The sequence below is a fragment of the Ylistrum balloti genome, unplaced genomic scaffold, assembly GCF_031769215.1.
Source record: "Ylistrum balloti isolate Yb309-2 unplaced genomic scaffold, AGI_CSIRO_Ybal_v1 Utg370032, whole genome shotgun sequence".
Classification (NCBI taxonomy): domain Eukaryota; kingdom Metazoa; phylum Mollusca; class Bivalvia; order Pectinida; family Pectinidae; genus Ylistrum; species Ylistrum balloti.
The window spans coordinates 287,026-431,204 of NW_026782094.1; the positions used below are offsets into that span (position 1 = coordinate 287,026).

A 144,179-nucleotide genomic window follows, 5' to 3' on the forward strand; every position below is an offset into this window, starting at 1 on the left:
ATGTTGGTAGTGTAATTATTCGTCAGAGCAATATTACCTTAAACACCACACTGTTGGTAGTGTAATTATTCGTCAGAGCATTATTACATTGAACACCACACTGTTGGTAGTGTAATTATTCGTCAGAGCAATATTACATTGAACACCACAATGTTGGTAGTGTAATAATCTGTCAGAGCAATATTACCTTGAACACCACAATGTTGGTAGTGTAATAATTTGTCGGAACATCATTATACATACTATTTCCACAGAAAAGTACCCTTAATATACAGTATCAGCAATATGTGACTTCAGTTCAATATCTCAGTGAGATGCTGGGATAAGATCTAAATTGAATAGGACGTGTAAACAGAGGACATTATCAGGTAATATTGCTTATCCTAACTGACAAGTTCATAACCCCTAAAACGACATCTTGTCACTTCTCAAATCTTCCCTTACACAAAATGTTGAATAGCAGTTTTGAATTTCTTCACATTAAAACTAGATTTATTATTAAGATCTTTATCATAAACATGAAATGTATTCAACTCACACACAGGTAGCTGTTCACAGGTGCCTGACCTTTTGTAAAATCCTCTGAAGCTGTTGAGCTGGTGATCAGTGTCACATGACCTTACTTTTGGTCATTGAAACAATGATTGGATACTGATATGTAATAAATATTCAATAATTGAATTTCAGTTTACAATCAATAAATCAATAAATCAATAATTTTGTTAAGTGTCATTTTGTTAAGTGTCATGCAGTATAGAGATATAAATGAATTCAACTGTTAATGTAAAATAATGTGAAAATCATAAAATATACTGCTCAGCCAGGTTTGTCACTTACTAGGCACATAATTTTTCATGAAATATGATTATAGAAATAAGACAGTTATTGCAATATCACTCCCATGTTTCTTTTAAACATGTAAATATAGGTCAAATGATGGCGTCTCATGCCAATTGATTCGGATGTCATCAGACCCAAGAGAAATTAATTGGTACAGTGTCAAGAGAAAATCAGGTATTTTAAAATAATATTCTACAAATTTTCAAAGGTTTCTCAATAATTCATTTGCATTCACAAAATAATGCATTAATTCACCTGGTAATAAGCCCATGTCTGGTAATAAGACCATCCATATACCATTTGTCGGAAAAAATTAAGAAGAAATGCTATTTCATTATCCTTGAACAACAACATCCAGATCTGTAGGACAGAGTACGCAAACACTATATATCCAACAATAAGCTTATGCCTGGTAATTAGTCCACCCCATGACTTCCTGTAGAATGCTCATCCCCTGTCTTTCAGTCAGAGGTAATGTGCATTCCCCTGAGATCCTATAATATGCCCACCCTCACATTCAGTCAAAGGTAATGTGTGGCCCCCTGTGGTCCTGTAGTATGCCCATCCCCTGTCTTTCAGTCAGAGGTAATGTGCAGCCCTCTGAGATCCTGTAATATGCCCACCCTCACATTCAGTCGAAGGTAATGTGCGGCCCCCTGAGGTCCTGCAATACACCCACCCCCTGAATTTGAGTCAGAGGTAGTGTGTTGACCCCTGTGGGCCTGGCATAAGTCTATACTCTGATTTGGAGTCAGAGGTAATTAATATGCAGTCTGTTGAGGTCCTGCAGTAAGTTCACCCCCTGGCTCAATGTCAGAGGTAACATGCAATGCCCTGGAGCTCCTGCAATTTACATCATCCCCTGATTCACCGTGAGAATTCTTCACAGATCTGGAATACTTGGACAAAATTCTTTACAGGGCTAGTCCAATATTTAAAATACTGACTTTCTCTTCATAGATCTGGAATACTAGGACAAAATTCTTTACAGGGCTAGTCCAATATTTAAAACACTGACTTACTCTTCATAGATCTGGAACACTTGGACAAAATTCTTTACAGGGCAAGTCCAATATTTAAAATACTGACTTTCTCTTCATAGATCTGGAATACTAGGACAAAATTCTTTACAGGACAAGTCCAATATTTAAAACACTGACTTATGGATTGTGGCACAACCAGATTAACAGTGATTGGATTTACTAGGCTTGACATTATACATATGCTGAGAGTTGGGATTAAATCACCTCAACATTATATATTTACTTGTGGATCAATCAGCCTTATTTGAGACCATATAGAAATCATATTTTGTTGCTTGTAGAAATCAACAATTTGATTTTAGACTACCTAAAACAAAACATAATCTTTGTTCAAACAAATAGGTCAGTAGTATGCCTTTTCAAGTGAAATGTCACATAGAGCTCTTAAGGGTTATTATCTCCTTAATAATTTCTGTTTGATAGCCTTTATCCTTTTTTTCATGCATTTAAGATATGGATACCTCTACAATACTTTTCTCGTCAATAGTTTCCTCATTTTCCTGATCCGTAAAGTGTTTTCCTGATCAAAACTCAATTTGCTCCCCCCCATCTATCCAATAATTGGAGTGTCTTCTCTTCGTCTCTTTTCTTTCCTCCTATCTCCTCCCCCTCCCTCCCTCCTCCCTCCCCTCTATTCAGGCCTATAACTGCCCACCTGTAAACCTGTCTGTACTACAGCTGATAAGAAAGCCCTGGTAAACCACATATTTGTATAACATCCAATTCATACACCTGACCGACACAGATTTGTTTCGCATTATCCTGTCCCAATTATGATACACTACCTGTCCAGACCTCGTTAGTGAAGGCCAGAACACCTGTGTACAGGTACATCACAGACAGGTACATCACACCACCGTACTAGTCCTATAGATATCACTGTATGAATGAAACATGTATTTACCCTGAGAAAACTACCATTACTTTCCTTCAGTGTACAGTGTGTGCTGCACATATATTACATGATAGCTACCTTATCTATCCAAATAGATACACCAGTGTCAGATCCGGCACGAGTCTAATTAGTCAGAAGGACAGCTGGGGAGCAGGCTACATAGTAGAACTTTATTAAAGTTTAAATGACAGTCTTTTCTATTTTAAAGTAGAAGCATGGATAAATTTCATCCACTTTCAACAAGTTATCAACTATCAATAAAACATTTTTATAATTCAAATTATTTTTTTTAAATCTAAGAAGCCTAAAAAATACCCACATTGTTTTAAAGTACTTGTGTGTCAAAATAACATCTGTGAGTGTAGTTTTCAAAGAGTAAATTGATAAACACATCCAGTCTGCTACAAGAAATTTCAAAAACTTGGCAAATATGATAATGGTTAGAATTACTGCAGTTCTAAGGAGACAGATTGATATCAAGTCACATTAGGTTCAGTTATGACTGAAAAGATATAACAATATCTAGTGTGGAAAATGACCTACACTACCCCAAAGTCAGACACTAGATAATAGATGCCGTGTAAGTTAAGAACAGTATAATGATATAAGTTTCCTTGCCAGCATACATTTGGAAGTGATTATATAAGACTGGGGAGAGCAGTGGAGACTGGTAATAGGGATGGACGACAATCACATAAAGGACAGATGGAAGAATGGAGACAATCAGGGGATGGGGAGGTTATTATACATAATTAGGTAAAAAGTAGGAGTGTGGAGAAAAAATGAGAAAAAGGGGAGTGGAGGCAAATTAATGCAATGATGAAAAATGGTATAATGATCCTCATGCATAGAGGATATTAATATTTACATGATAAAACCTATCAGCACTACACAGGGATATCTATAACAGTATGATAATATCCCTGTAGCGAAGATTTGTTCTGTGACTGATGAACAAACTAAATATGGTTTCTAGGGATGCAATGACAAAAGACAAGCTGTTAGTACACCTTCAGAAGAAATCCTGTGTAACAGATATGTGTGTGTTTATGATATTGTTATATAGTGTCTGTAATTCTATCAAATATAAGGAATAGGATTCTCATTATTATGTTAGGTTTAGTAAATAGACCTAATGTTAAGTTCAGTCTTCCCACTTAAGGGAATTCACAATGAAACAGTGAGCTAGAAAGCTGGTAAAATTCTCTAAGGAATCATAGTGCAGTCTTTTCTGTGTTGAGCTTAACTAGAAAGTACCCAAAGAAGGTTCTCTATCTTTAGATCCAGGTAAAAATCACGCCATCACATACGGCAGCAGTGAGATTTTCAATCTGAGACCATGAAAATGGAGATTTGTTTGCATGGATCAAACTCACAGATCTAACTCTTTTAGTCTGGTGCGATATTGCCGAGCTGTAGAACATTAGGTAAATCACATAATGAAAATAATAGATTTCAATATCTCACCACTAAAACATGTGTAAGATTACTTCATTAAAATATCTGATTTCTAAAACTTGTGTAATGTAACTTCATAAGATATCAAATCCCTCAAACTTGTATAAGATCTTAAATTTGTTTGATTTAACTTCTGAAAATATTTAACTTCTCAAACAAAATAATTTCAAGAACATATCAAAGACTTATATGATATGAAATCCTTTATATCTAACTTGACATCACCATTAAATTTGGTTAATGAGAAATGTATTTACCCTATATGCACGTCTTGAATACATACATCTTCTACAAGTACTTGACTTCATAAACAGAACAAAGACACATGTATTTCCTACATGTCAAGGTGTAGTAATCTACCAGCAGCTATTTCTCTACCTGAAGAAGTGTAACTTATATAGTAGTTTTTTGTAAACTTAATCAGATCATTTGAAGGTGAAATATATGCCAAAGGCAATTACTCACAAGGAAAAAGATCCTTAAATTGTTTAAATATGTGCATGTATCACTGTAGTATTTACATAACATGATACCATACAGAGGTGAAAATTCACTTCTAGGTTATAAATCTACTGCATATTTCATTCTCTTCATATACACAAAAAACATATTAAATGTTATGACTAAGGCAAAATTTCCATTTTTTTCTAATTTCATCTGCACTATCATATAATAATACGTGTCATCCCCTGTCAAAGGATTTACTTACAAAGTACATAAAATGTAAATGTCAACAGGGGAATACCTTAATGCTTGGGATATGTATGCATAAAACTTTAACAACACCGAACAATTCAAAACATACTGAAAATTTATCTTTATAATAAACTTATCTAACAATCAGTGAAATGTAATAGGAGTAGTCATATGTACAAATAAATATAAAAGAGCACCTGTTCCCGAGACCCACAAAAAACTGTGATCTCTTCCGCATATCTCCCATGGTAGTTCATTCTGAAGAATTGGGATGGCAATGTCTAGAAGTTTAAGCACAGAGAAATCCTGAAATTGAATCTACTCCTGTGATATTGATATAGATCAAGTTAACTTAGAACTGCAAAGAAAATGTATATGATTATTCACAATTTTAAAGATAACTGTGCAGTTTATATTGCCTGAGTAAACATACTGTGTTCAGTTTAAGGATCTTAATTCAATCATTCAAATGCAAGAATTATGAAAGGAGACTTGAATAAAACCTCAGAATGTCTAGCTTTTATTCTCAATGCTTCTGATCCATTTTTACCTTACTTATTTATCTTTGTTAATATACCTTTAACAACAGTTTCTTTGTCCATTGTAACAGTAATATAACAACTATTTTCTGTATAGTGTAATTGTTTGCTTGGAGCCTTAAATCCTTGCAACAGCAAAGGTTATGTGAACATAGATGCTACTCATGGGCCATTCAAACAGTCATTTCACTGAAATGCCGTAACCTGGTGGACAGTGGTATAACATCCCAATAGTCATATCATACTGACAACACAGACTAACAGCCATTTAAACATGAATGTCAAGCATCTAGGAGAAAATACAGACTATGGTTTGTCTCTGTCAGGAGACAGGAGCCTTAACCACCCTTGGTTGAGTAAAATTTTCACCACATTAGAAAACAAATGAGTAGTAGGGAAATTGGGATAGCCATTTCATTCATTCTTCTCTTTCCATCCAAAATGTTAACACGTTACAACATGCCAAAGGAGATACTCAATACCAAAACAAAAGTAATGTAAATTAAGACGTGTGGATTGTAATGTCTTTATATGTTGTAATGGAAATTTGAAAATTATGTAACCCTGGTAAACACTAGTTACAATATACCGCTTTGATAGAAAAAATTTCCTTTTAGCTCAATTGGTTGAGCGTCAGACTAGTAAGCCAGAGGTCCCGGGTTCGAATCCTAGCGGAGGCATTGAAATGAATAATGACTTCTGTCACAATTAAAAAAAAAAGCAATAAAGGAGTTGGAAAGCTGTAAGAATTGTTCAGCGAAAATTTGTCCAATCTGATCTCCTTTTCAAACAAAGCTTCTCCAAAATGACCAATTCATCTTCACTTGTGTTACAGGTCAAACAAATTTAATACTTATTGGTAGTGAATACAGATAAACTATTAATTTCCATAGACAATTTCTGAATGATGAATATTGTATAACATGTAAAGGAAAGTACACTTGGGATGTCACCACCAGCATCAGTTTACCTGAGCTGGAGAAATTTTCCATTAGTCAACATCTGAACAGATTTATGCTTGTGTAATCTGTTTCGAGATCAGATCTATCATGGTTTCTAGATTGCATGCAAATGTCTGTGCATTTCTACAAACCCCTATATCACTTTTAAACTTTCTGATATAAAAACAATAATTCTAAATCAAGACAAATATAGCCGGATCTTCACTTCATTTCAGAACACTGAAAACCCTGTTGTAAATCTCTGTCCAGCAAATTGTCAAAAACCCTTTGCAATACCATAGTAACGAATTGGCTTTGAAATAAACTGCAAGCTTGCTGTGTTTTAATGGTACTGATTGAACTCCCTGGGATATTCATGTACATGTGTAAACGTGAGCAATGCTATGCTCTGTGAGTGATTGCTGTGAGTAAGAACCTATGGAATGACTATTAATTGTATATCTGATCCTCGGTAGCTAGAAACAACAACCACCATTGTCTCTATAGAGATGTTACATCATCCACCGTGATACATTTTAAAACTAGGAGAAGAGCGTTGTATCAAGGGTCAATGCTACTCGCTTGGAGACTAATATGTAATGGAACTTACCATACATTTTGTATTCAAAGATAGAATCCTGACCTTGAACAGAACAGATATAACAGTTGGGGAAAATCCCCCACAAACATGTAAATACTGACCTATACAGTCTACAAATATAGATGCAGATTTTTGTACTTAAAACTCAACAAATATAGATGAAGACTTTTGTATTTAAAACTCGACAAATATAGATGCAGATTTTTTTACTTAAAATGCAGATTTTTGTACTTAAAACTCGACAAATATAGATGCAGACTTTTGTACTTAAAACTTGACAAATATAGATGCAGATTTTTGTACTTAAAACTCGACAAATATAGATGCAGACTTTTGTACTTAAAACTCGACATAGTTGAAGACTTTTGCACTCCAAACTTTACAAATATAGCTGCAGATTTTTGCACTTCAAACTCTACAAATACAGATGCAGATTTTTGCACTCCCAACTGACTACAATTACAGACTTGCACCTGTGCTCTCAAAACCCTCCAAATATTGAATCCAACAAGGTGTACCCAGTTCTCTCCAAAATCTATATATATGGACTTTAACCTATGCTCTAAAATTTCTCTATGAACTTGATTGGGCTATGCACTCCAGACGCTAAAGACTCAGCCAATCTGTGCTGTCCAAACTCCAGAGACTCAGCCAATCTGTAAACTCCAAACTCTACAGATGTAGACTCAGTCAATCTGTAAACTCCAAACTCTACAGATGTAGACTCAGTCAATCTGTAAACTCCAAACTCTACAGATGTAGACTCAGTCAATCTGTAAACTCCAAACTCTACAGATGTAGACTCAGCCAATCTGTAAACTCCAAACTCTACAGATGTAGACTCAGCCAGTCTGTGCCCTCAAAACTCTACAGATGTAGATTCTGCCAATATGTGCCCTCAAATCTCTACAGATGTACACTCAGCCAATCTCTGCCCTCAAAACTCTACAGATGTACACTCAGCCAATCTCTGCCCTCAAAACTCTATAGATGTAGACTCAGCCAATCTCTTCCCTCAAAACTCTATAGATGTAGACTCAGCCAATATGTGCCCTCAAAACTCTACAGATGTACACTCAGCCAATCTGTGCCCTCAAAACTCTACAGATGTAGATTCTGCCAATATGTGCCCTCAAAACTCTACAGATGTAGACTCAGCCAATCTGTGCCCTCAAAACTCTACAGATGTACACTCAGTCAATCTGTGCCCTCAAAACTCTGTACTGACACACTAATCAAAACAAACTCCACACAAGCCAATCGATACAATTCAGTTTAGCTACATCCTTATATCCTTCAATAAAGTTTAGCTCCTGCAGGTCCTTACATCACCTTCAATTTGTATCTATCAGCTGATGATACACAGGAACAGATATGCCCCGGTGGCTCATAGCTTAGCGTTAACTAGTGGTTAGCAAAAATTCAAATTGTCCCTGAAAAACCAAGGATTTCTCAGCAAACCTGACACTTTATAAATATCAATCTGCACTGTCTCATCAAACTTATAGCAATACATGATAAAGAATATTTCCCAATTTTATTTAATTCATGTTTTAATGTTTTAACTATCTACTAGTTAACTCTAACCAAACTTTGAGCTTACGGAGCAAACAAAACCTTCTAAGTATAATTCTTTTCACCTGGTTTTTAAGTTTTCCTAATTCAGAAAATTTCTATTGCAGATATTATTCAGTATTGTCATATTAATTAGAATTCAGAAACATTTCACTGCCGACTCCATATCAACTTCTGCAAAATTATATAAAACGGTTATTTTCAACCCCATCTTAAATTCACTCTTTCTGTCCTTTTATGAAATGGGCAAAAACTTCCCAGCATCCAGTACCATATTTTTCACAGATGTTTCACTTTGATTGATATTAATACCATGCTTTGTCTGTGCATGTTGCATTTCCAAACCAATCTAAATTATACTACTGGTAGGTACATAGTTGGATCTCATCCACCAGCTGGCAGTCAGTCCTATAATTGACACTCAGAGATTTTTATATTGTGTGAAAATTCCTCAATCTGTCTGACATACAGCTGTTGCATCATATCTCCCCACTCCCCATTTCCATTCCAATTTCTTCCCCTCCCACCTTATCCATTTCCTTTCTGCCAAGCACTACATATGAAGCTGGTATTTGTCAATAAGACCTCCTTATATAGAAGGTCATAAACTTTACAACTTTCTGAAATTGGTGAACAAAACCATTCCAGGTTAGATTCCAAAGGTCAATGTCCTTGTAACAGGAACTATATCTTCTTTTTCTCACTTCTTTGATAGAATGACCTAAAATTCTGTGTGAAACACTGATGAGAGATTTCCTGTTGTTTGGTCTCTTATCCGTCTTGTCCCCAACAGTTGTTCCTGATGGACCGTACTCTCCTTATCATAGCGCATGACCTATCTCCTCAGAGCCCCTGTTACCCTGGCAGGGGAACACAGGAAATTGTACCGACAATACTAATGATAAAACCAGACCTCGCCCTCTTTTATACTACGAAAACTGCAGAATTCTGAGGTTTTTTTTACAGTTTTTTAACTACCATATTTATCTTTCTTCAACCCTAGAGGTTTTACCTTGCCACTGAAAGATCTATAGCAATTGGAAAAAGTGAAGAAAGCTAACTCCATGTCTACAATTATTAAAAGGTCTTCAAACACTTTGGTCCTCAGACATTCCTATCTCTGTATCAATCCTTGGTTAGAGCACAACTATATTATCTCTGTCTGTTGTCACCCTACAAAATAAATCATCTGGAACAAATAGCAGGAGTGCAATGACAAGCAACTAAACAATTGCCCAACAAGAAGAATCTTTCTATACCAGAAAGACTGAAAAATTAAGATTATAAACATTGATTAAGCTCCTGAATGTTAAAGGATGATTTGCCTAAACTATACAAAATGACAAATGGGACATGTGACAAGAACGCACACCCTGATCACAAATTTTGGAGGGACATATCCAGTAGAAATATATAGCCAGAAGAAACACCAAGATTCTATATTGTAAAATATTCTAAAAGGCGAACATCAACCTACATAGCTCAGAATTTAACAATCAATTAAAAACCCTATAAGTACATGAAAAGAATAATTATGTATGAGGAACTTCTACTGATCATCACACACAGGACAGTATAAGTTATATACAGTCAAACCTGCTTATAGAGGCCATTCAAGCGAACACAGAGAAGTGGCCTCTATAGGCAGGTGGGTTTTGCATAATGGTTTACTAAACAGACCATTCAAAGGACTTGAGACAAGTGGGCTCTAAAGGCAGGTGATCTTTACATCATGGTAAACTAACAGGTAATTCAAAGGACTTGAGACAATTGGCCTCTATAGGCAGGTGATCTTTGTAAGAAGATTCACAATACAAGTCATTCAAAGAACAGGTGTCTCTATAGGCAAGTAGTTCACCATACAGGTAAGTTGAAGAGGTAGAGTGACCCCTTTAGGCAGGTGGTCTTTATATAAAGGTTCAGATCAAATTTTGTATTAGGATCCAGAACATACAGCCTTTACAGACAGGTACTTGTTATTATGTCAGGTTTGACCGTCTATGAAAAATACTACAGCTAAAGTATGTTTCTGATATATATCAATTCAGATATGATTTTCGTAACTGTTTATGGTACATATCTCAGTCCTACAGCAGTATCTATGACTGCCATACTGGTGATAAAGAGATGTCCCTTGCTTCTACCCCTATCTAGCTTTGTTGGCCTTCTACTTGACAGTGATGCTGTATAATTTCTTTAGGAAAGCCCAGATCTTATTGTCATGCTCTCAGTGTAACTTAATACCGAGGCTACACTAAAAGGTGTGTTTGTTTCCTGTTACATGTTTCAAAGCTTGAGGATAACTGTAATAAGATAGCAACTTGAAAGAAACTAAAAAAATCTGGAAACAAACAATATTATTGCCTTACATTTGTTACAACTACACACAAACAATCAATCAAAATTTCAAAATGAAACAATAAATAACAGCCAAACTTTATTGTGATGTTAAATGCATATTTCTTCAGCTGACTGGAAACAAAAAGGAATTCAATTTCATTTTCAGTCATTGTTCTTTTTCAAAATCAATTAACTCAAGGACAAGTGCTTTAAAAAGAAATATTCTTGTTATGAATAGGAAAGAGGCTGACATCAGTCATGATTTGAATCAATCATCTGATGTCAACAATTTTTAACTTAGGACCTCATATTTCTAAAGATCAGAACAATAAGACATAATTAGTGGTATGGCCTGTACTTTCAACTCAGTTACATTATAGAAATCATTGATTATGGAGGTGTTATGTTCCTTATGCAGACTAACCACAAAAATAATTCCCAGACTTTGCTGACATAACAAGTGCTAATTTAACACGCTGTAAAACTGCAAGTGTCTAAATTCTCACCTGTAAAGTTATTCTGGTCTCTTAATTCTAATTTATAACTAACAATCACTTTATGACTTTTTGAAAAATTGTAATCCTCAGCATATTTAATCAGATCCTAGATAGAAATTCCGTTCCTTATTTCGTTATTTCCCCTGGCAACAAGTTCAAGATGAGCATTTCTTAGACAATAACATCGGTTAATTACAGGATCTAGAATCATAATTATCAGTTATGGAATGGCAATGTTAAACTTCTGAATTTTGTTTTCAGATAATTAAATTTTTTTGTTGTAATCTAGAGCAACACTTCAAAAATTTTGACAAGTCCCATTACTTTTGATATAGAGTGGGGTCTCAAAAGTTGAATAGTTTGATGACGCACAAGTCATGAACTCAAATATGGGATTCTCAAAAGTCTTTGTATGCTGTATTGAAGTTGTATGTCTCGCTGAAAGAAAGCCAATAAAAAGGTTCAAATAAATTCTAGAGGTTGACAGTTTTGAGATAGAAAGGCAAAATTCTAAAAAGTCTTATTCCTCAATTCCAAAATTAACACAATTAGTGTCTATTTAGTACCAAGGTTATCAGTTTCACCAAAATGTTTCATTTTTACATACTTTAACTTAAATGAAGGATTTTTAATGCACTGGCTTTAAGATTTTAAAAATTTTAGTGCATTTGGTTTCTCAGGGAGATACAAATACTGTTCTGATGGCCAGGCTAAGAACTTTCACACAAGTAACAATAATCAGACATGTCACTGCATAACACTGATCATCACAAGTACTGTACATTGATGGTCTGGGATAGCAGTTTACCTGTCACATGTATGGACAAATCAGTATGATACATACTGTCTTCCGTCAATGTTTCAGATATAGATCCATTATCAGTTATAATAGTCACCATGTCAGATGAGTACTATGTCAAACAGTCCCTGCCATATTGTAAATTTCATGTATTTTGATATCTTATAATTACTAGTATCTAAACACAATGGGGTATTTCACACTGCCTTGTCCAGTTTGTGGCTTCATATTTTGCAATTTCCTTTCCAAGTCATCTAGTCTCTTCAGACTTGATCACGCCTAATCTAGTTCATCAGAGGTCTTTCAATAATGTTTAAAAGTTATCTGTCATTAAAGCATCTCAACTGATTATTTTTAGGGAAAATTTTTTTTAAGGAAAAATCTAGATCTCGTTTAATAAATATCATAATTCAACGTATGATCTTAATAATATTTGTTCTTCAGTACCAATGACAGAATCTACATGATGTGACAATGCTACCAGAATATTTAAAATATATGTTTTGTGATAAAATTCCTTAATTGTCCCCTTGGCCATTGCAACTTTCGACATGATACTGGTAGACATGTCGCTTTGTCACAGCTGACTTTTTCAAAGTGTTCCCTAAACATTGTGATCTGGGTTGAAATATGACCACATTGCTACAACCTAACGACCCAGATTTTTTAAAAGTGTGGTTATAAAGACTCTTCATGTCGACTGAATGTGTAATAAAAGTAGTGCTTAACTTGTCTGAAATATGCATGTTTTTACTAAAGCATAATGCAGTACTGAAATTTGTCTGAAATATGAATGTTTTTACCAAAAAATTAAAGTTTTTCATTTCTTTTCAAAGTTGTACTTCCTTGTAGCAAATCCAAACCTTTTCCACAATATTAACCTCTTGATTCTGCAATATATTACGATGCAGATACACAATAAAAGCTCAAATTATTTCATTCCCTAGAATCTGTATTGCATCCATGAAGTTTCCCTGGTGATCAAACAGGTAGTCACAATAGTAGTGGAAAGTGAGGGATGGGACATCAAAGCATATAAAAGCAGGTTTAAAGTGTAAAATCACACAAAATAACAAAACAATATTAAGGTAGACACAATCTACAGTCAAACAATTTCTATGGTATTTTAGGCACATTTTGGTTCGTACTTCGCGATGTTGTCCCGTATATATACGTATACCTAAAATGATCTTTATCAACAACTTCAGGTTTTCAAGTCTTTTCTGGCATGTGACGAATGAAGTCCAACCAGCAGGAGAATTTTGGCAGATCAAAGAAATATTCTATCAAATTCAAATGTAATGTCATGTCTGTAATTTGGCAACATGGCCAATTAAAGAAAATAAACATGTTGACAGGGAATATCAAAGTTAACCTGTTCTTGTTTTAATAACATTTTAGAAGATTCTTTTCTAGGGAATTTTCTTTGCATGTATGGAAGTGCCCAAGGGCTCTTACTATAGGAGGAAACTGGAGTATCTGTGGAAAACCCATCTGCTCGGGCAGGTGACTCCATACCTTTCCATATCCATTCCAGGAAATAAACCTTGGATGGCTAAGTGATAAGTGAGTGTTACTATTGTGACACCTGACCATCACAGACCTATGGGTAATTTATAAGATTTTGAAGATCTTCTACAAAAAACACAATTTTACACTTATAGTATTTCCATATTCATTCCAGTTTGCACATATACACGAGGAAGATGTAGTTGCTAATATTATGTAAGACTACAAGCACATCCTTGGGGTTCTTAATCCACGAATAACGATATAGGACCACACATCCTCCCAGAATATCACAATAATCACCTGCAATTGCTCAGTAGTCAAGATGAGCAACACTGATTGTTATTTAAATACTGTTTTACAATTCTTCTTGAAGCTGAATCTAGCCATTAACATTACACAGTAAAGACATGTTACCTTTGATATGTCCAATTTTCCATTAAATTTACATATACACGTTTTTTTCATCTTGACATGTGTTTTATCATACTAGTTATAAGAAGAGGAAGCATTTGTAAAGAAACATGAGACCCCTCAGACAATACCCAATGTTTAACAGTAATTTATTTCATTTCAGTAATAATTACTTTAGTATGCATATCTCCCACTAATTCCCATTCATTTGTATATAATATAAACGAAAAAAGAAAAAAGTTTATTTCAAACCTGATTAGTGTCCATTGGAAGACAAATGATATCCAACTCATAATCAAGGTTACCATATATCTATCTATATGCTGTGAAGCTAATTCCATAGAGAATCATGTAAATATAATGATATGTATAGGCAAAAACTGCTCACATGAAATCAATGACAAAAGAAAGTCATGTTAAAGAGCCAATTTGTAGCGTTAAATATTCCTAAAGATGCTCACAGCTTGTAGATAACAATGAAAACAATGGTAACCCATATTAAACAGTCCGAAACAGTTACAGTCGCCATTCGTATTTATCAAAAATTTGCACATTATTTTCATGTTGTCACCCTCTAAAAGCTGTTTTGAATCAATCTCACTACTTGGTGTTTCATTACCAGTAAATTATTTTATTAATTCAAATGAATTATCCCATTTTCTCAAAACTATGGTGAAATTTTCTCACACTTAACATTCCTCCACCACCATCACTGAGGGTCCCTCTTCTTGCTGCCATAATTCAAGATAATAGATTCAACAATCTGTATCTCCAGTAAAATGTAAATTAACTAGGTATTGTCTGCCATTACATCCTGTATGTCTTCAGTCTACGGTTAAGTTTCCTTTACGATGAGGTCAGTATACATCTGTTGTTTCTAGTAATTTGTTTTCGAAGTCTGCCATTTTTTTTCATTTGCTGTTATTTGTGGGCCTGCAGCAAAATCTAAATCCAATGCATTTCCATTTAAGTTAGAGGTGTGACAGGAAACCAGTATCGGATGTTTGGTAATCACTTTTAAGTTATGGATCTTGAGGAAAAAAACATTTGGAAGAAGTAAATTTTGACACTATTGGAATGTTTAACCGGGGAATTAATTGATTTAAACGAAAAGCACACTTATCAGTCCCTGAATTCTTTGAATACACTACAATACTTTTACATGTATTTAAGATTGATACAAAAAATTCACCTGCAAAAATAAATGTTTAAATTCTTTACTTTAAATCATGATAGATTTATGGTAGCCAATTTTCCATGAAACAACAGTCATAAATTTACCACAAAACAGCAGTCATAAATTCTTCATGAAGCGACAATCTGAGGGAATATTTTATTTTCCATTTCGAGCATCAGATGTTCTGATCCCGAACTCAAATTAACAAGTCGTTGGATGGACAAAATTTGTATCTTTGTAGTCCTTAACATATTTTGAATCTAAATGACTTAGACGCTTTTTCTAGGATTTTTCAAGCCTATGGATAATCAATTGAAACTATGCACACTGTAAACAATATAGCATCGATGAAAAGACCTGTAATTTCCCTTTATATAAGTATTAGTGATATGTTTTAACCAAGTGCTAAATTTTCTTCACAGAATAATAGCAACTTTCATATTCTTAAGGATGAGTTATGGGGACCTCAACCCTCAATAGAAAAAAATTCAGTTTGCAACTTAATAATCTTACCCCAAGGGTTGAGATTTCCCTATCATACCCACATGGGGTAAATGATTATTTTCTCTTACCCTGCTTTCTATCCACACATATATGCTATTGATGCCTGGCATTGTTAAAGTGATCTCATTGTCATGAAAGGAGACTCCAGTACTCCCACCCCTATATCTTAAGTGAGACAAGGAAATTTCACTCTGATATTGGTAAATATCAGGATATATAAGTCCAGGATATGATAAAAAATAAGATTCCATTCAATACAAAGCCTGTGAGACCAATATGGAATTGATAGCTGAATATGAAAGATTTCTCCGTTGTGTGTGACAAATAGAATCTGCCTTATAGATATTGAAAAGGAAAGATGCGCTGGCTTTCTTTCATTTTTTTCATTCAGACGGAAAGTAGGTACAACAACTTTATGCCAGAAGATAAAATCACTCAATGCATGTCCTATGGAGTGGTGGTGGTCAAGCTAGTGAGTAAATGCAATCTGTTCCTGACCTAAGTTTTCTTACAGATTATAATACACCTGCAAATGAGTGGGTGAGTAGTCATATTGTGCATATCCTGTATGATCTTCATTTATCAAATGATCCAGTCAAACTGATTCATAACCATTAGTTACTTATGTTATTGTTATCGATAATCAAAATATCAGGTGGTTTTAAATACCGTTATAAAAACACAATGCATGCATTCAATTTAATGGCAAGTCATAAAACTCGAACAATACTCATATCTGCTTGCATTCATGGATAACTTAAAAGGATTTTTTTAAACACAAATCATTTCTTTGAAATTAAATATCATTTGTTTAGTTGTTAATTTATTTTCAATATTTCAATTTATTTAAAAATTGTATGTGTTAATGTGTCAAACATTAAAGAGAAAAAATAATTACAACATTATTGCGATTTCATATTACATGCACCTGTAGTCACTTAGTAAAGTTAAAAAGGAAAAAGGATTTTAAAATTTCAATATACATACTGTATTCAAAAGTAAACAAAACCTGGAAACATTGTAATACATAGTCTATTGGCATTTACTCTTTTTCAACACAGGTTGGGAGCACAATGCTACAGTTTGTATAAAGTGCAAATGACGAAAAACTTTTTTCACAATGAGTACTTTCTATAACGCTTTTCCTTTCTAAATATTAAGTCTGAGGTGTGTTTGATGAAATAGAAACTTGTATATGCACACTTGTGACAGTTTAAAACCTTTTTTAATCATTTACATCTGCAACTTAAAACTTGATAATTAAACCCTAATACCAAAAGGAAGTAACAAGCAAGGTGTCGTGTATTACAAATATAATGAAATATTTCAAGATCGTGTCTTGCTCCGACTCGAATGAAGGTTGGACATTTGAGTTAGTGTCCTCGAGTAAAACGTTTATCATATATGTAAAATGAAGTTGGGGGCTAGCAGGGAGAGATGTAGACTACTAATTAAAATTCAGTAGTATTTTAAATATGGCCTTACCTGAGTCTGTAACTTTACGTCAATGTTAATCTCCATTGACGCTTTAGAAGGGACATTCAAGAGTTGGTAGTGCCGATATATTTCCATAGTGGGTTCGTAATCTTCAAGTAAACTGTTACCCGTGTATGGTTTCCACAGCTGGCTAGTACTCCCGAACTTTAAAACATCGTCGTAATGACTATCAACAGGGGGCACATTTACTGTTGAAATGCTTTTTTCTGTGACTGTCATCTGCACAAATATACTCAGATAAATCCACACAATAATTCCTAGTCGATAGGTGTTATCCATATTTCCAAACTTTGGTTTTTGATGTGGGAAAATTGCCAAACTGTTGTAGCGATACTAACAGAACAGTGACACTACCATAGACCGTCACAGAACATGTTTAGCCCTGTGCGTAAGCGTATACTTGACCCAGAAGGGTAGAAAACGGCTGTGCCTTCTGATAAACACACTCCCCTCTATTGCTTGAATATAATCTTCAAAATCCACTAAGTCATGTTTACTAGCTGTCTGGTGTTATTTGGAAAGAGTATCTGACTTATTTTAAAGATAAAATATATCAAAAATGAAAGTTATTTTGGGAATAATCACGTTTATAATGTGAAAGGTATCTAATTTGACGAAGGAGTGAGTAGAATCGATAGAACTATCAAGTTACAAGTTTTGACTGCTGTCTCCAATCCCCGAAAATTTAGCGGCTGCTACAAGTCTGACGAAGGTCATCGTTTATCGTTATGAAGACGAGGTAAAATGTTCTGTCATCGATGGAGATGAGCGAAAAGTTGTTGGATTTCATTTCGAAAACAGGGTAAGCTATATAGAATTGTAGATAAATTATGTACACAGGTATTTTATTTATCAAACCAACATATACAAACGTCAGGTCTCGTGTCGCTCGCATGCTTCAGAAATCTTAAGGAGATCGCCGATCTGAATAATTTGTATGTATGTGAATTTAGCGTGTGTAGATACGTCTTGTCAAATGAAGAAAATGACACTGTAAATGTTCATCGCATCAAAATGACGCTTTGCGAGTCCACGTTCGGTAAAGTTACTCTGTTGGAACGCTGAATCTGAGGGTGCAGAGGGAAGATTATCAATTAAATGGTTTATATATAACACGGTGTGTAGATAGAGTATTGAATCAGTTGTAAAAATATTACAACACTTTATAACATTGTAGCCATTTGTTTTTAATGCATTTAATACTGAAAGAAGCAATACTTATACAACGTTACATTTAGACAGCAAACTGTCAAAATAAGCTTTAAGTACTTTGTAGCCGGACAAATTTAGAATCAAATTCATTTAAATGTACTCTAGCTTAGGTGAAGAGGATTTATGTTGAGTTGTTTAATGTTGACCAATCATTATTCAGGAGTGACATAACAGTATATTTACCGTTTAACCACAGGTGATCAATGTCTATTTCTTTCAATAGGAGGTCTCTCTACACCAAACTTCTCTATACTGGAACTATTGTTACACACACAAGCTACAGTTGGAAACCAATTGTAACCACTTGAGTGTATGAGGGGGAGGACCCAATTTGTTTAAGGGCAGCCCCATGGGGCCAGTAGGAGTAGTGTCAGTAGTCATGCACACTAAAGAGATAAATAGATCCCTTGACCCCATATATTACAAAGGTCAAAGGTCATTGAGCACTTTGAAGTTTAGGGTGCCAATCAACAGGTGTGGGAAGACAACCTAAGCCAGACAGGTGAAATTGATAGGTGTGCACTAATCAACAGGTAAACAGTGGTAGCAGTTGTTGGTGGGTATACTGGTTTGTTGTTGAAAGGGGAGACAGCGGGAGGAGGTTAACAGTAAGTTAATATTGTCCAGGTGTATGTGTATGTTGGGGCACTTATGTAAAATAGGGTTAGGCTTTCAAATCCTGTGCAATAAATGATGTCATATTTCAAATTATTATAAGTGTAAAGGAAACACAAGGAAAGAAATATATATTTTACACTCATATAAAAGCATAATTAGTTGTACTTAGGTATAATGTTAACCTCAGAATGAAAATCAGTTCATTAATTAACAGTCATTATTGCTCGTTTAAAGTCACAAAATAATTTGAAGGCAGAAGAACAAGTCAAATGAGAAGCAGATAATTAAGGACAACTGATATTTCACAGTTTTGTTGATGCTGAATTAGTAAATTACTGGAATTATAAAAGTGAATGTTAGGGTTTGTAACATGGCAAGTTACAGAAGCCACATAATCATTTTGCTATCAAGGTACCACTGTAGTGTGACAATCATGTTTGAAAGATATATTTGTGAACCGTTGAAGAAATTTATTACCTGATCTTGTAGTGTTTTATATGTTGATACTTAACCATTACAAAATGCATTACGAAGAACAGTAAAATGCGTACAGTTACCCAGTATATTTACATTTACATGGGTATTAAAAAACATTTCTGATTTATTTCTGGTTAGTTAATCTAATTGGTGATATATAAAGTGGCATCAAATTCCTTAAGGAAGTTAGCAAAATGAAAGTCTTTTGAAGGCATTCATGTAAATGTTAATAGATTTCCTTGTTACTAGTGTAACAGAGGTCATTATTTATTTTAATGCCTCAGTTAGGAATCAAACCCAGGACCCCTGGCTTACTATTCTGACGCTCAACCAATCAAGCTAACGAGAAGTTCTCTCTAGCTAAGTGGTATATTGTGGCTAGTATTTTACCAGGGTTACATACTCCCCCTCCAAGAAATAACTTGTCCTCGAGTTTCCAGGGGTTACAGCGATGCTGGTGGGGCAGGGCTAAGTACTATTCCCAGGTCCCTACATGGGCACCAGTGTAACAGAGGTCATTATTTATTTCAATGCCTCTACTAGGAATCGAACCAGAACCCCTGGCTTACTAGTCTAAAGCTCAACTGACTGAGCTAAAGAGAAGTTCTCTCTAGCTGAGTGGCTACTATTTTACCAGGGTTACACTATTAATGCTTGCTTCTGGAATACAGACTAAAGATTTACTGAGCATGTTTATCCTACCATTAGCTTGATGGACCACCATATTATGAAACAGAGGTCATTATTAATTTCAATCTGCAAGGATTCAAACTTTGGGCTTCTGGTTTTACTAGTCTGACATTCAAGCGATCAAGAATAGAAAGTAGTTTTCTATAGTCAAGAGTTCTATTGGGGCTAATATTTTACTAGGGTTACACAGTCCTCATCATAAAATAAGTCATCCATGAGTTTCTAGGGGTTACAGCTACGCTTGTGAAAGAAAGGCTTAGTATTATTCCAGAGTTCTTATGCAGGTGTCCATGAAGCAGATGTCATTATTTATCTCAATGCCCGCACTAGGATTCGAATCTGGGACCTCTGGTTTATCTGTCTGAGGCTCAACTGATGAACCTAATAAAAAGTTCTCTGTAGACAATTGGTATGTTGTGGCAAGTATTTTACCAGTGTTACATAACATTTACTCAGAGACAGGAGTTGGCTTGTTATTAGTCAGTGATGTAGTATTTGTTTATAGTTTTACTCAGCAGTATTATGGATGTACGTATAATTATAAACATGGGCTTATTGCCGAATAACTACGGTAATGCATTATTTGGTTATCTCCATTCTTTGTAGTTGCCATGCACAATTTTATTGTTTTTTGATGGAAGAATAAATGCTATAGAAAGAGCTGAATGTATTGAAGAGAGAACAGGATAGCTATTTCACACATAGATTGTTTCTAAATATAAAACCAAACAGGAAAACGCTGACAGTTATATATGTATGGTAGCAACTACTAGCTGTGAAAAAAACCATTTTACCCAACTCTAAAACATTTTTCTCATTCATTAATCAAACAACATCACTTACATGCCAGCTGTAACATGTTGACAAACCATTGAGTTCTTTAAAAATCTGCCTGAATTAACAGGAGTATATGTAGAGATTTTATACTGTGACATGGAGATGGAATTAATGATAATTGTGATTTACAAATCTGTACTTTTAATGAAACAATCTTGATTTCATGCCAGTGACTACTAGCTGTACTATTTATGTTTTTGATATATTATAGATATATAGGTCAATCCAATGTAGAGATAAGACTCTTTTAGGTAAAATGATTTCCAGTCACTGATAATAAAAATATATTTTACATGAACCTGCAACATCCATCCATTCAATCTGTGGTTAAAGGTAACATACTTTGCTCCTTCATGTTATGCTGCAATAAACTGGTCATCTGACCAATGGTCCCTTGACCTTGTTTTGTCCTGACTGCAGGTCCTTTAACCTTGTATTGTCTGGATTACAAGGCCCTTGACCTTGTATTGTCCTGACTACCTGGTAAAGACACCTGCAGTGACAGTAGTATATTGATAAGATTGGTCATAAAACCACAGCGCCCTCATACTGGCATTGTTCTCTCGTGATTATCACAAAAAAAAGTTCAATGTGATGAATAAAGGACCATAACCATAACAAAACTGATTGCGTACATTAGCGCTTAAAGAAAACTCAAAGATTTTGTATCAGTTTGTTTGTTCATTCGCTTGATTTAGCACCCCATGAACAACCAGATTATTTTGAGGTAGGGTCTCATTAGCAGCTGGTTGCTGCCTTACTGAACATCAAATGGGAGGACCATCACATGCATTTCAAAGCAACTGGGGTCAAGTACCTTGCCCTAAGACACTTCCATGGCTGTTCAAGACCATCAATTATCATACCTTTCTGTGAAATGCAAATCTTCAGGGTAATAATTGAACCACACACTTTAGATTTTTACCTGATGTTGTAAAATCAGATTCCCTGTCCACTGAACCTTGTTAGCTAGCCCCTGCCTAAGTTTACAGCATCAAATATAGATTATTTGTGTACATGTGTATCTTTGTTTTTCTGCCATTAATACGCCAAAATACGTTGCTGATTGGTTCAAATGAATTACATAATATTTATAACAGTATATCAACACAGTAGAGTTAATGACATTCTCCGAACATTCACAAATATACTGCATTTATGATTGTAACACTAATTATAACAATGATAGTTTAGTGACCAAACGATAAAGTCCCTTATTGATTATAGGAATTTGAATCAACCTGTCTAAATGACAACCTGTATTAAGATGAATATTTCTCTGTATTTATTGGTTTTACAAAGTAATAGAGATATTACAGTATATGGTACTGCACTTTGTGACAGCGGAAGACAAAATTACACAGCCATATCATTAAAACAACTGTTTCTTACTTATGGGAACAATACAGAGATGAGTAGAATATTCATTTAGAACACCGGAAGATGTAAATGCTGTAATGAAAATTTTTGTCTTTGTCAAGGACTCATGGGATACATTTATACCTACATTTTGGAATTTTCGTACAGGAAATTGTAACAATTCAAAACCTCAAGTATCAGAAAAGGACATTTTTAGACCCGCTTTTCAAAGATTTAAAGCAGAATTCATCTCAGCATTATTGTCTTCGTGTGATAACTACTGTAAAATAATATATTTTCGTGGTTTTTCTAATATTTCTTTTTGATAGAAATTTGAATTCAAGGATAAATAAAGCTTAATAGATATACTTTAGACTGATTTCAACAGCTTGTTGACAAATGAATTCCAGGAAATCAGCTAAAATAAAACCCCCACAAAAATTAATGATCCATCGGTAACTAGTGAGTTCCTGTTGTATTGTATTATAAATCATGAACAGTTAAGAGATTTACTGACAACTTGTGTCTAAAATGGGAATGCTCCCTGCCAATTAGAAATTGTTGGCAAATTTTGGTGATAGAAGTTTCTTCCAGAAGGCTCAATGCCTTAGAATAACTGTGTGTGATATGGTGCTTTGTAACTAGAATTGATCACTTGTCCATGGTCTCCTGCTTACAAACAGACACCTGCATTTGTCAGTAAGACTGACCCTCATCTATTCTTTAGAAAGGAAAGTATGATCGAGGCTTATTTTTAGTAGTGTTTGGAATCATGCTACACTTTTTCCAATGATAAGTGATAGAGTAATGGTTGGTTTTAATGGAAAATGAAAAATGAAGCCCTAATTTTGTTGAATTTGAGTTTGGATGAAGATTTGTCACATGTTAATATTTTCATTGTTTGTTTTTGATGAATCAAAACAACACTTAATAATGAAGTTTGTTTTTTAAATAACACAACTTTGCTATGAAATCTGGATCAAGTGAGTTTTAATTCTGACATTTTTATGTTGAAGACATTTTGTTTTTAGTTAATACTTTTCCTATCACGTCATTTACAGCTATCTAAATGTTGAAGTGACTGATCATCAAAATTAGGTGAAAACTTGTTTGAAAGGTTCAGCGTTTGCATTGAAACCTTATCCATTGCTGTTTAAGTCAAAGCTTTTTCTGGAGGCTCATGTCACAGCAAAATTCCAAAAACCTATGGTTTGCCCTTTAAAATTTCCTTCCAAATAGACCACGTTTCTTTCCAAAAGTAGTTAAAAAGGCCTATTCCCAAGTGAGTGAGAAAAGTCTTAAAGTGTGGGAATTAAAAAGTACCCCATATTCTCAGAAATATGTCATTCAAAATATACAGAAGTATTGTTCCCATGTCTCCCATTGCTAGACACTGCCTAACCGTTACTCATCTATATTCTGGTTTTTTTTGTCATGATAATACCAGACTATGATCTATTAATTTAATTAGGAACTTACTTCTAAGTTAAGTGCTAAACATGTTGAAAATATGTATTTAGGGAGGGGTGTTTGTGAAGTCTACTTCTCAAGGGGTTTATACATGAGTTACTTTGACACTAGAAGGTGTCTGCTTCTGAGTGTGTAGATATTTACTTGTTACTAATTTAGCATTTTTGCTTGCGTTTTGCAGCCTTTTTTATAGACAATTTCTAGATAAGGCACTTTGATAGCTAAAGGCCTTCAGAATATTCTTTCTCTTGAGCATGTTAAAACAAAATGGTATTTTGAACTTTCTTATTGAACATGTTTAAACGTTTATGCTGCTATGCATATGTTGAAACAGAATTGACCTTTTCAACATTTCTGTGAGGATGTTGAAACAGAACGACTCTCTGAACAGGTCTGCTGCTGAGCATGTTAATCTGATTACCTTTCTGAACATTTCTGCTGTTGAGCATATTGACACTGATTGCCTTTCGGAACATTTCTGCTGCTGAGGATGTTGAAACTGACTGAGTTAAGGAACAATTCTGCTGCCGAATATGGAGAATCATTTTGAGATTACTCCCAGCATTGATATCAATTTTTATGTCATGTTGGCCATTAATCATGTTAAGAAACATTGTAGATTGGTTTTTGTGGTGCTTTTTAGTGTCAGAACGGTTCACAATGCTTTTTTGGTGCTTTTTAGTGTCAGAACAGTTTACAGTAGAAAGCACGTTTAAACATATTATAATGCATGTATAAGCAACATAAATTCTTACTGGATTGGAAAAATTCTGCAATTGTTATATTGCCACACAAATGTAATTCACGTATTACTCATATTAGGGGTACATGTATTTTATAGGCCAGGAACTCTCACTCTGTGACCCTGTATGAAACATTCAATTTGTTAGTTTGCTGTCTGTTCATTAGGATTAATGTTTATTAAAACTCCCTCACATCCTTTCCATTGATTTCAACAAAAAATTCTTCACTAAATGGAATTTCTTAAAAATGGGTTTTTTGCATGCTAGTGGTTTGAAGAAAAATCCATCTGCGTGACAGTTGATATCTGGTTCAATTTTGTAATCTTCTTACACCTTTACTGACTTAATTAGGGAAAATGGCAGTTGGGAATAGATAATTAAATCATGGGTTTATAAAAAAAAAAGCCTAAATAATGTTGGAAACGAGACGACCAATAATGAAATAGCTTTGTAGCCATGCAATCACGAAAAGTCTCTGACAGATTTTAGAATATTCTCCAATATTTTAAATCTTGCTCTCATCATTTTTTGTCTAGAAACCCTTTTAACTATGAAGTTGCAAAACATGATTATTCACAATCAAATCAACTTTTATTGTTAATAACTATGGCTAATTAACACTTGCTACCTGCAGAGATCAGTTTTATACCATATTGGGAGGAAATAGAAGCTATATAAAATATCCAACTGCAAACATTCTGCATGACTGGAATGTAGAATATATATATAGGAACATTTTGAAAATTCATTTGTCAATTAAATCTGATTTTGATAAAGTTATTTGGAATCATTTTATGCATTTACAAAGTTAGAGACTCACACTATGAAGAATCAAATGGAACAATTGCATTGAGATTTAGATCACTTTGGAAATAAGTGGCTGATTCTTCTATAGAAAAAACATTTTATTTACCAATATAATTTATAGATATGTTAACACAGAAAGTTGACTTTTTGTATGAAATCATTTACATTTCCAATGCAAATCATTGCTTCCTCATTGGCACTAGCAAGGCTGTTAACTCATCTCAGTGTGTCTAATATGTGGCATGTCCATCATATGGTACAAAGATTTAAATGATGTCTGGTTGATCTCAAGCATTAATGATCTTAACACTGATGATCACAGATATATTTATAGGAACAATTTTAAGATGAATATCCATATAACACATAAACAAGAGTTTTTGACCACTGTGTTCTTGTTGAAATGATTTGTTGTCATAATGTGCTAGAACAGGAAGTGCGAAGATGGGAATCAAACAAGGGTCTCCGCCCTGATAATCGAAGCTCAACCAACTGAGCCAAAGAAGCAGGCTCACAGAGACAACTTTTAATGCTATGTGCAAACCACACTGACCTGCTCTGTTTACAATTATATGATATATATATTGTTGAGTTTTTATCAGATGCGTTTATTCCAGTATAAATGTTAAGATAAATGTATTCATATTGATATTATATTGAAGAAACCGAATACTTAAGCTGGAACTGGAAGAAAAGTGTAGCTTATATTTTCCAATTTTACTACAGCTTCAGATGTAAAGTCTTGCATATGTTGTCAACTGCTTGAACCAATTGATTTCCATTTGCCAAAAAGGTGGGCTTACATTTTAAATGGACCTGGATTATTTTGAATAAAATCTTTAAGTGAGAGTAAAACACATGTGGTGGTAAAGCCTTGTAGAATAAACCCCTCCTGCTGAGTCTGGTAAGATTCATGGGGATATGAACACACCTTAGAGCAACAGCTATTACTGGGTCCAATGGCCGATTAATCACCTACAGTCTTTCTACAAAGTAAACAAAGACGTTGAGAGTCAACACTCTTGTCTGCATATAGGTAATACAAGGGGATTTCCGACTCAGATTTATCAATTTCATATCCCTCTTTCATGCAGTGGTCACACCAACAATGTGTAATCACTTAATCTGTGGGAGCTTGAGTAGGTCAAGGGTAAAGCTGACTTTTAAACACCAATTATTATAGATAAATACCCTTTATGTCCAAGAGTATGTCATTGGGATGGTAAGGAACTGTTCATAGCTGTAATTATAAAGTGTTGGGTAGATTTCATGTCTTGTAGTATGGTTAAAGTTAATCTCATAGCATGTCCAGATGTTAATCAGTGTTGAAATAATTCACAAGTGTATACATTTAAAATCATTGACAATAATTCATCTAAGGAAAATCATATGTATCGTAACGGCTTTATTAAACAAATCATTCATGCTTCATTGCCACTAGTATAGTATATGGTTGAACCTATATTTTGAATGGAGCCAGTAAGATTGCTCATGTACCTGTGGTATAAATGTGTAAGACAACTTATATAAACTAGTGTTGATCTCTTTTGTCCCAAGATTTGATACCTGCATGTACCCATATCATTTTCATGAAAAACATGTGCACTTAAAAACATTTTTTCACATCCAGACTGCTTTCAATGTGATCTATACAAAGTAATTTAAACTAAGGAGTGGATCACTTTGTGCTGAAGTGGTTGTTTACTTGGCCAAGATTCATTCACTTTAATCTAATGATGTTGGATGGCATGTTGCAGGCCTCCGGTATTTTGTTCAGTAAGCTTATAACCACCAGCTGCTAAAAAGAAATCTACCTTAGCAAGACCCTAGGTGTTCATGGGGTGATATAAGTGAATGGAAACAACAGAAGGGCCTTACCTTGGAAAAGAATCACTTTTTACAATATCTCACTTTTGTATTACTATGAACACACTGCCAACAATATTGACCATTTTTAAAAGGACACCATAGATATTGAAGTGGTCACCTATAAAGATACACCTGTAAATTAGAATTATGACAGGTGAAAAGCCAGACAAGACTGTAAGCCATGTTTGAGGATGGATCTACATGATGTATACCCCGTTGTGACAGGTTGTAAATTTAACCTGCTAAACTGTTTGTCCAGATAGACTTGAAGTGTTTGATCAACAATATGATCTGTTTGTAACAAATAGATCTCTACAGGTTTGGCAACAAACAGTTCCCTCCAATATTTGTACGATATGTAGCAGTAGTAAACAAACAGGCATTTCCCGTCAATATTTTAATGATATGTAGCAGTGTTAAACATCCAGACAGTTCCCTTCAATATTTTAATGATATGTAGCAGTGTTAAACATCCAGACAGTTCCCTTCAATATTTTAATGATATGTAGCAGTGTTAAACATCCAGACAGTTCCCTTCAATATTTTAATGATATGTAGCAGTGTTAAACATACAGTTCCCGTCAATATTTTAATGATATGTAGCAGTGTTAAACATCCAGACAGTTCCCTTCAATATTTTAATGATATGTAGCAGTGTTAAACATACTGGCAGTTCCCTCCAACATGTGTATGATGTGTAGCAGTGTTAAACATACTGGCAGTTCCCTCCATCATGTGTATGATGTGTAGCAGTGTTAAACATACTGGCAGTTCCCTCATGTAGCAGTATTAAACACACAGACAATTCCCTGCAATATGATACATATATGTAGCAATAGGGAAGTTAATTGCTATTTAAGTCTTCATTATTTTTAATTCAATATGAAATTATATTTTCCATTAAATCTAATAATTATATAATTGTCTGTCTTTTGGGAGGGAAAAACAGCCATTTATTAGCATACTGTGCTTTGAAAATACAACAGTAGACAGGATAATCATATTATTCTGGCAGTAACAGATTGCAGGGAAAAAACAAACAGAAAGAAATGTTTTAGGATTGTTTTCATTTCTTGAGAATGTTAAATTTATAATGCACAAGTAGTTAATTTATCTTAGAACAGATTGCTTTTCTTTTCATATAATGTTGTTTCATGCTTCAATCCCTAGGCAAACATCTGCCATAATTAACTTAAACAACCTTAATTTTAGTACAAGGGCACCCAAATAAACTGACAAATTTTTAATTTGCAAGCAGTCAAATATGACAGTGTACCTTTTATCATAATCATGATTTCATATTGGAAGAGATGTCAAATATTGAATCATTGTCTTTTTCAGTAAGTATCTTGGAGTGTTGAATGTGTAGTGCCAGTCTATTTGGCTCTTTTTCACATACTGACCTGCAAGTCATTGACCAACACATCCTGTTGTCCTTTATCAACACTAGTACCCAACGTTATCAAGTATCATTAGTTTAACACAGGATATCCCTGATAAATTACCTCTACACATTACTTGTAATTGAACTATAATTTGTTATAAACATCCTGCTTTACTCTGCAGCATTTTTGTAAATGTTTGGAATCAAAGTGCTAGACCTGTCTCAACATAGGGTTTTATAATCAGGACTATAATTGAAAAAAAGTCTCCCAATAGTCCCTACTCAAAGCTGAACCAGTCTCTCTATAGTCCCTACTCAAAGCTGAACCAGTCTCTCTATAGTCCCTACTCAAAGCTGAACCAGTCTCTCTATAGTCCCTACTCAAAGCTGAACCAGTCTCTCTATAGTCCCTACTCAAAGCTGAACCAGTCTCTCTATAGTCCCTACTCAAAGCTGAACCAGTCTCTCTATAGTCCCTACTCAGGACTACATAACCAGTCTCTCTATAGTCCCTACTCAAAGCTGAACCAGTCTCTCTATAGTCCCTACTCAAAGCTGAACCAGTCTCTCTATAGTCCCTACTCAGGGCTACATAACCAGTCTCTCTATAGTCCCTACTCAGGACTACATAACCAGTCTCTCTATAGTCCCTACTCAGGGCTACATAACCAGTCTCTCTATAGTCCCTACTCAAAGCTGAACCAGCCTCTCTATAGTCCCTACTCAGGACTACATAACCAGTCTCTCTATAGTCCCGATTCAGGGCTACATAACAAGTCTCTATAGTCCCTACTCAGGACTACATAACCAGTCTCTATAGTCCCTACTCAGGGCTACATAACAAGTCTCTCTATAGTCCCTACTCAGGGCTACATAACCAGTCTCTCTCTATAGTCCCTACTCGGGGCTACATAACCAGTCTCTTTATAGTCCCTACTCAGGGCTACATAACCAGTCTCTCTATAGTCCCTACTCAGGGCTACATAACCAGTCTCCCTATAGTCCCTACTCGGGGCTACATAACCAGTCTCCCTATAGTCCCTACTCAGGGCTACATAACCAGTCTCTCTATAATACTGATTTTTAGTTAAGAACTTTAGAATCTGTTGGGTCTAAAGAAGAACCTTATTTGTCCCTATTTACGTCCCAATGAGGATGAAAGAACTAGTCCTCATGTAAAGGCTATTTAGGACCAAATAATACATCCCCATTTCACTGTGCATCTTGTATCTGTGGTCTTTGATATAAAGATGGAGAAGATTACAGTTGCCAGAACAAGTAAGGTATGGGGTCAAACAAGATAATGATGTAGAGGCCTTATATAGATAGCATTGTTACACCAACTGTATAAAAGCTTTCTCAGATATTTTTGTTCTTTTGAAATTTTTGTTATATATAGCCATCCCAAAATTTAGGTCATTCTGTAACGGGTCAGCAAACAGATATAGTGATAAAATATGTTAATTACCTACCCAGGTATACCATATATATCTGGAGATTTAGGATGAAGATGTGCGTGTCTATCTCCTTTTGTCATCTTTCATTTCAAAAACACAAAAAAATACCAGGTAATATCTGGAAATCCTCAAGGTCATTATTGTTGTCTCCAATAAAATGGTGAATTATCAGATAGAGACAGATCTTCACCAAGATACATATTTTTCTACATATTTATTTTTTTTTTTTTTTTTTGTTACTTTTTATTTTTCAATATTTTTTTAATATAGCATGTAGCAACACATCATCACACAACCTCACAATCATATGTAATCAATATATGTATATTTATAGGTAGCAGCATGTTATTTGCAACAAAGGAAGCAGTGTGTCTGGTAGACTAAATATCATTGTATCAAAGCTGCTACAGTGCATTCTAATTTCTAAACTTACATACAAGTGACTTCCTAAATCCAAGAAAGGAAATCCCCTTTGATTTTTGTAATTACAAATTTCTGAATAAAATGCTGTATGAATTATTTCTTTCATTTCAGTTGTGTTATTTATATCTCAAACCAATGGGAGCCAATTTTCATAGGAACATAGGATCTCATTAGAGAAGGTCATCTTTCCAATTTTCACAATGTATAGTGTATAGTTCCCTTTTTGCTAAGAACCTAAGAGCAAAACCACACAGAGATCATGTCTGACGATAGCTCATTTGATTAGAGAATTGGTTAACATAATCTCAGGTGAAAATTAGAGGTATTTGATTTGACACTCTCTTCCCATGATGGTTCGTACTTGTTGAAGGAAGCTGAAAAATGGGCAGTCTATGCTGTCAGTTTGTGTGCTTAAGCAAGAAACTCTTAATTGTTTTGGATGGCTGCTGCAGGACTTCCTGTTTATGGTTCATTGAGGTAGCCACAATTTAGTACAAGGAGACTTCCATTTCAAAATGTCATCGCTGTTCACAGGGCACAAAACCAACAAGCAAACAAAACCAAGGGTTTTGATTCTGATAGAAATAAAAGATACCAGGGCTCTCACACCCCATTTTGGGCCCGGGGCCCTTAGAATTGGGAAAAATAATGGTGTTTTCCTTAGAATTGGGAGAACTTGGGGTCTAAATTGGGAAAAAAAGATACTATTTTGCATTGGGAATGGGGCCGAAAATCGGCCCCAAATCTGGCAGATTGAGAGCCCTGGATACATATAAGGACAAGATCTTATCTTCCATGTAAATCAAGTCTGGTCTTGGTAAATATGTGATGAAATCTTCACAGATATGATAGGTAGATTTTTAAATATGCTAATTGTGTTCCAGCACAGCCATATGTAAATAGAGGAAGGTTTAGTATATACCTGGCGGATGTAACATGATACAGACTGTGACCTTAGATCTGACCTACTCCATACAACATAGTTACTAGTACATCTATTTCTTATGTGGTCCACTGAAAATTATCACCATCAACACACCAAAAATGGCTTATAATATTTAATATTTGTTTAGAAGATATTTTACTGTTCTCTGCAGTATTGTTTCTAAGGAATGATGATATTTGTTTTTATACAGCTGTTTTAGTACTGGATAATTGGGGTTTTTTTTAGGTAAAAATCCTTAAAATGTCAGATAGTTATGTATACATATAGTGCAATCCTTTCTTAATAGAATGATATTGTTAAATGACGTCATATTAGTAGTTCCGAGCAGTATGATTATTGTTGTTAAATTTGAACAAAAAGTGAATGCATAGTTGTTAGTGACCTACATATTTCTAATTTTAGACAGGATCATCTTTATTGTACTATGGTGATATAAAAACCACAACTGGAATGTCACCTATTTTCAATTTCTTTGTATGCTTAGTTATTTGATATCTTCCTGTTCTTTTTGTTTTCATTCTGTTGATCTTTAATGTTTTGTACATTTATTTTACTTCAATATTACTTCAAAAAGTAGCTATTATATTGTGTCTTTTGTCTTTACAGAAATGGTCTAAGATGACGTTGTTCCATCATTGCCTGAGAGTGGTTGCCACGGTGATGTGGCTGGGCGTTTCCTGGTCCAGTGGTGAGGAGAGCCCTCCCATTCATCACCTGGTGTTGTTGGACAACCTTCCACCTGAATTCAACCACACCTCAAACCCAGAAATCGTCATCCGTTCAAACTACAGTGTAAGTTTTGCAAATATATGTTTATAATGAATTAAACTGAGGGATTCAGCATGTTACTTTGTCTCACAGTCACTGGATAGGCTTATTACAGGTTGGTTATTCTGAAAAAAAAATAATGGGCTTATTACCGGAGATTTTGCATGATATCTTACTGACATTGCATTCATGTTATTAACGCAGAACCCTGTTTGATTTGAGAAAGAGAAGACACAGCACATTGCATTTCCTGTCTAGGATGTAATGATAACAGAAAACCTCATCATATATAATAGCTGAGATTTCATTTTTGCTGTCTGGAAAGGAGAAGACTTCTGCATGGCACTTCTAGATCTATGCATTCCTATGAATAACAAACTAACTGAAAATATTCTAATATTCTGTACTTAATTCAAATTTTGCTGTCGCTGCCCGAAGTGACTTTCAGGTTGGTCCTCTGCACTTGATGCAGATCGGAGCTCATGCCTGTAGTGCTCGCTCTGATATAAGGATTATTTATGACTGGTGGATGCTTATGATATTGGAATGTTAACATTTATCGCTGTAATCTATCATATGTAATGAGTTGAAACTTTGTATCGAATATTTGCTAAGAAATATGATCCAATATTCAGTAATACGGCAAGAAGAACGACTGTTTATGTGTTCACTGCGTCACTTGTGGGTAATTTATCACTCATTCATAACCTCATTTTCAGTTACATGCACTAGTTATACATATTCCTGATTTTTTGGATGATAAACTGTACTTAATTTGACATATTTAATAGCTTTTGATTTTTTTTATTCTGTTTTTCTCCTCATCAATGCATCAGAAATCGAAAGTAGAATCTGAGTTTGCCATATCGTTGTTAGTGTAAACAATCTGGCTTAATCAGCCAATTTCCAAGTTTTTAATTAGGTCTGAGACCAAGTCTGAGGGTGACCTATTGCGATCCAGTTTTGCTTGGCGTTGTGCTTTGTAAACTTTTAACATTCTTAACTTCTTTAAGAAAACTCCAGTACTTGATTACAACGATATTTTGCAAAACCCTTCCAATATTGATAATTTAATCCTTAAAATGGCAAACATAATACAAAAACATTAAAGGATGACTACTATTGATATGAACTTAATTTTGAATGCAAAATATATTTCAGTTCTCGCATATTTTTACAATAGATATTGACTGGTGTTTCCTTTTCTTGTGTATTTCTCAGTGTCCTCCTCTACTTTATTTCTTGTCTTTTATTTTGAATCAAAAACTTAGGCTTTTAGTATTTTCATTTTTCAAAATTTCCGTAAGACTATTGGCTGCTATGACATTTAAAGGGAGCAAAATGCAGCTCAAACAGGCTGTGATTTGATGAGTAAAGACAAATTTAAGATATAAAATTGGTAAGCAGGACCAGACAATGCCGATGAAGATCTTCTGTAACTTTATTAGTTGACTAGTTTCGGCACACTAGGTATGGACTCGGTATTCCCTCAAGGAATCCGCTGTGGAGTGATACCGGACTTACCAGCCTTACCTCTTGGACATTGGATCTCTTTTTCTTCGTAAATTTAAGATATGTTATAGGGGGATTGGGATGTCATTTCAAAGGTGCCCCAATCCTGGTAGTGTCATCAAGATTTCTAATGTGAATCTAATTTGTTCTGATAGAACACAGTTACAGTGGAAATGGCTATATTTGGAAACCTAGATACTTGACTTTAGTGTGAAATAGAAATCTATTGTAAATTTGCTGTGTTAATGGTGAGTTATTTCTCATTACATTGTCTGACTGCAAATTAATCAAAATAACAATTTGACATATGTACCACTAAAAAGGCCATCATTCAATAAGGTGTTAGATATTTTAAGGGTAATTGTAAGCAATAGATAAAGGCAATGTCACAAAACTTTGTTTCTGTGTTTATGTTAAGTAAAAAGCCAAGGTCATATTCAGGGAGCCTATACTTGTAGTGGCTGGTTACTCAGTAACCTTACTGAACATGATGTGGAAGGACTGCCACATGCTATTAAGCTAGTTTGGGTTAAATGTTTTGACCAGGTACACAATAATTAGCTTCCTATAAAACACAAATCTCCCCTGATAGGTAGGACCATACACCTGTGAGGATGTAAAGTTTTATATTGTAATGACTTATTAATCACGTCCCCAATATACCCTTGGCATTCATTGTGTAATGAATGATATAGATTACTGTTTTATTGTGAATGTCATAAAGCATGGTTTCATCTTATCAAGTGAATATCATATTTTCCAGGTTATAAACCACGCTGGTTTGTCAGCTGCAGAGACACTTTTTTTTTTCATTCTGCCGATTTTTTCATTCTTCCAATTTTTTTTTTTTTTTTTTGTCCACATATAAGCAGCATCGGTATATAAGCTGATCACCATGGAAAAATGGACGGCTTATGATCCAGAAAATATTGTACTATAAAATAATTTTCACGGGGAATTTATTTTCTAAAGTCTAGTCACCTTTGAAGAATATTATCCTTAATTTTGCAGTATGACTTTAATACTTTGTCAAAAATTGGGCCTGTAAGATGCTTGGAGGAGAGGCTACCAAGTTTGTTCAAATTTTCTAGGTTTGGCTTGCTTTTTGTCAGATGACCGTTAAGGCCCATGGGCCTCTTGTTTCATTCTTCCAATTTTTTTTTTTGTTTTTTCCACATATAAGCAGCATCGGTATATAAGCTGATCACCATGGAAAAATGGACGGCTTATGATCCGGAAAATATTGTACTATAAAATAATTTTCACGGGGAATTTATTTTCTAAAGTCTAGTCACCTTTGAAGAATATTATCCTTAATTTTACAGTATGACTTTAATACTTTATCAAAAACTTTTTGTCACCTCTAAGAAATTAGATCCACAGTTACTGCATAATAAGCTGTACTTCATGGTTTTCCAGTAGAAAGGACAAGAGGTGAATAAACTTCTACAGAACTAAATTTGTCTTGCTAATGTAAAAAATTTGTTAACTCACTTTCTAATGTACCTTATCAGGGAAAAACCAGTAACACTTTTATTTCCTCCTTCAGTTCATGAACAATCATTAGAAATTCATCTTCATTATGGAAAAAGAATTTACTTCTCCATGACAATTTCCTGTTAAAGCATCCTTGCCATTAAATCATTGTAAGCAGTAAGAGACTTATCTACACCTTCAATGTTAACAGCTTCCGTGACTTTATAGTGTCTACAGGTTTCCACTTGGCACATTATTGTCTATTACATAAGACACACGTATTTGTCAAGGCACTGAAGTACACTTTTGACATGGCTTTCTGAAAAGGATTCTAAGGGCATTGTTACTTGGGCTCCGGGATTTAAGAATACTAAGATAATTTTAATTTTCACTTAACCTTTTAACAAGTTAGTTATTGGAGAGTTTGTGGAATTTTTAAACAGCACTTGCTTTTTCTCTCGGCATGTTTTAGGATTCTACATCACCCATTTTTTAACTAATTGGAAAAACAAAATGGCCAACAGGTGGTCATCTTCGATTTTAACAGTATTAGGTTGTTATCAATATTTCTGGAGATTTACTAGATGGATAAGTAGTTTCCTCTTTGTTCCCAGTTATTTTTTGACTGATTGAAAAAACAAAATGGCTTACATGTGGCCATCTTGGATTTTAACTGTGTTAGGTTGTTATTAATATTTTCTGTTTGTAATAAATGCATGTCTGGTTTGGCCCTAATGTCATCATGTTTTAGTATGTATCTGCTTGCTACATCAAATACATCATAGAACTCAAAACTGGTTGAATTAATTTGACCGAAGCCTGCTTAAGCACCATCTAAACAATGACCATCCAGATTGCTGAAGCTGTGTTCTATTTTTATTGACCAATGAAATCTAAGGATGACCAAATCCCTGCATATCTTGATGAGTATACATGTTCATGTGAAGGCCCTGCTCATGTACATGTATCTGGTGTAGATGATATAAACCTGCTTGTTCACATTTGTCTGTTTAAACCTTGCTTATATACATAAGCTAGTATAATAAGATGGTTCACAGCCCGCCTTTTTGCTTAACTGTGCAGTTTATAATGATTCCTTTGTTTCATAATTGATAATGTATTACACATAACTATCAATTTAAGAAGATTTATGATTACTATTTAATTGAAAATTTAATATCAAGTAGATAAAAATTTTAAGTTATTGTAATGGAATTTTGTACCTCTTGGGTACCAAACACAAACTCACAAATGAAAATTCAGCTGCTAGTTTTAAGTGTAAATCAGCCACTTGTGATATTCATGCATTTTCCTCATTAAAAGGTTTTAAAAGTCTTTTTATTTTGTTAGGAATGTAAACACATTTATTGAGTATTTTTCTTTTGGTGTGAATGTTTAATTTTGAAGTAAGACTATTTCACAATCTGTAAAAGGCAATTATCAAATTACGGGTACATAAGTAATGGAAAAGTTAAGGACCTTAATTTTGAGTTATATTGTGTTTTATCATACTGGCAGGAAAAAGAGAAAATTTACCTCTTGTACATATTATTTTAAACCAGGTTAATAAAACACCACATTGACCTCATTAGAGGTCCATAGCTGATCAATATCTTGAAAACCCCTTGATAGATTTAGTTCCTAGTTCCATACCTTACCTTGTGAAAAGGTTAGGGGTGAACTTAAGTAAAGTTAGGGTGAGAGGGGTATATTTGTTACGTTGAAATTATCCTAATTACCGTTACATTGTGTTTTGTGTGATGCTGGTTATATCTGTATAACAATATATTGTATCAAATGGAAACCTTTTTTAATGAGAAAGGAAGCAACCTTGAAAATGACTGACATAATATTTCTCAAACTCTATTTAAATTATTTCAAACTCTATTTGAATTATATAATTTTAGCAAGGAGACATATAATTACCGAGTGATAAGTATACCCAAAAGGCAAGCTGAGAGGTTGTTGATCTTCTTGTGTCTGTTGAATACATAACCTTTTAATTCAGTTTAAAAATTACAAAGTTAATCATTTTAGTCCTCCTACCACAAAGTTACTGACATGTCTTAATGGCAGCAGTTAAGTATTCTGTTGGAGAGGCAGTAACTATTAATGGATGTCAAATACATGGAAAGCATATTTCTATCCATATTAACACCAGTAGGTTTCTTTTTACTATGGGTTGTTGAGAACAAGAATAGATGTTGTGTTAGCTTTGGATAGCTCCACCCAGCTGTAAAAGGAATGACTTATTGTAAACTCAATCACTGAATTAGCCCAATCTATGAGGTTTTCCTGCTGTGTCACAAGTATAGTGTGTGCAAATTGTACTGATCCAGTTTTCATGGCTCAATTTTAATTCGTTTATGTAATATTTTTTGTCTCATCTTTGTAAAAATACAAAATCTTGAGACATGATTTTGGTATAATACCCTTTGTGACTCTTCGTAATGGAAATCTAAAGTAGCTTTTTACCTGTACTAATATAGTTCTATTATTTCATTATTTACCTGAGAATTTACCTGTAAGTTTGCAAATATTTATTTTGCATCCATTGTGTGGTTGGCGGTTTTGCCACAATGAAAGTCTACTACTATAGATGGGCTGAGCTAGCACCAACTTGTCTGTGTACATACCTAAAGACCTCCGAAGATTTCTGTCAATTATCTGTATAGAATTCTTATTTAATTTAAAAGATTTCTGTCATAAAATAAACACCATATTTTGTTTGGACAGTTGCTTGATGGCAAGTGTATGTTAAATACATATACATTATAATGAACCTGTTTTTGTAGGAAATTTTCTTAGCTGTAAGAGCAAGGGAGGATCTTCTACTAGACTTCAAAGTAACGCAAAGAAAAATAAAAGCTAGAGTATTTTCTTAAAGGACTCCGGGGCCCTACAGATTACTTTTATAGTGTTAAAGGAATCGGGGTAAAACTTCATTACCAGTAGTCCCAATTATACAGCAACATTTTAGCAGCATTTGAAATTATTCTTCTCATTATTAACTCCTCACAAAGGTTTTAAGTTCTGGAGTGAATCAATAGCTAATTAAGTTGAAAGCATTTTGTATTAAATTTAAAGTGTGGGTAGCTTAGGTACAATGTGATAAAAGACAGCACATCTCTCCTGTGTTTCTTAGAGTTTTAGGTATATTCGTAGAACAATCTAATTAATTTATAGTCCACTTCTTTCTCACAGGAAAATTGACAAACTGAGTATAAACTTGTATGTGATATTCTGACTTTAAATACCTGGTCATGATATCAGCCATCATGTCTGACCTATTTCTGTCCATTATTATAATTAATGTCCTGCTTAATGCATCTACATTATTGATGATAAAGTTTCACTTGTAGACTTAAGAAAAGTCATGTTACACCTGTACTTAGTCCAAGTCTGTCTCCATTAGAATCATCTTCGGGTCCACAAACACTTGTAGTTTATACATTTGTTAGTTTTGAAATTCAATTTATCAGTAATTAGTAATTAAAATACTGTGAAGCAAAAAGGTTGCATGTTTTAAGTAAGTCATCATATAGACTCTTCTTTTCTCTGTTAATTTTATTTTTCAATGTTTATCTATGTCTCTGGTCATTTTTGTTTTTCAAGGTTTATCTGTGTCTCAGTTAATTTTTATTTTTTGAGATTTATCTTATGTCTCTGTTAAATTCATTTTTTGAGGTTTATCTACGTCACTTGATTTTGTTTTTCAAAGTTGATCTCTTTCTCACAACTTCAGTCCAACATTGAAAATAATGAAAAATAAAACCCTTCAAAAACAACTACATACTCACTATCTTTCCAGGAAACATTTTTAGTGGTAGCTGTTCTAGCAGTCCATTAATTGCATTATAATAATTATTGGATTACATAATATGTAAATACATAAAAAAAAAAAGCAATGATATTAATTTGATGCGTAGAAATCTCTTTGGTATATCTTAATTTGTAATAAATACCCCAAAGGAATCGAAAAAAGTATTCTTATTTAATAATGATTAATGACATTTCTGCCAGCAGAAGGGCAAGTGGAAATTTTCAGAATAAAGCAGGATAAAAGTAAATACCATTGGGCCCCTAAATGTCACTTTCAGTTTTACAAAAAGTGGTTCAGTTACTGAAAATGGCCCCTAATCATCCTAAATACCCTGCCATTTATATAGTTTGACTTAAACTATCCAGTAGTTTAAAAGGCCATTTTGGGTTGTTCAGCTGATCATTAAACCTTACTAGAGATAAACATTTAGCCATTGATGGTGTTCTTGTTACTAATGCTTTAACAAGCACCTGCTGACACCAATCTTACTGAATTTCTATCCTCAGGTTTAAAAACTCATGTTTCAAACATTTTTTCAAACATTATAAAGTAAAAAATCTTTTGGTAAATACATTTTCTGTCATTAAACCCTGTCTATAAAAATGTGAATACTGTTTTAAACTCCTTTTAAACATGATTAGGTTTAAAATCTATAAAATGTCAGAGCAGCATTTTAAGAAGTATACATGTTTGAGGGTTTACACAATCAAACTGACCATGCTGCAAGCTCAGATTTTCCTTTTTCTATTTCCATCATATAACTGAGTTGCAAACTCCACACTTTCACTTGCTTTAACCATGAAAACATCACACTGAAATGGATACTTTTAATAGTGAGCAATTACACAGAATAGGGGGAAATCAGAGACATTTTGGAAACAGTTTGAAAGCCACTGCAATTTGTCTCATTTTTAAATTCACTTTCCTATTGCTGTCCCCTAAAGCATTGTTCTGCAAGAAAAGACTAAGTTAATAGTTTTATTTGTTGTGATGTTGGAATTACCTGTCAATAAAAGAGATAAATATTTCCCTTCTTTCAGGGACTCCTACAAACTCCATATTCCTTTGCTTCTACTTACGGCTTCAGTGTGAATTGACATGTTGATGAATGGTGAAAATTAAGTCTTTTAATGGCTTTATAAATGAAGATATCTTTGCTGTCTGTCTATAGGCTGTTTGCTATCTGACTCAAGCTTATGCTAAATTCCTGTTTGATTTAAGGCTATATGCTACATTTGCTGTCTAGACTAAGGCTCCACATTTCAGAAGGAAGAAAACTGTAATTTACTCGACAAGTAGTGTTAAGGATGTCTGACCAGTAGTGTTAAGGATGTCTGACCAGTAGTGTTAAGGATGTCTGACCAATGGTGTTAAGGATGTTTGACCAGTAGTGTTAAGGATGTCTGACCAGTAGTATTAAGAATGTCTGACCAATAGTGTTAAGGATGTTTGACATGTTTCAAGAACAACCTAGCTGATCATCCCTGATTAACCCTGATATGGACAATTATTGTTTATTGTGTCTATGTCAGATGTCTGTCATTTCTGGCTGCAGGTTCCTTAGCTCTTCACTCAATTTACCAGAATTCAGACAATAATAATCACACTTTGTATATAGAGAAAATATATCAGTCAAGATGGTATTCCTTATTTATGTCATAATTGTTACATAGTCTCCTACCACAGATATTCATCCATAGTTGATGCTAAGATATATTATTTTGATAAATAAAAAAGATACTATGATATGATATGACACAATCTCTCAACTTATACACTTTTATATCAACAGTAATGGTTCAGTTGTTGCTATATCCTTTGTATTTCTCATTATCATTACTATACACCCCTATAATGATGGTCTATTTTGTGTGCGTAGTGATATGTCATTACGAATGAAGGACTTTTGTGTAACATCATTGCAATACATACTGGGCATGAAGTTAGCGCATTTTAAAATACCTCAGCAAAATCAAATCTTTGTCAAACTTTTTAGGTTTTCTTTTACGTAATCTTAATAAAATAAATGTTGGAATTTTCAGTGAATTCCTGTAGGATTGTGATCATTTCCAAAAGGGCACCATTGACTGGTTGTGCTGTACTTTTCTTGGAGAAAAACACCAGTAAACCCAACAACTACCAATTAATCAACAGTCAATTAAGTCTTCCATAAATAGACTGTAAAGTTTGGTTTCCAACATTAATCTAATTGTTTCAATTATGTTCAATTTTTTAATACCATTGATGGTGTTTAATGCCCCAGTGTATGCATCATTTGGCAAATTTATGAGATGCAGAAAGTCAAGAAAACTCCCACTTGATAATTATGCAAGATTAAAAACACTATTAAGCTGAGAGGGATCTTTTAAGAAACATTTTGGGGGTATATCGAAATAAATAATACAAACCAGTGTTATTCAAAGTTCAGAGGCTGCCACTAAAATACTATGTGACCAAATTGCAAACTCAAATGTACCGATGTAAAAGAAGTATGTAGTGGCAAAGTGCACTGTTGCCCACACTGCGTACATTTCGTGACGTCATATCACAGTAACAAAAATGTCTTAAGGATTTTCAGACTTAGTTTCAGTAACGATCGTAAATGAAGGCATATTAAAAAGAGTGAATTTGAGCAGCTTTTATATTACAGTTAAAACTCGTCTTGAAATCACATGAGTCAAAATTTTGTTGAAGTCCAAACGATTTTCAAGTCTCAATTCATTTCCTTCTGTATCTTTGTTATTTTGGTTCGAATGACTCAAATTTCATGGAGTCAAATGTTTATTTGAATCGAAGTGACTTTTCAGTCCCTTCAATCGTAAAAGCAAGGGAAAAAGTCATTGGTTGTCTCAAAATTATTTTTTGTTAAAATGTCGGCACGTCTTCTGAAAAAATCACTCAATACATCCACAGAGTAGAGAGTTACACAACACTTGGTCTCTGGCGATTAATTACCAGTTTATTAATCCAATCAAAAGTTTGCTTCTTAATTAGTTTAACCATCCTGTAGCAGTGACTTGACTGTACATTAAAGAAACAGCACATTTATACATGACATGAAATCATTTAGCTTGGTCGTGTGTATCTTCAGGAACAATCAAAACGAACCGTCAAGTCAGTACGAGCTTTTTTAGCGAAATCTGATCGCCACAAATCTGAGAGAGACTAATTTTTTAGATTGATTACTATAGGACTAAGATCAGGTACCTTGTTAGATTTAGAACTCGGAGAATGAAGTGCTGAAAATATTTTTCATTGATAGAGTCTATGTGCGTTACTTGTTAAGTGTGCTTTTGTAACAGAGGTCATTTTTCATCTCAGTGCCTCCATTAGGAATCAAACTTGGGACCCCTGGCTTACTAGTCTGACGCTCAACCAATCAAGCTAAAGAGAAGTTCTCTCTAGCCGAGTGGTATATTGCGGCTAGTATTTTACCAGGGTTACATACTCCCCCTCCAGGAAGTAACTCGTCCTCGAGTTTCCAGGGGTTACAGCAATGCTGGTGGGGCATGGCTAAGTACTATTCCCGGGTCCCTGCATGGGCGCCAGTGTAACAGAGGTCATTTTTCATCTCAATGCCTCTGCTAGGAATCGAACCTGGGACCCCTGGCTTACTAGTCTCACGCTCAATCAATCGAGCTAAAGATAAGTTCTCTCTAGCCGAGTAGTATATTGCGGCTAGTATTTTACCAGGGTTACACTTTCATGATGTTTTCCATTACAGATAAAACTTTCTAATGCCACATGTTTAATTATTCATAATAAAGTCATATTGATATGATCTGTAGCTTCATACATCAGTTCTAGCAGTGTATCAAAAGCAGACTTTATTTTCATTTCATTGTCATTTTGTAAAACATATTATCTATATATGTCCATCAGTAACGGTAGTGTATACATGTGCGGAATGGCACAACATGAGTGCAAATGTAGTTGATTGATGTTGTTATTACAGGTTTTGTGGTTGGAATAAGAAAGTAGATATTTATTTGTTTATTCACTGCTATTTCAAATAACAAATTAAATTACTCTGTTTGTACCACGGTGTACCCATATTTTGTTCAACCATAATCAATTTTCGGAAACTAATACCGTCAGCCTTATTTGTACACTTTGTTGAGTCAAAATTCGGATAAGTTAAATATTTTCAATGGTCTGAATTTTGAAAAAACAAGATTCAACTGTATTACAAACATTAATTTAATACTAATTTTCACTATATCAGTATAAATAAATTGTCTTTTGTCTTTGATTTTCTCGGAAAGTTGTGTATAATTGGGCTTTAAACATGTTTTTATTTTTGCATTTTCTTGTTTCGACTGGAATGCAGCATTGCTATGGTGTAAAATCTCTTCCTCATTAGGCAAAGAGCTTTTAGAGTGGAGATACTATCGCAGAATACTTCAGCTTTTGACTTACATAGCATGTGGACTTGGAGAATGCAAGTAGTTTGTTTTTATCAGAGTCAAAATTAGCTCATTTTGTTATCTATCTTTCTATGCTTACAACAATCAATGATAAACTAATACAAATTGTTTTTGTCCTATTTTTTGTAAATATCATTGAAAAATGTGTTGTTCATTTGGTATATTATCCTGAACTTCCCTGGGTTAATTTCATGTTCTAAAAGTTAATTAAAAACATTTGAAGGACAGAGAAAAAATTCAAAAATAGATTAATCAAAGTAAAATGTAAGAAATTGAATTTTGTTTCTATGGAAAACAATCAAAAGAAGCTATGTACTTAAAGTTATCTGACTGCATGCAGAGTACAAATATTGGCCTTTAATATGGAGCACCATCTTCATGTTAGTAAGTCTTTGAAATACTCGCTATCATTGATTAGTTTTGTGATTATAATTACTATGGTAGACATTTTCTTATTAACTTAAGGCTCCACAGATGTATTTTATTATCTTATTTCATTATTTTTCATAATAATATTAAACAATTTTTGTATGCGATATCTTAAAAATTATATTGCTGTCAGGCAAGTTCAGTAAAGTGCAAATATCATTAATCAAATTACCTGTCCTTTTTCTAGAGTCAGGAAAAGCTAGAGACCAATTGCATGTATTTTTGGTTTATGTTTATATGGTGTTGCTGAAACTCAAGCTGTGAAAAGTATTATGTGTGTTGTGCTGAGAGATTGCGTAATGTGACTGCAGCCTTTCGCTCGCAGTCGTTGTCTATTTGTGTAAACTATTTCATATTTTCCAAATCTTGTGAAAATGGAAAACCCAGCTGTGCAAAATCATTAAATAATAACCCTTTCACATCACACCATCTCAAATCGAATACTTCTAAGCGTAAAATCATTTATGAATTAGGTTTTATTCTACAAAGCAGCATGGAACCTTGTTATATTCTACAAAGCACCATGAAGCCAGTGTGAAATAAGAGTTACTACATTGACAATAAATCGCAGATCACCAAATTTAAATATCAAAAATTAGCCAAACTTTAATCAACTTCAATCTTCAAAGGTGAGGTGCATGAGCAATTCATCTTAATATTTGCAGAAATTAAAGGTTATATATCAGTGAACTATAAAAAATGAAAACATTCACAAAGATAGAGTTAAAACAGAGTGGATTGTAATGTTATTCCAATCTTGCCTACTTTTGTTTTTTGATGAGATTGTCCATGTTGATGTAAAAATAATTGCCTATTTCTCTTATCATTATCTAGTAATGCTTCTGGGGAAATTACTTTTAATTGGTCTTTAACCAAATAAGGAAGTCATGCTTTACATGACAGTAAATCTTCATCTATATATAGACAACCATGTGGAGAACCTGTGAAACTTGTAAAATGCAATATGCAAGATAATTGGAATTGCACATGGAGGAATTAACGGAAACCAAAAGTTCACACGCAAAGTCAATTCCACTGGAAAGGCTTCAATGCAGCCATCAATTATCAATGAAAAATACCAGCCAATTAGTCATCTGGTTTCCAACGAAGGCATTTGCCAAGTGTTACAATTGATAACGTGTATCATTTTAGATTACACCATTCCATATCGAACATGTGTTTGGGAAACAAGTAACCTCACTCGAGAACATTTAATTTTCTCAGCAGGAATTTACTGCTCAGTAAAGATAAGAATTTTAAAGGTACATTTATATGTCTTCCTTGTGAAAATAGGAAGGATATACTGAAATCTAAAGGTGTCTATATTTCTAAGTTTTAATAATACAGGAACAGATGAGGAAAGCATGAAGTTATCTAGATTTCTTCAATAAGGCAGTGTAAGCTGTATTAGAAGATACATTATGATGTCTTGGCACAAACACCAGACTACAATATTTACCAAATATGTGTTGATGAAATTCCTCTGTTACTATATTTCACAATGACATTTCTGGTTTTTTCCATACCAGTATTTTTGTAATGTTATATCTGAATAATTCACAGAGCTCAAGAGTTTAACTAGATACTGTCAGTGACAAAATTAGATTATAGAATCTTGTCAGTGGTGGTTGACAAATCAATGTCCTCCAAGAATCATCTCGAGCAAGCGTTCTTGTATTTTATACATTTGCCCATGGGTAATATTTACACTGGTATAGAAAGATGAATTGTTTTATTTTCATATTCTGAAGGCCTGTTAGGCGACCATGATCCTGTAATGCTTTAAAAATTAAGTTATATTGTCATATAAATATGGATTAACTGCTTTGATCCAAATGTCCAAAGGTCAACTGGTGCAAACAGTTGTATAATGTAAAGGATGTGGTTTTCACATGTTCGCAATTCTAACCCACCATCATCAAATTTCATATGTAGATTCCACTTGGTCCCTAGTTGTGCCTGTGTGATTTTTGGACTAATCAGAAAAAGGATATAGCCGACAGGTGGCCATCTTGGATTTGGACTTGGAAAGTTTGTTATCACTATTTCTTGGAAAGTACAGATGGATCTTTCTTAAATTTCATATGTAGGTTCCCCTTGGTCCCCAGTTGTGCCCATTTGATTCTGGGTATGGTCATTAAACAAAATGGCTGACAGGTGGCCATCTTAGATTTGACTTGGAAAGTTGGTTATTGCTTTTTCTTGAGAAGTATGGATGGATCTTTCTTAAATTTCATATGTAGGTTCCCGCTGGTGATTTTGGGTCTGATCAGAAAAACAAAATGACCGACAGACGACCATCTTTGATTTTGACTTTGAAAGCTTGTTATCGTATGTTTATGTTTCTCTTGATCCCTAGTTGTGCCAGTTTGATTTTGGTACTAATCAGAAAAAAGAAATGGCCTAAAGTAGGCCATCTTGAATTTGTTTTTGAAAGGTTGTTTTCATTATTCTTTGAGAAATACAGCATAGATATTTCTCAAATTTCAAGTATAGCTTTCTCTTGGTCCCTAGTTGTGTCTGTTCGATTTTTGGACTATCCAGAAAAACAAAATGGCCAACAGGCAGCCATCTTGGATTTCACCTAGTAAAGATTGTTATCCCTTTTTCTTAAAAAGCACTGAATAGGTCTCTCTGAAATTTCAGATGCATGTTCCCGTTGGTCTCCACTTGTGACCATTCGATTTTGGGACTGATCAGAAGAAACAAAAAGGCTTCTAGGCCATCTTGGATTTAGCAGATAAAGATTATCATCGCTATTTCTGCAAAGGAATGTTCCAATTTCTTATCATTAAGAGCATTGGCTGAGAACAGAACAGAAAAGCAGAGAAAAGATCTAACTTTCATTGAGCAAATAAAGATCAAACAATGGTGGGCGTGAAGATCCTTCTGGGATCTCTTGTTATGGTTGTTCTATTTATGTAAATGTTAATAGTTCAGGTCATCTTTCAGGCATAAGCTTGTGGAAGAAGGGGATTTGGTACCATTGACCACTCCAAAATAGAAGCTAAAGGCAATTTACATGATACAGTGGAGATATTGAACCCAGGTTGTCCTGTCTTTGGGGTCAAAGATTTTGTAAAGAAGGGAGAAGTGTAGGAGTTGAAAGTACTGGTCTCTCTACTAGTCTTGCCTTCTTGAAATTTACCTTTAGTTAAGGGATAGGGTGTCTGACTAGTGACTGAAGGGTCGAAACTTTACAAATTGATATTACAAATTTGGTACCTGTGACTACTCCAAGGGTAGAAGCTGTAGGTGATTGAGATGCTCCTTGTAAACATTGAACCAGGGATTTTGTTGTCTTCAAGGTCAAAGGCTTCTTGAAGGAGGGAGAAGTGAAGAAGTTGAGAGCTCAGGTCTACTTACCTTGTCAATAAGGGAGTAGTGTAGAAACTGAGACCTGTTGTTTTTTTTATGCTGGCTGTGTTAGTGAGAATTTTCCTACAAAACCTGGCTAGAGACCAAAGAATTAATATTTTGAACCTTAACAAGGGCAAGGTGTTTTTCATTACTCTTTCCTTTTACATGAAAAATAGTATATTTTCTATTTTATTTCATACTGGAGAAGTGTTGTTTTCTGGGATTTATGTACATTGACAGTAATCAGCTGGATAATATTTATTTCTCTCACACCTTAGTCTGGTGATGATAATACTGCTATATATTTTGTTTTTGAATGTGATGTTAACACTGTAGAAACTATTATGTTATCAGATTTTTTGGTAGGTTGAGGTCACTAATATAAATGTCAGCAGCTGACTGTAACAATATTTATATAATATCTCTATCTCCAACATATATTTATTGTCTGTTTTAATTTTAATAATATCAGCTGGCTCAGTTTGATTGGGGATAAATTGTTTTTATACCTCCATGAGAGTGAAAAAAATACTTAATAACATGTGAGTAACTGTTTCATCTAAGAAATCCTAATTTTGGCATAGGACTAATTACGTTGTTTGATAGGTACTCAAGTGACAAAACTACATGACTAGACATGTGCTGCTGTGATTTTCTTACACAATTTTTGATGCATTTTCAAACCCCATATCACATCAATATTTAAGTACCAATATTAGCTTGGATCATTCTATTTGTATGCATGTTCAGAACTTAATTGTTGATAGTAAAAGATTTGCCTAAATACAGGTCATATAGTGTCATCTGAATAGCTGTCGAACATTTCTTTTGACCTGGGAAATCCTTTTTGTGGGGGTTAAAACCATACTGTTCAAATACTACTATAGTTTTCTATGTCAAATAATGAGGATCAGATACACCACTGACAGACCTGTAAAAGAGTGTGTGTTTTGTCTGGAGGGCGATGTATTGTCAGTAGATAATAGATATATACCCCAAATATACAGATCTACAAAAAAAGACATATCACAAATGCTAATTGGCTTTTTTTGCACATTTAGACTTAACTTTTAAGTAGCTTTAAAGACATAATTAAAGTTAATTGGAGTTTTAAAAAATGGGTAAGTGAAACTTACCATTTAACTTAAATGATTTTTGTACCACAGGGAACAATATATTCAAACTGATTATTGCTTGTGTGATTTTATGAATGGAGAATACCACCAGGCTATCCAAATTTTATGCCCTATTTATTATAATGGATCAGCCTACAACAATGAAATATATAGGCCATGTGTAGAATTAAGGGAGATGAAAGAACAGGAAAGTTAATCATCCGATCAAAGTTAATGATTAACAGAGATTTTACAGAATTGATACCTAATAGGCTGTGACATGTTTGAATGACTTTTGATCAGATGTATTATAATGTGACAAAGATCTAATTCCCCCTATTTATCCCTATTAAGATCCGAGACTAACAGTATCACTGACCTAGTGTTATTAAGATTATCCTGTGTGTGATGTATTATACTGTACAAGACTTCAATGACACCCCCACGTAGAACGTAATGGCTCCCTGGCTCCCAGACTCTTACACTCTGTTTTCACATTTGTCTTAATTTTAGTCTTGATGTCTCAGTTTATCCAGACTTTCTCAGAGATTTTCTTTCCTTGTTAGAATTTAGATATGGCTGTAACACTCATCATTGAGTTTAAATGATTTGGAATGATACATTTAAAACTTCATAATTTGATATTTAAAGGTTTTTGTCAACTCAAGGCCAAGTCCTTGGAAATTTTGTCAGATATTAAGGAAAAAGGAAATTGTTACCTACATTGCCTCGTATATCATACCTGTTTTTGATGATGATAATATGCGCTTACATGTCCTTCAGCATTTTCACTGTGAGATTGTAAACTTGTAGTGTAATTATCTGAAGGATACTGTGTATTCATTACCTGACTTTGAATTGAAGATTCATTCAACAGCTCTTAAACCTTTGACTTTTTATTTTCACTGAGATGTAAAAATGAAATACAAAAATTTAGAAAAAAAAGTAGTAAATCTGATAGCCATACCATTACAAGTTGTGCATTACCTTTTCATTCTGACAGATTCATCCTACTATCAAGGACATCTTGTGTATAGCATCTGTAGCATTGTTGAGAAATAACCCGTTTTCCCAACTAATGGGTTACAAGGGTAAACTTAAGAAAAGAAAATAATGGTTTAGGTATATTACATGACAATCATTTTTACTTTTAACAAACACGTCAGATTCCATGTTTTGCTATTTATATATCTGTTAAAACGGCGAGAACGATAACTGAAACACTTATGAAGACGTTGCTCTGCCTATACATTGTAAGCAGTTGTCAAGGATGATTTTAGTCTTGTAATGCCAACAATAGAAGGATGGCAAAGATTATACAATCCGTGTTAAGTATTGTCACTGGTGTATGGGTGTCATAAAGCATGGAATTTTATATAAAACCCCATGTGTTTGTTATTATCAAGCAGAAATGAACTGAGAATAAAAAAATTTCATTTGAAAGAAAAATGTGTCTGTAAAGGAAAATTACATTGGAATGCATGATGTCCTAGTTCTAATGTCCAACTTCTCACCATATCTTCGTTCTGATGGGTTCAATCAAGTACGCACCACTGTTGCATCTAAATTACCTTTAACTTAGTTACATAGAATATCCCACCAAAACACTAGCATCCAATACAGCCAAGGCATTGTGATGATTATCTTTTCAATAATTCAGCTGTTTATCTTCTACTTAAACTGACCAATTTCTGGTATTTAGCAAAAAAGGATATCTGACAGTTTTAATTAAGGTGTTGTCAAGCTAACAATTCTTGTGTTAAACATGTTAAGGTATCTTGTCAAAAGGTAGATATTAGATCATATTTCATACAAAAAAACGTGTTTTTGGAGTCCTGTGTTTAAGACAGGCGTTAAGTTTCTCCATCTTCTTACATATCTGATCAGCAACGCAGACAACTCAGGTCTCTATCTTCTGCCCAATTACCAGAAACAAAGGACAGACGTTCTGTCTAGTCTTCCTCTGAATTTTTAAAGCCCTTCTTGCTATCACCAATTGTGTTCATTCAATAGGACATTCATTAGCATTACAGTGTCTGTCTCAAGGAAAACATTTTTTTTGATACTTAACAGGTATCTTCTTCTTAAAGATATTTCTCATTTTTCTAAAGAAAAAATTACTTAACTAAAGTGATTGAGCTCCGTTTGTCTACCTGTCCACTTTTACTCAAGAAAATATCTCAATATCAAGGAGTCAGAAATATTTATCGTTGTGGTTCTCTATTGTATAAAGATGTGTGATAGAGACTTCGAGTTCTTGAGGTCAAGGTTGAGTTTGTCAGCAGGGCTGGAACAGGATGACATATTGTCAAAGTTACAATGCATTGTTCCTGCTGGTTCAGTTCTCATGATTATAAACTACAACTCAAGGTCAAAGTCATTGTTACAAATATGATTTTAAAAGTATCTTCTGTTCAAACTTCGTTGTATACCATTTTCTGGTGTGTCATTTTGTTTCTGTCGATGCTAAGAGGATTTACATGATTGTCAGAACTCTACGTATGTCAGATCCCAATATGTCAATATGTCACTACTGTTAGAGTAACTGAAACATTAGATCCCAATATGTCAATATGTCAGATCCCAATATGTCAATATGTCACTACTGTTAGAGTAACTGAAACATTAAGGACAAGAAACTGTTGGTATGTTTTTCTTCCTTTTTGTTCCTATTTTTACATATTTCACTTAATAAATAACAATCTGTTATCCAGATCTCGTTCTACCAGATTTCTGTGATGGCTTATGATTGGCTGAAAGTGGTAGACCACAATAATTCTTTTCCTCCGTATAAATTTTGCTGTACAATCCGCTGGTTTACCTCCTATTGTCAGTGGCTTGTTGGTCTAAATAAACCCAGATCGCGATCCAATGTACGTTGTTGGTCACTTCATGGTTTTTTTTTTTTTTTTGTTTCTCAGGAAGCTGAGAAATAGAGAAGTCTGTATTATGGGTGTGTCATGGTTAAGACACTAGCCTGATTGTTCTAGATGGAAGTGACATACCTCCTGTATGTTGTCCTGTGAGGTAGTCTACAGGTACAGAAAGGAGACCTCATAATGACCGTGGCTGTTCAAGGGTTGATAAACCCAGTAAACATCTCATGTTGTTTCAGGCCTGATAATTAGAGGATTAGAACTCTATCTACGATATAGTCTCTGTATAGAGGTGTAACAGCTTACAAATTCTGTTCAAACGGAGTTAATTTACAGCTGTAATTCTCATCCATTAATATGCTAATGACATAACATCATTTCAGAGATGTTTCAGGTGTGATGTAATGTTGGAATATAATTGAACTGATAAATTATTGACACATTGAATGGAATTCAAGGTCATTCAAACTGACACATGTCAATTTGCATCTTTATTCCAGTTTGTTATTAAGAGATGAGCTGATTAGAAAATAAAAACATATTATTTGTAGTGAGTTTCGATAATAAATCAAAACTTATCAAAATATAAGGTGTAATTGTATAAAAACAAGTGGTTTGACTATGACCAAAATATATAGATGTGGTTTCTGTATTAAATACCTCAGTATTTTGAGTTGTTTTATTTTCATCACTATTTCATTGTGTATGTCAGCAATTTACATACCAATGAAATGTTTGTTTATAGATTATAATTGGATTTTACATGAATTATCTGAATTTATGAAATTTGAAAAATGATGTCTAGGAATTTTAAAAGGTCACGAAAATAAGAAATTTCATATATCCGTTATCAAATGAATTTAAAATACTTTTTATCACATGATGAATTTTTGAAGCAAATATGGTAGAAAACTTCCAAGTCACAACATCTCAATATCTATAGTCACCATTGTTACCACACAATGCCATTTGTGAATAGAAGACATCACTTAATTATCTAAACGTGAGCATGTGTAATACAGAAAACTATGACAAGGGTATATTCACTGAAAATTAAGGCAAGTCAGATGACCCTGTTAGCTGAGTGACAGAGACTGTATTTAACACTATGTAAAGTCACATCACCCTGTCAGCTCAGTGACAGAAACCATATTTAACACTATGTACAAGTCACATCACCCTGTCAGCTCAGTGACAGAGACTGTATTTAACACTATGTACAAGTCACATCACCCTGTCAGCTCAGTGACAGAAACCATATTTAACACTTAGTACAAGTCTCACCGACCTGTCAGCTCAGTGACAGAAACAACATTTAACACTATGTAAAGTCACATCACCCTGTCAGCTGAGTGACAGAGACTGTATTTAACACTTAGTACAAGTCACATCACCCTGTCAGCTCAGTGACAGGGACTGTATTTAACACTTAGTACAAGTCACATAAAGCCTGTCAGCTCAGTGACAGAGACCATATTTAACACTATGTACAAGTCACACTGACCCCTCAGCTCAGTGACAGAGACCATATTTAACACTATGTACAAGTCACACTGACCTGTCAGCTCAGTGACAGAGACCATATTTAACACTATTTAAAGTCACATCACCCGGTCAGCTGAGTGACAGAGACTGTATTTAACACTATGTACAAGTCACACCGACCTGTCAGCTCAGTGACAGAAACCATATTTAACACTATGTACAAGTCACACCGACCCACTCCTGTTCCAGTATGTTTGTTGAAATCTACTTTTTTGGTGTCCTTGGTCCTGTTTTGATTCCTATTGACTTAATCCAGGAAAATATCTGTGATTTATGTTTACCATTGCAGTATATCAGAACATGTATCTAAACCTACATTGTGAATTAAAGTGGTTTCTGATATAATCATGATCTGCCTGTTATATAATATATAGTATTGGTCATTAATCATGATGTTTGTGAAGCCTCAGTTACCAGTCAGTGAATATACAGTTATGTATACAGTGATATTAATCCTCCCTCAGTTTATAAAGATGTATTTGATTTTTTGTAGTAAAAGTCAAATATATACACCATCATATCATATTACATAATCATTTGTGTTATCTCCATAGTGATGATAAGCTTGATGTATGGGAATATGACTGTTGAGATAGGACTTGTATAATTTGATATAAATGTGACAATGATTAACTGTTATCTATACATGTCAAAGATATTATCTTGAGTTTTTGCAAATCAGATAAACATATTTGTCTGAGATATAAAGCCCAAAGTATTCAGTAATGAAGACCTAAGTCCATAAACTTCAGTAAAATATTGCAGTTCATAATGTAAGTTATTGTTCCTGTCCCAAGACTTCATGTCTAGTTTCTTATATCTCACCAGACAATACACAAGTATTGGGCAACCAAGTTTATCTATCAATAAGCCCATGCCTGGTAATAAGCCCACCCATTATATATTCCAGTTCACCAATAATATTAACCAATGTCTTTTCATTTTCCTGTAATGAGCCCACCTTTTGAGATTGAATAAGAAGTAATGTGTTGTCTCTTTAAGATTATTTTGTTAAATAATAACAGATTTTGTCTTTATGGATCTGTATTTATCAGTGAAGAAAGGATAAAAAAGAGTTGTAACCGCAGTATGCCAGACTCAGATGAATTGCACCTTCCAACATCATATTGTGAATTAGAAATGACAGTGCAATTCGCACTCAGATGTTTTATCCTTCTGGGAATCCAGTAAAAAGGAAAAGAAAAAAAAAACAGAAAAAAATGCAATTCGCACTCAGCTATTTTATCCTTATGGGAATCCAGTAAAAAGGGAGAAAAAACCCAGAAAAAACGCAATTCGCACTCAGATGTTTTATCCTTCTGGGACTCTTGTAGAAATCCAGAAGAAAAAATAAATGAAAAAAAAACGAAAAAAAAAAATCACAAGTCCAGATAGAAAGTAAGGAAAATTCAACAAACTTAAGAATAGTAGAAGTCCAGAAGGAAAGACCAAATAAATTAAAAAAAGGAAACAAGGACAAAAATTAAAAAGCTGAAGAACTATAGAAGTGTAGATATTTTGAACGAATATTAGGAAAAATTTGACAAGCTTCAGATATTTAGAACTGTAGAAATCCTGATGAAAAATCAGGAAAAAACCAGCAAGCTCAACAATTGTATTAGTGTAAAAAAAAAATTCAGAAAGAAAATAAGGTAAGACTTAACATCAGTAGGGCCATGTCAATCTATTTAGTAATTTTATATTTTAGATAAAGGATACCTGAAATGTAATTTATTTCTCACAAAACTGAGATCGTTTTATAATTTAATCACTCTGTGAACAAATTTGAGTAAGAATCACATTTAAATGGGTCTGATTAGTGATGTCATTAAGGAATCCTTTTGTTAATTGTGTTTAAACAATTCAGTCCAATGTTGAATCATTCTTTCAGAAAAGGACTCCTAAGGTAGTGCTGGAAACCTCAGATATCCATGTCATGACCTTTTTCTACTTTTTCTAACTTAATAATCTGATTCTAGAAAAAAATGTAATCTGAGACAAGTTGAATGATCACCAGAAATTCTTTATGTATTTCTTGTCGACTTTTGTTAGTATAGTTATCGTAATTTTTCATTTGGATTATAGATAAAGCAAAATTTGAATTGATTCTCAGGATATACAAATCTGCCATGAAATACAGTATTATTCTTGTTTGGGAATATGTTGTCTGATCAAAATTAAAACAAAACTCTGCAACCTTTAATACAGTTCAATACGTTTCCGTCAGTTCAACAAATCTTATCCAGGTCAGTGTTCATTTGATATCTTAGATTAACTGATATGCATGTTCAGTGCACCTAGTAACTTTGCTCTGTAAGAATAGCACAGACTGCAGTCCCAAACATCAAGGGTGAAGGTCATCAAGATTTTACCTGGGATAAAATTACTATCAGAGGATCATTTTACAAAGATTCAGGCGTCAGTTGGAAATGTGAAACTTGATTAGATGACAATAATGGTAGAGTTCTGCTACATTTAAGCAATGATTGCCATGATTAATGATCAATCTGAATGGAAAGAAACTTTTTATTTTATGTTTTTATGGCAGGTTTATTACATGTAATTAAGATTTTTTATATATATTTTATAGGGACTTGTCCACTTTAAGGAATCTGATGATTTTAAAGTCTTGCTGAATATCACAGCGCCCTCTATTGACAAAGCCTATGCTGTACACTCACAGATGGTTGCCGACAAGGGGAGACTACTCATTCAAGTGGTACGATGTGCTAATGGACAAGATTTAATTCAATTCTCATTATTAGTATTGTTTGTGCTATTCAAAGAAACAATAATTTGTGACTGATAATCCAATTCTTATATTAAAATGTTTGCTGTCCAATCTGATTTCCCATCACAAATATTTGTGTTTTGAATTTTTTGTAGGTTCAAACATCTTGCAAGTAATTTAACTTGGAGCAATTGTGATTTATATCAAGTCTTTCAATTTAAATTTGCATTTTATATATAGAATTAAAACTGTCTCAGTTAGTCATGATGAAGCTGAAAAGACTGAATATTGTAATTGTTTCAGTATGAAGAACCTTCTGCAGGACATCCCATAAGTCTCGGGTGGATATTCCTCCTGGTTGGTATATCAGCCTGTATTGTAGCCACATTAGCTGTCCTGTATGCCGTGTGGTGGTACTGCAGTAAAAAATACATTGACATTGAACAAGACAACCTACGCCATGGCAATGTGATGTATCGTGCAAGGAACAGTATGCACCTGTCCGCTACACAGGCGGAGGAAATCATGTTGTCGCGAGGCGATGATGACCATGATACTTTTCCAAATGACGACCCACTGAGAGGAGTACCAGAACTTCCTGAACAGGAAGAAGCAGAAGCTATGGAGATGGTCAGTTAATGATACATGATTATATGATATAAAACCTGCAGCAGGGAACACAACCTTTTAGAAACAATATCATGTTGAAGCATTAAGGTTTCTACAAAGATAACTTTTCATTTAAGCTAGGATCATGAAGCTTGTGTTAACATTGATCATTCAAATGCTTTTGCCTGCAAAGCATTAAGTACAAAATTATTACCCATTGTTAAAATTTTGTGTCGGGAGTACAAATTGGCTTACATTTAATTTAGGATAATGAAACATTTACATTGGTCATATTAAGAAGATGTCCAATATATCAAATTCAGGGCCTGCATCCCTTAATTAAAGAGTTATTGCCCTTTGTTCAAATTTTGTGTCATGAACATTTACTTTGCTTGCATTAAAATTAGAATAATGGGATTTGGTGTATACATTGGTCAAACTAAGGAGACATGCAGTGTGCTTGCAAACCCCTTGATTACAGAGTTATTGGCCTTTGTTAAACCTTATATGTCCACGCATAACTCTGCATTTATATAAGCTAGGACAATGAAACTTGGTGTATACATTTATCATACATAGAGGATGTTCTGTGTACCAAATGCAGTGCCTTAAACCCCTTAATTATAAGCCTTCGTTGAAATTTTGTTTCCAATAAAGTCCTTTTCAGGGAGCATTCATCTGTTTTACTGGTCCTCTCATCATTATTAGTGCTTGCTTGTACCAATATTTGAGAAAAAGATTGAAGTTACATCCGATCACACTGCATTAGATTCAGATACCTAAAAGTTGGTACATGTGTGTGGTGTGTGTCAAAATTACATTTGGTTTTGGTGCATATTGCATAAGGTAGCAACTTTGATGATCTTTAAAAGATGACACATATCCAAGATATTTTTTCTGATAATTGGTATTTAGAAATAACTCATTGAAATTACTTATTCAAATTAATCAAAATGGAAAACTATTTTTTATGCCCCCGCCATTTATGGCCGGGGGCATATAGCGTTGCCCATGTCCATCCGTCCCGTCCCCGTCCTGTCCCCGTCACGTCCCGTCACGTCGCGTCCCGTCACGTCGCGTCGCATCCAAAATCAGTATATACCACCTAACAACTTCATTCGGACCTTTCACTATTATTTCACATGGGGGGGGGCGGGGGCATTCATGTCTTACAGACATTTTCTAGTTTCATTTTATTGTTAGTCGAATCAGGCGGTTACACTCCATACCTCTTTTGTTGAATATACTCCTTACGTTCAAGAAAAGATAAATAAATTTGTCCTTTCAGATAGATGTGTAATGGCAACTGCTGTTGAAACAGTGGATCATCTGAGACATCTCTGTTATAGTGTGTTCGAAATTGTTTTTATGTATTGAAATATTTTTCATCTTTTTTGATGTTTTGACAGGAGGAATTACAGGCCACAGAAAAGCATGGGATAGATGGGGACAATGATGACTATGAGAAAAGGGTTGCTAAGAAACGACTACAGGCCCAAGCTAGAAAGCTACACAAAGATTATTACAAGAAAGAAATAATCCGACGTAAGAGACATCCCTCTCTTAACGACCCACCATCTTATGATGCTGTGATGGAGTATCCAAATGAATCAAGCGACGAGTCTGATGAATCACCAGAACATGATACCAGTAACCGACGGTTACTGCCAACTATAGAGGGTTCTGATACATCTCTTGGTGACAGAACTTACCAAAATGTTTACAGGGATGGTGCCATCACCACATTCCGAACATTAGACACACACATTCCCGTGGCACATTCAGACGGTGACCTTACTCTCGCGAACTTGGCTACTCGTAGAGGGCGCCACTTGCCTCGACTTGCTAAGGGCATGGTAACTCCTCCAGTTGCTATGTCAGAGGAGTTAGCTCATGGACCGTCTTTCCCTAACACTGCTATTGTTGCGGCAGCTGCTGCTAGTAAAGACAGTAAAGAGACAGTGGTTATCCGTGAGGATAGCAATGCTTCTCCTTTCAGGGTAACAGCTGTTGTACACCAAACTACACCACAGTCTCCAGAACATGCTGGGTCAAGACCAGGCAGTACAACTGGATCTCGACCAGGTAGTGTTACGGGGTCAAGGCCTGGGAGTGGTAAAGGGTCACGACCTGGAAGTAGCACAGGTTCACGGGTTGGCAGTAACTCCCAGCTCAGGCCAGCTTATGCAACAATTAATCAAAACCATCCTGTGTCTACCATGGATTCGGGGATCTACACATTGGAGAAAAACCCAATGGACATTCCATTGACTAGCTTCAAGAGCCGAGGACCTCCTCCACCGATTCCTGTCAAACCCCCAGTTCTACCAACAATCAGGAATACACCAGGTATTTTTATCCTCACCTTGTAATTCTGATGATCTATTGTAATGTTCAGCATAAACAATTATCTCTCTGTGTTTTCTCACATATATCTAATTAAGATTTTATTTTGTGTTTTTCAAAACTCATGCAATTATTTTCAGGTGCTAGAAGCCCTCAAACATCAGAACCACAGGACTTCTACCAATATGGGAAATTGGAGAACTCCGGCAACCCTTATCCCCCATCATTAATGACATCAGATAGTGTCACAAGCCCAGGTGGTCATCGCATTAGTGAAAGTTTAACAAGCCCAGGAGGTCACCGTTTTAGTTTGATGAGTGAGAAAACGTTTTCTCTTTATGGTAGCAGTGAGATTTTTGACTCTAATCAACAACAGCGTGACAAAGACTTTGACCAGGAAGACAGTGAATCGGATATTGAGGTTGAAATTCCACCACTTGGAGACTCCGATGCCGATATTTTATCTGATGCAAGTCTGCCCCTTCCAAGTCCTCCAGCCTTTATCAGACCACATGGGGCCAATTACACATTTGATGGAAGTCCAATTAGTCCTGCAGCCAGGAAGTTCCTGTATGGAGACAGTCTTCATGGTATTTCAGCCATGTCTCCCGGATTGGACGACTGGGATGACATGAGAGGTGGGCCATTAGAAACATTTTCACTACTAATTGTAATTGATAGCCTGAGTTCAAATTTGACAATTTCAAAAAAAAAAAAAAAATCTGCTATTTCCGATAATTTTCTATAAAAAATGATGCCTGTATTTTAGTTCTGAATTAAGTGACCTTTCATATCTTTAAAATGATTGACACTTGATATTAGTGTTTCAAACATTGGTAACAGTTATAACTACACTATGTAAAAGTTTTAGTAAAGTATTAACAAAAAAGGATATAGTAGGCAAGCTCTACAAGAAAAACTTAGAGAAAAGTTTATAGTAATAAAAGTCTCCAGGTGAAAAAAATCAAATTTTAGTAATCTCATCTCAAATGGAAATAAATTTAAAGTCTTCAAGAAAAACTTCTGGACTTTATTTAAATAGAAATTAATCTTAACTATTATCAAAAAATTATTTTGGACAAGTTAAACACATTTCTTATTAAGTGTTTATTAATTTGTCATCCTGTTGTGCTTACCAGTACTTGAAAATTTTCACATAAATCGTAAGACAGCAGCACAGGTTCCTCACTGTCATTATTTAAACTTCCAGTCTGTTGTGTTGGATACATCAGAATACCATACAAACATTGATATTGTATTTTACTCCGTTATTTTATATCACATTATACTAGCTACTTAACGTATTATGGAGCAGATTTATTTACTTGAAACATTTATTCATTTAGGTTTATTGAGGTAATTTGCTGTCTGACATTGCCCCAAGGGCGCAGGTATTAGCAGGTTCTCTAAGCATACTTTAACTTTTTTTAAAAAAAAAAAATGTCTTTTAATGCAGTTTATTCATTACAAATCAACAAGATACAGTTCTGTATCACAACATTAATATGTTATTGTGTCTGTTTTAGAGAGTTATTTTCTGTAAGAAAAAAAATCATTCAGAAGAAATGCCCATAGCACATGTGTTATGTTACCTGTTACAGAAGGTTAACAGTAACTGACCAATCACAATAACTATTACAGTTGGTCACCAGTAACAGACCAATTACAATAACTGTTACAGATGGCCATCAGAAAATGATTAATCACAACAGGTGTTACAGAAAAGTCAACAGTATCTTGACCAATTATAATTGTTACAAATGGTCAACTGTAACTGACCAATTACTGGAGAGACATAATAATAGTCAGTATAAATAAATTCTAGGTACAGACCAGAAGCGACCGATATAAACTAACAATTAAGACGAAGGATTTGGATCTGAATATATAGGCCTAAAGGAGTTCAGTAACAACTCAGTAACACTAAGTAAGTAATTACATTAACTGTTATAGAATGTCAACTGTAATATTCTGTTGCTCTTCTCGTTACAGGTGGTCGACTGATAGCAGCCACTGCCTCGCCTACCAATACACTGGACAAGCACTTTGTGTTCCCTCCTCCACAGCAGTCCCAAGACTCTGGGATGTCGGATGGACCAGATATGTCCAGCTTTAATGACAATAACGGCACCTCCACACCCCCACCTCTCCCTCCACCAAATCCGGTTAGTATGCTTGGCAAAACTTCATTTTTCTGTTGTAAAAGAAGCAAGTCATTGTGGCACAAAAGTAACAGAAAAGGAAAAAAGTTTTCCTGCTAATTGCCTAAAACAGAAATTGAACCTGGATATCTGACATAACAACCCATTTGCTCAAATGAGTCAAAAGAATCTTGTTCTTAGTGACAAGAGACAACTATCATTGTACACACAAGCCACGCTGACCTTTTCCTTTTAACGTATTTACATTTTAGATGTACTTGTCTTTTACCGTTTGAAAAAGTTGAAAATATTTTTGGAATATGCCTTTATCCATGTAACTGAATTATTAAATCGTGTGTTACAGGTACAGAGAAGTATTTCCGATATACAAGGTAACCACATCAGTCTTCAAACCCCACCAAGGAAGACATATCACTCCCCACATCGGTATTCCAGTACAAGAGAGGAAGCGCGGTCGCCCCACCATCTTCATCCCGAGGGACGGGAGTATGCAGAACAGAACGGCCACAGAGAACGACAGCGTCAGCTCTCTGGAGGAAAACCTGGCAGAGGAAGAGGTGGAAGGCCTTTATTAGGACCAAAAGTGTAGGTAGAATTCTTAGGCTTTTAGCTAGGAAACACAATCTGAGGTGTAAAGCAAATTAGCGTCCTGTAGGAGTAAGCAGGAAGGGCATATAAATAACATATACAAGTGTAAATTTGATTATTCTTACTCCATAAAGGGGCTTGAAGTAATAATTTGTGATAACTGGCTTTTATTTTTTTCTGGGATGGTAAACTTTGAAAAACCTTAGAAATTAAAGTATGACATTAAACTGTCAGGAATTTACATATGAGAGAAGGCTGGGAATAGGGCATAAATACAATCTTATTTCTTTCTCTCCCACACTGTAATTGAGGACTGTCATGGAAAATGGGCTGAAGATATTCATAGTGGTTGGAAACTCCCTCAGCTCTCCTTGTACATGTGCCACTTTGAATTCTAGCTCATTTCATAATTTTGTGATTTGGTTTAACTGATATTGATCACTTTTATTTTGCTTAAATGTGTTTCCATTCAAGCCAACAAAAGTATGTAAGTGATATCAGTGGTGATGACAATAACTTGTTCATAAATGTTGTAAAATAGAATTTATGATAATTGAAATCTACCAACTACCTATGTAATAATATATACTTTATCAAACTAGGATATTGCTGCATAAAAGTTGTCTTCATAAATACATAAAAGTACATAATGTCTTGCGCTACTTTTTACACACGTGTGTTATCAAAGTAGTAACTCTCTAAGGATCTTCTTTTTTCTTTTCTTTTTTTTTTCTGTTTCCGTTTTATTTCTGTGATTTTCCCGGAAATATCCTGAAAGTTGACTTCATTATTGATAGCAAACTTTTTTTTGTCTTTCAAGCTTACATCTGACTATCCTATCAACGTTCTGTATCTTGAGTTTGGCAAGTGGAGTCTATGCAAAAATGGCGAAGCCCGAAACTGAAGTGTATATGACTGTGTATGCTCCCCGAGACTTTTTGGCTGCCCATCGTATCAACGTCTTCTTCAATCAGGACAAGAAAGCTGACATTGAAGCATCCCCATTTGATGTTCAGCCTTATGGTACAGTGTTCTTAAACAGATTCATACTGAAATCAAACCTTGCTTATTCTACAGCAACATTTTGTGAAGTGTTTTTCCAACATTTCATGATAAAAAGCTTGATTCCTTTTATCTAACATTATATATTGTGTATACTGAAGTAAAACATTGGGTATGGTCACTAAAAATACAATTATTTTAAATTCTGGTGCATTGTAATTTTTCAAGGAATTGAATTTTATGTGTAATTGAGGGTAAATTAAATTACATCAAATGATTATTTTATTAATTGAACTAAAAAATTCCCAGGAGATATTGATTCTGATTTCCTTATTGAAGTTGCCTCGGATCCAATTCTGTGGCGCATGAACTCTTCCTTGTGTAAGAGAAACAAATGTGCCCAGGGATGTGACGAGAACACCGGGCGCTGTATTTGTAAGAAGGGTTACAAACTGGACAAGGATGGAATTTGTAAAGGTAAATATTTATACAGGCATGTGTTATTAAAAAGTGTGTAACACATTGAGTGATTGTATCTACCAGTCTATAATCAAGCCTGCCTTCAGAAACCACTGGATTGTTACTGTAAAACCTGTCTTGAGAGACCAACCCTTCTGTCACTACAGTAGAATTTGTCTAGAGAGATATCTGTCTTGAGTGACCAACCCTTCTGTCACTACAGTAGAATTTGTCTAGAGATATCTGTCTTGATTGACCAACCCTTCTGTCACTACAGTAGAATTTATCTTGAGAGATATCTGTCTTGAGAGACCAACACTTCTGTCACTACAGTAGAATTTGTGTAGAGAGATATCTGTCTTGAGAGACCAACACTTTTGTCACTACAGTAGAATTTATCTTGAGAGATATCTGTCTTGAGAGACCAACACTTCTGTCACTACAGTAGAATTTGTGTAGAGAGATATCTGTCTTGAGAGACCAACCCTTCTGTCACTACAGTAGAATTTGTCTAGAGATATATCTGTCTTGAGTGACCAACCCTTCTGTCACTACAGTAGAATTTGTTTAGAGAGATATCTGTCTTGAGAGACCAACCGTTCTGTCACTACAGTAATTGAGATTACATTGAGAGCATTCCCTCCGTCACTACAGTAAAACGTGCCTTAAGAGACCATTCCTTTGGTCATTACAGTTGACCCTGCCTTTACAGACCACCCATTATTTCACTTTGACAGATGTTTGTCTTCACAGATTATCCATTTTGTCACTACAGTAGAACCTGTCTAGAAAGACCACCTCTTCTGTCACTACAGTAGAACCTGTCTAGAAAGACCACCTCTTCTGTCACTACAGTAGAACCTGTCTAGAAAGATCTTGAGAGATCAACCATCCTGTCACTACAGTAGAAATTACCTTCAGAGATCATCCCCTCTGTCACAACAGTAAAACCTGCCTTGACAGACCATCCATTTTGTCACTACAGTAGAACCTGTCTAGAAAGACCACCTCTTCTGTCACTACAGTATATCCTGTCTTGAGAGATCAACCATCCTGTCACTACAGTAGAAATTACCTTTGGAGATAATTCCCTTTGTCACTATAGTAAAACCTGTCTTGAGAGACCGTCCCTTTTATAACTACATTAGAACCCTGTCTTTAGATATTGGCTGTTCTGTCATGATTGTAGTACTTATCATTACATACCATCTATTCTGTTATAACAGTAGAATCTGTCTTGAGGGACCACCCCTCTGTCACTTCAATATAACCTGTCTTTAAAGAGAGACAGGTTTACCTGTTGCTGTTTTAGCAAATTTCCTATGTTTTAACAAAAAATATTGAAGGGAAAAAATCTGTATTTGGTTACTTAAAATTCAAGCACAAATACATACTATAGGACAATTTTCACTCTTTTGACAATATATTTTAGACTATTAATTTCAACACAGATGAATTTGGAAATAACTTTTCATAGTAATTAACTCTGGATTTTAATTTGCAAAGATGTGAACGAGTGTCATGAAATGACCTTCCGATGTCACAAGGATGCTGGTTGTCTGAACAGTAAAGGATCATACGATTGTCGCTGCAGCTTCCCTTTCTTTGGTGATGGAAAATATTGTGAAGGTAAGTTAAAGTCGATAGTTGTATTTATCATGTATTCCCAGCTTCACAGAAGTATATACAATCAAAACAGTACTTTGTTTAAGGGATGGCAGATTAATGAAAAAACAGCAGAGTAAAAGACAGTTCAAGAATTTTTTATTAAATAAGTATATATTGTCAGATAAGTACATGTAATACAGATAGTGATGTTCCAATTAAGCAACTTCGTTTAGTATTGGTTGGTTACACCAAATAACTAATTAGACAAATGCAGTCTTTCATGATTGATCATAAGTAAAATAAAAAATAACATTATCATTTCCCTTTCATTGGCAGAAAAAAATCTTAAATCTTAGTCCTGTCAACAAACATTACAATGTTACCATAAAAAGAAAAATCTACATTAAGAGAAAATTTATACCATAAAAGGAAAAATCTTCACAGCTAAAGGGGGAAATAATGTGAAATGTGTGAAACAACTAAAAGTTTATTTGTAATCATCAAGTTATCAAGGTGTCATGTTTCAATTTTATCTGTTTTTGCATTAATACCATACGTTTTGGTTGAAATAATTTATTCAGCAACACATTAACATGATATTGTAAAGCTAATTTTAGGGAAAATGAGAACATTTCTCCGTATCAAATTTGTGAAAATTCTGAAGTATATCTTGACTATGATACTGATCTTCATGAAAAAGGATGTAAAGACTAAGGTTTGCTTCAGTTTTTCATGTCCCTCTTTTCAGAGAGGTCTTAAGTCTTTACAATTTTATTCCTGTACCACCACAAATTATCTACAATCGGTTTGCTTCAGTTTTTAATGGTCCTCTTTTCAGAGGTCTGAAGTCTTTATAATTTTATTCCTATACCACCACAAATTATCATGGTAAGCTACACCTGAAAGAGAAAATATAATTGTTTTGCAGAATGTACTAAGGGCTGTCCAGAAAACATGTGGGAGGTACAAGGCTGCACAAACAAGCAGCCCAAGATCTGCCGAGGTGGGTGTCTGTAATGTAGTTTATGTAGTTGTCCTGTGTCTGTGTTTGTGGAATGACTCCAGCGTCCTCGTAAAATATGTTGCATTTCTTTGTAATACTATAATCCAACAATATGTTTGCATATCAGATCAGTCACGGATATCAAACACTGTAAACATGTCAATATTACAACTTCGCAAATACTGCAATATTAGCGAATAGAAAAGAAAAGATTCACATAACTTTATAGCTTTGAAAACAATTTTGTTAACAGTAAATCTTCAGCTGGCAGTTTGTAATATAGCTTCAGTATTGTACTGTGCATTTAAATGTGATGATTTCTAATTTTATTAAAATTGAATAATGCATTGTACTATCCTTTATAATTTTATGTAAAACTTTCGGTTAAGAAAGGATTAAATATTTATGTCGAAAATTTAAATGTGATTTTTTCGTTAAGTTATGATGTGATGAACTAGATGTGTTCATTCCTCTATTGTGTTGTCAGAGTCACATGTTGTGTGTTCTGTATATCATCGTCATTCATGTGTTAAAAAATCAGTGTTATTATATATACCTCAAAATTATTTTATATTATGAGAATGGTTGATTCTTCATATATATTTATAAGTTTTTATAACAACTTGTGTTATGATAGCTGGGCTCACTAGAGTTGTTAAATTTAATGTTTTAATAAATAGATTTTCCATTTTTTAACAGATTTAATTTTGACATTTGTCGAAGATTTGCATGTGATAATTTTTTCATGTTTCACTGTCTTACATTGACATATAAAGTATGTGTGGCTCAGACAAGTTTGTATGCAACAGAAGTTTGTAATTATGGCATTAGATAAACAGAATTTAAACAAAAATATACAGTACCATGCATTAGTCAAATCAGTCCATTCAATTTGTTGGCCTTTATTATTATTTAAATCTGTCTATATTTTGATTGGACAAAATTTCACTGTTTAATTGGTTGAATAATGAATGAGGTCAAGCATGTCACCTGCTGGCTTCCCGCTATGTGTTGGCATGGCAAAACAACTTTATTTCATTAATTATAGTTTACATATTCTCAAAGTCAACAGAAAGATGGACGTCTTTGATATATTATCAGTAACTTATCACACTCAGATCAGATGTCCCCTGCAGCAATCTTTTTTTCTTTTTTTTTTTTTTTTTCATTGGTTTATTTAATTTCCTTGCAAATTTTAACTATGAAATCCATCAAAAATATCTAATGTTTCCGAAAATGAGTTATCTATTTTGTGAATGCTGTATTTTATATTTCTGAAAGGAATAGTGTTTCTTCATCAAAATCTGTCAGCAGAAATGATGTGATTAGAGATAGAAAAAACAAAAAGCAGAATAAATCATCATGCTGGAGTTCTGTTCCTTCATCAAATTTATCAATAAAAATTATATCATCAACAGCAAGAAGGAAAGGCAATTATTTTGGGCATTCTGTTGCTTTATCAAATTTATCTGATACATGATACTGCCTGGTGAGCACATTATAATTTAAGCTTAACTTTTTATTTTGTTTTTGTATTTCCCTTAGCCTGCACAAAAGTGTGTGTCGATGGCTTCTACTTGCTGAGTGCCTGCCACACAAACAATGACATCAGCTGTAGGAGTAAGTAACAAAGGGGGGGGATAACTCTTGTTTCTTTAAAATCTAGAGACTCTCTCATTGGATAATATAAAAAGGAATCAGTTTGGTGAAATTGTTGGTCACCCTTTTTAACAATCTTATTTTCCTCACAAAAGTATAACATTGTGTTCTCATGATGCATGTGAGTGGTTCTCTTTACCTGCACTTTAAATAAGGGAGATAACTGTTTCTTCACCTAATCAAGGCTCATCTCTTATCACAAGATGTTTACTAAACAAGGGGTATAACTTGATTTCTCCTTTGTCTATGAGACTGTTTAATCAATAGTTTTCAAATTTACTTCAACCATAGAATCATCCTGCAATAGTTCACTTTAAGCCATGTTTTTATTGATCCAATATCTGTGTCTTTCTTGTCAAATGTTTCACCTTTGACGTAAACAATTTTCACATTTAGCTGCCTAATGCTCTGGTTTTGCATGATCTGTTGTTCTTTGTGTATATATTTTCTTAAAAATGTTTTAAAAGTTAGTAACATCTTTTAAGGAGATGTTTTGATATTCAAATTACATCATATAAAATGCATTGATAAGATAACATGTTATTGTCGGATTTCATAATAAGAGAACATTTAACTGATCTGAGTTACAGGGAAGAAATCCTGAAAATAAAACAAAAACCATTTTTTATACACTGTATAGATAATTCTTATGTTCAGTTTTTAATGCAATATATCAATTTTAGGTACAATCTGAAAAGTCATATCAAAAGTATAATTATTGATTGAAAATTTCTTCATGTCTTTTTCCAATATCACAACAAAGACATGAAACATGTTTTTCGTGCAGACAAGATATATAATCTTTACCATTTTCTTTTTTTTTTTTTTCAATCATGTTACACACTGAAGGAACAAATTTGCAATTACCCAAATATATCTAAATCAAATGATTTTAAGGTCTAAAGGAATCATGGAATAAGAAATTATTCATTTTACAAACAAACTTCTTGATTTATTATCTAATATCCTGTTACAAGTTTTGTTGTAAGTTTCCTGTAAAATGAACAATTGATAAATTTTAATAATAGAAAAAAGTGTAATACAGAGTTATATGTTGGTTCTAAGGTTTCAGATAGATTTAAAGTTGAAAATTATATCCAATTAATTTTGTAACACCACATTACAAATCACTTTATTTTATGTAAGTAAGTCAGTGTATCATCAGAAATCAGAGGGTATAACTAGTTACAGGTTACTAGTGATTCTTTCTGGCAATGACTTCAGCCTTTTTACAAGTATAGCGTAGGTGACTTTCAGAGAAATAATAGCTGTATATGAAGATAAATAGGTTATATGTGACTTTAAGATAAATAGGATAAATAGGTTATATGTGACTTTAAGATAAATAGGATAAATAGGTTATATGTGACTTTATGATAAATAGGTTATATGTGACTTTATGATAAATAGGTTATATGTGATTTTATGATAAATACCACCGTAGGTTATATGTGACTTTAAGATAAATAGGTTATATGTGACTTTATGATAAATAGGTTATATGTGACTTTAAGATAAATAGGTTACATGTGATTTTATGATAAATATGTTGCATATTACTTAAAGATAAATATGTTTTCCAAGACCTTTAGATAATACATGTTTTCCAAGACCTTTAGATAATACATGTTGTTTACACCTTTCAGATAAATGTGTGTTATACATGACTGTCAGATAAATGTATGTTGTATATTACCTATCAATAAAGGTATATTGTTCATAGATGCCTTATAGATAAATGTGTTATGTATGACTTTGAGAAAAATGTATGTTTCATATGACTTTGAAATAAATATTTGTTGTGTATGACTTTCAGTGTGTCACCAGAAGTGTACAGGAGGTAGTTATGAATACAAGCAGTGTACAAGGAGACAAAATCGAGAGTGTCGAGGTAAATCTTTCTACTTACAGTAGGCAAGAGTGAAATATACTGCTGGGAAGCTGGGAGATACATTTTGTTTGATTTATTCACTTTAACAGAGCTGTGATAACCATGCTGTTCTTTCTTGGAAGAAAAAATGAAACTATATCGATTTTACAATGACTTGGAACAAATGATTTCTACTTAAATTCATTACTCTTGCTAGACTGTGAGGAAGCATGCAGATGGTCTTACTTTGGGAGGTAGTAGCACAGGGTCTTACTGTGGGAGGTAGTGTACAGGACCTTACTGTGGGAGGTAGTGTACAGGACCATACTGTGGGAGGTAGTACACAGGGTCTTACTGTGGGAGGTAGTGCACAGGACCTTACTGTGGGAGGTAGTGTACAGGACCTTACTGTGAGAGGTAGTGTACAGGACCTTACTGTGGGAGGAAGTGTACAGGAACTTACTGTGGGAGGTAGTACACAGGGTCTTACTTTGGGAGGTAGTACACAGGGTCTTACTGTGGGAGGTAGTACACAGGGTCTTACTGTGGGAGGTAGTGTACAGGACCTTACTGTGGGAGGTAGTGTACAGGGTCTCACTTTGGGAGGTAGTACACAGGGTCTTACTTTGGGAGGTAGTGCACAGGGTCTTACTGTGGGAGGTAGTGCACAGGGTCTTACTGTGGGAGGTAGTACACAGGGTCTTACTGTGGGAGGTACTAGAACAGGGTCTTACTGTGGGAGGTATTACACAGGGTCTTACTGTGGGAGGTAGTACACAGGGTCTTACTTTAGGAGGTAGTGCACAGGGTCTTACTGTGGGAGGTAGTACACAGGGTCTTACTGTGGGAGGTAGTGTACAGGACCTTACTGTGGGAGGTAGTGTACAGGGTCTCACTTTGGGAGGTAGTACACAGGGTCTTACTTTGGGAGGTAGTGCACAGGGTCTTACTGTGGGAGGTAGTGCACAGGGTCTTACTGTGGGAGGTAGTACACAGGGTCGTACTGTGGGAGGTAGTACACAGGGTCTTACTGTGGGAGGTAGTAGCACAGGGTCTTACTGTGGGAGGTAGTGCACAGGGTCTTACTGTGGGAGGTAGTACATAGGGTCTTACTGTGGGAGGTAGTACACAGGGTCTTACTTTGGGAGGTAGTAGCACAGGGTCTTACTGTGGGAGGTAGTGCACAGGGTCTTACTGTGGGAGGTAGTACATAGGGTCTTACTGTGGGAGGTAGTACACAGGGTCTTACTTTAGGAGGTAGTGCACAGGGTCTTACTGTGGGAGGTAGTGTACAGGACCTTACTGTGGGAGGTAGTGTACAGGGTCTCACTTTGGGAGGTAGTACACAGGGTCTTACTTTGGGAGGTAGTGCACAGGGTCTTACTGTGGGAGGTAGTGCACATGGTCTTACTGTGGGAGGTAGTACACAGGGTCGTACTGTGGGAGGTAGTACACAGGGTCTTACTGTGGGAGGTAGTAGCACAGGGTCTTACTGTGGGAGGTAGTGCACAGGGTCTTACTGTGGGAGGTAGTACATAGGGTCTTACTGTGGGAGGTAGTACACAGGGTCTTACTTTGGGAGGTAGTAGCACAGGGTCTTACTGTGGGAGGTAGTGCACAGGGTCTTACTGTGGGAGGTAGTACACAGGGTCTTACTGTGGGAGGTAGTACCAGGGTCTTACTGTGGGAGGTAGTAGAACAGGGTCTTACTGTGGGAGGTAGTACACAGGGTCTTACTGTGGGAGGTAGTACACAGGGTCTTACTTTGGGAGGTAGTAGCACAGGGTCTTACTGTGGGAGGTAGTGCACAGGGTCTTACTGTGGGAGGTATTACACAGGACCTTACTGTGGGAGGTAGTACACAGGGTCTTACTGTGGGAGGTAGTACACAGGGTCTTACTGTGGGAGGTAGTAGAACAGGGTCTTACTGTGGGAGGTAGTGCACAGGACCTTACTGTGGGAGGTAGTACACAGGGTCTTACTGTGGGAGGTAGTACACAGGGTCTTACTGTGGGAGGTAGTGCACAGGACCTTACTGTGGGAGGTAGTACACAGGGTCTTACTGTGGGAGGTAGTACACAGGGTCTTACTGTGGGAGGTAGTGCACAGGACCTTACTGTGGGAGGTAGTACACAGGGTCTTACTGTTGGAGGTAACTAAAGTAGAGGAGTGGGAGAACCTTGTTTGAACATATGAGATGAACTTTTGTTTGGAGGGTTTGATTGAAAATGATTTATTTGATAAAATCATGTTGTGGAATGACTTGCTTGTCAAACTTGAATATAATTTGCAATGTGTTAATTGTATTTCTATTAAAACCAGATCGATCAGAGTTGCAGAGGCCATTGACAAGTGAAAATGTTGTATATGAGAACCAATTGGAAGTCACAGATGAGGAGGCCAAAATGCCTTACACACCATCTGATTTCTCCGAAGTACGCAGATTTACGTTTCACAGAGGTCAGTGTTTTTGGATATACTCACAGTTTCACCACTGAAAGATTTATGTATAAGGAAAATTGTTTTTCTTTTTTATTTTTATTTTCAAGGCTTTTCTGTTAATTTAACGCAAGGAGAATTCAAACCTGTCAGAGATATATTTTACAATGACAAGGACTCATGAAAGACAAATAAGATAATCCTGGTCTTGAGAAAGCTTGCATTCGAGCACTTGATCATTATTATTTTCGCATATTTTGATGAAATAAGTTATATATTTTTTCCCTTCATATTTAGGATAAAATTTATATATTTTCATAACAGGATCAGGATTCTATATCAAAGTGGCCATCAAACAACTTAATCCAACCTTTGTGTTTGAACCTGTGGATCATGCTGACAACAATGACCTTAGGTCATTTCCAGGGCAACCAATGATCACTCGCCAGTATTGTCCATATCCTGTCCCAGCACATTATGAACTCTTTTATCTCAAGCACCAGGTACGATAAAAACACTTACATATTGTTGACCTCTTAATATTTGCCAATAATGTTTTAATCTAACAGTGCTTTCAATTTCAATCCAAAAAATCCAACACACAGCTATATTACATCATTGAGTTTGAATAGTGATTTGTTTGATATTGTTTGATTTATCTACCCTTGGAGTTTGTGTTTGTGAAGTGGAGAAAAGGATCAGTCTGTGTTGACATGGTTGTTTGCTTGAGCCTTTTATTTGATTGCTCTAGATGAGGTAATGGGCCTCCCATATGTTATTCACTATGGTAGCTACCAGCTTATCATGGAGTCTCTGCCTCAAAATGACTCGGGCAGTTTGTCGAGTGTTAAACCCAACGAATTACCCTCCATATGTGTTATTCATGTTTAAATTGGTTGTATTTATATTGATAAGAAATGTCATCAATATCTTTGATTAGAGAAACACAGGAAATTTGATTTGAAGCTGTAATTCATCAGTTGTTTTCTGTTGGTGCCTGCAGAACCAGAAATACAGAACATACATGACAAAGACTGGCACTGTCATAGAACCATGTGATACATACATGAGACACGGCACATACCCTGACCTCAGTCACACAGATTCGGGGTCCATCCTGTGTTCAGAGCCAGGCCCTGTCAGCAGTGTGTATGCTATCCAACGAGAATTCGGCACTAGCAAAGACACTTGGGTGGAAAAATCTTTGAGGTTTGTATAACAAAAACAACACCAAATGTATAAGTATATATGTCAGGTAAATCACTCGTTGTTGTGTAAATAATAAAAATCACAGCCAGAGAGTGAGAAAATTTCAGCCTTTAAAGCTCACTTTATTAAGTGTTTGGGGTCCCTGGTACAGTGTCAGACATTAACTTTTTTGTCTGTAGGGCTATTTCAGTTGTCTTGTGTCTACTGTCTATTTACCTGCAGTCCATAAATTTCATTCTTATTTCTCAATATTCAAACAAATTCTGGCAAATTTAAAGTCGTTTCTAGATCACCGTTCGCGAAATCATGTATTCGTGAGTATGTCAGAAGTGGTAAATTCATGAAATCATGCAATTTGCTGTAGTTGACCTTATTGCACATCCATTATGTAATTGGAATAATACTTATCAAAAGTTTTATATGTATTGTTAACATCTTCCATATAAGGAATGTTCTATAATGTATGTAATGTCTCCTTAGATAGAAGTATGATTAATTACGGAATATCATGCATTGATTTATATCACAGATGCCATAATGAGAATGAGGCATGTCTGAACTGCACCTTACTGTGTACACGTCACATGATGAAGGACCAGGGCCAGTGTGGTGTGCGAGAATCAGACGGTGATGGGGGCTCACCGCGGTTACCAACATGTTTTGCCTGCTGTATACAACAGAATTGTACAGACATTTGTAGGGATTACCACGATAGGGGATGTCAGACAGTCAGGTAGGATTCCATGTTGTTGTAATAAGAAAATGGTTATGCAGAAAATGTATTAGAAAATTTCCAAAACAATGTCAAGTTTAGCAGAAATATAAAAAGAAAGATGTATTTTATGATTGGCATATTTTGAAATAACAATGCTGTTACAGTATTTTATAATATAGATTGGGTATAACCCACAATTACAATTCTTACTTCATACCTTAAATGTTCGTCATGTTCAGCCATTGAAATTAGCTTTTATTCCACAGATGTCAAGAAGGAAATCTGATTGAATTCCGTCTTCGACCAGTTTACAACAACGGAGAAGACTACCTATGTCATGTGACTCCAGTAACCAATCAAAAGTTGATCGAGTTGGAATATACCATCATGCATTTCCACAAGGAGTTGATGCGTAAAAATATCAGTATCTATGGTAACAATGAATGGATGACAACAGGCAAGACAGACCACAGGTATGAACTCTGATGTTGTAACCCTTGTTTATTGTTTTATATACATTAAACCTCTGACACAGTTTTCTATTTGATGGTAATATATCAAACAAGTCTTAGACTACTTTATATCACCAAGTCTGTGGCATATTAAGATGAAACCTTGTGACATGTTTCATAAATCTTTCATGAAATGGAAACCAATGTGATATTCTATTTATAGCTGAACTTTGGTAAACATTCATGACAATCACATCTTACTCCATGGGAAAAAGGATGATTGGAGTTACAGATGTATATTTTAAACTGTTGCCTTGAAGAACATACTTATATTTATTTTTGTTTTAAAAATGAAATATCTTCCTTACCTCCCAGACATCACAGTAATTGAGATTCAGATATGACCTTTCAGTAAACAAGTAGTTCTTCAAAACATTCGGATTCAAGTCAAATATTGTTTTTGACAGTCGTTCAAAACAGATTTTTAGTCAATTTTTTGTAGGTTGTAACTCTACTATGTCATATCACCTCATACTTTACAAGGTAAATTGTAGTCAAAGATATTGGTTGCATTAAAATAGAATTGTTATAGGCCTCTCATTGAAATTGTACAAATTTCATTCCATTTTTTGATCGTTTGATTTTGGTTTCTTCTTAGGGACAAAATTATCACAATACAAATTGACTCAAAGCTTGGCAAGATGCCAAATTTTATCCAAGGAACACCAAGCACTGGTACAATGAAAGTTGGTGTGTACAAAGAGGAAGGGTCGAAGGTCAAATATGCCCACATCACTGGATCGTCTGCCCTAGCAAGACCAGTGTGGCCCTTCAAAGTGACATCCTCAATATTCGGTAAGTAGATTTAATCAATGTTGATGTGAAATAAAATTTCGTTTTTTTATATGTCATTTGTAATTTACAACTGTAGAACTGAGACTTAACCATTTCAGCGCCATAGGTAACTAAAGTTGACATGCAGACAGGCCGCCGTAGGCGAGTTTGGTCGACAATTTTTCCGATGTTTTCAGATATTTTCCAGAAAATATTTGGCGCTGAGCTGTACATTGTAAGAGATAAATTGGCGCCGAAAGAGTTAATATGTAGCTAAGGGAAAGTTTTAGAAATGTCAAGTAAAATACATATGTAACAGTTATCTACATCAAACACAACAGAGGTATTATAGGTACTTAAAACAGTGGTGGAATTTTTTTTTTTAGGGGTGGGGATGTGTAAAAAAACATGTTTCATTATATTCTCCAAAGTTAGACAGCAATCTTCACTTTCTTTAGAATTGTCTTTCTATTTATTGTTAAATTATTCATTGTTATAGGGAGTAAGTCATGTGAAGATGAGGCTCTAGATGACCTTGTCCTAGCAACGGGGTCAGAAGACCCATACGACCCAATTCCAGACCTTTTGGGAGTGTATGTGGGTAATATGAGCTACATCATCACTAACTTTACCACACATCCACGTGTTCGTATCGCTGTCAACCAACACACGTCTGTCCTCAGCGTTCTCTACCCAAGCACTGAGCTTGTGTTCAGCGATCTCTATGGTAACATAACCCATAACTCCTCTCACTGGATCGTAGATGTGTATGGAGCCATCAAAACTTGTCCAGGTACAGTGAATAATGATATGCATATTGATTTGAACTCTGTGGTTTTGAAATCAAATGAACTTAGAATTTATAAAAGTTCTCCCTACTCCCATGTGTAGCAGTACTCAATCATTAGTTTTAGACCTGAAATGTGAACTTGTCCAAGGTATTATTATACTTTATCTTTGTGTCAACTTTGATTGAAACCTTAAAAAGTGAAGTGTCAAGAATGATGACATCAATTTGAGATTGTAGACAATATGACAGACATCAATAAAATTTTGAATTTCAAAGCAAAACATCTATCGCTTAATTGGAAGTACTATAAACACTTCATTTCTCCATTCACAGGTTTCCTAAGGTTGAACATTTCAGATGCAGACTATTCCAGTGACCCACTGTTTCAGTACGAGCTTGGAATCAAATGCCCCAAAACGTTTAACATCTCCTTCTTTATTCCCAATGGGGACAAGCCTTACTTTGAAAAAGATTTTATTGTGACAGTAAAGGATCGACTTACTACCTACCATCTTAACATCTACAAGCCAAGGTCAAAGATCACAGCACCACCAACTAAAGGTAAGGATGGATTGTCAGTATTTGTCAATGTTTGTCATGTCACCTGAGTTAAAGGCTTCAGTGATCAATTGATATGATTCTTTCTTGTCGTGTGTCATGCTTAAACTTATTATTATTTTTTTTATTATCTTTGTTGATGTGTAACTGATGGGAAATCAGCAGTCTTTAATTCTTATATTAAAAATGGGCAAAACAAGAGAAAAATCATCATCTGGAGAGCTCTAGATACATGGATCTATACTTTTCAGTAATATACAAGCATATTGATATAGTATTGGCATGGAAAGATTTTTCATCTTACAATAGCACTTCATATTCTAATGAGGCTTCATTAAGGAGTTTCGTACTCTAATTATACACTGGAAATATTACATTTAAATCTGTACTGAATTATCATAATAGATATGATCACTAGATTATCAAAAGTCAAAATCGAAATCCAGAAGCAAAATTGTGTTGTCAATAAATATACTTTACTGTTAAATTTTGTTACTGTTAGTGTTATATTTGCTAAATTTTGTTTTTGTCAGTGTTATAGTAGTTAAATTTTTTCTGTCAGTGTTATAGTAGTTAAATTTTGTTTCTGTCAGTGTTATAGTAGTTAAATTTTGTTTCTGTCAGTGTTATAGTAGTTAAATTTTGTTCTGTCTGTGTTATAGTAGTTAAATTTTGTTTCTGTCAGTGTTATAGTAGTTAAATTTTGTTCTGTCTGTGTTATAGTAGTTAAATTTTGTTCTGTCTGTGTTATAGTAGTTAAATTTTGTTCTGTCTGTGTTATAGTAGTTAAATTTTGTTCTGTCTGTGTTTTAGTAGTTAAATTTTGTTCTGTCTGTGTTTTAGTAGTTAAATTTTGTTCTGTCTGTCAGTGTTATAGTAGTTAAATTTTGTTTCTGTCAGTGTTATAGTAGTTAAATTTTGTTCTGTCTGTGTTATAGTAGTTAAATTTTGTTCTGTCTATGTTATATTTATTAATGTTGTGATTTGGTTTGTTACAGAGGTTAGTCGTGGGCAGCTGCTAAAATTATCGTCCACAGAGGACGTCACTCCGCCCCATTTTTCCATTCCCTTCATCGCCTCTGTGTGTGGGGGCACACTTCTCCTTATCTTCATCGCCACCTTTGGTATTTGTGTCAAATTCAGTAAGTATTACATGCAAATGTTTTCATTAATTTTCCTGTTATCATTATAATGAATTTAATTATAGGATAATAAATTTTAGTAGACTTGTCCTTAAAACATAAATTTACTCTGCTTGATATCAACAGAAGTAGGGATCTACTCTTATTTTATCATAGTAGTTTGCCTTGATATATGTATAACAATAATAGTTTCTTAAGGTAATTATCACTTCATTGAAAATACAGATCTACGGTATATATATCACTGGCAGATATGCTTTCTGTAGACAGATCTGTTTTAAACAGATACATTAAAATGTTCATGTGAATTTTGATAACTGTCTCTCTTCTCCAGACCAGCCTCGTGTGGATGTGCTGAGATTCCGCTGGTGCCATCTTGTCCTCATGGTTGGCTACATTGTGTTCCAGTTTGTGTTTGCTGTGCTGGCTTCTATGACTGTGTTTGTTCTCATCATCATGGCTGTTAATAGGTAATACTGAAGTCATAAGTACCTGTGTTTATTTGTTGTATTTATCACCGTAGCAACAGCCACTGTCTTTTTGAGCCAGGTTTTTTTCCTATAATAGCTGATGGCTACCTTACTGAATAACATACAGGAGGCCCATTTTATGCCATTGGGAGTCATTGGGTTAAAGTGTCTGCCCAAGGACACAACCATCACAGCACAGATTAGTCTGTTTCTCAGCTTCTAGAAAAATTAAACTGACACAGGCAAGGAGTGTGAGATCACAGACCTCAGATTTTCATCATAGGTTAAGCCAGTACACTACTGACTGATTTATGGAAGTCCCAGTGGTAGTATTACGAAGTTATAGTACCTTTGTTACATCTGCTAACAATGCAGCTCTGAAGATTGCTGGTATCCGCTATATTTATCCAGGAACAAGCAACTGAATAATAATCACATCAAAAACAGGGACTTTTTATTTTCTATGGCCAGACAGTATGAAGAAATAATAAAAAAAAGTAATGTAGGTATACATATTATTTAAGTGACATTTTCTGAATAATAATCACATCAAAAACAGGGACTTTTTATTTTCTATGGCCAGACAGTATGGAGAAATAATAAAAAAAGTAATGTAGGTATACATATTATTAAAGTGATGTGTTCTTTCTGAATAATAATCACATCCCAGGGACCCCCCCATATTATTACACACACACACACACACACACACACACACACACACACACACACACACACACAACACACACACACACACACACACACACACACACACACACACACACACACACACACACCCCTCCCTGCTGTACCAGTAATATGAATGCTTTAATTGTTATGTTGTTTTATATTCAATTTATTTGTATATGAATATATTTCAAAATTTGATCATGCACTGAAATGATTAAGGGTTTAATGAGAGTGCACAGCGGGAAGGAAATGAGTTATCTATGATTGGATCTCAAGTCTTTTAATCTTCAATGCTGGGAGCTTCATTTGATTGTGCATTGCCATAATACACAGATTCTGATTGGCTGATTTATACTTTTAGTGACGCCACAGCCTTCCTTCAGAACTACCAGCAGCAGCGTTCAGTAAAGTCTGCCTACAGCCACCTGGAGCTTGACCACATGGAACGCCACCTGGTAGCCGAGATCGCACGTCAGAACCAACTTGCCAACAGTTCCAAAGCTATGTGTGAACAACAAATGCACAAAATCACGGATGATTTTGCTAAGGTATACAGAATGTTTGGTTATTATAAACTTTCTTTGTCGTCAAGACACCTTAATCCAGACTTGGGCCCACTCAAATATTACTGTAAAGCCTCAATTTACAGGTCAATAATCCAATAGATAACTTTAGAATGACAGAGTTGTAACTCTTGGTCATGTATCACTTTGGTTGTATAAAGTAATCACCTTGGCCCAGTTTCAAGGTCACATTTAGTGAAATAAAATGATGTAAAACTTTTTCAAAATGACCTAGAGGCTACATGCTATAATATTTGACCTTATTCATAATGAGGAAAAAAGGAGGAGTTATGTTTGATGATAAAACTTATATATTAGTAACATTGATTACTGTAAAATTGTTAATTTTCAGAGGAGAAGTTTGATGTTCAAATTCTGCATTTACCCTTAATCCTCAAATTCAATGTCCACATATTATTAAAATGCCCACAAAATAGTATTGCCTTTTTTAAAAAAATGCAAAATTTTTGCATCACCAAAATATAGGATTTGGCAGTAATTTTCACTGGCTGAGTAATTATAGGGACAACTAATAACTAATTAACTTAATTTTTTTATTGTGGAAAATTAGTTGATGAAAAGATTTATTGTCTGTGATGGGATTTCTAAATAATGACCATGTGATATTTGACAGTTGAAGGTTGAAATGGAGAGGGAGATGAAGACAAGGATGGAACAGGAAAATTTAAACAATCTCCTGGCTGACCATACCCAACAGCTTTTACAGAGTTTTACCAACACTTTGGCTATCTTCAGGTACATAACCTCATCTACCTTAGTCCTATACAGGTGAAGATACATAACCTCACCTGCCTAAGTCCTGTATAGGAAAGTCAGAAGTCCCTGAAAAAAAAAAAAAAAAGTGCTTTAGGTGTCTTACTTAAGTGAATGACTTTTATTTCCCTCTCAAATTATCAGAAATAAGGATCTGAAAACTAACACATATTTTTCGTTCTTATTTTATGCACTGCATCAGGTCTCTTTTTCCAAAGGCATCTATCTGGTATCATTTATTTTAGGCTCATTCTCAAAGCTCACTTATTTAGAGGCTGATTGGCTACACTCTATGTAACATTTTATTTTAATTTTCAATACCAGTAAGTTATACTGTGGATTCATTTTATTTCGTGGGGGTCCAATTTTCGTTGTTTTCGTGGATGAGCAAATCCACGAATTTAAAAACACAACGAAATATGAACTACTTACTAAAGTAATTTTGAAATTTGACCAAGTAATCTTTGCCGACACCGGAAACGTCCACCGGTAATGACAGAAGCCCCGTAATTAGTCGGGAGTCGGGTAGTCTGAGGCTCGACAGGGATACGCTAAATTGGTGTCAACGATATATAATTATATATTATTAAACATAACAAAGGGTAAGTACCCATTGTGATGCTAAGTATGATGGGATCGCAGTCGTTAGCGACACTGTGGACACTAGGCTTGATCGGACCATCCTGTCGATTGAAGATTGGATCCGTATTTCTATCCGACTACAGGTTCACAATAATTATTAACAATGCAGATCTTGTTTACACACCTGTTTACACACATGGTCCCATCGATACGCGTGGTATTTTCATATGACTGCGGTACACCGACTGATCAGCACACAATGTTTATCCACTGAAAACAATTGTTTCTGATAATTACCGATTGATTACACGCCAGGATATATACTGATTTGTGGTTTGATGTTAATGCGAGACTGTTGTAAACAGCGTTATAAAAACACAGGACGCCATCTTGAAAAAAAAACGTTCTTTTATTCTTGTCATTAGTGTTAATTCCTGTGAACATAGCCTTAATACAAACAGAAAAAAATTCGACTAGAAGCAAAAAGAGAAAATTCTAACGTTTTTATTTTTTTCCCACAGAATCAAAAATCCACGAATTTATGAGTCCACGAAACTGTCTAATTTGTAGAAACAACGAAAATTGAACCCAACGAAAATAAATGAATCCACAGTATTATGATTTTGGTGTTATCAGTTTACAAGGGAGATAACTCATGTAGCCTTGTAAATCCAACATTATAGAAACTGACTTATATTGAATAAGAATCATAAGATATTGGCATATTTTTGGTTGTTTCAGTTACCGGTACAATAATTACCTCAAATACACGAGGCAGGTCTTCTCCTCAGATATCCGTGACACATATGACAGTGTGGAAAAGAATAAATGGCTCTCTGGAGCTAACTTCCTGCGACGTAAAGTTAAGATTCTACGGGACATGATGAACCTACCAACTAAACCATTCATTGATTGGATGGGCTTAAAGAATGACCTCTTACACACAACAACTGGTAAGGATGTTTGTCGAGTGAATGATCAATTTCAATCCCAGTTACTCTTTATAGCATGCATTAAACCTCCCGCATAATGTGCTCAGAGGTAACCATCAGCTGTTACAAGAAGACTCCCACTTTTAAGTGTCTCTGGCTGTTCAAAACAGACAAAGTCAAAATTATTTATCCTCAATTCTTCACAGATCATTTTAGCATTCAGAAAAATATTTCACAAATTTATGAACACTTATCATAATGTGAGCGATGTATTTATGTGCGAGGTCTTGAGATATTGAATTTTCTTTTTCAGACACTCCCATACCTACTCCACAGTTACCAAGGTTCAGTATGGCAGACACAGTAATGGGTGGCAACAGGGACCAATCTCAAAGATTACCCTTAACAATCAAAACATCCACAGAGAAAACGTTGGAGAGTCACAACTACTGGATATACAATAACCAACCTCAAGGCTACAACAAGCCTCTTTATGAACAAAACGGGACAGAGACCCAGACTGGTGGTCAGAAGAAGTCTAGTTATAGTGGCTATTTTGTGTTTTTTGGTGTGATGCTGTGTATAGACTTAGTGTGGTTTCTACATCGTATGCTAAAGGCTTTAGGTGTCAGCCAACTCCTGTTGTTTGGCTATCCTATATACCTCGACATCCGTGACAAAACAGGTACGTTTAAACATCAAAATCATTGATACGTGAACAAAATTACAGGTAAACATATTTATTAATATATTTATCTAAGAAAAATATCTTATATGATTACATCAGAATTTTAGATAATCTAGTTATTTTAGATATCATTTTTCATTAAAACACAGTTCCAATATATCTGTTAGCTCTGTCTTGGTATGCTGCTAGGTAACAGTGAATATTGATGAAACGTGATATGGTATGATAATGAGGCTACTTCAGATCCGTATTTAGTTCTGATATCTTTGGACCAAGAATTTATTTTCATAAATATTTATTTTGTTTTTTGCCTTCAGAATTATGTAAATTGATTTTGTTGCAGCACGATCTCGTCACCCTAGTGAAAGTGAAGCATATATGAAAAAGAGAAAAAAATGGTTTAAACAAGGACTTTTCCATACTATGAAGGAATTCTTCTTTAAAGTATGTATAATCCTATCTTTCCTGATATCAGGGTAAACATATTAAAATCTGGATGTAAAATTGTTTGTGTTTCTACCTCAGAATCATAAATAATATCTTGAAAATCTCTCAAAATATTTACTCAATAGCATCATAATATAAGTTCTCTTTCTCATATGAAGGTGATAAACAGTCTGTCAATGTTAAAGGGTCAAAGGTCACATTTGACAAAATCTTCAAAATCATCAAGCAATGATACTTATATGCATAGAAGTGAAAGTATTAATGTCTTACTGTTGTTTACTGCCACATATTAAAAATTTCACCTTTTTAATGCAGAGTTATCTGCTCTTGTGTGCAGGTATTGACTATAACGTCACTTGTTTATGTGATGAAATTATGTGGTTCACAAACAAGAACTAATTAATACCTGCTCACAAAAGCTGAAAAAAATGTAGTATGAGAGAGAGAGAGTAAAGATAAATATGTGTTTGTATATCTGTATATTTATTTTACAGATACTGTCAAGTATGTTTATCCCAAAAGTGATAGCAGCAGTGCTGGTTTGTCTTATCATGTATGTGTTATCCGTGGCAACCTTTCACTTTGTCAACAGAGAAACATTTAGTTACCTAGGATACTACAACAACATTGTAAGTACAGATAGAAAACACTTTACATTTTGTTCTACATATCTCTGATGAAGCATGACAGGGTTGAGTTACCATAATGTCAATGAAATTTCTATCTGGTTGTTGGGGGAAAATTTCAGATATTATCACTGTTGCAGTTGTTAACTTTAATGCTTTTTTGTTTCTTTTTAACAATGTTTAATTCCATCGATGAAAAATTTTAAATTTTGCTGGAATTTTAATTTTTCTGTCAAAATGGCTCCTTTCGGAAAATCAAAACGGGCATTTTTTTTTTCAACTTTACTCACTTTGTCAATATTTCAGTGTACGTTTTAAAAAAGAAAAGAAAAAAAATGATTCACTTATATTGCATAAAATATTAATTCTGTATTATTTCAATTTTACAGGATGACCTTCTGAAAATGAACGAAGCCTTCATCAACAATCGGATAAAAGCCCATGCCATGCGTATCAATATGATGGAGTACCCAACCTACCAAGAGTTGGTAAACTTACATATACAGCGTCACCATTACGTGTATAAGATGGTAGAGAGACAATGGCAGGTCCTTGGTGATGCTCACGGACAGCTCTACTGTAAATATCTCCAGCAACTAGACCTCAAGGCTAAATGTAATAAGCCACTGGGCACCAGATTCAATGATATACAAATATCAGCTTGTCACTTCCAGCAGGTGGAACCAGAGTTGTATGAAGGGTAAGAATCAGACTGCATGTGGTGAAGGAACAATGTCTTACTTCATGTTTTCATTCTTTTATTTTCTTAATTTTTGAGATTATGTTTAAAAAAAAACATGTATTCAGGTGTCAGATAATTCATTCCACTGCAAATGTGTTACAAGGCATACAGACATTTAAGTTAAATGAGATGTTTATCTGTTTTAGACATTCTGGTCCGGAGTCGACAGTGGCTGAGGTTCAGATGGATGCCTTCCTGAGAAGTATCCGACAAATGATATCTGATACCAGTTATATTGTCCTCATCTATCTGTCTGTTATCATTGTCAAGGAGCTGCTTGGCACAGTCATCTGGCTTTATATGAAACGGTGAGTAAAAACAAAAATCATTGAAAATTCTCATCAGACTTAAGTTTTGTTATAGTAAAAACTACAAAAATAAGAAATGGACACAATCTGGGCTTTTTGTTGAAGTCAAACTTAACATGTTCTTAAATTTGCATGCAAAAATAATGCAAATTTGTGTAAATTTCTGCTTTACATCATTATGGTAAATAAAAAGAGAGATTATCATTCAACTTTGGTTAAAAATAGTTTTCATCACTCATTCTCTATAGGTAGACATATAATGCAAAACTGAAATTGAAAACCATTCTAATGTAGTACAAATATTATTTAAAAATTGAAATTATAATGAATGTTAATGTTTCAGGTCCGGTTTAATGAACTTACGTATTATATATGAAGCTGACGAGCCTCCACCGCCTGCTTCTAGGACAACATAAAAAGTTGGATGTTGAAGTTATCTGTCGAAATAATTCTGGAGAAAAAAGTTATAAAATTGAGATAATACTTCTGATTGATGTAATGTTCATATTCTTTCCATCAGAAGTGTGCGAGAAACAGAATGGTCTTTTGATGGCAAACTGTGGTATAGTGTTGTTAATGTTACTGATTTATGAAGGTCACAGGATTAATCAGGTCAAGGTCAACACCTGATTAAGTTTACGAGGTAACTGACATTGGTTTTAGAGGTTAAGATGACTTCATAATTATCAGTGTTAAGTGTGATTTGATTAATTCTGCTCTTGATGTTGAAGGATACTTTTTGTTGTCTGTTTATTAGTGGATATCATAGATGTTTATGATGCTATAAGCATTGTAGTTAGCTTTACTGATGAATCAGTTACCATGAATCTCATTGTATGATATCTTACAGAAAGCATTTTGTGATAATTACCCAACTTTGTGGAGTGTTTGAACTTCATCATGCCTCTACGTAGATAGAAATAGATTGTTATTAAGTGCTACTTTGGTGTTGCTTTGTTCTCTACAGGGGAGACAAGTCATACTGATCATAATATGGAGGAACAAACATAAGACAATTACTGTAAGTGTGTTAGCTATTTTTATCATGATGCCGTTTCCATGGTAAAGGTTTTGTTTACCTTTTAGCTGTTGTTGAATTTCTTATGGTTTTTATCAACAGTAAATTAAAGACATTTCCTCTGCGATGTGAAAAAGAAAAAATCAATATTGATAATATTGATCATGTGTTCAAGTGTATACTTCATTTGTTATATTTACTTGAACAAGAGTTGTCTCCCATCACAGTGTTACTTCTCTCAAGAAAAGCATTATGAGTTTTGAAGAGTAAAGATGAAATCCTAATGTCATTATATATACCATTGAAGGCATTGAGCTTCTGACAATTGACTTTACAGGAGCTCTGGATGGGCAGTGAAGTGATGAAAATGTCATAATACTTTCATAATCATATAATAACCAAGTGTGTTTGTTGTAAATGGAAGTTTAGAATGTGTGTATTATGGTATTGTATGAAAGGAATGGTTTTAAATGGTTGTCTGCAATATTGATATAAAATATTAAATTTATATATTTCATGTTTCTTAATAAATATATCTAGTCCAAAAATATTTCACATATATATGATTATATAATGTACATTTATTTTAAAAGATTTTATTGTGCCCATGTTAGAATGCATTTTTACATCCCTTGTTGAACTAGCATAGACTAGCTGTCCATTTGTTATGGACTGGTTTACTATGCTAAATAGGGGCGACAGGTTCTGCTGCATTATGTGCTAACCATATTGATCTCATTATAATAACCTAAGAAGAGTTGTCTTTCTTTGTAAATGTAACCTGTATTATGATTTCAAAAAAACTTCTCCTCAAAGCTATTACCCAAAGGAATATGTTTATATAACATTTCTCAGAAAGATTTTCTGACCCTGTAAAAGAGTACAGTATATGAACCTTGTATTTGTAATGTATTTAACCCTATATGGTTTCACCAAAATTTTCACTGTTTCCTCTTCCATCCCAGATAAGATTTCCACAGAGGAACATTGACACTGGTAGCTTTGGCTGTTAGTGTTTTCAGAAAATCACATCTCAAAGTATTCTGTACCTCTATGTGTTTTTACTGTTCTGCAGGAGAAATAAGTTTTTTGGGAATTAAAGTATCAGAATGAGAATATCTCTTTACTGAGAAAATTACATGTAATTGTTAAAACTGAAATTGTAGGTTATGTAGGAATTCCTCATTAACTATGAGATATAACTGGATTTGACCAGTGAATCACCCATCCCATGTTCTCTGTATTGTGATACAATTTTTGAGGAAACAGCATCATAATTTTTTTGTTCCTAAATACATATATAAAGTTTCACTAGTGCTCCATGTTAGTGCTGAAATTTTCAAATAGAAATGTTAAATTTTACCCTAAGTTGAGAAAAAAGAAAAAAATGAAAAAGAGTTGGTTCTTGAAAACTCATCTTGATACCCAGTATTTAGGTGATTTGGGGTCATGATAGCTGAAAACAGTTAGAATGTTGGCCTGTGTAACCTCAGGTGAAATCCCAGGTACGTGGTTCAATGCCCCATACCTATGGCACTTTGTTTCTCAAGAAACTGATAAACAAACTGGTCTAAGCTGTCACATGATTGAGTCCTTGTGCACAACACTACCTTGATTGCTCTACATGACCTGGGATTGGCCTTCTGTATGTTGTTCATTGAGAATCTACCAGTTACAACAAAATGACCCAGCCTTTTCACAGGTCAATGAATAGAGCAAACAAACAATTAAACCTACTTTTAATTTTTCAGTATTTGGTGAAAGTTTTTTATTTTGGACATTTTGTAAGAAACTTAATACCTAAAATCAGTTAAAATTCCTTTAAATTAAAAACAACATTAGCTTTGTCTGTGTGTTCAGTTTGAAATGACATCAGAGTTTTAATCCAAAGACGTCACTGTCATTATGCAGTGATCTTCAAGGGGGTGATATTGTGTAGAAATCTGAAGAATTGCAGCCCATTAGTGTTGGAGAGATGTAACTGAGAAATGCTCCTTTGTAGATATATGCAGTGAAACTGACATGGAAAGACCAAATAAAATATAAGAAAACCAGCATGTCATTTGTTGTTGTTTACCACTAACAACTTGTATATCTAGATCACTTTGATAAACTTTTCTCACAACATCTAAGTACCTATCTGGTTTTTTTTCAAGCAAAGATCTTATAAACCCCATTGGCTGTCAGGGAAAGGCTTCTTGATCAAGTGGTGATGTAGAAAGTATTACAAACAATGCTGAGCAAAACTTTTGATGATGTCGATGTGCTTGGCAAACTTGTTTGTACTAAGTAAAATATAATTACTAGAGAGAGAAAAAAAACTCAAAGTTTGCAGAATTTGGTTACTTCCCTTTAGACCATAAATAATATAAACATATCGCAAAGCTATGTTCAAACCCAAATGTCTACAAATATGTTTTCATATAGATGTACAGAATTTGGACAGTGTATACACGTATCGACCTGCCTGACCTTTCAGTACTGGCAATGAGTGTCCCTTTTCTGGAGTCTCCATGGTAATAATCCTAGACTTCATACAGGTAAACGACACGAGGAACAGATAGCATCCCTTGGTATTATGGACACCGTGACCGTACGACTCTTTAGTGAGTCATATAGATAGGTATGCCTGACGTAGAAGGATATCGACCTTATGGGGATTCTCTACACGCGATTAGATGTCCCATCTTGTTCAAATTACTGTCTTCTCTGTTACATTACGAGATAATTCTTCTTCAACAAGACTTGATATCTTTTAAGAATGTGCGTGGAGACATCCAATTGTTCATCTCATATTCTATACTTATTCATACAGGCACAATACCCCTGTTCCTTAACTCGCCACTTTTTCTAATGAAGTACTTGTTTTTAGATGGTGAAATGACATTCAGAAATATATGTATCTTTATTACAAAGTTATTTTAGAAATATTGGTCCGTTTCATCATTGCATCATTTTTCACTTCAACCTTTTGGTATCAATCACGAAATTAGAACCACTGATGAAACATCTTTCAGGTATATCTCAAATCCGTAAATAAAGTCACCTCTTGTTGTTTTTTCATGTTAGTTTCTAGAAACCACAGAGAGGGCGTGGTTTTCGTGATGTGCTTGGTGAGATTCGACAATAAGGGATCTGTAATTTAGGATAAGGAACCGTAATGATGTGTTTGTGTGTGTAACTATGTGGTTCTGGCCTAGTGTCAGTTGATCACACCGCTCCTTATCGTCACGAACATTTCGATTTCCTTGGTTTTGTCTTAACAAACTGCTGCAATTTCCTCGACTGATTAGATCATAAGGTATCTTATGTCGACATGTTTCGGACAAGATGTTTTATTATGTCATCGATGTAGGGAAAACCCGTTTCAGTGAGATGTCGTTCCTGGTCTTGTACAGCAATATTCCGCTCTAGTTCCCGACAAAGTAATGTCGTTCCTGGTCTTGTATTGCAATATTCCGCTCTAGTTCCCGACATAGTAATGTCATTCCTGGTCTTGTACTGCAATATTCCACTCTAATTCCCGACATAGTAATGTCATTCCTGGTCTTGTACTGCAATATTCCACTCTAATTCCCGACAAAGTAATGTCGTTCCTGGTCTTGTACTGAAATATTCCCACTCTAGTTCCCGACATAGTAATGTCGTTCCTGGTCTTGTACTGTAATATTCCGCTCTAGTTCCCGACATAGTAATGTCGTTCCTGGTCTTGTACAGCAATATTCCACCCTACTCCCCGATATAGTACTGTCGTTCCTAATCTTGTACAACAATATTCCACTCTAATTCCCGACATAGTAATCTCGTTCCTGGTCTTGTACAGCAATATATTTCATTCTAGTTCCCGACAAAGTAATGTCATTCCTGGTCTTGTACTGTAATATTCCACTCTAGTTCCCGACATAGTAATGTCGTTCCTGGTCTTGTACTGCAATATTCCACTCTAATTCCCGACATAGTAATGTCATTCCTGGTCTTGTACTGCAATATTCCACTCTAATTCCCGACAAAGTAATGTCGTTCCTGGTCTTGTACTGAAATATTCCCACTCTAGTTCCCGACATAGTAATGTCGTTCCTGGTCTTGTACTGCAATATTCCACTCTAGTTCCCGACATAGTAATGTCGTTCCTGGTCTTGTACTGCAATATTCCACTCTAGTTCCCGACATAGTAATGTCGTTCCTGGTCTTGTACTGTAATATTCCACTCTAGTTCCCGACATAGTAATGTCGTTCCTGGTCTTGTACTGCAATATTCCACTCTAGTTCCCGACATAGTAATGTCGTTCCTGGTCTTGTACAGCAATATATTTCATTCTAGTTCCCGACATAGTAATGTCATTCCTGGTCTTGTACTGCAATATTCCACTCTAGTTCCCGACATAGTAATGTCATTCCTGGTCTTGTACAGCAATATTCCACTCTAATTCCCGACAAAGTAATGTCGTTCCTGGTCTTGTACTGAAATATTCCCACTCTAGTTCCCGACATAGTAATGTCGTTCCTGGTCTTGTACAGCAATATATTTCATTCTAGTTCCCGACATAGTAATGTCATTCCTGGTCTTGTACTGAAATATTCCACTCTAGTTCCCGACATAGTAATGTCGTTCCTGGTCTTGTACTGCAATATTCCAATCTAGGTCCCGACATAGTAATCTCGTTCCTGGTCTTGTACAGCAATATATTTCATTCTAGTTCCCGACATAGTAATGTCATTCCTGGTCTTGTACTGAAATATTCCCACTCTAGTTCCCGACATAGTAATGTCGTTCCTGGTCTTGTACTGCAATATTCCACTCTAGTTCCCGACATAGTAATGTCGTTCCTGGTCTTGTACAGCAATATATTTCATTCTAGTTCCCGACATAGTAATGTCATTCCTGGTCTTGTACTGCAATATTCCACTCTAGTTCCCGACATAGTAATGTCATTCCTGGTCTTGTACTGAAATATTCCACTCTAGTTCCCGACATAGTAATGTCGTTCCTGGTCTTGTACTGCAATATTCCACTCTAGTTCCCGACATAGTAATGTCGTTCCTGGTCTTGTACTGTAATATTCCACTCTAGTTCCCGACAAAGTAATGTCGTTCCTGGTCTTGTACTGTAATATTCCGCTCTAGTTCCCGACAAAGTAATGTCGTTCCTGGTCTTGTACTGTAATATTCCGCTCTAGTTCCCGACAAAGTAATGTCGTTCCTGGTCGTGTACTGTAATATTCCGCTCTAGTTCCCGACAAAGTAATGTCGTTCCTGGTCTTGTACTGTAATATTCCGCTCTAGTTCCCGACAAAGTAATGTCGTTCCTGGTCTTGTACTGTAATATTCCGCTCTAGTTCCCGATAAAGTAATGTCGTTCCTGGTCTTGTACTGTAATATTCCGCTCTAGTTCCCGACATAGTAATGTCGTTCCTGGTCTTGTACTGCAATATTCCTCTCTAGTTCCCGACATACTAATGTCGTTCCTGGTCTTGTACAGCAATATTCCACTCTAGTTCCCGATATAGTAATGTCGTTCCTGGTCTTGTACTGCAATATTCCACTCTAGTTCCCGACATAGTAATGTCGTTCCTGGTCTTGTACTGCAATATTCCACTCTAGTTCCCGACATAGTAATGTCGTTCCTGGTCTTGTACAGCAATATTCCATTCTAGTTCCCGACAAAGTAATGTCGTTCCTGGTCTTGTACTGAAATATTCCACTCTAGTTCTCAACATAGTAATGTCGTTCCTGGTCTTGTACTGCAATATTCCACTCTAGTTCCCGACATAGTAATGTCGGTCCTGGTCTTGTACTGTAATATTCCACTCTAGTTCCCGACAAAGTAATGTCGTTCCTGGTCTTGTACAGCAATATTCCATTCTAGTTCCCGACAAAGTAATGTCGTTCCTGGTCTTGTACTGAAATATTCCACTCTAGTTCTCAACATAGTAATGTCGTTCCTGGTCTTGTACTGCAATATTCCACTCTAGTTCCCGACATAGTAATGTCGTTCCTGGTCTTGTACAGCAATATTCCATTCTAGTTCCCGACAAAGTAATGTCGTTCCTGGTCTTGTACAGCAATATTCCACTCTAGTTCCCGACATAGTAATGTCGTTCCTGGTCTTGTACTGAAATATTCCCACTCTAATTCCCGACATAGTAATGTCGTTCCTGGTCTTGTATTGAAATATTCCCTCTCTAATTCCCGACATAGTAATGTCGTTCCTGGTCTTGTACTGAAATATTCCATTCTAGTTCCCGACATAGTAATGTCGTTCCTGGTCTTGTACAGCAATATTCCACTCTAGTTCGCGATATAGTAATGTTGTTCCTGGTCTTGTACTGCAATATTCCACTCTAGTTCCCGACATAGTAATGTCGTTCCTGGTCTTGTACTGTAATATTCCACTCTAGTTCCCGACATAGTAATGTCGTTCCTGGTCTTGTACTGCAATATTCCACTCTAGTTCCCGACATAGTAATGTCGTTCCTGGTCTTGTACAGCAATATTCCATTCTAGTTCCCGACAAAGTAATGTCATTCCTGGTCTTGTACAGCAATATTCCACTCTACTCCCCGATATAGTAATGTCGTTCCTTATCTTGTACAGCAATATTCCACTCTAGTTCCCGACACAGTAATGTCGTTCCTGGTCTTGTACAGCAATATTCCACTCTAGTTCCCGACAAAGTAACGTCGTTCCTGGTCTTGTACTGCAATATTCCACTCTAGTTCCCGACAAAGTAATGTCGTTCCTGGTCTTGTACTGCAATATTCCATTCTAGTTCCCGACAAAGCAATGTCGTTCCTGGTCTTGTACTGCAATATTCCACTCTAGTTCCCGACCTAGGTATGTCGTTCCTGGTATCGTACAGCAATATTCCACTCTAGTTCCCGATATAGTAATGTCATTCCTGGTCTTGTACTGCATACTCCACTCTAATTCCCGACATAGTAATGCCATTGCTAGTCTAGCATAGCAATGGCTCAATACAGTTCCGAACATACTTATGTCGTTTCCGGTCTTTCATTACACTGTACCCTCTCGTTCCCGACATAATACTTTGTTTCCTGTCTGGCATAACAATGCTCAACTCTCCTTTCTGACATTCTAATGTCAGTCTGTTTGGCATTACAATGTCCCACTCCAATTTCCGACATACAAATGTCGTTTCCGGTCTGTCATTACAATGTCCAACTCCAGTTCCCGACATACAAATGTCGTTTCCGGTCTGTCATTACAGTGTCCCTATCCAGTTTCCGACATACAAATGTCGTTTTCTGTCTGAATGTTCAGATCAATTGTCGTCATTCAACTGTAGTTGTCACGTAAGATCAATTAAAACCTGATATCTTAGTCAGATAACAACTTAGTCCTTGGTATAACTGGTTATTACATAGGCTACCACGGTAGACTGTCGGAAAAGAGAAGAGAAGTGATGACTTAGATATAGAGCAGAATTTAAAGATTCTTTAGATGTATGTATGTATGTATGTATGTACTTGTGTGTGTGTGTGTGTGTGTGTGTGTGTGTGTGTGTGTGTGTGTGTGTGAGGGTGTGTGTGTGTGTGTGTGTGTGTGTGTGTGTGTGCGCGCGCGCGCGAGGGTGCGTGCGTGCGTGAGTGCGTGCGTGGCGTGCGTTCGTGTGTTTTTGGTAATATGTATGTATGTATGTATTCTACATACTAAAATAGACATGGAGACCAGCGTTTCCATTTTATCGTCATATTCATTTTATGATATCTTCGTCAGATCACCTTAACAGCCTCTACAATAACATATCAATTCATTATAATATTGAAACATTTTTTAATGTTATCAAATGAAAATTGTACGCAAAAGCCCTTGCCATTTTTCAGTGAAATTCTCAGTGCTATTTTGCAGTGTGATAAAAGACGATCGTTGTACGGCTCCAGTAATGGTCGTGGGTACAGAACCGTGAATTGTTGTATAACCGTATGATTGAAACTCTCCAGCCAGACTATATAATCTGTTTGTATTTCAGCAATGTAGGTAATTGGTGATACTCATCCTCTCAGAACACAGCAGGCCTCTGCCCAGCCACTAGATACCTATTGTTTTATCATGTCCCGTAAGATATCGAGAGTTCTGTCGCTCACTGGGGGTATTGAACTAACTTAATTTGATTACAGGGAAGGGGCCCACTTAGGGGATACTTTGAACGTACCACTTACAATCCCATCTCTCTCTCGCAACACTGAAATAACTGTAAGTCTCGAATCTTAATTCACTTCTGGAAAGTACACATAGCGTATGTTTCGAAGACTGGAATATAGTTACTACCGGAAGCAAGAAAATCCCAAAACTACGCGTTTATCAACGCTTGAAACGTGATTTCAATTCTCATTCTAAATTTTCCTTTACTTTTCTCGATATTTTTATTACATTTGTAGTTCACATGGTGTAAAAAATCTTCCAATTATTACGATATTTTGTTTCGTGTTCACGTACATTTCGATTACATTAGAATACTGATTTCACTGGTATCGTTTCCTTATTGATTGTAGCTATCGATGTTTTCTCGTGATCAATGATATATCTGATGGTTTTTTGTCTGAGCTCTAATCTCTGTTGTTTAACATTTTTGATATTTGAGTTTGATTTCACGCGCCGAGTGTCGCCAATGAAGCGGAAAATGCCTACCCTTCCGGAACACCTAGTCCTGTAACTCATATTCTTGGTTTATACCTGTTTTGTAGCAAGTGTTTAGTCCATCATATAAGGTCATAAGTATGGTCAGATCCGTGAGCGCTAGATTTGACGGTTTTTGTGAACGATATGGTGTTACCTTGTCTCTTATGATCTGAAATTTAAAGTAGGCCTATACCAGGGTCAACCACAGTGCAGAATAGGTTTAGAAAACCTGGTAATATTTGTTTTTTTTTTTTATTGAATAGTTGAAATATAATTCAAATCTGTATTTACGTACATTTTGGTTTCACACAAAATTGATTTGTCCAGTAGTAGCACTGGGTTTGATCTACATTACTGGCAAGTAGAAGAAAATTAGAAATGGGACAATCATTACGTTGATTTCAAATGTTTTCAAATCTTAACGAGAAAAAAGTTATTGGTCGTTATTTTAAATGCGCGTTGGCGCAGTTCGGATAAAAATAATTTTGTCTACGAATCGGATGTGACGTCATTGTAGTTGTTCTTAATTGTACCCGTACTTATCTTATCGTATTATAGCGGTCAAAATGTAATTTAATTTTTCAATTTTTAAAAAATTCACGTAGTACAATATATACAACAAGGTTTCAGAATAACAATATACATTTATTAGGGCAAATGATTATAATTTAACAGACAAACTGTTGGATCGAAAGACAAGTGAGTAGCATTCATATTTCATACCGATGTAATATCGAAATATATTTATACGAAACACTTAGTTCTGTAAGGTTTGGTTTACACGGCATCAGGAAAATCGGACTACAATGGTTTCCATGCATTATACTTATAGAAAACTCCGACGAGCCTTGAATTACCCCGTCTTCCCGGTGACCCCTAAATAAGGGTCTAGACACACACTGTACTACATGTGGGGATCCCGCCGTCTTTTAATTGTAGAAGTATGCTGTGGCCAACTTTTATAAACTCTAATCAACAAGGGAATGTAAAGTATGAAAATGTGGTACGGATTTAGGCTTTTTTCTTGTGAATTACTGCATGTATCAGAACCTACTATCCACGTGCTCGTTCGAGGACGGGATTATGCACGGCAGTGATGTCACGTGGGTCTTTATTACCTCACAGCAGTCTGGGGTTTGAGCGAGGTTTGAGCTCGGCAAGATAGATTAGTGTTAAATATGTGTTAAGTAGCACGTGCATTCTTAAACACAGAGGTGTGTACATGTGCATTTCGTCTGTCCCCGAAACAGGTTAAAACGGCCCAGCGTTAGGCGCAATATGATTCCGTCATGAACAGTAGAGAACTGTTTTAATTGTTTTGCACTTTAAGTGTGACGTTAACTATTCAACACGTTTCAAATAGTTATGTGAGAAATGAGAAAATGATAAATAAATTTATTAATCAAGTTATAAAACAGTTCATAATTATTGTTTTAAACATTGTTATTTTATTTCAATATGCGAAGCAAAAAGTTACCTGTGTATTAACTTTCCTAATATTTAGTATAATGAACAATTTATATCAAAGGGTTCAACGAACCTTTCACATATTACGACTGCACAGTATTCAACAGTGAATCTTTTGTATACTTTTTTAATTATTCTAATAAACTAAATCAAACGTTACGTGTTACAGACTAAAGTACATCGTATTTTGACTTTCTACATCAGCCGTTTATCTCAATATTTCGTTTCACCATGTCCAACATAGACGGCTTACTTATTGCTAAGCTCTTTGATAAGAATAAGATGGGTCATTATTTTTTATTATGAATTTTCCATTTCTCGATAGATACATTCCTACATTCCTCCTTATCTCGCTTCCTGTATTTTGTCTGCTAATAATTTGATATACACTTTCATGATAATGATGCAGGGTGATTGAAACTTAAATTTTCACACCTGGAAATATTCTTTGTCCGAACACAGGTTTGAAGATTGACGTTTCTGATACCTTTTAGCATGTTAATTATCTGCGTTTTGACGGCCTCGGGTAATGTTCACTTTGAGGATGTGACGTGATTCGACTTAGATTTATATGAAGACATCAATGAATCCTTTCCCTTATTCCCTTCGTACATTTAAGGTTTCTTCAGGGAATATCGCTTTGGCGTTTATTTATTACTTTATACATTTTTAGCTCACCTGACCCGAAGCATACCGCGGCGTCCTTCGTCCTTCCGTCAGTTCTTTCGTCCGTCCATCAACTTTTTTCACAGACCGCTACTAGGCACGAAAGACTAAGCAGATTTGATCAAATTTTGTCAGAAGCATCCTTGGGGGAAGGGGAACAACTTTTGCATAAATGGTAGGTCTCGGCCCCCAGGTGCCTGAGCAGCGGGGCTGAAACGTTGAAACAGAGCAAACTCTCAAAATCCTACTCATCCTGTGGCAATGATTGGATTTTGCCCAAATTTGGTATGAAGCACGGTTGGGAAAATGGAAATCAATTTGGCATAAACGCTTGGTCTCTGCCCCATGGATTAAGAGGGGAGGGGCCAAATAGGGGAAACAGAGGAAACCCTTTTAAATCCTACTTATTCTGTAGGAAAGATCGGATTTTACCCAAATTTGGCCTGAGGTAGTGAAGGAGAATTGCTAACACATTAATGACTGTTTAGTGTTTCATGCGTGTTGACTAACTTTAGTATAAATTTTCTGTATTTCGTTATGTCATTGGTATATTGTGATGAGATGGGGAACTATTTCTAGAGGCCGAAATGCAACCATTCCCGGGGTGTGTGGCGGAGTGTTATCGAAAAAAAAATAGATTTTATTGTTTCCTAAATAGCCATGAAATCGATGTTTATCACCTTCTGTCATGTCAGTAAATTAAAGCTTTCAGGTATTTTGTAGATTAATAATAACGAATTGGTACAATTGGTTCTGATATTGAGTCTGTAGCATGCTAACATGAAAAGCTAATAAATTTGTTCAACTGAATGACCTTGAACCACCCTCAAGGTCACAGGGGTCAAATGTGTGAAAATTATTCACATAATGCTGTCATGAAAAGCCAATAATGAGCCTTTAGTATGCTGGCATGAAGGACTACAGAGTTTGTTCAAATGCAAAACCTTGACCAACTTTCAGGATCATAAGGGTCCAATGTGTTAAAATATGTCAAACAACTTATCAATAACAAAATAGCCCAAGATACTGACTACTTGACCTGTAGGACGTTGAGATGAGGGCTGCCATGTTTGTCAAACGAATTTCCTTGACCTTGTTAGTCACAGGTCAAATACGTGAAAATCTTGAAACAACCTCTTCTTAGTAGCTAAAAAGCCAAGAGTGATGGTATAAGGCAGGTAGCATGATGGGATGAAGGATTACTACGTTATGACTGAGCTTGGCACATTTGCAAGGTCAAAGAGGTCTAACGTGTTATACATTTACGAACTTTCAAGGTCACTAGGGTCAAAAGCGTTGAGATCTTAAAATTTCTTCTTTCCACAAGCAATGTGTCCTGGATTGTGATATTTGTACTGCAGCATGCTTGGTAAATATGATTTGAAGTTTGCATTTACACCGACAGTCTTCTGTCCGGAAGCTGCTGAACAAGTGAGATGAGAAATCCAGGCGCATTGAACCTCTTCTATCACACACACACACACACACACACACACACACATATATATATTCAGGTGATCGTTAAGGCCTTTCGTCCTCCTGTTTATATTTACTAGTATCATACTTTGCTCTATGATGATGACATCCTTTGTCAGTCCCTGCTGCAGATGTCAGTCACGGCAAGCTGTGACAATTTCCAAACAATGACGTTACTCAGTTGTCGTTCGGTGTGCGTCCCGTTTCTGCACGAAACCGTGCACAGTTGGCTACACGTGGAACAGACAAAGCTGGTAGCGTAAAACACGTGTGTAAATATAATTGTTGTCTGGGCTGTACTGAAATAATTGTCTTAACTACTCTCCTCCCAATTTCTTTTCTTTTTCCAAAACTTATATAACACTAAAATCTGCGAAATTCTGGGAAACAGCCGACATGATTAGTTTGCATCCAAGTATAAAGCTCCAAGTAAAGATATTGGTTATACCGTGTTCCAATAAAATAACAACACAAAATTAAAAAAAAAGATTTAAATCGGAAACAATTTTATTTCTGCATCACATTTTGAACGAGAAAACATAAAACACATAGAAAAGCTTGGCTATTTTATTGCATAGGTCATCAGTTCAGGCACTGTATTGCAATAGTTACACCAGTATTTAGTTATATACATATTCCTTACACACAGGTACTCTCGGATTCGAATGCTAGTGGAAGAAAACAAAAATAGGTCATTTTAAGGCATTTTCTATCTTTAAAAAATCAGTTTCTAACCAAAAGTTAAAATAAATTATAATGTGCAGTGTTGTCACATGTTTGCTATGCAGTATGGTGTTATCTGTTGAAGAGTGCTGTGTACACGGGAGATCACTCTGTCATGATTACTATGAATAGTTCTGAGATAGCGTCTCTCCGAGGTAATGGATGTTGTCAGCTCTAGATATTTTCATGTATTCAGTTGTTACTATTACGTAATCCACGTGGTCAGGTACACCTGTGTATTTTAAAGCCTTAAAGCATGTTACTCCTGTCAGAGTCAGAATTATAATATAATGATATTATATAAAACAGAATGTATACAGATTAATATATTGATATCGCTCTTTGTCAACAATTAGTGAATAATGAGATGTTAAAATCGTAGAAAATAACTAAGAAGGTTGTAACAATTACTTAGAGGTCAAAGGTCAAATCAGTTTTATAGCAAAATTCTGTAATTCCAGAATGTGTCATTTACCAAAAATGGAAACCAATTGGTAGAATATTTTCCCAACATTTCGGATTTTTTCCCAATTTATAAAGGCACATGCTGTTGTAAAATCAACAAGGGAGTACAAACTCTAAAGGTTAAAGTTCATAATGAGGTCATGGCTGAACACAAGGTCAAATTTGATCACAAAGTTATAATTTACTGCGTGGTTTATCACAATCCCACGGGTACAACACTAGAGAGATTTATCGTAATGTCAAAGTATGTTTCAAGGCTGTTTACAGAAAAGATTTACAAACAGTTAACCATAAGGTAATATTTTAATATTACTAGGTAAAAAAATGCCACAAGATCACGTTCTAAATAATCATAAATAATATCACGTTTTATAGCGCCGTAAGTACATGTACAACTAGTACAGTCCACGTGGAGGGGTGAAACACATTTACATGTGTAAATTACATTTTCATGAAAGGGAAACCCAACTCATCTTTTTAATTGAAATAATATAATTTTTTCGTATACAGTAAGGAAACGTCAGTTAAAAGGTATTTGAACTATCACTAAGGCACAGTTTTATATTCCGATTCATGACGTAATATCCGGGACATCTCGTGGTTTCACTTGTTTGAAGATGTCAGATTTCTGGTGTGGATATGAATACGCCTGATTGTAAAATCTACTGATCACTACTCCATAAATGTCAACTTCAAAAATATATCACGAATTACGCCACAATATAACAATTTCTATACGAAAAGTACATGTGTTCTCATTAAATCTATAAATATAACACAATCTTCCAGAATATCATTTTCATTACTCAGAAGTCACGTGTATTTTTTTCTTTGAAATAATCCATATATGACGTACCATCTGACGTCATCACCAACAAAGATAAAATCCGTAGCTATATCTGAAATGATGACGTCACCATCGATCGAGACAGTATTCACAGCCACACCTTAAAATGTATCTGTATGAAGCGTACACCTGTTCATCATTTTCACATTTGAGTTTCACAGCTTTCATGATTGATAGTCTATCTCTGCAGCACGTGCAGTGGTATTTAAATGGTCTGTACAACACAGGTGAAAACGAGACGTGAGGTTCCGTGCGGGATTTTCTACAGAACCCTTCGCACCTTGCCAATAGGACATTCTGTAACAGATGAAAAAAAATCAATACAAATTTAATCCATGGGTAACCATGCGTTTGGTAGTGGTACATGGCTCGGGATTAATTTTTAACACACTGAATACTTTTGCATTGTTTGGTTTTCTGTGCCGGGCTTTGCACTGTAAAGGGAGTTGTGGTGGACAAGATAGATGCTAATATACGTTTGTAAACGAATCTTGTACTTTTTGTTAAAAAAAAAGACACAAATGTATTTTGGGCCATAATAAACAGGAATAGAGATATGGAGGCACCGTGAAAAACACTTTCAGGTTATCAGCTCATCTCCGAAGGTCAAGAGAACTTATGCCGTGGCATGGTGTTCATTGCGCGTCAACTTTCCGTGTAAACAACTTCTCAAGGTCACGTGGATAAAGTGTTATAATCTTTAAAAACATCTACCCAATAACGAAAATGCGCATGACCATGATATTGGACCAATAGAATACCGGTATTTAGGACTATCAAACTAGTTCAAGGTCACAGGGGGTCAAATGCGTTAAACGACATCTCCTGAGTAACTGAGAGACCCAGGATCATGATTACGGTCCAGCAGTGTTAAGGGATGAAGAGTCTCTAAGTTTGTTTAATTGGCAGGAGTTAAATGTGTCAGCATCTTCAAATAACTTTTCAATAATCGATAGGTCAAGGTTAATGATATTAGACAACTTAAGATTTTAAAAAAAATCCCCATGGCTTTTTTGTTTTATATATCTGTTATTGTTTTAAACTCGATTACGAAGCAGTTGACATCTTACCTTTTTCTCGCAATTTTTATTTGGATGATCAATGGTATGCACAAAGTAATGTCTCATACAACGGTTCTCTCTCCTGACGCCACCAACCTCCACCAGGTGGAGCATGTGTAGAGCCCACATGATAACGAGACCGTCAGGCCAACGACATGGCCGCATCGTACTGAAAAACATGATGGATATTGATTACAGAAAAATAAGTTTGAATTGATAAACAGCAATCCTAACTTCCTCCGAATCATCGAGACGGGAAACTTGTAACCAACTGAAGCTGTACATTTTAATTTTCTACCATTCAAAATATGCACTAGCTATACCAGTGTACAGTTGTTCTTATTTTTTTGCAATACATTTTCAAATAGATATTTAGAAAAACGGTATGTTTAAAATGATAGCATTATTTAAAGTTATAAATACAAATCGAAAGATGGCTAAATTGGCTATTTTTTGAGAATATTAATGCAGCTTGGCTAAGCCGATCAGCCGATAGATTCAAGGTCAAAACAGAACTTAATCCTATTTGACTACCCTGCAATGCTACAAAAATATAATTTGTACATTGTATAAACATGCTGTCTTTTATAAATTGTAACTTATTTCATGTTTCTAGTTTTTGACACCAAAACTGATGATAAGCTGTCAATAATTTAAGAGATGGAATTTCTAACAAATATAAATGTGATGACTTCAAAGAAAAGACATTTTTCAAAATTCCATTTAAATAAGAATTCATTCTTAACCTTTGTCCTGCGTGATTCATGTTTCAATATAATAAGTAACGACACAAAAACATCATTAATGTTACATATCAAATATCCTAGCTATATATTTTCTAACTTTCGTTTTTGTCCAAAGTAAACATCATTTCCATTTCGGGGATATATTCTTGCGGTTTCAAACATCAGATAAATTTGGAACAAGAACATGTGCGATATTTCATCATATTAAACACATCAGTATGCAATCTATATCAATGTAAATATAAAAACAATGCCTTTTTTTTATTTTAAACCTATCATTTTGACCATGTATAGCTCATAGTTGTATATGTTTCCTCAACATACCAAGGGATTTGACATAAAACAGATTCGTGTATGTTATAGTGGGGTGACATGTAAACAGACACTTCATTCTTACAAATGACAATCCATGACAAGCCGTAAAAGTTCCTGATTTCAACTGAAAATTTATGTCCATGTATGATTTATGCTTTTGGATAATTATCATAGATCAATAACTACATATATAAAGCCATGTATGCACTGTGTAACCATGACGACAGACTGTATGGGAGACATCGCCAATATTTATCTGGTATCTGACAATCAGCTTTTAAAATATTGACGAGACAATGTGTGGTGACGCGCAAACTCGCACAACCCGCATGTTAAAACGGTTTCTGTTTACCCTGTTTCAGCAGTTGTTTTCGTGACGTCACCGTCTGCACGATATATGTCCTTTTTCCATTATCTGATTCGCCTGCAGGATGTTGAATTAAACCTGTCTAACGAACCACCTGTCTATAACAGTCACCTGCTGGATGTTGAATTAAACCTGTCTAACGAATCACCTGTCTATAACAGTCACCTGCTGGATGTTGAATTAAACCTGTCTAACGAACCACCTGTCTATAACAGTCACCTACTGGATGTTGAGTCAAACCTGTCTAACAAACACCTGTCTATAACAGTCACCTACTGGATGTTGAGTCAAACTTTTCTAGCGAACCACATGTCTATAACAGTCACCTACTGGTTATTGAATTAAACCTGTCTAACGAACCACCTGTCTATAACAGTCACCTGCTGGATGTTGAATCAAATCTTTCTAACAAACACCTGTCTATAACAGTCACCTGTTGGATGATGAATAAAACCTTTCTAACAAACACCTGTCTATAACAGTCACCTGCTCGATGTTGCATAAAATCAAATCTTTACTGGTTATTGAATTAAACAAACACCTGTCTATAACAGTCACCTGTTGGATGATGAATAAAACCTTTCTAACAAACACCTGTCTATAACAGTCACCTGCTCGATGTTGCATAAAACCTTTCTAACGAACCACATGTCTATAACAGTCACCTACTGGTTATTGAATTAAACCTTTCTAACGAACCACCTGTCTATAACAGTCACCTGCTGGATGCTGAATCAAATCTTTCTAACAAACACCTGTCTATAACAGTCACCTGCTCGATGTTGCATAAAACCTTTCTAACGAACCACCTGTCTATAACAGTCACTGGATGGATGTTGAATCAAATCTTACTAACGAACCACCTGTCTATAACAGTCACCAGCTGGATGTTGAATCAAATCTTTCTAACGAACCACATGTCTATAACAGTCACCTACTGGTTATTGAATTAAACCTTTCTAACGAACCACCTGTCTATAACAGTCACCTGTTGGATGTTGAATCAAATCTTTCTAACGAACCACCTGTCTATAACAGTCACCTGTTGGATGTTGAATCAAATCTTTCTAACGAACCACCTGTCTATAACAGTCACCTGTTGGATGTTGAATCAAACCTTTCTAACGAACCACCTGTCTATAACAGTCACCTGTTGGATGATGAATCAAATCTTTCTAACGAACCACCTGTCTATAACAGTCACCTGTTGGATGTTGAATCAAATCTTTCTAACGAACCACCTGTCTATAACTGTCACTTTCTGGATGATGAATCAAACCTTTCTAATGAGGTCGCATTTGGTGTAGTTTAGGGAACTCAATTATTTCGAATTCGAGAAGGGTGGAACGCTCCGGGTATCCAGACTTCCTACTGGAGGTGAGAGAATGGTATGTAGTGAGAGATGGCGGATTGCTCATGTTACAACTGTTGGGTGTGTCAGTGTATCATTCTGTCTAATATACGTTACCATTAAGACATTTCATGTTAATTTACCATTTAGACAAACCATAAAGATGTCGGAACACGGAAAGTACACATGTATTTTATTGTGGTGGTGCTGTATAAACCTGCTCCCTTTATAACTCTACACGTCAGTTTACGTAAAGTTGGCTTTAAACATGTTTTATTTTCCATTTAGAATGTGGACAGGACCATTAGTTTATGCCAATCCGACCTAACTCTAAACAATATGAACGGTTCAAAATATACAAACACGATTTACATTGTCGTTAATGTCCTAAGCGACGGCGGGGATTTCACCGGATCTACGTCACAGCGAAAAATAATGGAAACATACAAAGATTTCAATACTCGTGCGGCATGCAGTCTGATATATATATACACGTACATATCTAAATAAACTGAACAGGTGCTGGACCGCACCATCAGATGTCTGATAGACTTTACACTAATAGTTATCACAGTTGTAGAAATGACAAGCAACATGTACTACCCGATGAACCGGTGTTACGACACGTCTATTTAAAGTAGACAGGTGAAAGGTCATTTACCGAAGCTTCAGTGATAAAGTTATTTCCCCCTGGTGTCATCTACTTCTATCGAATATAAAAAGTCCTTTATCAATTGTTAATTCATGAGTTCGCGTAGATGGACAATTTCAGTACATGTTCAACGTATGTCGTCTAAACGATGATCGTGCGCGTGTTCTTTATTATACTAAAATCACGTGGTTTAATATGATAAAGTCACGTGGTTGATTGGAACATTGTACACCCTACTTCGTACCTGGTAACTGTGGTTTGACGAAAGACTTTGTTTATGTTGTTTTTTGGGTTTATCGCCCTGTAAACAGCCAGGATTACTTTGAGGTGGGGACATCACACTCGCTTCTGGTAACTAAAACACGACAGAGATAAAATGTCAAAACTTCAGATTCATGGACACGATGGTAGTATCAACCTGGATCAGTAAAACAACAGGCTGGATTGACCAACGGATCGCTTCCGATATTTCTATCCAATGAACAATGTGACGTGTCTGTAGAAAAATCAGGTGGCCAAAATTTCATTTTTTTTTATTTACTTGTTTATAAATTTATTAATTCTATTTTTTTTCGAAATAAATTTAAAAGCTATATAGTAATATGTCGCTTCTTTTACCGCTATGGGAGTCAGACTTTGTGTAATAGGAAATATCTGTTTTCACTTATTATTCTTAAATTTTTCCCGAATAACAGACATTCGGGGTTATTTCAAGCAAAGCTTTTCTCAGTAGATTTCTTCTTTTATTTACATGTACTAGAACTACTCGGATTGGCAGAAAAACGTAATGAAGAATTGTTCAATTTTAGGTGTATAAGCTGGCAAAAATGAAAATTTTCAAAAGTTGTTTCTGAGATTTGATGTGGTAGTTCATACCAAATCTTGTTGGAACCAAAGCAATATTTTTAAAGTTTTTTATGAGAAATATCTTAGCGACGGAAAAGTGTTGAAATTATTGACATTTTAGCCGAACTACAAAGTCAACTACGTAGTATCAGAAAGTAGTCGAAAAGAAAAATATCTGAAAAACGTCATACTAAGATCTTCCATCTAGTTTATACAATTACAGGTAACAAAGTACATAAAAAAAACGTAACAGTTTAAGGCGTTGCGTTTTCATTAATTTTACATTTTAAAATTAATTGTGCCCTATTTCCTGTCAAACTTTACTCAGGATTTGTCCTTTATGTTCACAAAAATAACAGGAAATTTACTATGCTTCACTAAACAATGTTCGTGTTTATAATACAGACATTTGACATTACCGTGTAGTGTATATCTGAAGTATTCCACAAAACTGAGAACTTCAATTGTAATATCAAAACCTGTCACTAAATGGTGTTTTAAAAGGTATTGTTTACTCGTTAAGAATAAAACAATACAAGTTCTACTTTATCAGGACCGAGAAGTTAGAAAAAAAAATATTGTTCACTAATATAGTCTTAAGTCACGCACATATACGAGTTTATAACGTAGGTCATTCAGTACAAACCGCGGTGCAGACTTGTTTTCTCCGGCCTCGCAAATAAAAGAAACATCTAATTTGAACTTGATTATTTATGTCATATCTGTAACAACATTTCCGGATTAATTTCCTTTCATTTAACAGAACTGTTCCGATTAACGAAAATCAGATTATCCGGATTGGTTTAGTGTGACGGTGTGTACAGGTCAATTCGGACTAACTATCCTTGTTAATAGAGCATCATGATAAATGAGGACTTAATATATTTATAGATTATCCGTTTTAAAGAACTCAATATTTCATAGTAGCAACCGAAGTCCAAGACCTTTCACGTAACGCTATAGCAGTTGTTCGGTTTAATGAATTTCTAGTGCTTTCACGTCCGTATTTACAAAATAATGTACGGTTTAACGAGGTTATTTTATATTTGCGTGCCATAGCCAATAACGTGTGTGATGTAAGCAGTTTTAACGAGACACGCCCGGATCATTACTGGTACATTCAGTAGTCCACTTGCCACGTACACATAGCATCAACGAAAACCACTTGTTTTTTCTGTTAACACTTCAGTTGATATCAAACTGTATCTTAACACCATTCCCATACTCGTGTTCTCTGGGATAAATTATCCAAGATTTGTGTGGAAGTTCAGTCTATGCTCATTACTGACGATCAACAGTGCCGAGACGTTCCGAAAATGTAGTATACGTCAAACGAGATATCCATTCGAACATGAAATTACGCCCATGCTGTGGTAGTTAACAATCTATAACGACTATTCAACATTTTCTGCTTTGTCTAGTAATGCGGTATGTTTTAGAGGACACACGTGGTCGCATACATGTAAACATCACACCTACGATGTCATTTACGACTACGTAACGGAAAAACAACAACTTCTCCTTAAACCAAAATGAATCAATTTTAACGGAAACCATATGAGATCAAAGCCGATTGGTAATTGAAAGAAATGAAGAATTGTCGTGAACGACTGGTAATTTAAAATGATTATGCAACTAAGTCACACTTAAAAGAAAACGTATCCCGGGCTGGGATGAAAGAGATGTACGTACAGATTAAGATATTCTACATCATGTCCCGATAATGTTGTGTTTGAGGTTTTTTGAACTCACAACGGCTGCAGTCATTCGACAGGGGCTTTTTTACAGTGCTATCAGGCTGGAAACATCCCACTATAGTGTTATTCCACTGGAAACATCCAACTACAGTGTTATCACACTGGAAACATCACACTATAGTTCTGTCATCCTGGATACATCCCACTATAGTGTTGTCACCCTGAAAACATCCCATACGGCCAAGAGGATTGGTTGGGATATTCTCTATTTAACGTTTTCTACATATAGCTCTACATTACAAGACTTCGAAAGTAATACAGTGATAAATTTATTTTGTCGCCGTTCGCGTTGTCAATGACACCTAAATTTCGCCACCTACAACATGCAATATAACTGAACTCGCTTTTGTGTATGTGGTAGTTTATTTACTTATTTATTGAAAATGAAATCTGTGATGATCAAATGAAAATATAACGATTGTCAATTTTCAACCTTTCGAGTTCCACTCTCTGTTTTTCCGTTTAATCATGTCTGCTAGATATGATGTGATTATAATAGTACTGGTATTAGATAATAACGACAGAAAATACCTGCCGAGGCGCCCCCTAGTATCAACAGTAGTTGCTACCGTTCATTTTCTCCCCTCCCCTCCACGTTATCACACCACGCATACGATCTTCTCATCCATTAGGAATGGCGTGATCAAGTTTGCAATGGCTGCCAAAACCTGTGATTATAACGTCATCATATTATTTTATAGCGAAATTCAAAGTAATGTACCAAATATCAAAACACCAACTTCTGGTTTGAAAGGAAGTAAGTACTTCAACACACGTCCCACGGATATGTAAATTTTACGGTCTGTTAGTTTGGAAATGTGTTCTTTCTCACACCAAAATCCTACAAACCCCTTTTCATTTTTGATAAATAAAATCTAAAAATGACGAGTTTTCTAAATAAGATACGAAATGGAAAAAAATGTCATATTCTATTTATCACATATTCAATCATACGGCAAGTATTTCATAAAACGTACTTTTCCAGGTCAAACTGTATATACAGTCTCCATTCGCGTCACAATGTTACCTGTGAAATTGTGACGTCATTTCAGTGTCTAATTCCGACGTCGCAAAAGATTATATTACATCAAATAACATGCATACCTATAGTATAGCAATCCCTACCTGAGGTTTCGTTCCCGTGGACTACCAATAGTTGACCTCGCGGTCAGGGTCAAAGCAATCGATCAGCGTAAGAAACAACGTCTGCGCTTTTTGAGAGGCTTTGTGTCAATATCATAGCCAAATTACCATAAGTTATCACTGATATCATAGTGTAAGAACATGTCTCTCTCGAGAACAATCGTTAGCTGAAAGTACAAAACGTAAACACAACAGTTGGTGACTGTTTACTCATAGTTAATCTTCCGCGATATAACCCATAATGTTTAAAACCATATAAAGTAATGTGGTCATTTTCCAGATTAACAAATATTTATGTTTAAAATAAAAATACGAATAATAAATCAGAAAAAATAAGACACTTCATTATTTGACACAAATAAGTTTTCCAAGAATCTTGAAATGACGTGAGTCGTTTACAGAAGTGATATTGGAGTATCGCAATGTACTGTAGGAGAGATTGATACTATGGATATAGACGCTGAATAAAATGGTGGTCACGTGATAATAGTTTGATATAAAGATATAAGTTTTGTCAAGACGTATGGAGATTTTCATCGAGATAAAGCGTTTTGTTAATAGTAAGTCCAATATCGTGGACAATGAAGACAACGGCAGTGCGAGTCCGTCATACAGCATGCATTACATTTTCTTTGTATAGCGGTTAGATAATACCAGCCCAAAAGTTAGTATTTATCGTACACATGGCGATTAGGCTGGCGCAATATCATATCGTATATACGGTTTTGTCATTACATTTACCGGTTACAAATCGGTAATATTTTCTTTTATCTTTAAATTTCGCACAAGGGTGATTTAGATATGAAGAGCGCATGTCTCTTCATATCTAAATCACCTTTAGATATGAACAGCCATGCAAGACATTTTGGTGTTATGTTACTTGAGTATGTATTAACAAAATACAAATAAAAACATTATTTTGATAATTTGCTCTTTGAACAACTTTGTTACCGTTCGCGTTGTTAATGACACCGAAATGACGCCACCTAAAACTCCGGTATAACTGAACTCACCGCTTTGTAGATAGTTATTTATTTTCTTACTTTTTTTCAACGGAGTCTTTCGTTTTCGTTATATTCATGTACAGAAAATGAATGAAATACAACCCTTATGTAGACGGATCAAAATTTTAACATTTATACACATTTGTTTGTTTACAACTCGTCTTTACCTGTTGACTAAATAAGGTAAGGGTTTGATACGTGCTTTTCCTGTTCAGAATATAACATTTTAACCTGTCTCGAATCCATTTTAAATGCTGCGGAAGTGCATTTAGTGTTTAAACAATGGCGAGTAAGAATGGACGCACCGCCAAGGACTGGCCCTCTTTGTTTTCCCTAAAAATCCCATCAGGAAAGGTATTTGGCTCGCGTCAGGACAGGGTGACAAACGATGCCCCCTAACCTCCCCCTATTGAGCTTACGTCAAGCATTTAACCGAACTTAACCATAATCTGTAATTAATATTGCTGGTCGAGACACATATGATAGGACCCCTCCAGGAACGATGTAGAGCTGACATAATTGATATAACGACTAATGTCCCTCACGTGTTAAATCGACTAAGTTCCACGTGTTAACTTGTCAGACATAATCCCGTGTACATGTTTCAGGTAAAACCGTGGATCTGGTACGGGTCAGAGGTCAAGCTTTCGGTCATTTATTATAACGTAACATTACGCGACAAGTTGTAGTTAGATCTACTTGGAGCAGCTACCAGAGAAATAGTTTAGGATCAGAGAAATTGATATATTTCTGTATCGTGTGTAATGATTTTAATAGACTACAACGCCATTTTTCAAAAGTAAAAATTGTAGGATTGTGAATAAAGTTTAAAATTTACCTAGATACGTTCCTTTACAAAACCTGTCGATTACTCTAGTCGTACACTTGTATTATTTATCCTTTCTACGTGAAATATTTTCTCGAAGATACCTGTGACTTACCGTGGCAATTATAATCACTTGCTTCGTTTTTGTATGGAGTAATGGTGAACGTGGAAAAATGCACCGGTCAGACCGGGATTCGAACTCAGGACCCATTGAAATATAGACGGGCGCTATACCATTTGAGTTGTCTGATAGTGAAACTATCCTCCTTCCTTTTTTCACAGGGATTTGTATTCGACAAGACGAGTTGGAGTAGTCGAACGTTAACAGATGATAAATGGTAAATGAACCAGGAACGAAGTCGCGATAATTTGTGAAACAGTGGTAACTGTGAGTAAGGTACAGTGTTTGTAGACCTACATCTAATAGATCGACTGCTCAAACTGGAGAGCAAAAACGTGGTACACAGTTAAGGTATGTCACACCCGGAAAAGCCCCAAGTTTGGCAGATTGGAGATTTACAGACTTGCACCGCGCTATCATGGTCAACTTAATTCACCTGAAATTTGATGTACATCAGAATATCTGTAGATAAATTTACGGACAATTTTTGGGAAGTCACGCATTAACGCTATTAAGTTTCAGAAAACTTATCGAAACCCGGATTCAACAGACAGAGTTATCACGGACACTTTCAATCGGAGAAATTGATACCGAAGGACGTCATATTTTTTTCCTTGTTAAACTAAGATAAGACACGTAAATGTATTATTGCCTTTGCGATATTCAAAGACATTATTTCCGCTTAATCTTAACCTCATTTTCATCTTTATTATTGTTTCTATAATAACTTGAACATAAGGTTTATTCTAATATTTGTTTCCTGGTCAGGCGGTGACCAGCCGGACATACGGGACGTAAATCTATAAAGTATGATTTTTGCTTTTATACATATTATCTATCATGTTTGTGTGTTGTTATTTAATCCTTTGTGTTTCTGCTCGTTGTATTTGTTGTATATAGCTACGAACGAACTATAAAAAATCTAATTGCGATCTTCTCAATCGAACGTGAATCTCTAGGAATCGTTCAATTGAAGCATAGTGGCGACAATGGTGACTTCTTGTGACTATGTATTGAATTCCACTCCCCCACCCCACCCCCCAAAAAAATCACCCACCCACCCACCACACTCCCCTAACATAGCCTCCCCACCCACCACACCCCCTTCTGCGTTGAACATTACACCGTTCTGTTTAGTCCTGAGCATTGTCAGTTATGGTAAGTTGGGTATTTTTCAGACCGAGATGTCAACAACCTGCTAAAGTTGTATCTTTTTGGAGAAAAAAAAAATGGCAGATATACCTGTCTGCTTTACTGCCCGAACCACAGAGCGTCGAAGAAACACAAACTTACCATACTTTCTTACACAACGGTGGCAAGTCCTGTTGTATGTAAAGCAGTCTTCTTTAGTAAAGTGTATCTTTAGGGAGTTGTGTACGAAACAAGTCTATTCTACAGCCATTGATCAGGACAGTTTGGCAGATTTGTTTGACCTTGTTAGACAAACAGGGTCAAACTAGCATGCGTCTACCGGAGACGAATGCTGTTGTATCCCCTCCTCAGGGAGAACTGAACCCCGTCACAATATTTCTGTAAGCCTTGAATGCCAAAGATACCTCAAAAACCATGTAAGAAAATTTCAGGTCGTGGACAACTTCAGAAGGAACTTTTTAGAATTCGAAAAAAATCAGTTTTAGATACAATTATAACAACTAAAGTTGATAGAACACAAGACGATCACAAACCAGGTGTAGCCTTTGTTAATACAAGGATTTCCCCCGTTTGCTCCTTTTTAATTTGATTAACTTGTTTTGTATAAAACCTAATAATGCATACAGTATTGTTGATTTGTTGTTGGTAATGACAATAAATTATTGATTATTATATTAATCAATAGAAATATATAATTTGCTTAATCAGTCAACAGAAATGATTGATTTATTGAAATTCTTTTTTATTGTTATATTACAATATTACTACAATATTGCTTTTGTGCTCAGGACTAAAATATGGACGATAGATCAAAAACACTTTGAAATTAACAATCTCTGGATTTCTGGCCTCTCTATGAAACAAGATGAAAGAGAACCGACGTACCGGCTAATACATAACTGTTAAGTACATTTGTTATAACAGCGACAAAAAATGCATGTCTATTTACACATGCCAAGTGCGTATTGAAGCAATAAGGATACAGTAAGGCAAAGGTAGTCTGAACGGAGAGGACCAAAATAAATACTGGGGGTTCTTTAACTCAGAGTGGAGTTGGAAATTCAATTAAAGCCATCGACAATTTCGACTAATTAGCGATACTGGCTGTGATTCAAACTTACCCACAAATCATAGAGTTAAATCAAGTGCCATCTTTACGGGAGAAATTGTAAGTCGGCCAACCTGTCTCGTTGAGGCTGTGGGGCATATTTCCTCCCGACATTGTTCTGGATTCTCAAGAGATCTTATGTCACCTAAAGGTATTTAATTACGGACCAGACAGGTTTTTGTCTTATTTTGACGGTCATGGATAGGTCTGACTTAATCGTTTCCACGTGTTGGGTGAAATCGGTCACACCTACTTCATGCACGTGCCAATCCCTATTATCCCATGATTAGGCGACGTTAAAAAAATTAGCAGCCCATTGCGACTTGTTAACATATGTTAGAAGTTACGATACTTTGAATTAAGGATGAGAGAAGAAATCTAACATGTCCACAGCAATGTTAATCCCAACACAGTAAAAGTCATTCTACCCGTTGTCCGTCCGTCTGTCCATCTATAGGTTTTCTAAATAGGCACTTCCGAAGTATCATTAACTAGCCTATGGCCAAATTCAACTCGTAAAAGTTCACCAATACAATGGCTAGGTAATAATTAGAAAGACCGGCGACCAAACAACACCATTCAAATGTCATACAGGGCCATTCAATTTTCATAATGGACAATAACGTCATACAAGGATGATAGTCTTAATGGCTCATTAACACAATATTGTCATACATGGACGAAAGTCTTAACGGTTCATTAAAACAATATCGTCATACAAGGACGGAAGTCTTAACAGTTCATTAATACAATATCGTTATACAATGACGGAAGTCTTAACTGTTCAACTGTGTTGAAATATCTCCTGGTGTCTATGGTCAGCTAGGAGAAAAAGCGCAAGAAGTCGGTGGTAGGACCTTACGTCTGAAAGTCAGACTAATGTGATTAACCGAGTTCTGCTTTAGATCACACACACACTAACCAGTAACATCACTGAGGAACCATTAACCAATTGTTGATTCTAACAGGGAAGTGTAAGTTATTGGAGAAAGCTGGAATTGGAGTATAGTTATTGAGGGCACGTTTCTTTTCTCTGTCAGGAATCTATACACACCCTGGTACATCCCTCGTGTCGGTTTGGTATCTATTCTCAAACTACATGTTCCGTGGTTAATAAATTTTATGTTATCATATAGCAATGGTTATCAAGCTCGACAAATGCTATCTGCACACAGTCTTAAATGAATGATAAACTTTCTCCAAATCAAAATGTCCGAACTTTTATTTAATGAAGTGTTCTTGAATTGCTAAAATACAAGAATAAGTAATCTTGTCGACGAGATTGAATAAAATAAATCCATCACATCTTCGTCGAGTCTGGTGGTAAGATCTTCCAGCTCTGTTGGCTGACTTATTTTTGTTTTTTTTTCGAGGCTGAATTTATCTAAGAACTTATCGAAACTTACCACAAAGACCTTGCAAGGTCGTTTAATTTCACTTTCAGATATCTTGATGACGTCTTACAACAAAATAACATGAACATTTTGACCACAAGCTGTAGATGATTCGATAGACATCAACTGACTTACAAACTCGTAACACATGATTTCAAAAGATGCAGATTGATGAAAATTATGGGGAAGTCTTATGGTTGCCATAGTGATCTCATTGAGAAATATTATATTTCTTTGTGTGTAGTGAAACTGGGCGTGTTTGATACTCGTTTGCTTGTTGGTTACGTTGTGTCCGATTTTTCTCACTTGAGAACGTTACATTACTTACTTGGATTAACCAAGGTTTATCTGATGAGTGTTGCCGATAAAGCAGAAGACGCTTACTTTTCCGAAACACCTGGTCTTATTTTACGTGTACTTTTCCATGAGTCTCAGTGTTGATCTTTCTTTTGTCCATATTTTGCCCTAGTTTAATTGAATTTTAGATTTGTTAATGATTATGTTGACATGATGATATTTTGTTATTGTTTTTCCTTGTTGTCCATCTAGGAGGGCAAGTGTACAGTCGAAAGTTCAACTAGTATGGCGAGAGCATAGACTATAGTCTAACTAGTTTAGCGAGGGCACAGCATATTATCTAACCAGTATGACGAGGGCACAGTCTATAATCTCACCAGTATGACGAGGAACACATGACTTAATAATGTACAGCGCCATGGAACCTAACTCGAGAAGACACCGTGTGTTGAACACCTAACCTGAAGTGAACCACCAACTGATCACCTTAGTTGACAAGGTACCGCCTGCTGATTACCTTAGTTGACAAGGTACCGCCTGCTGATCACCTTAGTTGACAAGGTACCGCCTGCTGATCACCTTAGTTGACAAGGTATCGCCTGCTGATTACCTTAGTTGACAAGGTACCGCCTGCTGATTACCTTAGTTGACAAGGTACCGTCAACTGATCACCTTAGTTGACAAGGTACCGCCTGCTGATCGCCTAACTTGATAAGGTACCGTCAACTGATCACCTTAGTTGACAAGGTACCGCCGACTGATCACCTTAGTTGACAAGGTACCGCCAACCGATCACCTTAGTTGACAAGGTACCGCCTGCTGATCACCTTAGTTGACAAGGTACCGCCTGCTCATCACCTTAGTTGACAAGGTACCGCCAACTGATCACCTTAGTTGACAAGGTACCGCTAACTGATCACCTTAGTTGACAAGGTACCGCCAACTGATCGCCTAACGTGACAAGGCACCGCCTAATAAACTACCTATTCTAAGGACAACGTTACAACATTCTGTTCTACGTGTTAGATATGAGTGCAGACACAGACACTGTAAATACTATCTAACAGTCCTACTGCTAACGCAGCACGTGTTTTACGATAGAATGCACTCAACCCATCAACCTTGACGTTCTATGACCTCAAGGTCACATCAGGTCGTGATTCATTTGATTTACACATTACTTGTAATTGAAGTTAATAAAATTCACAAACGTTGGTTTTTCCATGGGCTTTGACTTCATTAAGTCATAAAAGATAAACTCAGTGTGCCATCTCAAGCCCACCGCGTGAATTGATTTACCTTTAAAGCGAAATGTTGTGCTTTCAGCTGATTTGTCCAACTGATCTATTGTCACTTTACGTCACGTAATTCTTTCGTAAATTTTGGAATACGACCGGATGTTTATTGTTTTCATCTAATCATGTTATTCACTAACTATCTTGTTTGAATTTTTTTTCTTGCAGAAATATCTTATAAAGCATTGATTCTTCAGCAATCATGTTTCCCCTAGGCCTTTAACTTCCGCAAACATAATCTTTCGAGGGTTGATAAATCCTGATACCCACTTCAGCGAAAGTCAATCATTGTTCGACTTCGTGGTTTTCTAAAGACCAGAACAAATCACTAAAGATCTTATCAAATAGACCATACGAGCTTGTCCGTCAACAAATATTTCAAAATAACGAATCAGCGTTCACAATCGGGAAAGATTTGAGAATAGTGGGATCTACAAATGATATCCGGTAATATTGTGATATTAACCGCACATACAGTTAATATCATCTGTGGTTACGTTATTAATTGATCTCGTTATGAGAAATTCGCTTTTCTGTGTTTAACTAAGAGGTCTCCAACAGTTTTCGAAAAAATGCAATGTAATCCGGAAATTAGCGAAATCCTGCACGAGAAGTGATCATTGCAAATTAAAAAACCACACAATAAATAGTAACAGGGAACTTTCATGACGTGAGATATCGTTAATTAATATCCCAGACAAAAACAAAAAGCAGACTTTAAAATTTAATAATATGGGCATCTTAAAGGCTGTTTCAAATAACAAAACAGCTGCCGCCAATTTTAGGCTACTACGATGATTTGTCAAGCTGCGTAACCATTAACCGCTACATCAGATATTGACCTCTGATTTGCTGTCTTCAGCATCCACAGTCACCTAGGCGAAAGAGGTTAACTGTAGAACCATTGTTGGGTAGTTTTATGTTCATGTTATACAGCAGACCAAACATTTAGAGTTCAAGGATCTGTATTTGTCTTATGGACGACAAAAAACATGTTCCCATGTCGCACACCTATAAAGTACATTTCACAGTTATCAAAGAACAATGATTTCCTAATTCCGGTTTCTTTAACACAAATAAGTAATTGAGTCGAAATATCATGTTTTTATATTTTATATCATACTGTTTATACTGGAAGACGAAGGCGTTTGATTCTTGTACGGAGAATATCGAAACTTTTTTTTTTAAAAAATGTTATTATATTAAATACATTCACGCCATTCAAACTATATATTGGTATATGAAAACAGATAAAATGCTTTGGAAAACATATACATGTTTATATAGGAAATTTAACATAAACAATTACTTCTACTTTGATGCGATGTTCCGTATGAATTTTAAGAAATTTCTGTTTGCTTTTTGATGTTATACCAATCCTGTCTGACTGACAGGGTTTCTTTAAGCTTGTATTTCTCCTGACATTGCAGGTCTTGAAGTTCACGAGGGGGTTCCAATCATTTTCTCTGTATTACACAAGCTTCAGCAAGAATGACAAGGCATCGGCTTACTTTATCAGTGAGTGATAATTTGGCGTCGAATTTTATTTTTGCATTTTTTACAAACATTTTCGGTAGAATGAGTGTTGTTAACTTGCTTTAGAAGTAACACCAATTCGACAGACAGACAGAGAGACGGACAGACGGACGGACAGACCTGATGGGATGTTGAGATTTTCATCCATTAAAGTCTCTCGGTTGCTTTTACATTATCATCTTACCGCCTTTTCTACATTTTTCTCACATATATATTTCCATCATTGAAGACTTAAATTATTTTAATTTATTATTCAATGCCCCTATTATGACCTTTTGACCTTGAAGCAGACGAGAAAATTGCTATCTATTAGGTATGTGTATTGATCAAACAAGGAGTGAACGTAGACCATAACATGTGCGAATTCGTTGTGAACTGTATCAGTGATAATAAGAATGAAGAACTATTTCACCCGTCTCGGTAGAAGCAAAATAGACTGACAAGACTTTTATCAGTGTGTTACACCGACATTAATAAACAATCTAACCGATATCAACGGCTAATTTCTAGGTTCTGACACACATCATATCACTGAACAGGCTTAATGAAGATCTACTGCCTCCTGCCGACAGACACATATATAGGTTTCAGACCAGTATTTGTTTACATGTATCTGCCGCACGTGTCATCTGCAAGAAATACAATTTTTCTTGTTTGGCAGATATACTACCGTATACATAATATATACATTTACAAAAGACCTCACTCTGCACCAGGACGCTCTATGTCCCTTAATACCTGTTGTACGTGTTCATTTTGATTGGAAAATTGTGATACATGGAATAATATTTCTATTCCCTTGCGTCCAAAAGTGTATACTGAATATTATCACATAATCCATACTTTATTTCATTTTGATTTCGTTTTTTTAAAGACATGAACATTAAAAATTAGCTTATAAAATGATAACACTGTAAAATGGCGTTTTTGATACTGAAACCAACGTAAGACTAATTTTCCTTCAGACTACCGAAGTTATGATGCAACTGTACATTGTATGTCGTGTGTGATAACATTACTACACATCTGTATTGTTTTCTCAAAAGATAATATCCATGTCATTAAGGTTGTGATACCTTATATCTATTTAATAATTTCTTACTCAACGTCCATGATGATAGAATGACTATGTTATGAAATCACAATGGAGATAATTCTTATAAAGCTACCTGTTCGATGATAATTTTAAAGTGGAGAAAACGGAGACAGAAAAGGGAAACTCATGCACCACTCAGTCTATGAGCAACCTGTCATTTTATCAGTTCTCAACGCTGGACCATTAAAATCTCTTAAGATTTACCTCTCTAATATCACTTCTACCTTAAAATCTGACCCCAGGTTTACCGCTCTAATGTCACCGCCTTAAATTATGGCCACAGATTTACCGCTCAAAAGTCAGTACCCTAGAACTTGGCCCCCGATTTACCACTCAAAAGTCAGTATCCTAGAATTTGTCCACAGATTTACCATTCAAAAGTCAGTATCCTAGAACTTGTCCACAGATTTACCACTCAAAGTCAGTATCCTAGAACTTGTCCACAGATTTACCATTCAAAACTCAGTACCCTAGAACTTGTCCACAGATTTACCATTCAAAAGTCAGTATCCTAGAACTTGTCCACAGATTTACCATTCAAAGTCAGTATCCTAGAATTTGGCCACAGATTTACCACTCAAAAGTCAATACCCTAGAATCTGTCCCGAGTTAAACCATTCCAAATTTGTTACTTTAAAATTTGGTCCGCAATTTACCACTCCAAAGTTGCTATCCTACAATTTGGGCCCTGATTTACTACTCAATGGGAAGTATTCCAGAATCCGTGCCGAAATTTACCATTCCGACATATGTCCTCCAAACTACGATTTACTACCTACAACTCCAAGATATGTCCTCAGATTTACAACTCTGGAGCAGATATACTAAAATCAGTCCTCAAATTTACCTTGTTCCCAGGATTACCACTCTAAAACCACTGCCCTAAGACATGTACCCAGATTCTCTACCCTAAAAGCTGTACCCAGATTTGAAACTCCAAAATCCCTATCCTAACATTTGACACCAGGTTTACCACTCCAAATCCGACCACCTAGAATGAATCATAAGTGGCGAAACTCGAAGTATCTTTCCCTGTAATAGAGGTTATTCGAGATGAACCTCTAAGTTGTTACACGAGAACAGGCCTTAAGAGGCGGAACACGAAAGCTATTCCTCTGCAGAAGAGGTCCCTTGAGGCGGAACTATTAGTTTATTTCCCTACAGAAGAGATCCCTAGAGGCGGAACACAAGGTCTATTCCTCTAGAGCAGAGGTCCCTAAAGGCGGAACTCGAAATCTATTCCTCTAGAGCAGAGATCCCTGAAGGCGGAACTCGAAATCTATTCCCCTACAGAACAGGCCCCTAGAGGCGGACCTCGAAGCTTATTCCTCTACTGAAGAGGTCCCTAGAAGCGGAACACTAAGTCTACTCCTCTACAGAAAAGGTCCCTAGTGACGGAACACGAAATCTGTTCCTCTACAGAAGATGTCCCTAGAGGCGGACCTCAAAGTCGTTACTGTAGAACAGGTCCTTGGGGACGGAACTCGGAGATGATTCTTTAACAATAGGAGCTGACAGTAATCGAAACAAATGGAAGGTCACACGAATCTTAAGTATGGCTAAGATAATTTCTGACTCCCTGAAAGGGAAGTGCAGACCGCTCCATATGTGGCTTCCGGTAACAATCACCTATGTCTACTGGTATAACAAATGATATTAAACTACATGACCAACGGTCAGCGATACGTAATACAGGTTTCTGTCTCGATGTTCTGAAACCTGGGAATATTGAGCCTTCGACGACATGGAGGAGGCAAATTCTTGAAAACATGAATATGACGAATATGAACTTACCTTTGATTGGATAGAAGATTTTAGGTAAATGACTTGTTACTTGTTTTGTTCCTCATGTTGATACAGGTATACATATCCAGGCTCTTGGTTCTTATTAAGAGGTAATGCCAATAGTAAACCACTTCCTTTGAATTTCAAAATTTGATTTTTAAATGACGTATTAGCTGTTTACTTGACACACAGATTTACATATGTATCATCAGAGAAAAATATCAGCGAATCCTATAACTAAATATCACATATCCGAACACACTAAATCCCATTTCTTGTCGTCGTTATTTTCAAAATTCTATTTTACAATCCGAATCATTTCTATGTAGTACGTGTGTATATTACAGGACGTTATCAGCAGTTTTACTGGCCGTTTGTATTTAACAAGAAGGCTGCCGTCGATAAGACCATGGATTGTTATTGATACTACATATCCTTCTCGATTCTGTAATGCCGCTTAACTTGATAAGTTACCCATACTTTTTAAATTGATAAAAAAAGATGTTTCAACTTTGACCTTTGCTTCTCGCGCAGCCCTCGTGCGGCGCGCGCTTACAACAGAGCGTGCCTAAATGCGTTCAGATGGCGGACTCGGAATAACATCAGAGAGAAGGCCATAGTTTTAATTTACTAAAATGAGCGACCATGTCTAGACTGCCAACCGAGAAAATATCGTGATATTCTCCATAAAATATTGTAATGGGTTTCGGCACACTACTGATGAATTCAGAAGCGTCTCGGGCACCTTGTCGAAGTAGGATTAACCAAGCGATCACCGGCAGTAAAGATTTCACTAGCGCGTGTCTATCTGTACGAGCTACGAATTGGCTTAACGAAATGTCGCAATATTGAACTCATAACATTGCACTTAACTGCATACCTGGCGAGCTTTACGGTTAACGGTTGGTTTCGGGCCGTACAAAAGTGTTACATACAACACAATATCACTATAAGGATGCTACAGTATTGCAGTTAGAATTCAATTTCCATGTGTGATTCCGTCATTTATGTTTTGGAAACATGACGTCACTATACCGTTATCAACCATTAACAGAAACTTAATAACCAGAGAGCTAGAAGCTTTTATGACACAATGTATATTATACAAATACAGTGCAGTCATGTTTTAACATTAATCCTCACCGTTTATTTATGCGAGGGGATATTGAAGTAACTGGACTTCCATGTATTCAAATTAATACCTTTTGAATTTTGTAACAGAACAAATAGGAAAAAATGCAACACAGAAAATGTTTCGAAATCAGTATGAAATTTTATCGAGACAAATGACATAAAAACAGTCGTATAACAGTAAATAACAGAAATGCAATACCGTCCCAAAATCGCAAAATAATCTACATCAAACATATGGTGCCAGTCTAGTATGGTGGGACTATATAACAAGGGAGATAATCGAAATATAAATCTCCTCTTAAATCTATATCCCTGCCTATTTGTATACAGGTTTGAGTTACAAATAAAGACTTAATTAATTAATAACTCGTTTTGTATTGAACATCGACTGCTTCTATTTCTTCAAAAGAGTGTAACGCGTTCTAATTTATACATATGTAATTTACGATCTAATGAAATATTGATTGAGCTTACGGCTTTGTGAACTTTCAAACCTAATTTTTGACTAAAATTTCGACCAATTTGGATTCTTTTCAGTAGTCATCTCAGTTTGGTTTATAGTATTAGTAAGATGGAAACCTGTAATGTTGATGTGTAGTATTAGTAAGATGGAGGTCTGTAATGTGGATTTGTAGTGTTAGTAAGATGGAGACCTGGTAATGTTGATTTGTAGTGTTAGTAAGATGGAGACCTGGTAATGTTGATTTGTAGTGTTAGTAAGATGGAGACCTGGTAATGTTGATTTGTAGTGTTAGTAAGATGGAGACCTGTAATGTTGATGTGTAGTGTTAGTAAGATGGAGACCTGTAATGTTGATGTGTAGTATTAGTAAGATGGAGACCTGTAATGTTGATGTGTAGTGTTAGTAAGATGGAGACCTGTAATGTTGATGTGTAGTGTTAGTAAGATGGAGACCTGTAATGTTGATGTGTAGTGTTAGTAAGATGGAGACCTGTAATGTTGATGTGTAGTGTTACTAAGATGGAGACCTGTAATGTCGATTTGTAGTGTTAGTAAGATGGAGACCTGTAATGTTGATGTGTAGTGTTAGTAGTGTTAGTAAGATGGAGACCTGTAATGTTGATGTGTAGTGTTAGTAAGATGGAGACCTGTAATGTTGATGTGTAGTGTTAGTAAGATGGAGACCTGTAATGTTGATGTGTAGTGTTAGTAAGATGGAGACCTGTAATGTTGATGTGTAGTGTTAGTAAGATGGAGGTCTGTAATGTTGATGTGTAGTGTTAGTAAGATGGAGACCTGTAATGTTGATGTGTAGTGTTAGTAAGATGGAGACCTGTAATGTTGATGTGTAGTAGTGTTAGTAAGATGGAGACCTGTAATGTTGATGTGTAGTGTTAGTAAGATGGAGACCTGTAATGTCGATTTGTAGTGTTAGTAAGATGGAGACCTGTAATGTCGATTTGTAGTGTTAGTAAGATGGAGACCTGTAATGTCGATGTTGTAGTCTGTAATGTTGATGTGTAGTGTTAGTAAGATGGAGACCTGTAATGTTGATTTGTAGTGTTAGTAAGATGGACCTGTAAATTTGTAGTGTTAGTAAGATGGAGACCAGTAATGTTGATGTGTAGTGTTAGTAAGATGGAGACCTGTAATGTTGATTTGTAGTGTTAGTAAGATGGAGGTCTGTAATGTTGATGTGTAGTGTTAGTAAGATGGAGGTCTGAATTGTTGATGTGTAGTATTAGTAAGATGGAGACCTGTAATGTTGATTTGTAGTGTTAGTAAGATGGAGACCTGTAATGTTGATGTGTAGTGTTAGTAAGATGGAGGTCTGTAATGTTGATGTGTAGTGTTAGTAAGATGGAGGTCTGTAATGTTGATGTGTAGTGTTAGTAAGATGGAGACCTGTAATGTTGATTTGTAGTGTTAGTAAGATGGAGACCTGTAATGTTGATTTGTAGTGTTAGTAAGATGGAGGTCTGTAATGTTGATTTGTAGTGTTAGTAAGATGGAGACCTGTAATGTTGATTTGTAGTGTTAGTAAGATGGAGACCTGTAATGTTGATGTGTAGTGTTAGTAAGATGGAGACCTGTAATGTTGATTTGTAGTGTTAGTAAGATGGAGACCTGTAATGTTGATTTGTAGTGTTAGTAAGATGGAGACCTGTAATGTTGATTTGTAGTGTTAGTAAGATGGAGACCTGTAATGTTGATTTGTAGTGTTAGTAAGATGGAGACCTGTAATGTTGATTTGTAGTGTTAGTAAGATGGAGACCTGGTAATGTTGATTTGTAGTGTTAGTAAGATGGAGACCTGTAATGTTGATTTGTAGTGTTAGTAAGATGGAGGTCTGTAATGTTGATTTGTAGTGTTAGTAAGATGGAGACCTGTAATGTTGATTTGTAGTGTTAGTAAGATGGAGGTCTGTAATGTTGATTTGTAGTGTTAGTAAGATGGTGACCTGTAATGTTGATTTGTAGTGTTAGTAAGATGGAGACCTGTAATGTTGATTTGTAGTGTTAGTAAGATGGAGACCTGTAATGTTGATTTGTAGTGTTAGTAAGATGGAGACCTGTAATGTTGATTTGTAGTGTTAGTAAGATGGAGACCTGTAATGTTGATTTGTAGTGTTAGTAAGATGGAGACCTGTAATGTTGATTTGTAGTGTTAGTAAGATGGAGACCTGTAATGTTGATTTGTAGTGTTAGTAAGATGGAGGTCTGTAATGTTGATTTGTAGTGTTAGTAAGATGGAGGTCTGTAATGTTGATTTGTAGTGTTAGTAAGATGGAGACCTGTAATGTTGATTTGTAGTGTTAGTAAGATGGAGACCTGTAATGTTGATGTGTAGTATTAGTAAGATGGAGACCTGTAATGTTGATTTGTAGTGTTAGTAAGATGGAGACCTGTAATGTTGATGTGTAGTGTTGATTTGTAGTGTTAGTAAGATGGAGACCTGTAATGTTGATGTGTAGTGTTAGTAAGATGGAAGATGTTAGTAAGATGGAGACCTGTAATGTTGAATGTTGATGTGTAGTGTTAGTAAGATGGAGACCTGTAATGTTGATGTGTAGTGTTAGTAAGATGGAGACCTGTAATGTTGATGTGTAGTGTTAGTAAGATGGAGACCTGTAATGTTGATGTGTAGTGTTAGTAAGATGGAGACCTGTAATGTTGATTTGTAGTGTTAGTAAGATGGAGACCTGTAATGTCGATTTGTAGTGTTAGTAAGATGGAGACCTGTAATGTCGATGTATAGTGTTAGTAAGATGGAGACCTGTAATGTTGATGTGTAGTGTTAGTAAGATGGAGGTCTGTAATGTTGATGTGTAGTGTTAGTAAGATGGAGGTCTGTAATGTTGATGTGTAGTGTTAGTAAGATGGAGGTCTGTAATGTTGATGTGTAGTGTTAGTAAGATGGAAGATGGAGACCTGTAAATGTGTAGTGTTGTAAGATGTTGATGTGTAGTGTTAGTAAGATGGAGACCTGTAATGTTGATGTGTAGTATTAGTAAGATGGAGACCTGTAATGTTGATGTGTAGTATTAGTAAGATGGAGACCTGGTAATGTTGATGTGTAGTGTTAGTAAGATGGAGACCTGTAATGTTGATGTGTAGTGTTAGTAAGATGGAGACCTGTAATGTTGATGTGTAGTGTTAGTAAGATGGAGACCTGTAATGTTGATTTGTAGTGTTAGTAAGATGGAGACCTGTAATGTTGATGTGTAGTGTTAGTAAGATGGAGACCTGTAATGTTGATGTGTAGTGTTAGTAAGATGGAGACCTGTAATGTTGATGTGTAGTGTTAGTAAGATGGAGACCTGTAATGTTGATGTGTAGTGTTAGTAAGATGGAGACCTGTAATGTTGATGTGTAGTGTTAGTAAGATGGAGAGTAATGTTGATGTGTAATGTTGTAATGTTGATTGTGTAGTGTTAGTAAGATGGAGACCTGTAATGTGAATGTTGATTAATGTTGATGTGTAGTGTTAAAAAGATGGAGACCTGTAATGTTGATGTGTAGTGTTAGTAAGATGGAGGTTTGTAATGTTGATGTGTAGTGTTAAAAAGATGGAGACCTGTAATGTTGATGTGTAGTGTTAGTAAGATGGAGGTCTGTAATGTTGATTTATAGTATTAGTAAGATGGAGACCTGTAAAGAGTTTTAAGGTTTAAGGTCTTCCACTATAATGGAATGATGAGTTCATGTGGTCACGTGATTCATACATCTGGTAAGCAAATCCTTCCATTCCTTGACAAGTTATTGGCTAAAAACGTCAGTGTTGATAGTGTGCGGTCAGTGTTGATAGTTTGAGGTCAGTGTTGATAGTGTGAGGTCAGTATTGATAGTGTGCGGTCAGTGTTGATAGTGTGAGGTCAGTGTTGATAGTGTGAGGTCAGTATTGATAGTGTGAGGTCAGTGTTGATAGTGATAGTGTGAGGTCAATATTGATAGTGTGAGGTCAGTATTGATAGTGTGAGGTCAGTATTGATAGTGTGAGGTTTTTTCAACTTCCATTATGTGTGGAAAGAACGATCAGTTTCAATATTGAGATATTCTGTTTTCTTCAGGTATGTTTAGAAAGCAGGTCAGTTTTGACTGAATGAGAAAAAGCAGTGATGTGTGATCGCGTAAGTATTCTTACACTTCAAGTTTGTCTGTTGAAGTTCGCGATCTTAAGTCTTTATTTGTTATTTAACTTTGTATTACAGCGGACACAACTGAGGCTAAATGTACTTGTATCTGAGTACGTTTGGATGTCATGTTGTATACAAACTATAGACAATATAAAACACATCTTGAGACTTGTTAACAAAAGTTTACTTGAAATAAATAAACAAAGAAATGACAAATAAGATCTTCATACCCGATTCCTTGTAGGTGTTATTTTTCTAACCTGTTTTTGAGCGAAGCAGATCTTTCTTTTTTCATGTTTTGTCCTCGATTTGTAAAAGAATGTTTTTGTTAACCTGTCGGTACTTTCTTTATTTCAGTATACGACAAGACACATCTGGATAACCAAAGGGTTAAAACTCTCCAAGTCAGAAAACTTTTTTTTCCATAAAACCAATAAAACTCCACATGCAGTATCATGCCAGGCTGTACATGGCAGTGAACAAAAGTCCTTCTGGTCACTTCTCGTGCGACTTTTAGAATACACTGATACACTATTGAAGAACAAACGCTAACGATCGTATTAGTATTTTGATTCCAATTTGCCAACGTTTATTTATATTGTCTCTGTTGTCTTCCATTTATAACAACTATGATGACGATTTACGTGTTGGTCAAAAGATATTCCCTTGAGGTGTAACACAATGACCGTATCTTCCGATTCCCCACTAAACTTTGCGACTTTCCTTTTCCTGTACGAACTTACCGGTTCTGGCAGTGTACAAATACTTTTTTAGAGATATTAAGTCACAGGTGATGACACCGGCCACGACAAATCCTAAAAACAAAGCGCCCATGTAACCAAGACCAACCGCCACTGTGCGATTGTCTGGTACGCTGACAAGTTTGCGAGTGGTGGAGGACAGGGTCGTCCTATTAACAGATAACTTCCGTTGGTTGATTTTAAGCTCCGCTTCTGCCTCTTCCATTTTTTCCTCGACAGTTACATTGCGGCGTTTTTCTTCCTCTTCTTTTCCCTTCCACTTTTGAAGCTTGTCGTAATATTCACAACTACATTCACACAGTTGCAGTTCCGGTTCGAGCGTTGTCACTAGAAGTAAATAGATGATGAAAGTACGCTCAATTTTTTTTTATCACTGTAACGTTTCTTCGAATAATTGGAATGACGTTTTGTAACTATTTTTATATAGCCGATACCAGTTTCCAAACTACACAGCGACTGCGCTAGTTAAACAGAACTTGTTTGGTACATTAAGAATAGAGAAATTGTACCTACTCTTTAGAAAATAATTTTCATTATTTCTTTCAATGTAACATGTACAACCTCTCTCGTGATATATGTTTTAGAAAACTATCTATATATGACATAATCGTTGATCTAGATGTCCTGTTGAACGGTTCTGTTCATCTGTACCAAGCCGAAAATGACAATATTTGACTGATTGTTCAAGAATTTATTAAAAAGACAAATATATTCGCATAAAGTTATACAAAGTGTGTATATGGTATTCATACTATATATCTTACTAGTAATATTATAAAGCTGCTGATATCGGGAATTTTTCCATCAGTATACAGTAATGTTTATTTTATGTTTAAATCAATGATTCAAAGTTTGTTGAAATGCCACCATATCTGTATGTAACCTTGTATAATTGTTTATGGAAGAGGACGTTCCTAAGTTGTTTAACTTGTGTCCAATTCCATTTGATTTTTGGTCAAATAAAATATGTTTAAACTAGAGAAATTGATATATTATCAATTTTGCTTTGTCATTGTAGCTCACCTACACCAACTCAGCCTTTTCCGATTTTAAATTTGTCATTGTTACTGAAATGGTGAGAACTGTGTAGAGTTATAGAGACTTACCTTGTCCGTGTACCTGTATGACAATAAAGGACCATAACAAGACCAGTGAGGACACAAACATATAGTCTGCCACACGTATCACCGCCATGATCACTTCAGTTTGACAACCAAAATGCAAATGTTCCAGAAAGTGTATACACTGAAATCAATCAACTGGAACGGAATACTTAGCGTTACTTCTTTCAGAGCATATAAATATATAAACAACCCGAGAGACATGGTCTAGTGAACTGTTTGCTTAACGTCTAGCACCAGTGTAAAGACTGGGTTAAGGTAGACCGAAAATGTTTATCCCTAAAGCTATAATTTGATGTCAAGTTTCATTTTAGAGACAACACGTTCATATAAGTGGTAGAAACACATTCACCATGGTTACGGTTAACAAAAATAATGTTCTACCGACGTCCCCAGACATCATGGGTTCATTTCAAAGAAAACATGTTTAGTTGCGTTACTAACCTTTTCAGATCTTGCAGTTTGCTATTTTAAACCATTACCAGTTATACCAATTACAGCGAAGCATCACCCGATACTGGGCAGTAACGGGCTGTGACAAGTAGAACTGAACAGTTTTGTGATGTCACAGTACTCTTACAGGCCATTGCATGTTTCGGCTATTCCTGAATTTACTCCATCATGAAAGAGGAAAATTTACGCTCATACATCAGGATAGATAATGAAAACAAAAACGTTGTTGATAATGTGAGATATTATATATGCAACTGAAAGATACTTCACATCATATCTTCCATATCGGGTGGCATGGCATTTGCCAGTATAACTACCCAGAATACACTTCATTGCTTACATGACTGCATAATATGGTTCATATCAAGGAGCGGCCATGTCACATTATTTGACTCAGTCAAGTATTTTATATGGTAAGACAGCTGTGAAATTTGATACAGTTGAATGATATATTGTATTTAAAGTATTTCTGTCAAATAAAGAAACAATATGAACGGTTCGGGCATGGTAGCACATCTGATGGATTTGAATAAATTATTCAGATTGCAATGACGCGCATCACCTTGACGGAATGAAAAACATTACCAAAATATTGATTCATTTACAAGAGTGAACAATGATTTAGAATCTTTTATTCAAGTTGGTAATGTAAATGGAATAGAATTTCTCGTAACACAACCAGTAGACGATTTGGGTGTGACGTTTCGATGATTACTCCGTCTCTTGACCAATAACCATTGTGAAGCGTACAGGTAGTGACGTACAGGTAGTGACGTATTGGTATAGTGACGAACTGGTATAGTGACGTACTGGTAGTGACGTAATGGTATAGTGACGTACGTAGTATTAGCGATTGTAAGGAATCGATCAACTTTTTCGGCTATACTATAATAATCCCATGTGCACTAAGGTCGAAAATTGTGGTACGAGATGGCAGACAGATTGTAGAAAAAACTTGCACAATAAGATAACAATGTACGGCAGTCGATTCGGCCAGACAAAGTTTAAGTTGATGATTCAATAAAGCCATACAAGAGACATGGAAGAATGTTTTCTATATTCCATTATCACGGCCCTGGCTAGCATTAGTCTACATCAAATTAAATCAAATATGTGGTGCCCCTTACAAGAGCGATCTGTCGAAAATTCCGAATTGATATCCTGTTTTGACCCCGGTTCCCTTCCCTTTTTTCCTGAAATGGGATTTAAGTTAGGAATGAATTGCCTGTGCAATGCTACAACTTTCAAAAATAGGGCATCAACATGCGGTTTCGACTTTCTATGCAATATTTTGTATTCGATTCGTATCCAGAAGTAAGATTATCTTTCAACTATTCTGGTTCGAGGTGAGTGACCTTTTTTTCAATCTTGATCGAAAACTCGCACAAGCATGTATATATATCGCTTATTACCATTATTATCTATTTTTGTCTTGCGTGCATTTCATACTAAAAATAAAACATGAACACGCTAGTTATTTCGTTAAAACGAGTTATTGATCACGTGATAATGTAATACCATTAGTCATCCCGTTAAAGTAACAGATTTATAGATATTAGCCTAAAATAAGTTTTCAAATTCATAGTCATGAATAATTTGTGTGTCGCAGGATTGAAAAATCGTTCTCTTTCAGTCAGATGTTGAAAAACAAAATAAAGGAAACATATTTATAGTTGTTGTCGTTTACAACGGGCTCACAGGGCGAAAAAGCAGGGGGATGTAAGTCTAATTATATCTAAAAAAATAAAATAAAATAAAGAAACAACAAACATCCCCCAATAAATCAACTGAAGTTCTCAATAGGTAAACAATATTGAGTGTAAAGTTTATTTACTTGTGAACTTCAGTTCGTAACGCAGTTCCTGTTGATCTGTCCATTAGTACCTTGGATGGACCCATGTGACTACAACGTAGCTAAACTTATTGAAACCAATTTAGGAATGAAAGTTATTTAACTAGAGGGATTTGAAAATATGAATTTTAATCTTCGTAGTTCGCTTGCAATGTATACTGCGGTTACATAATGTAATAAAAAATAGAGATGGCATCGAGATATTTGCTACTTTGGTGTCTGATAACAGAAACCAATAGAGAGACACTTAAAATCAGTGTTATTAGAATCTTCTCTGTGTCCTTGGTAACCGACGCTTATATAACATTGTATATGTACATGCATATGTCTCTAGTGTTACCCAATCATTAAGTTTGATTAAAATATTTACATGATAAATAACACGGATCTATACAGACTATCATTTACTGAAATCCGTTCAAACTTGCTTGATTTGTTTATTTCGTTATTTCGAAATATTACTATGTTGTAACGAAACATTATCGTCCTTATCGACACATTTTTCGCTATTTCGAACTAGATATTTACTTGTTTTAACGAAAACAACATTATGTGGAGTAGTGCCTTACACTATGGTCATGGTGAACTCACGTCCGAATTAGGTAAAAGTATACTTCAAAATACACAAAGACATTGAATTATTGTCTTTGTACCATTTTTGATAACATTGAAAAGGTTTTCAAAAACTCTAAAGCTGTAATATGGTGCTGGAAAACTCAGCAGTACTTTGCGCCAATGACATAGAGAGACATGGGGGACATGGCAAAACATCACTTGGTAATATCTATATTTATTGTGTTATTTCCGTTCTATAAGTTTTAGACTAAGATAGGTGTTCTCGCCACACTTGATTACTACAATTAGATATATCTCACGATTTGCCTACCATAGGAACCATTATTGATTCCAGTCGTTCAGCCAGAACTCCCCAGACCATTAAACGGTTTGAAAATAGGACTTTGTGTTGCAGATACTACATAATTTATACTGTTTTATGGCATAAGTTCTCGGGTTGCTCTGCTTTATTGGTTTGTATGAATAAACAGAACTAAATTCATAACAGCTTGTCAACAACTTACATAATAACTCACAAAACGTGTCAGTATGGCACGAAAGCAACATTGTCTCTGTTCGTGAAAATTGTCGGTTCATTTCGGATCACATCATGATCGCTTGCTTTCATCTCAGCATCCTAAATATACCGATTGGTTCTTATTCATTGAAACTTATCAGGGATGTCATTTCTCACACATTCTACTTTATTTTAAGAATTTTCCCTTTCTTGTTGCCGCCTCCCACTCCAAAAGCGAAATAACCAATCAAACGCTCCTCAGGGGACACAACTCTTGTATTCTTTCGTTAGAGGCGCGCACTACTAAAAACATCAAGAAAATACCAACATGGCCATATAATCATAATCAAACAAATTCAATAAAAACTAGGGCAAAATATGAACAAAAGAAAGATCTACACGGAGACCCATGAATGAGAACATAAGACTAGGTGTTCCGGAAGAGTACGCATCTTCTGCTTCATTGCCGTGACGACACCTGCCATGTAAACCTTGGTCAATACAAGTAAGTAATGTCACATTCTCAAATGAGAACAAGGTATACAACAATGGAACCAACAGTCAAACATGTCCAGCTTCATATCACACAAAGAAATAGATTATTTCTCCATGATATCAATATGGCCACCATAAAACGTACATACGTTGGAGATGTAGGGATATTACTATCAAGAAATGGAAAATTCACGATAGGGAAATTGAAATGATCACGTTTACGCTGTTGCATGCATGTCCCTTTTTTCTGGTGGTGTTGACATACATAAACAATCATAACTTGTAATACATATATATTTTGACAAACACACAAATGAGTTATTTCAATGATTAGTTAAATATCGCCTTGATTACTTTCAGTTAATGATATTTGTTTTTACCGAGACTCATCAACCTGGTAAAATGTTAAATAATCGAACAAAATAATTAAAAAACGTACATCTAAAACCGAAAGTCCTTTGTATGAATAAGGCACGTATAGACGTGTCGCTATCCAAATGTCGCTTTTATACAAAATAATACCATTATTTTATAAAAAAAAAAAAAAAAAATTAAGCATGGTGAATAAGGTTAATAATGATTATGTAGAAAAGACATGTTACATGTAAATTTCTATGTTTTTCCCGATATTTACAATTGATTTCCAATGTCCTGCTTGACAATTCAGATCACCCGGGGGACCCCTTCTCAAACATAGCACTGAAAACACCAATCACACCAATCGAGGCAGTTCATATGTAAATATGAACGTTTGATGGTGGTGACAGCGATAGTAGTGACAAAGAATGTTTACACCTGTTTTTTTTCAGATTTGCAACATGTTAAGAAATCTTTTTGAAGACAAAATTACTTTATTTTGATGTAAAACACATCAGGCATGTTCAAGTGTCAGGAGTGTTTCTGCGTAAGTCTTACTTGCATTGAAACACCATCAGCAATCCAGCAGAATCCCGACTGCTCCAATATATATATATATATATATATTAACTAATAGGTTCACATATGACGTATTGTCTCTCTAATCTGGGATTTTTATCTATCCATTTGACCCTTTTACTCTCTGGCTGATGTTGACCCTTTCCCTTTCGCGGCTTGTTCACGCGGGCAGACATTTTGTTTACAAGTGACGTGCACTCTGCTCATGCGTAATTACATATGACTCTTAAATTCACTCATTCAGGCTTTTGGTTCCGTTCGATAACTATTAAGTAAAATTTTAATGTGCACACTGATATAAGTATTTCAGCGAAAATCAACTGGTATTGGTCATAAGGTGATGCTTTATATACATATTCACATTCTCACTGTTGTTTCTCTTAATGAATCTACTAACTGAAAATGACAAACATTTGGCCATGAAAACACCATGAACACAGTCATTCCTATGAAACGATCAGCTGATCTCACACACGAGATAGTAAGAGTAAGCTCCCCTTGTCCATCCTCGCCAAAAATGAACATTTAGTGAAGTTATGTAAATGTCAAAGCTGCCATCGATCCAGAATTAGGAAGTTGTCAGGCTTGACAACGAGAGGAGATATCGCGTGTCTTGGTATTTTTCCTTAGACATGTTATTTTTTTTTTTTTTTTCTTTTTTTTTGAGCACTCAGAATAGTATCAGCATGACGTTCAGCGTGACGTTCTTCGAATGTCTACGTTCATTCAGAATGTTATAAGCGTGACGTTCTTTAAATGTCTACGTTCATTCTAATATATTAGCATTAATTAACTCAAACATTAACAGGATCAATATACAAAGTAAATACTGAGACAGATAGACAGCCATAAAGTCAAAGACACAGACAACACAAGGAGACAGAGAGACAGAAATGTAGGCAGTCAGACACACAGACAGACACACCCTGACACACCGACAATCAGAGAAACAGACAGACAGACATGCACACAATCATAAACATAGACAGCCACACTAGCAAACACATGACAGTCAAATAAACATACAGCCACACAGACAGACATCCTGACACACACACCCTAACATACACAGACAGACACATAGACTGACATACTCACAGACACACAGATAAATCACATACGGCCTTCCATGAAAAATGAAACGATAAACATGCGGACGACAGACAGATTGCGTTATCATCGGTTACAAGTCACAAATATTAAGATACACAAAAGAACGGTATACATAACAGATCCTAATCATAGACATATATGATATATGATAATTAGTCTAATTTTTTAACTACACAACAGATGCATAAGAGAATTAACAAGTGTTATATTACATGTTTTGGAACTTCTCAAATCACGTCACATCAACTCTTTTTTTTTTCTCTCTTCATCACAGTGCTCGTTTTATACTTTTAATTGTAATCCTGTTCTTTACAAATGAGTTGTTTATTCAATATATATGTTTAAACATAGCTTGACATTTAACTTGTAATAAAAGAATGCCTCTTTCATTGATCTAGTATCTTATTAAGTATATTTTGTGCATATTCAATAGGCAATGTTTTCTTTTTATTGGACTTTACATATAAAATTAGATTGCTAACTATTACTGATTGAACTTTCTTCTGCATTTGATTGATACTATATTTAATACTATTATGTTTTATATCATTTCTACATTTCCACATTGTCCATTTGAATGCAATTAGCGCACTATTAAATAAAATAGAAAAGATACCTTTTTCCAGATAGCCCAGAGCTAATATTTCTGGAGTCAAAAGTTCATTCCTAAAACTTGGGAACTTCACAAATATTTTATTTCTGCATTGAATAAGGACAGATTTTACAACGTTACACGAGAAGAAAAGATGTAAAATATCCTCTAATTCTGTCTTACAAAAATGACATTTTCCGTCTGAATTACTAAATTTACTTATTTTTACTTCAGTATAAATGACGTTGTGTATACATTTCCATTGCAATTCCTTCATCTGTGTTGTCGTAAATGTTAATTCTATGTTATCCCAAACCAGTTCCCAGTCAAATTGTTTTTGAAAAGTTTGTTCCCATTTCAATTTGCAATTCGGTGTCAGATTTTTATTCAGTGTATTCATGATGATTTTAGGTTTTAATTTTCTCATAGTGAGCGGTTTCCCATCTCTTCCAATAATATTTAGGTTACTATCAATAATAGGGTATAAATAATCATTGTTCTCTCTGTTGTTCCCCTTTAACTCATCTAACCATACTATTGGAAAAGCATTTTTTAATCTCGATAACTCAGACATACAATTTCGCTTATCTGTTAACAAAGAGTATATATCACGGTCTTTTTTAAAATTCTTGTTTTGTACATCCCATATATCGTTGACTGTACAGATGCCACTTTTCGTAAATGAGGTAAAAAATAAAGGTTTTTCATTAAATTGAATAAAGTGGTTACCGAATAGCGGTTGTTTAAGAATCTCGTTTCTGTTTACATGTCTTAAATTTAATTTCTGATAAGTTGACCATGATTCTAACAGTTTTTTATAAAACAATGGAAAGTTGGATAGGTTCAACGTACGTGTGTCCGATAGTTTACAAACAAAAAACTCGATTCTGTATTTGCTATCCAAAGACCTAAGCCAGTGTTTGCCTATCGCGTTCCATGTATCAGTGTCACTTTTTAATATTTTGTACATAGATTTTACCTGTATACTAAAAACAAAATCTTTCACATCTATAATATTCATACCTCCTTCATGATAATGCTTTGATAATATTTTACGATTCACTAAGTCTTTTCTTCCGTTCCAAACAAAATTCCAAATTAACGAATTAATACTTTTAATATACTTTTCAGGTATACCTCGAGCTTCTGTCTCAAAGGCAATTAAGGAAAAGATAAGAGATCTTATAATTAGACTCTTGCCATATAAAGTTAAATGTCTACTTTTCCATACTTGTATACATGCTTTGATTTTCTTTATTTTCTCTTCCCATATCGCATTATTATCTATATTATAACCGTGATGTACACCTAATGTTTTTACATGTTTTTGTGTCCATGAGATATTGCTGTATACGGGTTCTTTATTCTTCCATCTACCTAAATATATTCCGGTAGTTTTTTCTAAATTAATTCTTGAACCAGACGCTGATTGATATACATTAAGCACTCTGAATGATTCTTCAATTGATTGTTCGTCAGATTCAAGGAGTTGCGTATCGTCTGCAAACATATTTATTGCAGTTTCTGTATTATCAGGTAATTTGATTCCTTTTATATTTGGGTTCGCTCTAATGGCGCATGCCAGTGGTTCCGCCTGAAGAATATACAAAATTGGTGCAGCCGGACAGCCTTGCCTCGCTGACCGCGATATAGGTATTTTTCCTTAGACATGTTATTAACAACATTCAATTTCCTTCCTGAAACGTAACACTAGAGTTAACTCCCCTGTCCTGTAACTGACTCATTTGTCTGGTTCTTTATTATATATGTGTACCATATCTAAAACATGTCCCCGGCCAAATGAAACTCGAACCACAATTTTGATGAACCAATCAAATCTGTTAACAAAATAAAAAGGAACAGAAAGTGTAGCATTATTTAGTGATATCGTCCCATATGAATTAATACAATTGTAGATCTGTGACATGATTGGTTTGATCAGAAGTATATAATGTTAATAACAGTAAACAATATTGTATGTAAATAACAGTAAACAATGTTGTATGTTAATAACAGTAAACAATATTGTATGTAAATAACAGTAAACAATGTTGTATGTTAATAATAGTAAACAATATTGTATGTAAATAACAGTAAACAATGTTGTATGTTAATAACAGTAAACAATGTTATATGTTAATAAGAGTAAACAATGTTATATGTTAATATTAGTAAACAATGTTGTATGTTGATAATAGTAAACAATATTGTATGTAAATAACAGTAAACAATGTTGTATGTTAATAATAGTAAACAATGTTGTATGTTAATAATAGTAAACAATGTTATATGTTAATAATAGTAAACAATGTTATATGTTAATAATAGTAAACAATGTTATATGTTAATAATAGTAAACAATGTTATATGTTAATAATAGTAAACAATGTTATATGTTAATAATAGTAAACAATGTTATATATTAATAATAGTAAACAATGTTATATGTTAATAATAGTAAACAATGTTATATGTTAATAATAGTAAACAATGTTATATGTTAATAACAGTAAACAATATTGTATGTAAATAACAGTAAACAATGCTGTATGTTAATAATAGTAAACAATATTGTATGTAAATAACAGTAAACAATGCTGTATGTTAATAACAGTAAACAATGTTGTATGTTAATAACAGTAAACATTGTAGATAGTGAATGTTTAATAAGGAAAATGAGTGAAATGTGCACCATAAAATTGTACAGTTTGCATGCATGTGCCATTTCAGTACCCATCAGTGGAAAAAATTCAGAATTTTATAATATATGAAGTAAGTGATACAAAAAGTATTCTATTCATACTCATTAAGACATGGATTACAAACCGCTATCTCAAACATCAGTTACTTTGAATACACAAAATATTTTAAATCAGTATGCAAAAGGAGATCACAAAATCGCCAAAGGGAGATAATGTACACAACAAAAATGTCTTATTCAAGTAACATATTATGACTTGTAGTTATTAAATTCGTTGTTGTCAAGGACAGATTTGTTAACAGTGACATTTAGCTGAAATCAAATAAATATGCATATCAACTGCATTCATACCTCACATTATCACGTTTGACATTTTTCAAATGTCCGTATTGAAATGACGTAATGTTTAGTTGTTAAAACATTCTATTCAAGTCAGCTATATATGTGGTTCATATCAAGTCCACTCTGACAGCATGCTAAAAGAATTATCCCCAGAAACATAGAACGGCAATACATAAGCGAATTGATTTGTAAATATTTATCATGTGATGTTGGTTTAACTTGCTTCAACCAGCATATAAAGTACTATACAAAATAGTAAAGTATGAGAAAATACACTGAAAAGAGAGAGAGAGAGAGAGAGAGAGAGAGAGAGAGAGAGAGAGAGAGAGAGTATCATTCACATATCGTTTACACCATTTTGCTGGTCTACCCTACAATTTCCCCAATCTGACACCTTTCTGATGTCAGCACAATTATTGGCTGACCGTCTGCCAGTTTGAGGTTAGGAGAATGGACCATTTCAAGGAAAAAGGTTGTTGGGTGTGAGCCATAGTTAAGAAAATACCGTTTTAAAACTCTGACAACATACCCCCCTCCCCCCAAGATTTATCACGCAGGCATTTCATCATTGATCATATGAAATGTGACATGTGGATCAAATAAGGGAGTGTCTCTCTCTAATCTTTTGAAGGAATTTTCAATCTGTATTGCAAATAAGTGCGCGGGCTATTGATTAAAACAGGACCAAGGAATGGCGTACATGAAATTGGTCCAGAAATTCTTTTGTAAATAAATCGCAAAATAAATCCGATGAATCAGAGGTATCCTGTATTACGGGTGGAGTACCATACTTGTCCATAATCATAGCTAGAGATGCTTACAGACTCCTCAATTTAATGTCCGTTTCCCTCTCAATAAGAAATGGCTGCTCCACTAGGGGAAAAGGTACCGACTCCGTGTTAAGTCTACCGATACAACTTTATCATTTTCTTAGTGATACTAGAGACGTATGTGATATATACGTCTCTGGTGATACGTACAATAATCGACGATATACCGTTTCAGTAGAACTTCTTCACACTTAGAATTCTGCACCATGTGGTGTTTGGGAGTTTGGCAGAGCGAAAGATAACACGTGTCTTCAGATATTTTCACAGACATTATATTAACAACTTTTTAATCTCCTTCCTGGAATATTAAAAAACAAAACACTAGCGTTAACTCCTCTATACTGTAACTATGTGACATTCTGCATCCCTACTTTTTAGTCAGCTTTTAGTACTATTCTTTAGTTTCGTATTTTCAAGTTTGCGCATGCCAATGAATTGCGTACTTTCACTTGTGCCAAGCGCAATTGCTGCTGTTGAAATTCAAGATAAACTGATTCACACAGATAAAAACTACTTCATGTAGGTTTCTGTCTGTATTGCTATAATATTGCTTCTTTCCAGTGTATGACGTTAGCCAATTGTAGCAGAACCATAGACTATAGATACATTCATTTTTTAAACCCTGGTTGACATATAACTGGTCTATACCAGGGGATTTATATATAATAGAATAATCAGTGGTATGTAAGTGGAGAGTTTGTCTATGACATGGACTAAATGTTTGATCAGTTCTCATATTTCATGTTTAAACATAATTGATAATAATAATTATAATTATAATAACATATTAGATCAAACAAAGAATTATTTAAATCTTTGTTTATAATTAATATAAAAATTATTTAGTCTACAATTATGCATAATTAAGACTGGAAATGGATAAGGTAGATATAGACAACGTCCGTTATATAATCCAATTGTTTATTTATTAATGTTTAGTAAAATTGTTGAAATGAAATTATAGACACCATGATAAATAAGTTTAAAGCATTTGCTTGTGTTCTAATTCAAATAACGGGTTGCAGAAATATGCATTTAATTAAACCTGGATACAAATATCACCATAATATAATAAAAATTAACATAATTTGATGGCCAGTATTTTTAAAATGTGAATATACCTTTTGGTCGTGTATAATAATCAAATTATATGTCATATATTAAGAAGCTCAATATCTTGATATGGATTAATATCGTTTTTTTCAAGGTATCAAATAGAAGTATTTTGCAAACCATGAATGTCATAACTGTGTGTAAAGAGTATATATAATTAAGCAGTTACCCGTGAGCCTACCATTCATTGTAACCAGTATATTACAGTACTTTGAAGCATATCTGCCAGAACAAATATTTGAAAAATAATAAGCACTCCCCTCACTCCTTCCCCCTAAAAACAAACAAATAGTAAAACGATTAGTCACACAGGTTAAAGATAAGTCCTTGTTACCTTTTCTAATCACAATAACGCTTACATCAAATAAACTTCTTCATGAAGGAGCTAAACATTTGCAGGTGTTAAAATTATAATCATCATTTAATTTTACTTAAATTGTGCAGCATTCCATTAGTTTCATTTAATAATATCAAGAAGAGAAGCACAGAACTTGGAAAAATATGAGTATGCACACTCTGTTAGAAAAAGTAGCATGATTTGAATATGACTGATTTATTGAAAATACCTGGGTTGCAGTTAAACTGCTGAAACACTGGTATGTCATAAATAGATGAATCATATTTCAGACCCTCTCAAACAAAAATGATCTCAAACAAAAGCGATAAACGCTGCTTGACAAATTCAAGTTTCTGTCACTCAAAACACAACCTACATGGCGACATTATACTATAACATGGCGACATTATACTATAATATGCTATAATGTGGAGACATTATACTATAACATGGCGACATTATACTATAAAAAAAAAACATGGCGACATTATACTATAACATGACAACATTATACTATAACATGGCGACATTATATATTGTGACATTATATTATAACTTGGTGACATAATATTATAACATGGAGACATTATACTATAACATGGCGACATTATACTATAAAAAAAAATGGCGACATTATACTATAACATGACAACATTATACTATAACATGGCGACATTATATATTGTGACATTATATTATAACTTGGTGACATAATATTATAACATGGAGACATTATACTATAACATCGTGACATTATACTATAACATGGCGACATCATACTATAACATGGTGACATTATACTATAACATGGCGACATTATACTATAACATGGCAACATTATACTATAACATGGCGACATTATACTATAACATGGCGACATTATACTATAACATGGCGACATTATACTATAATATGCTATAATGTGGCGACATTATACTATAACATGGCGACATTATATTATAACATGGAGACATTATACTATAACATGGCGACATTATACTATAAAAAAACATGGCGACATTATACTATAACATGGCAACATTATACTATAACATGGCGACATTATATATTGTGACATTATATTATAACTTGGTGACATAATACTATAACATGGAGACATTATACTATAGCATGGAGACATTATACTATAACATGGCGACATCATACTATAACATGGTGACATTATATCATAACATGGTGACATTATACTATAACATGGCGACATTACACTATAATATGGCGCCATTATACTATAACATGGCGACATTATACCATAACATGGCGTCATTATACTATAACATGGCGCTATTATACTATAACATGCTATAATGTGGCGACATTATACTATAACATGGCGACATTATATTATAACATGGTGACATAATACTATAACGTGGCGACATTATATTATAATATGAAGATATTATACTATAACATGGCGACATTATACTATAAAATGGCGACATTATACCATAACATGGCGACATTATATTATAACATGCCGACATTATACTATAACATGGCGTCATTATACTATAACATGCCGACATTATACTATAACATGGCGACATTATACTATAACATGGCGACATTATACTATAAAAAACATGGCGACATTATACTATAACATGGCAACATTATACTATAACATGGCGATATTATATATTGTGACATTATATTATAACTTGGTGACATAATATTATAACATGGAGACATTATACTATAGCATGGAGACATTATACTATAAGATGGTGACATTATACTATAACATAGTGACATTATACTATAACATGGCGATACTATACTATAACATGGCGACATTATACTATAACATGGCGACATCATACTATAACATGGTGACATTATATCATAACATGGTGACATTATACTATAACATGGCGACATTATACTATAACATGGCGCCATTATACTATAACATGGCGACATTATACCATAATAATAATAATAGTTTGCGCATGCCAATGAATTGCGTACTTTTACATGTGCCAAGCGCAATTGCTGCTGTTGAAATTCAAGATAATCTGATTCACACAGATAAAAACTACTTCATGTAGGTTTCTGTCTGTATTGCTATAATATTGCTTCTTTCCAGTGTATGACGTTAGCCAATTGTAGCAGAACCATAGACTATAGATACATTCATTTTTTAAACCCTGGTTGACATATAACTGGTCTATACCAGGGGATTTATATATAATAGAATAATCAGTGGTATGTAAGTGGAGAGTTTGTCTATGACATGGATTAAATGTTTGATCAGTTCTCATATTTCATGTTTAAACATAATTGATAATAATAATTATAATTATAATAACATATTAGATCAAACAAAGAATTATTTAAATCTTTGTTTATAATTAATATAAAAATTATTTAGTCTACAATTATGCATAATTAAGACTGGAAATGGATAAGGTAGATATAGACAACGTCCGTTATATAATCCAATTGTTTATTTATTAATGTTTAGTAAAATTGTTGAAATGAAATTATAGACACCATGATAAATAAGTTTAAAGCATTTGCTTGTGTTCTAATTCAAATAACGGGTTGCAGAAATATGCATTTAATTAAACCTGGATACAAATATCACCATAATATAATAAAAATTAACATAATTTGATGGCCAGTATTTTTAAAATGTGAATATACCTTTTGGTCGTGTATAATAATCAAATTATATGTCATATATTAAGAAGCTCAATATCTTGATATGGATTAATATCGTTTTTTTCAAGGTATCAAATAGAAGTATTTTGCAAACCATGAATGTCATAACTGTGTGTAAAGAGTATATATAATTAAGCAGTTACCCGTGAGCCTACCATTCATTGTAACCAGTATATTACAGTACTTTGAAGCATATCTGCCAGAACAAATATTTGAAAAATAATAAGCACTCCCCTCACTCCTTCCCCCTAAAAACAAACAAATAGTAAAACGATTAGTCACACAGGTTAAAGATAAGTCCTTGTTACCTTTTCTAATCACAATAACGCTTACATCAAATAAACTTCTTCATGAAGGAGCTAAACATTTGCAGGTGTTAAAATTATAATCATCATTTAATTTTACTTAAATTGTGCAGCATTCCATTAGTTTCATTTAATGTTATCAAGAAGAGAAGCACAGAACTTGGAAAAATATGAGTATGCACACTCTGTTAGAAAAAGTAGCATGATTTGAATATGATTGATTTATTGAAAATACCTGGGTTGCAGTTAAACTGTTGAAACACTGGTATGTCCTAAATAGATGAATCATATTTCAGACCCCCTCAAACAAAAATGATCTCAAAAAAAAAAAAAGCGATAAACGCTGCTTGACAAATTCAAGTTTCTGTCACTCAAAACACAACCTACTTATACCCAGAATTTAAACATCTACAGATCTGGTAGCATGTGAATTTTTAGAGACTATGTTGGCGTTCGGAACACTCAAATTTGATTCTGAATACTCATCGTCTCGGAATTATTCCAGTTATTTTATTACGTGTGTATCTTTGCTTCCTAGTAACCACATATGAATATAAAATGTCTATAAGGGTCAAATCATTAGAAATAAGCGAAAAAATCAATATTTTGTCAATTGAAATAGCTTATATTTTTAGTGAAAAATACGAAACTAATGGATAATGCTTAAAGCTGACCAAAATGCAGAGCTGTAGAATGTCACATTCCTGTAACTGTCATATTTGTGCGGTTCTCAACTATATGTGTATCATGCATATAACAGAATAATGGCGACAAAATGATATCACATGGCGACATTATACTATAACATGGCGTCATTATACTATAACATGGAGACATTATACCTTGTGACATTATACTATAACGTGGAGACATTATACTATAACATGGTGACATTATGTTATAACATGGAGACATTATTCTATAACAGGGTGACATTATGTTATAACATGGAGACATTATTCTATAACAGGGTGACATTATGTTATAACATGGAGACATTATTCTATAACAGGGTGACATTATACCATAACATGGTGACATTATATTATAACATGGAGACATTATTCTATAACAGGGTGACATTATGTTATAATACGACAACATGATGATACATTATGGTTACACTGCAATGTGGTGACGATATGATGTATCATAGTGATATGATAATTTTACCTGATTATGTAATATGGTGACAAGTTAACCGGCTTTGGCGTTCCGTAAACACGCTCCAACAAAAAAGATGGCCTTGATCTGTGCCTTGTGAACGGCAGTGTTGTGGCAACGTTGTCGGTGCAGACGGCGAGCTCGTCTCTCATTTGCTAAAGATCAGACAGGGCGGAGTCAAAAAAACACGGGCTAGTTTATAGGTGTTATACACGTAGAGGGTGTTACAATGTGCCTGTTGCTACTTCGAGGTAAGTATATTGTATTAATGCTAACCCATCGGTACAAAATATCGCCTATTACCAGCGTGGTCATTGGTTCAACAAATTATTCTGTTGGTCCGTTTTAATTTTGTTGGAGTGAAAGATTGACAGGATGTACGTTGAATTAACTTCTAAATAAACGATGAAAGTACTTTCAAATTAAACTACATCTGATATCATCCATTGTAATGTACATTTGTGTTTTCTCCTGCTTAAATCTCAATACACACAACCGTTAATTACATCTGAAATTATCCATTGTAATGTATAATTTTGTCTTTTCTCCTGCTTAAATTCCAACACTGACACAACCGTAAATTACATCTAAAACACTGCAATACAATGTTTTGCCATCTTTAAAAAAAACCAAAAAACAACAAACAAATAAAAAAAACAAACAAACAAATATAACAAACAAAAATAATACATACAGATTCCACTTTTACGAACCATCACTTTGGTCATTTTACTTTGTTGCACTTTAGCCATTGCTGATTCGAGGCTGTAAAACGTAGCTTTAATTTCCAATACTAATTTTTATTCTATGTTTTCTTTGCTTTATCTATTTAGGCGCTTTGCATCACTGACGAGTCTTAGAAGGACGAAACAGCTGTTTAATGCATTGCAGTTTAGTTCATCGTTTGGCTCTACTGTATCTTATCCAAATTTGTATTAAAATGTGCCGTTCATTTGTGTGCCGTTTGTACAATTTTCAACATGTCGCTGGTTTTTGCGCTTATAAATCTGTTGTTTTTTTGTGTTTTTTTGCTTTGTTTTAAACATATTTTATTATTTATAACACAAAGGCTTGAACGCGAGTATTATCAACTCATAAAGTCCTCTTATAAATGACTACAAACAGGAATATTTTGTACTGAAATCACGTGAAAACAACAAAATATTACAAATATAGATAATAGGAAAAGAGACTAGGAAGAGGGTGTTAGGGATAAAGAGGTGAGATAGTGACAGAAAATGATAGAATGTAGAACATAGATAAGTTGTACATATATATATATATAAATACAAATGGCTGTCCAACACATTATCTCTATTCCACCCCCTCTACGTATCAAAGTATATATCCATTCATAACATTCCAGGATTTGTTCAGTTCATCCTTAATATTTCCAAACCGATATTTCCATCACAGTATTGAACAACCAACATAACATAATACATGTAGTTTACTTTATATACTCATATT

The 144,179-nt window shown here is 35.1% G+C and overlaps 1 protein-coding gene across 1 annotated transcript; it reads left to right on the forward strand.

The window, feature by feature from the left end:
• The first annotated feature begins 18,050 nt into the window (after window positions 1–18,050).
• Window positions 18,051–87,018, forward strand: LOC132548877 (uncharacterized). Its single transcript, XM_060212775.1, has 33 exons — window positions 18,051–18,127; window positions 32,224–32,409; window positions 55,539–55,667; window positions 55,983–56,309; window positions 57,698–58,637; window positions 58,775–59,272; window positions 60,627–60,799; window positions 61,140–61,381; window positions 62,205–62,407; window positions 62,726–62,863; window positions 64,352–64,474; window positions 65,382–65,456; window positions 67,002–67,076; window positions 68,932–69,006; window positions 71,308–71,445; window positions 71,749–71,927; window positions 72,428–72,633; window positions 73,163–73,366; window positions 73,615–73,821; window positions 74,459–74,655; window positions 75,134–75,427; window positions 75,758–75,985; window positions 76,981–77,124; window positions 77,459–77,594; window positions 78,646–78,832; window positions 79,482–79,603; window positions 80,945–81,156; window positions 81,449–81,820; window positions 82,167–82,267; window positions 82,765–82,899; window positions 83,286–83,596; window positions 83,785–83,946; window positions 84,290–87,018. The coding sequence occupies exons 2-33, from the start codon at window positions 32,236–32,238 to the stop codon at window positions 84,360–84,362; spliced, it is 6,780 nt and encodes a 2,259-aa protein (XP_060068758.1). The 5' UTR covers window positions 18,051–18,127; window positions 32,224–32,235; the 3' UTR covers window positions 84,363–87,018.
• Window positions 87,019–144,179: the final 57,161 nt, after the last annotated feature.

Coding starts and splice junctions, on each gene's coding strand:
- LOC132548877 (XM_060212775.1), top strand. CDS start 32,236: ATGACGTTGTTCCATCATTGCCTGAGAGTGGTTGCCACGGTGATGTGG. Junction 62,408..62,725: donor ATTTGATGTTCAGCCTTATG/GTACAGTGTTCT, acceptor TCCTTATTGAAG/TTGCCTCGGATCCAATTCTG. Junction 71,446..71,748: donor CAGATTTACGTTTCACAGAG/GTCAGTGTTTTT, acceptor TTTTCATAACAG/GATCAGGATTCTATATCAAA.